The 144,179-nt window shown below is 36.1% G+C and overlaps 8 protein-coding genes and 2 pseudogenes across 17 annotated transcripts; 2 read left to right on the forward strand and 8 right to left on the reverse strand.

Annotated features, from left to right (window-relative positions):
* Positions 1 to 9,329: 9,329 nt before the first annotated feature.
* On the reverse strand, positions 9,330 to 11,135 carry LOC147482361 (uncharacterized). The gene is made up of 3 exons (XM_086580212.1): positions 10,879 to 11,135; positions 10,646 to 10,775; positions 9,330 to 10,291 (listed from the first exon to the last, which is right to left on the reverse strand). The coding sequence occupies exons 1-3, from the start codon at positions 11,012 to 11,014 to the stop codon at positions 9,592 to 9,594; spliced, it is 966 nt and encodes a 321-aa protein (XP_086436338.1). The 5' UTR covers positions 11,015 to 11,135; the 3' UTR covers positions 9,330 to 9,591.
* A 5,542-nt stretch (positions 11,136 to 16,677) lies between these two features.
* SDH6 (succinate dehydrogenase subunit) lies at positions 16,678 to 22,513 on the reverse strand. The gene is made up of 3 exons (XM_086577339.1): positions 22,225 to 22,513; positions 19,910 to 20,012; positions 16,678 to 17,094 (listed from the first exon to the last, which is right to left on the reverse strand). The coding sequence occupies exons 1-3, from the start codon at positions 22,423 to 22,425 to the stop codon at positions 16,910 to 16,912; spliced, it is 489 nt and encodes a 162-aa protein (XP_086433465.1). The 5' UTR covers positions 22,426 to 22,513; the 3' UTR covers positions 16,678 to 16,909.
* Positions 22,514 to 40,069: 17,556 nt separating this feature from the next.
* Positions 40,070 to 50,784, forward strand: LOC147482363 (5'-AMP-activated protein kinase-like protein). 9 transcript variants are annotated; one of them, XM_086575326.1, is made up of 13 exons: positions 40,070 to 40,481; positions 40,577 to 40,714; positions 41,071 to 41,216; positions 41,335 to 41,520; positions 42,998 to 43,181; positions 43,799 to 43,862; positions 43,956 to 44,006; positions 44,102 to 44,155; positions 45,380 to 45,499; positions 45,921 to 46,045; positions 49,114 to 49,165; positions 49,979 to 50,105; positions 50,357 to 50,784. In XM_086575326.1, the coding sequence occupies exons 1-12, from the start codon at positions 40,312 to 40,314 to the stop codon at positions 50,075 to 50,077; spliced, it is 1,389 nt and encodes a 462-aa protein (XP_086431452.1). In that variant the 5' UTR covers positions 40,070 to 40,311; the 3' UTR covers positions 50,078 to 50,105; positions 50,357 to 50,784. The 9 variants fall into 9 exon arrangements, with proteins under 9 accessions (XP_086431452.1, XP_086431455.1, XP_086431457.1 ...); XM_086575329.1 differs by having other exon boundaries at positions 40,121 to 40,481; positions 41,071 to 41,195; positions 44,102 to 44,167; XM_086575331.1 differs by having other exon boundaries at positions 40,165 to 40,481; positions 44,102 to 44,167.
* Positions 50,785 to 51,067: 283 nt separating this feature from the next.
* On the forward strand, positions 51,068 to 53,708 carry FUC1 (alpha-L-fucosidase 1). The gene is made up of 3 exons (XM_086575332.1): positions 51,068 to 51,820; positions 52,058 to 52,294; positions 52,860 to 53,708. Exons 1-3 carry the CDS (start codon positions 51,264 to 51,266, stop codon positions 53,623 to 53,625), a joined length of 1,560 nt encoding a protein of 519 aa, XP_086431458.1. The 5' UTR covers positions 51,068 to 51,263; the 3' UTR covers positions 53,626 to 53,708.
* Positions 53,709 to 59,802: 6,094 nt separating this feature from the next.
* LOC147482365 (splicing factor SF3a60 homolog pseudogene) lies at positions 59,803 to 61,125 on the reverse strand (annotated as a pseudogene).
* A 6,986-nt stretch (positions 61,126 to 68,111) lies between these two features.
* On the reverse strand, positions 68,112 to 68,882 carry LOC147482366 (uncharacterized). Its single transcript, XM_086579295.1, has one exon. The coding sequence runs from the start codon at positions 68,880 to 68,882 to the stop codon at positions 68,112 to 68,114; it is 771 nt and encodes a 256-aa protein (XP_086435421.1).
* Positions 68,883 to 77,645: 8,763 nt separating this feature from the next.
* On the reverse strand, positions 77,646 to 84,481 carry LOC147482367 (uncharacterized; annotated as a pseudogene).
* A 2,436-nt stretch (positions 84,482 to 86,917) lies between these two features.
* Positions 86,918 to 103,300, reverse strand: LOC147482368 (S-adenosyl-L-methionine-dependent methyltransferases superfamily protein). The gene is made up of 9 exons (XM_086576651.1): positions 103,109 to 103,300; positions 102,809 to 102,875; positions 102,095 to 102,160; positions 101,663 to 101,756; positions 101,401 to 101,517; positions 89,332 to 89,432; positions 87,967 to 88,041; positions 87,744 to 87,836; positions 86,918 to 87,661 (listed from the first exon to the last, which is right to left on the reverse strand). The coding sequence occupies exons 1-9, from the start codon at positions 103,120 to 103,122 to the stop codon at positions 87,332 to 87,334; spliced, it is 957 nt and encodes a 318-aa protein (XP_086432777.1). The 5' UTR covers positions 103,123 to 103,300; the 3' UTR covers positions 86,918 to 87,331.
* Positions 103,301 to 104,741: 1,441 nt separating this feature from the next.
* Positions 104,742 to 115,837, reverse strand: LOC147482369 (phosphoadenosine phosphosulfate (PAPS) reductase family protein). Of its 2 annotated transcripts, none has more exons than XM_086576949.1 (16): positions 115,629 to 115,837; positions 115,135 to 115,180; positions 114,864 to 115,033; positions 114,666 to 114,783; positions 114,420 to 114,502; positions 113,774 to 113,833; positions 113,456 to 113,593; positions 112,880 to 112,976; positions 111,989 to 112,039; positions 111,828 to 111,908; positions 108,538 to 108,600; positions 107,404 to 107,466; positions 106,392 to 106,544; positions 105,456 to 105,513; positions 105,303 to 105,355; positions 104,742 to 105,213 (listed from the first exon to the last, which is right to left on the reverse strand). In XM_086576949.1, exons 1-16 carry the CDS (start codon positions 115,727 to 115,729, stop codon positions 105,130 to 105,132), a joined length of 1,419 nt encoding a protein of 472 aa, XP_086433075.1. In that variant the 5' UTR covers positions 115,730 to 115,837; the 3' UTR covers positions 104,742 to 105,129. The 2 variants fall into 2 exon arrangements, with proteins under 2 accessions (XP_086433075.1, XP_086433074.1); XM_086576948.1 differs by having other exon boundaries at positions 113,339 to 113,593; positions 115,629 to 115,836.
* Positions 115,838 to 122,016: 6,179 nt separating this feature from the next.
* LOC147482370 (uncharacterized) lies at positions 122,017 to 123,068 on the reverse strand. Its single transcript, XM_086579296.1, has 3 exons — positions 122,555 to 123,068; positions 122,248 to 122,339; positions 122,017 to 122,136 (listed from the first exon to the last, which is right to left on the reverse strand). The coding sequence occupies exons 1-3, from the start codon at positions 123,066 to 123,068 to the stop codon at positions 122,017 to 122,019; spliced, it is 726 nt and encodes a 241-aa protein (XP_086435422.1).
* Positions 123,069 to 144,179: the final 21,111 nt, after the last annotated feature.

Raw genomic sequence — 144,179 nt, forward strand, 5'->3', positions numbered from 1 at the left:
GTTTCTTGGTTTAGCTAGTACGGTATAATCTACTTACTTGTAGTGACAGGTCAACCAGTTTACACAGCATAGATAAACAACACGCTTACTGGGTCCACCATTCTCAGCCAGCAGCCCGCTGTCGCACATGAGAACGCTCTCCGCGAAAGCATCACACTCTCTCGGAGCTTACGGTGCTCTGACCTTTCCAAGTCTTGTTACGCCGAGGACCTATATTTCTAGGATCGACCACACGAGAACGCTCTCATGAAAGCATACAACTCTCCTCGAGCTTACGTGCTCTACAGACCTTTCCAAGTCTTGTTACGTCGAGGACCTATATTTCTAGGATCGACCACACGAGAACGCTCTCCGCGAGCATACAGCTCTCTGGAGCTTACAGGCTCTACAGCCTTTCCAAGTCTTGTTACGTCGAGGACCTATATTTCTAGGATCGACCACCGCGAGAACTTCTCCATGAAAGCATACAACTCTCTCGGAGCTTACAGTGCTCTACAAATTTTACGTGTCTTGTTATGTCGATAACTTATATGTCTACGATTGACTACACCAGAACGCTCCCCATGAGCAGATCGCTCCCTGGAGCCCGCATGATCCATTGACCCCTCCAATCCCTGTCACGTCGACGATCTATATTTCTAGGGTGACCACAAGACAGGACGCATATTTCTAGAATCCTAAGCAGAGCGCTAATTACACACCAGTCCACGGCAATATACATACGGAACATCTCCAATCAGATTATACAACCATGCATCATAACAGCTACACCCACCGATCTGCTGGGATTACCCAGGAAATCCATATCGATGATCATTACAAAAATTAACCAAGTGTGGAACTGCCACTTTCGTGGAAACCAGTTCCTTGAATAAAAATGGCGAACTGCTCAGGCAAGCCTGAAAACACAGCTCTATTGTTGACTATCGTATAAGAGAGAAAAAGGTGAACGAAACTTACAACTCAAGACTAACAGAGTCAAATGAAGATCACCTTATCGATTCTCAGTGATGACATGCTTATCTTCCGGGGCTGCGCTAGTCGAAGCAGTATGCCGAGTTGACCTCAGCATCACACGCATCTCATTCCCTCCTTCATCGCCAGCAACCGTTTTCCTCAGCGTGTCATACTTTTCGTCCGGTAGCGGCATAGCATAGCGTCTACAGCGATTCAAGATATCGCGCCTTCTTCGCTTTTCACCACCTTCCGACATTTCTTCGCGATAAGCGATCCACCACGGCTAGTTCCCTTTCTAACTCATCACGGTCCACTAACGCGGCATTCTCCGCGTGCATGCGTTCGATACTTGGTCGCCATCAAATCCAAATTTCTCTTATGCGCCCCACGCAGCTTCGCGATACATCCTAGCTCGACGTGAGGGTTACCATTCATCTCCGCGTTTTGTACAACATCTTTCAGCTTGTCATATCCTGCAAAAAACTGCATGAAGCAAGTTAACGAATCAGTTCGCCTTAGTAAATGACATAACAACTCAGTATGTCTGGAGTTTACCAAACAAGCGGCCATATCCATCGTCCCCAGTAGCGTGTCCATGTCCTCATCCTTCACCTCTGCCTTGTCACCATCCAGTACGATCCCCTTCAGGACACTGGTCGCTATGGGTGCCGAGTGGAAGCTTCTGAGCGTTTCACCATACGCTTCTTCCCAGTCCTCCCCACGTAGTAGAACTCGCTCCCCACATCACCACAGTGCGGGGACGAGCTCTCACCAGCGACTGGGCGGCCTTGCCCCAGGTCGCTACACTCCGCAGCGTGACGACCAGTGTCGCCTACCCGTTGCGGCGACCTAAAGACAATGCCGCCAGTGGGACGCCCAGCCCTCCTAGAACGCTTATGACTCTTCGTCTCTACAGCATCAGCTTTCCTCTTCCCGCGATCACCATGCACGTGCGGTTGAAACTCCATCTCTTCCATTATCAGCGGAGAAGTTTCCCTCATGCTGTTCCTTCCCCTCGCATACGGACGACATCTCGCCATGATAACAACCTAGAGCACAAACGTACTGTCACACGAGCTATAGTTTTTTACCCCAACCTTTTATCAACAAGAGAATCCTCACAGAAGAGAATAAACGTACCTGGATAAGCGGCAATGGAGGAGAGGCACAGCAAATGAGCAGAGCAAGTAGGCAGACTGAAGCTTTGAGAAGAAGGCAAACAAATACTTGTCTTGGTCTGTGATAAGCCGTTTTTATTCAAAAGGAAATGTCTTTTCCTAAGCGCCTCTTAATTACCTTGAGACGCCAAACGCCATCTGCCTGCCATCATTACGTTCCTTGAACCGCTCGTATCCCTCCACGTGTCAGGCACGCGCGGGAACACTGCTGTTAGCGGCACTGAACACGAAGCGTTTCGACTTGCATCACAGAGCTGAAGCCAGCGATCTGATCCCCACATTACGAACACCACCTCAGAGCTGCAGATAATTTAACAACACGACGCTCATGCAAACATCTCAGCCAGACGTCGAGAAGTTGTCATTACAACATACCTACTATTCTTCGCCACATGCACCGTCACCACACACAATTATAGTTGAGCAAGCAGTAATAAAGAAATAAGCAACAGTCATGGCATACACAAGCACCGATCTATATTAGCAAGATAGCAAAATAATATTTAAACGGGTTCTTTGAGATTACTCAGAAATCCAACCCGCTAAATAACCTTCCGTTACCACCGAAAGTACCCGGCCGACGAACGGAGCACCAGGTCGTTCTTTGTACTTAAGCATACAGGTAACAAGACGAACTGCCCAGGTTACCCCAGGAAACCAGCTCTATTGTATCACAGCTTATAAGCTGACAGCACTAAAAAAGCAAAATTACAAATCGCCACCTCTGGGCTCCATAATTAGTTCTCCTGGCTGAAGCGATTCATCAATCTCAGCATCCGTACCAGTCACTATCACAGATACTCCATCCAGCTCTAAACTCATCAATGCATCAGACACAGTAGCATCAGTTCGCGATATCACAGTCGCGGGCAAAACCTCTGAAGTAACAGGAGCACTATTAATTCCTCCTGGCACCCGTTCTACCCCGAGGTAAGACGTGCAGCGTGCATGATCTGTCTTCAAAGCGTTGTAGTCGGCCTCCAGTTCCACGAAATCTGCATCCAGAACATCATAGGCTTTGGTAGCGTCCTGAGCAACCTTCTTGCGTGTAAGGCATAATCGTTCAACCTACCAATCTCCACAGTCGCTGCCAGGACGTTCTCTTCAGCTCCCTGTAGTTTTTGCCTCAGCTCTTCAGCTTCCGTGTCTTTCAACATCTTGGCCAGACTCAGCTCTTGATGAGTTTTCTTCAGACCTTCCAGTTCCTCGCGTTCCATCTTCGAGGCCTCCTGGACGTTCTTCAGCTCATCAGACAGCTTCACCACCGTCTCTCTATCTGCCTCCGTGAACTACGCAATCTCCTTCAATTTTTGAAACCCACTTACCAGCTGCAAATACATATGTATGGTTAATAGCCACAACACAATAGCGTCTATACGGAGACGGTTACATCAAACAAAGATAGACACGATACCAAACATTGGGCAATTTCCATTCGCCTCAGATTATCGGCCCGACCCTTTATCATCCAAATTCCTCGCGATTGCCATCCGAGCTATCCGTTCTAGTAGGCAACCCGATATCTTACTCGATCTGGCTTACAAATCCGCCGGCTTCCGCGATTCGTTGCACCCCATTCTCATCCAGAACACGAATCGCCTCTAAGTCGCCACTCACCATAACAACTTTTCCACTTGCCTTTACGTGGAGCTTTTCGCTTTTTGGTGGGGGATCGATTCACGCCGCGTCGGGCGCTAGACCCGCCCCGAAAGTGGCCAAGTCCATGACCTGCTTCGTCGTGCTCCACTCCGGCGAAAACCATAGCCCCATTGGGCCACCATCGAACATTTACGGGCGCTAGAGCTCTCTCCAAGAGCGTGCGGCCGCCTTTTAAAGTAGTTCGGGCGGCGTCCTTGCCTATTCTCCGACCTCCGACCTCCTCCTCGCTCGAGGATTGAAAGCCACCGTTTCCAACTCCACAGGGGTATCGATCGAACCTCCTTCAGGGCGGAAGCTCGATCCTCCCGCTCCGTAGGTACCACCTCTAGCAGGTCGCCTCGCACCGCCATGCGCCCGTTGCCTCTCTTCTCGCGTTACTTAAGTCACTCGTTCAAGCCTCCATCGCCTCTTCCCTTATTTGACCTCGAGCTCGGTCTTTTTGCGCCTTCCTTTTTTCCCGGATCGCAGGCCCCCTTTTCCACAAAAAAGTGTGCAACTTCAGGCAGCTTCGCTTGCTTTTCTTCACGAGTCAACCGCGCGAACCTCTCTATTTCCCCACGATCAGTTCGCTTCTTCACAGAAAACTCTGCAGTCAAAGTAAAACAAGGACCTGTTAGAGTAACTATCAAACGTTCTGACAAGAAACAACAGATAAATGTCCTACCCACCGGATATGTTACAAATCCTAGTTTGCAGTATACACCCGTTCACACAGTAGTTGCCAACTAGCAACAACGGCCTCTTAGTCCAGGCCTCATTGCTTACTCCATCGATCACAGCAGAACGCGTCGTCATGGTCTGCAAGCTAAAGTTCATGTTCCCCGATCGCCGTACCACATAGTGTTCCACTATGTCAGATACCCTTATGTCATATTCCCCACTCGCATTCAGCAGGTCGAACACCTTAAATAATCGCCAGGTGTTACCTACGAACTGACAGGGAGACTTCCAACAAAGCGCCAAGAAGTCGCGATACCGGTTTAGAACGGTATGTGCATATACGCGCCTCACCGCCCTCACAGATTATTATTCCACCATTCGGGCGGTTGTACCCCTCACTACTTAACATTTTCACTCAATCGTGGTTCAGATATTTCCGTCGGGGACATTAATCCCATATGCCGCCCTCGGTTCGGGAACGAGTTAGCAAAGACGACGGTTTACACTTCTAAGGGGCACATCGCTGATGACGATATATCCCTCGACTGACGTCGCCGCCACGCCACCTCGACCTAGATCGGGCATTACCTCACCTATCCTATCCTCTTCTTCCAAATCAACCTCCACGCCAACACTCACACGCTTCTTCATCCTCGTCCTTCTCCATAACTCAAGGATATCTCTCGGACCTCCTCCGATCGAGTGTCATCAGAGTCAGACATTATGGCAAGTTTTCTTTTTTCTACCAATTACTCAAGCTGAAACCCTATACTCTTATGGTGACCTACCTATTTAGCAAAACGCACTGACAGGGAGGAAAGCAAATTGAAAATGGAAAGATAACAGCAGCAAAAGCACTCACCTGAGGAACCCTAGCTTGCGTTTTTGTGGAAGAAGAAAACACGCAATGCCTTTTCAATGTCCCAAATTCGATTTTGTATAAACCGCCTGTTCAGTTACCAAAAAGTTATGATTACAGCCTAGGCTATAGCCCGCACACGTGTTCCAAGGTACTGTCTTTTCAACAGTTCCGAATAATGCGGCGACACGTTTCTCTCCCAACCACTACGATTCTGTCACGTGCATGCTACGACATAACTTCCCTTTCCCGCCAAAGCATCAGCATGCGTGAATTCGAAAGTCATGTCGTCCTAGTCGAGTCGTCCACCACAGCTCGCTCACGTTCCACACGTTCTTTCTCTCAGCATAATGTTTCCTATGACATAAACACTCTACTGAGAGGGGGCTGTGTAGGGGAGCGATATCTTATTATGCTCGCGTGCAACGTAAGCGAACTCAGGACGCCGACCCTCGAGACCGAACTGTGAGCAGCTCCTTCAAGAACACCCCGGTACAGCGACCTCAAAGAGCGACCTACGAGAAAGGAGGACGAAGATATTTCAGTACGAGCACATGGCAGAACGCCTCGGGTAATGATAACCATCAGGGGTAATCATTACCCATCCCCGGAAAATAAGGATAACCTCATCAACACCCAATGAGTGCATGACTTATAATATAACCAGCTCGACACTCATTCACGATCTCGACCTTACACGTGTAGCATAAACACACGTGTCTTCTAGATTGACCCTTCCCTAAGCCTATAAATACCACCTGATTGAACTACGTCGGGCCTGATTCCTCTCTCCCAAGAAAGAAAGAAAGAAAAAGGAGAAAAACTAAGAAGATGATACGTAGGCAGTTCGCTCATAAGCGAACTCGGTCCCAACAAGAAATCCAAAACACCCCTTTACAGGAACAAACCAAATGAAGCGGCTATCACCATCTACAACCAAAACATCTAAAATTCAGTTACCAAAGAGCATTTTTTTGGCAGCCAGATGATGGCTATGAATTATCAAAGTGATAATAATTCACCCTTATGAATTACCAAAGTGATAATTTTTTTGGCGCCCATCTTGACTTGTAGTTACTTTGGTAGCTATCGTTCACCAAAAAACAGCCGTCAATGTTCTACACACATAATTGAAGTTTTTGGGTTGAAATTGATAGCCTATCTTTATCGATAATGTTTGAAATTGATAGTCTAAAACATTGAAAAAACATTTATGTTAGTAGAGGTTGACATACGAGAAGCTTATAAGCTTTGAGATGATTTTGCGTTTAATATTTTTATGTTTACCTACTATCCCAGATTGTGACATAAACAGAAGTGAAGTTTGGCCAGAAGTTTTATTGAGATTCTTGGCAATTTATCTAAATAAACAAGGGATCCCAATAAACAATGGTTTGGGTCTTTGGGACATATATGGCCAAAACCATATAGCCATTAATTTCGTTCAATGTTGAACTGTCAATGAAAAGTGAGAGAAGAAGGCAAACATTCCAATGAAACTAATGCCTACTGAATTAATGGTAACAAATGGTACATGTCAGAGAGAGAGATGGTCAGTCTTGGCTTCCATAATGTCCACACTCCACACTAGTACACTACATCCACGACTATGTCCCTCTTTCCATGCTGACGGTGATATGTCATGTGTACAATATATATGTCAAAAGAACTCGAGTACTAGACTGATCGATCTGAAGAATTTACATTGTGTAACACTAACGAAACTACAATCAAAGAGAACTTCACCAAGAGAAAGAAATGAATATGTATTGTCAAATAATGCTTTTGCAATAGGATGTCGTAAATTGAGCCTCTGTATGACTATATAACTGAACTAAAACCATTACAGATGTATTTTACTTTTTAAGTTATTGGCTTGCTCAATGCAACTCAACTATCTTCAATGGAATTGAGAGCAATTATGGAAGGTTTGAGGGCAGCCATTGATAAAGGGTACAAGAGACTAAAAGTGAGTTCAGACTTCAGACTCACTCATCAGAGCTGTCAACATCTTCAATGGCATTGAGAAGGCACCATGGTATTGTGACAATATGGTTGCTTCAATTCGTTTGTAGGTCTTATAAACTGTTTTGAAATATTAGATGTAAGACATGTATTGAGAGAAGGTAACCAGGTGGCTGACTACCTCTCTAAACTTTGTAAGTCACAGGATGACCGTATTTCCTTCCTACTGCCACCATTAGATAGTAAAGCATATGCTCTTGTAGAGATGGATAGGCTAGGAACCTTGTACTTGAGAAGGCAATCTATACAGGTTGAGGTCTGCCTAAACCTCTAACTTCTTCAAAAAAAAACCATCTTCTTTCCCTTGCTGGTAACACTTTCATAACATCCTTATTCTTTGCTATAAATACAATTACCTCCTCGCAAAAAAAAATACTAAAACCATTGTATAATGTCGGATTTCTGTGAGCGAAAACTGTACAAACCTCCTAATATAATTAACTAAGTGAGAAAGTGTTCTCAGTTTTATTTTATGTAGGGTGTACGTGTAGTATAGGGTGTCTGTAAAAAGACTTACATTTCAGTTCCAAGTTATCATTTTTCGTTGTAAATGAAACATACTTTAACCGTATAGGAAGATTGAGACCTCTGCAAATCCCAATCAGTATCAAAAGGTCGTCCCTGGGTCCTTTTCTCAACAGAGAGATTTGGTTAAGTCTACATCTAAGATCTAACACGGATAAATTTTGATCATACGTCTAATTAGTACATGGCCGAATCAAAATATTGCCGCATACGTCTCGGTCTACCACAATGATGTTACCTTTTCCCAGAAGTATCAATGATAGCAGCTCAAACACACCCTGTGTAAAGGTTCATTAAAGGAAAAAAGAAACATTGATGCCCTTTCTCTATGCAAAAATCCAAAGCTTCAGCTGTTGAACCTCTTTGTACTTTGGCAATATCCAGACAGAAGTTGTTCATAATTTTGCTTAATATTTAGTGTTAGTAGTACAGTACCCTCACCTTTTGACCTTTTACAACCTACTTAGAGAAGACATTCTTAGAAATACCTTTACAGAAAAAGAAAATACCGATTACAAAACTTTAAACGTCACACTTCCAATTTGATTTTCATTTATATTTATATATAATTAAAACCCATAGCTGGCAAGATTATTAATCTGACATAGCTAAAGATGCAAACAAAAGGGAGAAGAGGTCAATGATACCCACATTGTTTATTTTATATATATGGTTTCTGTTGTATGATAAAACAAATAGTGGGCACAACAAAATCCATGACCTTATGAATCTCAGTATTAGACGTATAGTATATTAGTATGGCATCAAACACTGTAATCATACATTTTTGGAGCTTTGGACTACTTCCCAACAAGGATTCTCTGTCAAATTATTCATTAAAGATAACTTCATAGTTCAGTAACCCTTTTTAAAACATATATGTTCTCTAGTGCGAAAGTTTTAATAATTGTCAACTGATTCATTTTGTTTTTCTACTCTGCTAGTCCCAAACTCCCAATTGAGGATCAAAATGCAATGAAGCCAATGAGAAAACATTGGTCTATTACGAATTATATTTTAATGCCATCATCACCATCGTCATCGTTGTCATTACCTGTGCCACATCCAATACACCGAAGTCAGAAAACGAGTCTTATTTAAAAACATTAATCGTCTTATTCCTGTCCTTGCTATTTATTTATTTTAGTTCTTGTAGTTATAGAGACCGAGTATGTTCTATGAGACTATGATGCGCCCAAAAAGTCTGATTGGCCATCAAATTTCATACGAGAAGTAAAGTATTAATTATAGGACAGTGGTACCTATATTCAAATGGTTCTGCAAATAAGGTAGTAATAAAATAAGATTGTGATTGTGACGAGCTATAATTGATAGTTAAACCTGTATTACCGGCAAATTTCACTTCTCACTTCTCACTAGCACTAGCGAGTCCCACATGGTGTGAGTTGCTTGTCCAAAATTTTAAATTAACATCATGAAGCAATAACACGTACTAAACTATCAACTATAGAACAGTGCATGTTTGATTGATGGCTTTTCTAGTTTCAATGACATATAGTGCCTTAAATAAGCCGTACAGTACAAATACATACAACATTTCCCAAAAAGAAATGCACATTCAGTGAAAAGTGAGGGAACTTTACCGATGTACTGTCACAAGTGTTTCAACAACACACACTCTTTTTAGTTTTTACACAAAATATCCAATTCTTCCCTCACATTGCCCTTCAAATCTCCTGATTTAACATACAGTCAGAATGATCAGAATCAGTAGTACATGGCCTTCTCTTGTGTCTTGCTTTCATCAAAGAAGAAATGGCTACTAGAATTAGTAGTAACAAGCTGTTTAATCTCCTCAACACCAAAATCTAATGAGGCTTCTCCCCATAATCCTTGTTGCCTTTCCGTCCATCCATTACTGCTACCACCAAGCATGAACTTTTGGCTTTCTTCTACTCCATTATTATAGAAATAACTATCCAAAGGCACTGCTTGTTCAGCACTAGCACCAGCACCAGCACTAGCACCAGCACCAGCGTAGTCATACTCCATCTCTTTGCCATAAGTGATTTGATTAGAACTCCCATCAGAAGAACTGCAACTTGGCTCATGACCACCAAACATGATCAAAAGATTGTCTTTTACTGGATGATAAGTGTGCATGGAACTCAATAAGCTTTCTTGGGGTTGAAATATAGTTGTTGAATTATTGTTGTGCAAAAGACCTGATGGCAATGATAAGGATTCAAGACCTGGAAAAGTTCTGTTTGGTGTGTAATAAGTAGTATTACTACAAGATCTATATGATGATGCAGATGGAGTTAGAAATGAAGATGGGAAATGGGACTGTTGTGGTTTTCTTTGAGATGGAGAAAATCCCATAAGTTTCTTTTTGAGCTTTGTGTTCCAGTAGTTTTTGATATCATTGTCAGTCCTACCTGGTAACTGTGCAGCTATTATAGACCACCTGCAATTGATCGATGGAATAAGTTCCGTTAACAGAAATACTTTGAACTCTTAAAACTTGTCAATTGGTATCAGTATAAAATCTAAGTTTGGCATGCATGCAAAAGAATCACCTAAATTTGGCATAAATGCTTGAGAATGCAATTTTGCCCAAAATATATATGCTCTCTAATAACTTTTTTGTTGTTTTTTTTCTCAATTCTTCTCCATATATGTCTTCTTTAGTTGAGTTTCATTAATCTTCAAAGAGGCAAAAGACATAAATTAAGTAAATATGCTAAACCATAATTACAATATCATTATCATTAATGGGTTTAAGCTAAAAAAATTTGGATTGAAGCATAGAATTTTGTACCTGCTTCCAATGCTAGCAAAGAGGCTGCAAATTATCCTATCTTCATCATCAGAAAATTCTCCATGCTTTATATTGGGTCTTAGATAGTTGAGCCATCTCAATCTACAACTCTTCCCACATCTCTTCAGACCTAACAGCAAGAAACCAACACAAATCTTTTAGAAAATAAGCAAACCACCCCAACAAACCATTTACCTAAAAAAGTTGAATTCTTGTGTTACAATTCAGCTTACCAGCTTTTTGTGGAAGAGCAATCCAATTCCCACCTGTCCCATACTTCTCTATGTAGTCCTTTAGCTTTGAATCTTCTTGAGGAGACCATGGACCTTTCTTCACATTTGCTTTATCACAACAAGGTGCTCTCCCCATCTCCTTTTTGCTCTAAGAAGTTATATGATCAGAAGAGCAACTGATGTTCCTATATGAAATGGAGTGTTGCTGTGATGTGTAGTTGTAATGTATGTGTTGCCTTGTGAAGACTTTGGTTTCTGAAAGTAAGGATATATTTATTGAGAAGGAAAAACAGAAGTCAAAGGTTGGCTTTGTCTAATTTCAAATCACTCTAACCTCCAATTTCTTGATTGGCTAATTAGAACTTTCCATGATAAGTAAATCTGTACTATACATTGGGGACCCTGCGTATAACCTACCTTGGTTCTTCCTTTTTCTTCCTTTCTTGTGTAATAAAAGAAATCTTCCTAGCTCATAAAGAATCCAAAGTCTTTATATAGGACGCCTAGCTATATGCCTACATGGTTACATATGTACACACATAATTTGTGCATATAGATCTATTTTGTGGTCCATGCATGGTTTATTCACATGGTGCAATGGTCAAAGTGATCCTGTGGTAAATCCATATTAAACTGTATAAATGATATGATATCCAATCATCCATGTAGATGATCTGATAAGTAAGCCTTTTGCACTGCCAAAAGTTGCAAAATCACATATGCCCAAAAGTGTCGAATCATTCATCACTACATCTATAGTGACAAAGCAGTAGTCATTTGGGCATGAATGATGATGAATGTGGACAATTTGAAATAAACATCTCCTCAAACATGAGGTAGATAAGATGGAGGGGTCAATTGGAAATCTTGACTACTGAAATCCAAGCTGGAGATTAATCTCAGCTCATAATGCGGCCTAGCTTAGATTGTCAATTGGTCATAAAGAAGCTGATAGCATGATTCTTGACGATCCAGAGCTTGTCTACGTACGAAATTTGGTCTGTTTTGAATATGGTATCAGAGAGAGTTATCTATAAGGTTATTAGTTCAAGTCTCTCTAGGTGCAGTTACAAAGTTTGTCCAGGTAGATCTCGTTTGGTTGTCGTGTTTTTGAGAATTATTCTCATCTCTTCCAAACATTTCAAGGAAAGTGAACACCGGTATTGATAATATCAAGTACGTGCTGGAACTTTCCTTGAATTGAATATGATCAACTTCTCTTTACAATCAACTCAATAAATTGTTTACATATATTCGGTATGTGTTCACAGTAAATTACCTTGATTATCTAGAATTCTCAATTTTTTGGTCCATAATAAAAGCTTAAACATCGCAAAGAAGACGCAATAATCCAACACTCATTCAGCAAACAGCATCGCAACACTTAATGGGTCTTATTATCCATCTTTCGGGTTCCACTATTTCTGAAGAATGATGATGAAGTACAGAATAAGGATAAGTTTTGCAAGCTTTAGAAGGCAAATTTTGCGAAGGCAATATCCCCGATTTAAGGGTGTGTCTGTCATGGAATAGAGTAGCATAAATACAAGCACGCAAGATAAATATCTAACAAAGATACAGCCTTTGAAACCCAAAGTTCTCATTCTCAAAAAGATGTCTGTTACCTACTAACACATGCATTCTCATCCACATGTCTCTTTAATCAGTGGTTAATAATCCTTGTTAATTTGTTCAACTCTTTCATTTATTGTTATTGTTATATAGATTTCTAATCAACCCTTTCCATTGACATATCACATATACCGACTCTTTCAGGCAAGACAATCATTGTTAGCTACCAAGCTAGCTTTATCCATAAATTGACAGTTCGATCATTAGCACCACACTTTCGCCATATGCCCATATGGGCATCAATTTCGCACGGCATGTTTAAAAATTTGATGACAATTTCAGATATATACAAGTTCAGCACGAAATATACATGCAAAACTGACACATGCTTACTAAATCTGCATGACAATAAAAGTTCCACGAAATTTGGTTTTTTGATATTTCGAAATTTCAGAAAGACCAAAATTAACTATTGACTTCTTGAGTCACTCGACCAGCTAGTATAGTTGTTGAGAATTGAGATGTCAATGCGGAGCCATGACGACGTACCCCATACTTGATCATCAAGAAAAACTCCACGTCAAAATAAGAAATGCCTTCAATAATTATATCCAAACTTGGATTTCCAAAAAATATTTGAACTCTTGTTGTATAATCGTACTATAAATTTTCGTAATTAAATCTTGTGGAATATAGAGGTGCATGTAATGGGTACCCATTTAACCAAAATCGGAACTGGAACTTGGAACCGCATAAAATCATGGTTACGGTTTCAAAAATTACAAACCATTTAAAAATGGATACTAAAAAACTGAACTATATAGAATCGGAACCAAATAAAAGAACCAGACTATAATTATAACCGGAATCAAATGTTACCGAACTTTTAACATAAAAAATATCTAAATAAAGTATATAAAAACTCAAAATATTTATTTATATATTACTATATTATATTTATTAGTGTAATATGTAGTTTTCATAATATTTAATGTTATAAATAATATAAAAATATAACTTACAACTTTAAAATATATGGTTTTACTTAATTTTATTATTGAATGACATAATTACTTATATCAATATTTAAAAACTGATTTGTTCCTACGATATTTTTGTATTTTTAGTACACATTTTTTTAATAAAACTAATAAAAAATGTGTATAAATAGTGAATTTTTTAAAAACCAAAATAAAAAACCGGAACCGGAAATACCCGCTAAAAACCAGTGATTATGGATAAGGTTCTACAATTTTAAGAACCACCAAAAATCATAACCAAAACTATAAAATTAAATGGTTCGTGATTCTTACAACACTAAGAACCGGACCATTGACACCCCTAGGCGCATGCATGTATTAGACACCTAAGCCACAGACGAAGATCATCAGATTAGCCAAATACAACTCTAAACAGTTGGGATTGTTGCTTCTTTTCAAGGATATTGTAAAATATGAAATAGAATACAGAACGAACTCAACCTAAAATATGAGTTATATTTAACAAAGACTCATTTAGTCTTTGTTTTAGTATATTCGAATCCTCAAATTTATTAATCTTGAATAGATTCTTCATTTAGTTGTGTATATAGAACAAAGATCTAAACAAATCTTATGAAGTTTTAGTTTTTGGTAAAAAATCTGACGAGGTTCATTAGAAGACAAGTGTTTTCTCTTGCATTGACTCTTCGTGATGAGGGGAGAACTTTGTTTTCTATTTTTCTAAGGTTGGCAACCTGTCTAGAAAACGAAATGGCAGGCTGTATTCGGAATAATATAGTACCAATGTTCCATGGCTTAAGCAACACCAATTAGTAACCTATTATTATCTATATTTAATATCTACATGCATTTTAGGGATGTAGTATTTTATATTGATTAATCACTAACAGTACTGTATTGTATCATTCGAATTTTAACTAACAATCATTGTGAATCTATCCTGTTTATCGAAAAAAAATGACCCTTTACCCTTATAAGTATAAAACTTTTGGGTGATGATGCTAGAGGTATATAGTTCCAACACTGCCAACATTATTGATTTACTGATCTCAGTAAAACAGACTTGCCAAAACAAAAACGATAATCAGTAAAATATATTTATGGTTAAAAATATATATAAAATAAGTAAATAAACGAGCTGAGTTGTGGAGCTACATCAGTTATTTAGGAGTGTTTTTTGTTGGTGAACGAATTTTCATTTCCATAGCAGTTTTCATTTGTAAACTGTAAATATACATAAAACCTATATATTTAAACTCTAATTTTCTAATTTGCACAACAAGAAATTGAAACGTGCACTTCTAATTGTAATCTTAGTTACGCAAATTGTAGTTTGGATATTTTATTTGTATGCATTAATTAAAAGGTGTATTTGTGATGGTTAGTTGGATGCATTGCTATGCAATTATAGTTGTAATCCAATCTGTAATTAGCATAGTTTGAGTATATGCAAAATTAGTGAACTCCTGAACACTACTAATCCCAAAATGAGAAGGACCATAACGCATATGGGAAGTTCTGTAATATGATAATTCTAGCATAAAAAATTGCTAGGGACTGGGATTCCAGCGACAAGAAAGGATTTTGTTATCTCAGATGATGTCATGAATGGCGTGATTGGACTGTGGAGCATAAGATCATTTAAAACCAGTGAGACACGAGTGATGATATGCTACACGATTGAGACAACCGTTATTTCAAATCGTGGCAGCTGGATTGTCGCAACGTGGCGATCTGAATGAATCATTGGTCAACTCCTACATAGATTTTTGTGTTTTATTATATGGGACCCATAAGAAGCTGTTGGATGTTTGTTACCATTTCTTTGTTTATCAACTTCAGTGCTTAACAGCAAATTAATGATCAATCAGTCGTACGGTCTCTAATAAGTAATTCCCTCATTTCTCGGATCACATGGCACATTGCACACAAGGATGGTACCCAAAACACCAATCAACCAATAACATCAGCTCTAATTATGTAACTTGCTATCTTCTACAAAGAGTTTCTTCAACCTGGAAGTCCCCAGATCATTTGTTTTTTGGCTAAAGGGTAATTTTCATTAAAAAGGGGAAAATGTACAAAAAGGTAAACAAGAAAAGGAAAGGAGAGAAATGAGATACATAATAGTAGGTACCCTTCAATCTTTGTCAGAAATTATGGCCTGCAGCGAAGTTAGACTCTCTCCATGTAGATGTAATTGTTTGTTTGAAAAGCATGGACTGCCGCCCGAGAATCAGACTCCAATCCACCCTAGCTAGTTGCACTGCTTTTTCAACTCCTTGCTTGACATTCAGCTATATAACAAGTTGTTGTTATTCCCATTCCTCCAATGCCAACACCACAAACAACAGTTTGATGTCTATGCAAGTCATGGGTTTCCTCTTGAGGATCCATCCGTATTAATTTTTAGCACACCAAACAGGAAGTAGCCAATAACATTCAAGAACTTTTGGAGCTGGCCTGTGCTTTGGAAGCAGGTTATGTTGTTGGAGCATCGGTGCATCAGCTGAACTGGAGTAATTCTTAGTCTTTTTTGTAGGCTCTAATTCCCTTGCAGACAAGACTGAAATTTGCTCCCTTTTGGTCATAAAGCATCTTATTTCTATTCTTCCATATACCCACCAGACATGAGATAGAGGCTGCCGCCCAGAGATCCTTATGGTTCTTACAAGCATCAACAACTTCAAGGTGATTAGTTGGCGGCTAGTGTAATTGAAAAGTGTTTGAAACATAACTCCAACATTTCTTTGCGAACTCACTCATAGAGTAAGTGTGTTCGAGTTTCACAGTGTTTGATGCAAGTAATTAATGCACCTTGAGGCTAGTCTGAAATTCCCCCTCAAGATTTTACATCCAATTGTTGTTCTAGGGTGAAGTTTAGAATTCCAAAGGAAATTTGCCCAAAATGGCTTTTCTCCTTTTATCTCTTACCGCTTCATGTGCTGATGTCACCACTTGATCTTCATTTGGTTGCTGCAACTGCTCTATTGAGAATAGTGATAAGAGGGGGAGGGAAGTTCCATTGACCGTGAGTAATGCAAACACTTAAGTGGCATTGCATCCATGCCAGAAGCTTTGGTCAATAGGAAGCAGATCCTTAATAGCCTTAGTCCCAAGCCAATTGTCTGCCTAACCTCATCAACGTTTCAAATAAAAAAAAGATCATTGAATGCATGTAGTTTTATGTTTAAACTGGGAAAAGTAGCTTGTCTCTTTTAGAAACTAAGACAAAATTGGTTCGCAAGTTTATAGGACTGTAATACTGAAGTCTACAACCACAGAAAAGTCATATGAATGTGTGACAGGACTAAATACAGACTACTGAGAGCATAAAGAGGAGCTTAACAACAAAAGAGTGAGTATCTAAAATTTCAACACGAGTTCCAAATCAACACATGTTATTCTTATTTGAACGGAGAAAAGGGTACAGGTTTCGCCATCTCCAGCACACAAAATTAGGATTGATCCTCATTTTTATCAAAAAAAGAGGATTGACCCTCCTGTTTGTTCACACACCAATCCAAGAACTTCATATTAGAAGCCCTAGCATCATGCCTATAGAGTTGCAGCCAATGGGCAGCAGCTTCCGCTCCAAAAGTCCAACCAAAAATAGCTCCAGCGCCAAAGGATAAGACAGCACCTGCCACACGATAAAGAGCAGAAATATAAACTATGTCAGATCCTGATACAGCCATGATGTCAGATTTCAAGTTCATTATCCTAACCCGCTCCTCTTGAGCCAGCACAAATGATGTCGACATTGGAAAATCACAATAAAAATAAAATAAATAACATTGTGTTCTGTGCTGCAATGTGCAAAACTACAAAAGAACATGGAGAAAATGAGGGGAGAAGAAGCTAAGAGTGAATTTTCTCCCATCTATTTAGTTATTATACCTTAATTGTTGAAATAAGTCTAGTAAATTCAAATTGAAAACAATATTGAAGGGCATCTATTGGAAAACAAAGAACATTTCTGCAAGGATTCACACTATAATAACTCCGTGACCGGTTAAAGGAAATTGTAGCAATACAAGCATTTATTTTTCGTCTATAAATTAAAATGGGTGCCATGGGGAGGGGGATGGTAAAGGAGCTGATGGTCATATGTATGTCTGCTAAAGCAAGTCTACTGAAAAAAAATTGATAAGAGGCACAGCGAAGCTTCAAATAAGTAACAATTCAAGGGTATTTTGGCAACAATTAAGGAGACATTTTGGCCAAATAAGATTTCCAAAAAACCAATCATAGTTTGGGAGGACTGAAACTGTATTGGGGGGAGAGAAACGTCAGGTGACATTTGAAATAAGCAGTAAAGGTGGCAAAAATATATTCTACAATTCACAAAACTCAACTGTGTCCTGCTATCAACAATGTTTTAGGCATATATTAAAAGGGAGCATGCAAATTAACTGAATAATTTCTCCATTTATGATGAATTGAAAGTGGGCGAACATGTGATGTGATGACATATTAAATGAGATGGACAAAATTATTGAGGAAGTTGAAGACAACTTTTGAAAATGGAAGACATGATTTAGTGTGACAAAAAAATTAGAATTCACCTCAACCCAACAGCAAGGTATCTGGTACGAAGCACTCTTATCTGTTTCTTATTTTTATCTTTTGGGGCAGGTGAAAGTAAAGTTCATAAAAGAGGTATCAAAGTTACAACTCAATCCAGATGGATCAAGTAACATGGACACTTCATATTCTTACAAAAATCCGAGTCGGACACATAGACACTGACATGTTGCACATACCATTTAAAACGAGGGTTTCTTTATATCCTAGAAGATTAAGAAAATAATTTATTAACATAGTTACAACTCTCTGATATGCCACTTTCATATTTACTTATTTGCAAGGAGCCGCTTTATATGGTCTTGAGCACAAGAATTAGTTGTGTAACTAAAGCATAATACTAATTTTATTTTTTAATTAGTTGTGTCTCCGTGTCCTACTTCATATAGGTCCAGCGTCAGACACCCCGTATCCATGTCGGACACCTACACGCGTATCTGTGTCAATGTGACTTAGCATGGATAGGGTGACTAGGCATATGCTTGGTAACGAAGGATTCCAAAAGTCAAGACTCAAGAACCAGCCACACTCTTAATCTAGATTTGTTGAAAGCATACTCTTGGCTCATATAGGCAAAAGTCCTACTTGTATAATCGGAATGGAGATCTTCAAATGGCTTTTAGTGGAAGCTCAAAAAAGCTGTCAGTCATACACCAAGAACTGCTAGGAGTTTGGAAAGGCATCCAAGGTGTAGCTGAGATGAATATTTTGGAAGTGGGAGTTCAAGTTGACTCACTCAGAGTAGCACAGATTTTGAACAAACAAGAGGATCCACCATGGTACTGCAGGAACTTGGTAGCACATATAAACATGGAGAGGCTCAAGTTTGTAAAGCTCAATGTTAGACATGTGTTCAGGGAAGAAACAAGGTGGCTGACTATTTGTCTAAAGTTAGCACCACTTGGGGTAGTCTGAGTGATGATTGTAACAACAAAACTGTGTATTTTATCCCTCCCATGGATCAGAAACTGTCAGATTTGATAAAAAAAAGGGATAAAGAAGGAAAGATGTACTTGAGATTTTGCAATTAATAAAGGTTGGGGAACCATAAACCCTAGTTATTTCAAAAAAAAAAAAAAAAAAAAAAAAACTTTGAGCTCACGGAATATTATTTTAGAAACGGAAAAAATTTAATTATCATGAATAACGGAGGATTAAGGCAATATGGCAACTTTCTTGTGTTTCATTGGCAGTTTGGCAAGATATCCAAATTGTGAATCTGAGAATACAAACAATTTGAGGATTGATCAGACAATCAGACTCATGCCAATCTTTCCAATATAAACATGGTAAATGGGTTTTGCAAATTGAAGAAATGGATTGAAATTAGACATTTTAAAGACGTAACAGAGTGAAGGAATGAGGGGAAAAAAAATTCTGATATTCAGACTTACCCATGGCCATATGATTAAGTGCTAGTCTAGTTTGCTACTTCCTATAGGTGTTTTCTTCTTTTCTATTTTATCTGTACAGGGCAGCTTTTTCTTCGCCGGGACAAGGGGGGATATAACCTATAACAAAAATATCATGAGGAACCGCTGTGGACACTTTTTTTCTACTTCTGCTTACACCAGATTCCATTAATTGCCACCATGTAAAATACTAAAATGGGAAATCTTTAAAGCCCAGCAAAGGACATTAAAAGATCAAAGAGTAGAAATAATTTTCAAAAACAAGCCTAGAAACTAATATTTGATCTTACCAAGCATCAGGTAGTTATATAAGAAAAACAAAAAGCATTCTGAACTTCTGTTTCTTGAAAAGTTTCCCTTACTTACCTTATATAGAACTCAGCTATGACCAATCGTATCAATGTATCAATATAAAAGTAGTGTTTTTGGTAATGAAAAACAAAAGGGTTGAGTATCTACCATGTGGACTCTTAGAGTATTTCCAAGCCATTCCTGCAGTTGAAACTGCTCCAATAACACTCCCCATAGTAGCCATCTTAACAGCTTCCCGAGCAGCCTTGATCTGCAAAGGAAAAAGAAATAAATCCAACATACTACTGTTAATTTCAAGCCAAGGAACAATAAAAAAAAAATAGAACACATTACATTCCCAACAAGTAAACAGGAATCTGACTAAGGGCATGTGCTTCTAAGACAAACTATCCAATGCTGCAGGTGTATACTTTAAAAAATAATAAAATAAATACAAACCAACAACAACAGAACTTCACTGGTCTATTAATGTGATGGAATTGGTCACATTTCAAACCACAACACCTTAAAAGTAGCCAAAAAAATCTAGTGAAGAAATAAAAAGTTTATATCAGGCCCAACCAGTCTAAATGAAATAAAATAATCCACTTTTATACTTTGTTGGGTTCTGCTTCCTTTTTAGGGTCTTTTGTCGTGGGGGTACATGGGTGTACTTGGGTCTGATTTTGGTCCTTGAACAATAGGATGAATTGTTTTTGGTGTTGATGAAATTGTTAAATTATATCAATATATTATCTTTTACTGATCAAAAAAGAAATATGAAATTTTATACACCTCGGAACACAGACTCTACAAAGTGTATATAAGAAGCTTTAGGGAAAGTCACCAACATCTTAAGATTTATACGATTGTTCAAGTAGATTCACACATTCTAATTAAAAGCACAAAAGAAAGCAAAAGCAAGAACAAATAATAATTTAAGAAATTAAGTGTGTAATGTGTGATTTGGAACTTTGGTCTTATTGCACCAGGTATGTTGGTCATATTAGCAGGCCTATTCCATCTTAGTGTCCAACGTCTATAAAAAGGTGCTGAGATTTCTCCATTATTCAAAACTTATAGTGGCCCTAATCAACAGGTGCTTCCACTTTCTTTATATTGATATTATTATCATCTTTCTTTTGGCTCAATACAAACTCTTTCGGAGTACAGTGCAGAGTGTACGCTGCAAGTACAAATATACAAGCATATAACAAGTGCTACCATATAATCTAAGGGATATACAAGTATACAACAACAAAACTACTGAGTGATACACTGAGATTATTCCATTGTTCATTCAGTCCTTCCTATCCTACCATATGTAATCAACGTCAAATAAGTGGATATGAACCTGGAGCAAGTGATCGATTAAGAAATCAGGAAGAAAAACAAGGCAGAATGCACAGCCAATTCAAGAGGCCCAATCACGAGACTTTTGACTTCCATTGAGATTCTCTCATACTTTGAGGAATATATTGATTCAATGTGGTATTCAATAGTTTTCCTTTCTAGTTCTTTCGGTCATGGACTTATGGTGTGGTCGTCCGATTTGGTCGGTCTACTCAGCCTAATTTGTACTATGATCTCTCTGTAGGTATGTACATATGATCTTCATTCAAAGGGCTACATGTGTGTGCCTACACCAGGCAATCACATGTACTCATAAGGAGCTTCAACTAGAAATGCTTAATAAGTTCACCAGTAGTGGTGATTATATTTTGTTGAAGGCCTAACAGAAGCTTGAATGTCTGGTCATCTGTAAACTCGGATAAAATTTGCTTATAACTCTATTTGTTGATTACGGGTAAGCACGCTAATGTACAAGGATGCCCTATGACATGTTTGTATCAAAAGCCTCCATGAAGAACACATTTATCTCAGTGCAAACATACTCAGTACAAATACAGAAAAAAGAAAAAAGCTATACAGACCAATATCCAAGTAAATGCGTACACTCATGAATAAGCACATCAATGAGACAATGAAAAAGATTTAGCTCCCTTAAAAATAATATTTCTAAATAAAAAAGTAATTATTGGAAAAGAAACATCAACATCAGATGGCCCTTCATTACAAAACTATTGAGAGTGGAAAAAACCCAGACAGAAAATAACAAAAATATTTTTCAATACTAAGGAGTAAATATAAACATCATGAATATAGTACTTATGACTTGCAGACAATACCAAAATATCAATGTTTTAAGAGATGGGGATAAAGAGAGATACCAGAAGTCGTCAAGAATTATACACAAGCAGTGCCGAACATACGAACAGAAAACAATATTAACACCTAATACACACAAAAGCATACGAAGGCCCCAGATACTTAGAATGCAAATATGAAGTAAGAGACGGTTCAATAAGACAAGGTGATATAAAAGACCAAATAAAGTCAGTAAGATTTCAGACATAAGAAGTAGATATCTGGAATTAGCAAATATTTAGGCGAAAGTGTATTGTGAGTCATGGAAACATTACAGCGGGTCCATGAACGGGATCAATAGCGATGAAAGCTTCGATATTTGAATCAGACCAAAAAGGATACTTTGCTCCAACTTCAATTAGCCTTTTGTTGTCATCTCGAAATGAAAATCTCTCACACCAAAACTCTTTCCATCCTTGATAATGCTTTTTGATAAATGAGATTGGTGATAATGATGATGAATCTTCGCCCGCCATTAAAAAAAATATCTCTTTTTTCTTCTCAGCTAGCTTTAGCTTTTTATTATCGGGACTGTGTTTTCGGTTATATTATTACTACTATTTTATTAATAAAGACAACTAGCTTTTTAATCTACTACGGGTGATTTTATTTTAAATTATTGTAAAAAATATTAACAACTATATATATTTATGATATATGAAAATTATATTAATCAGTCATTCAAATTTCTTGAACCATTCTTTATAAAAAGGAAGCATCAAACCATGATAAAACTCATCGACTTCTTTTTGTTGTTATGTTTAATAATTGAAGTTTGATTGAAGTTTTGTGAGAATGCCTAATATACGTGACGAAAATAATATTGAAACTACTTGAATAACATTACATTCTTAATCATAATAAAAAAATTTATAATAAACACTACTTAAAATGCAAAACTACATTTGTCGAGACATTTATTCTCCCTACATATAATACAAACATGTTTTAGAGTTATTAGTTCAATGCATTTGCATCAAGTTTCTGATTTTCCATTAATTATTCTTTGAGGTTAGTTCAATGTAGTACATTGCATTTAGTTTCTAATTTATCATTAATTATTATTTGAGGTTAGTTCAATGTAGTTGCATCAAATTTCTGATTTCCAATTAATTATTATTTGAGGTTAGTTCAGTGCAATTGCATCCACTTTATAGTTTCCTGTTAGTTATTCATTAAGGTTAATTCAGTACAGTTGCATCCAATTTTCAATATTTCGTTAATTAGTCTTTGAGATTAGTTCAATGTATTTGCATTCAGGTTTCAATATTCCGTTAATTACTCTTTGAGATTAGTTCAATACATCTGCATCCAGTTTCTGATTTTCCGTTATTTATATTTTGAGGTTAGTTGAATGCAGTTGTATCTAATTTTCGATTCTCGTTATTTATTTTTTGAGACTAGTTTAATGCAGTTGCATCCAGTTTTCGATTTCTCATTAATTATTATTTGCGGTTAGTTTAATACATTTGCATCCAATTTTCAAATTCATGTTAATTGTTCTTTGAGATCAGTTCAATGCATTTGCATCCAGTTTATGATTTTCGGTTAATTATTATGTTAGATTAGTTTAATGCATTTGCATCCAGTTTATAATTTCTCTTTTATTATTTGATAAGATTGCATTTTCATCTAGTTCCCGATTTCCAGTTAATTATTGTTTGAGGTTAGTTAAATGAATTTGCATCCAGTTTCCGATTTTCCGTTAATTATTTTTTGAGGTTAGTTCAATGCATTTGCATCCAATTTATTATTTATGCTTTGAGGTTAGTTCTATGCAATTACATCCGGCTTCTGATTTCCCGTTAACTATTCTTTGAGGTTAGTTCAATGCATATTTGCATTTAGTTTTTGATTTTCCACCAATTATTCTATGAGGTTAGTTCAATACAGTTGCATTCGGTTTTTATTTTATGTTAATTATTTTTTGAGTTTAGTTCAATACATTTACATCGAGTTTTAGGTTTCCCATTAATTATTATTTGAAATTTGTTTGATGTATTTGCATACCGTTTATGATTTCCCATTAAATATTTTTCAAGGATTTGCGTCCAATTTCTAATTTTCCGTTAGTTATTCTCTGACGTTAGTTTAATGCAATTGCATCCAGTTTTCGATTTATAGTTAATTACTTTTTGAGTTTAGTTTATTGCATTTGCATAAAGTTTTCGATTTTCCATTAATTACTCTTTGAGCTTAGTTATGTATTTGAATTTAATTTTTGATAAGAGCCCAAAACTGTAGTTTTAACCCCTTAACCATCATATTTTTAGACCAATTATATGAGTAATAATTAAGAGTTAATACTGATTACGTGTTTTTATGCATTTCAGGCTTCAAAGTCCATTATGTGCAGAAATGTGCCACTTTAGCGAGATAAAGGAGCAAAGGTCGGTTGCTAAGGAGTTCCGTGATTAAAGGCCAAGATTCAAGAAGACAAAACCTTTGTAAAGCCCTGGCCAAAAGTCGAAAAGTCGACGCGTAAAAAAACACACAAAGCCAAGCCAGAACTTCCGAAGGCCGTATCTTTGGACTCAGACCTTGGAATTGGGCCTACCTTATGTCAAAACGACCGTCTCGGAAAGAGCTTTAAAATGGTCTAAGCCTTGACCCAATCAGAGGAGCAGAAGTGGACAAAAAGTCTGTTGAAGCCAACTGCAGTTGAAGATGCCTTTTTGGACTGAAGGAATTGGGTTTTGGGCCTGATTCTCTGGCCCAAAACATGGCTCCAAGCCCATGCACGATTTTTGGATATGAAAGTATAAAAACAAGAGCTTGACTCTTTGTTAATGGTAGATAGTTAGACCTAGATTAGTTAGCCTCCATTAATTAGTTTTTAGAACTTAGTTTTAGATTTTCAATTAGTTAATTAATTAGTTTTTTATATCTTGTTTTAGATCTAGTTTCATGTTTAATTAATTACTTTAGAACAAGTAGATTATTAATTTAATATTTGAATCATTATTTTATTATTCATTAGATTAATAAAATAGTGTTCTTGGTAATCTAGTTTCATTTTCCATTTACTTATTTAGTTCAATTTTTAGATTCAATTATTTGTCATTATTAGTTTAATTCAATTATTGCATGAGTAGTTTTGAATTGAGTTTAAACAAGTAAAGTTCAAATATTTATATCATGTCTTGTTCGAATTCCATTGGGAATGATAGCGTGATGATTCTCGGCTAAACCTCCATTAGAGGGGGTTGAGAAGTCTTGATGAAAGCTTGATTCCGATTATCGTAGAGTCGCCGTTAATTTTTCCTTTCCACTCTAGAAATGATTAGTTCACCATGAGAATGGGTGTAATCGTTCACATGCTAGTTATGAATTGGTAGAAATGTCATGTGTAATTAAGGATTAGGAGTAACCAGATTGTTCTGCGAAGCAGTTCAATTCGGATTACAACGATTCGTCGTTAGTGGATTAAGTTAAGCTAAGGTGGAATCAATCCCCCTCTAACTCCTTATCATAGAATCGACGTAGTATTCCCATAGTTGTTTAAATAGTCGACTAGTTGCATCTTGTGGATAGTTGCATCGTAGTCTAGTTATCATTTCGTAAATCTCTTATTAGACTTTAGAGTAGATTATTTATATTTAGAAAACACAGCATGCGAAAGGACTAGGAGTCGAACGAACTTCCTACTCCACTATATCTGTTCAAAAGATAGAGAGTAGAACAATCTTTGATAAAAATAGACATCGTTGTATTAAGTTTTAGTTTACTTACGTTTTGAGTTTCATCGTTCATTTCATAGGTAAATTATCATTTTTACGTTTATCAAATGGCGCCGCTGCAATCTTATTAGTTTCACTTTCTCATTGTTTTCGTAGTATAAATACTTTTCTTAAAATCTCATTTCACCCACCCACCCTTGTTCGATTCTAACTGTGGTTGTCTTTTTCAGCATTAAACTTCCTCGGAAATAAATTGCACGGCGTATTTCATGCCCCAAAGGAGCGACTTGGCTCAAGTTATTGGGAAGGCCGAGCCGACCAGCCAAAACACTATAACTTGAACTTACACGAGCACCAGCGCTTAAAACCGAAGTCGCGACCAGCTCAAACACTGTAACTTGAACTTACACCGAAGCGACACATTACCCAAAATGAGCGCACCACCACGAAATAAATTTTGCGGATTTCTACGGGTTTGATTCAACGTCGATTTTTCAAGTTTTTCAGTGTTCTAACTTGTTATATACACTGAACACGCGTAAACAAGACGCTATTCATAAGCGAAGCAAGAACGCAATTAGGTATTCCTTTCTTCCACACCTGGTATCTCCTGTTAGAGGTTTATACTAGTATATCAGGATTGTTTGGAGTGTTGACGTAATTAGCTAAGTTTGGTCTTAGCCTTGTATGAGATTAAGGTCTGGTCAAACAAAAACACCGAGCATAATTACACAGCAACATCAACAAGCACGCCTATCTAGTATACCACTCATTGCACATCTAGCTACTATTCCACATACTCTCTACGACCTGATGCCCGACGGAGAGACTCCTCTCTCGGACTTTTATAAAGCCTTGAAATTTATAGCCCCAAATCTTGCATTGTTCTAGCGGACCCTAATAGGGATTTCGAATCCCCCAAATATTTTTAATTTGTTACCGGTTTTCATGGTTTAGACCATGAAAAACCTTATCATCATTACGTGGGATTGAACAAGTCATAACAACATTCCACCATCCTACGGTTGGTGCGAAACAAATTAAACCGGGGTATTCCCTTTCACCTTAGCCGATAAAGGCGTCTTGGTTAACTGCCCAAGCGACTAATTCTGTGGACTCGTGGGCTAAACTTGTTCAAATTTGTTTATGGAACATTTTACCCACCCCCTAAAGACGGATGAGATGCTTTCCAAGATTCATTTCTTTTCGACAAAATCCTCATGAATCATTTTTCGGAGGCTTGGAATCATTTCACCGATCTCCTTATAGAGTGTCTACATCATAACCTAGCAAAGACACGTTAGTTCGTGCCTTTTTTCAAAGGACTTCTACACCACCATAAAGAAGTCCTTGACATAATGAATGGGGTAGTTTCTTAAGTAAAGGAGCCTCGGAGGCTTATAAATTTTAGAGGATCAAACTAAGCGAAATAACAACCGGGGGTAGTGACGATATCCACCGCTCCGCTAGTTCTTCTAATACGCTTAAGGCCGGTATGTTTGAAATTAAACACGATCCCGAGCTTAAAACTCTAATCGAATCACTTACTAAAAAGATAGAGGCCATTTCTGCTCAACAAAAGTATATATATCCCGTCATGAATGTAAATTCAAATCCATGTAGTTTTACATTGAGTCCCGAGCATCCCGACTCCCAATCAGTCTATAGCCTATGAACAGGACTTGTTCCATTAATAGTGAACCTAACGCCCTTGGAGACAAAATCCCAACTTCGGTTGGAGAAATAACCAACACGCCACACCTCCGTGGTACAATAATCAATATGTTAGGCCAACGCGCGCGGTTTTATCCAAGCTCATACGACACAGGGCGAGTCGGGGTAATTATAATAATTATAACAACCAAGTGCAACCTCGACAAGGTCAAGCACAAGGTCAAGCTAGTTATAATAATTATAATGCTAATAGATGTATCGTTCCGGTAAATAATAACTATCAAAATCCGCCCATAAATAATTTACGCTAGATAGTTCCAGTCACACCACCCGTGACTACTACACCCACACAACTGGATCGTCTTGACACCTTTATACAAGTGAGCCAAAAACTTTTCCAAACCATGGCTCAATCTAACCAACAGTTTCTACAATCCGTTAATAATTTAAGCCAACAGTTGGCCCAAGATAAAACCCAACCCAAAGGTGTGTTTCCAGGTCACGCAATACCTAATCCTAAAATAACAAACACAGCCTTTGAGGTAACCGATAATACTAGTAATGAATATGAAAATGTAGGTGAGCTAAATGCCATCACCACTATCCGTTCTGGCAGAGTGGTTTATAACAAAGTAACTATGCCTATAGTTACCCCACCAGTAGCCCCTACACCTGCAATTTTACTAGATACCGAAATAGAAACTGAAGAGCCTACCACTGTAGAGGTACCAGTTACAACACAACCTAAGAAACAGAAAGTCAAGGTTAAACATCCAGGTGATACAATTGCTAAATATAGAGAGAAACTACCGTTTCCACAAAAATTAGCCATGTTAACTAGGGATACAAATTATGAGGAGATTAGGGACGTTTTCAAGAATCTAACTATAAACCTTCCCTTCCTCGAAGCTATTAAAAAGCTACCACACCATGCTAAGTTTCTTAAGGAGTTGTGTACTACTAGGCGTCAGACCAATATACCAAAAGACGCTTTTTATGAACAATTCCCAACTCTATCCCAACATAATGGAATTGTTAAGTACAAGGACCACCGGTCGATCCTACTATACAATGCACCTTATGAGATTCTTATACGACGACCGCGTTATTAGACCTGGGGGCTAGTGTTAACTTACTCCCGTTTTATTTGTATAGACAAATAGGTCTAGACGAGATGCAACCCACTGAAATGACGTTGAAATTAGCTGATCGGTCTATTAAGTATCCTAAGGGTGTGGTAAAAAATGTCATGGTAAAAGTTCAGGATTTCTATTATCCGGCTGATTTTGTTATCCTCGATACAGAAGTCGCTAACGACTCTGTCCCGATCATTTTAGGGAGTCCTTTCCTGGCAACTGCCAATGCGCTCATTAATTGCCGCGATGGTTCGATGTTCATGTCTTTTGGCCATCTTGCTGTTAAAGTAAATGTTTTTAAAACAAAGACACATTTACCCGATTCGTATATGGATGGAGAGGTTAGCATGATCGAGAGCTTAAACGAGATTATTTCAACAACACGCGTTCCCGATAATCATATGCCCAAATTTCTTTCCTTTGGAAGTTCAGACTCCAACATTTTCATCCCTACACTAGTCGATACACATATTATGGATGAGAACGAGATAGATGACTTTCTCAAAGATATAGAGGACTACCATAGTAATGTGGATATGACCAATCTAGATGAGGAATTCGATGAGTTTCTTAGAGCAGGTGATGATTCACCCTATCAAGAACTACTTTGCACAACATCCACCTCGACTCCCCTCCTTCCACCCTTTCAAAGGAATATCGAGTTTGCACTCGATCCTTTTGTTTCTCCTGTGCTTCATAATTTTTTAAATCCACCTAGTAAACAAATACTTCAGAAGGACAACCCAATTGACACCTTTATTTTCATACTCGAGACAGTCCCTACCTACACCATGAATGAGTTTTGTGCTAAACCCACATCCTCATTGTTTACATGCTTTCCTTCTACAACTTATCCATATCCACCATATCTTCCACAACCATTCACTTTTCCACACTTATTCACTAGGACACCCTCTCGTTCAAAGATGAAAAAGAAGGTGCATACTAGGTTACGTTATAGGTTTATCCGACTTCGCTTTCAGTTCACTAGGTTGCGTCATAGGAAATCTTGGTGCTTGATTGTGTTTGGATATGTTTTATGTGATATTTATTTATGAAATGATCCACAACTATTTCGGTTGTTGATATATGATAATTAAACTGCATGTTCATATATATGTTTAGATAAAGTCTCGAGTATCTGACTATAAACGACTCAATTTTTGTGTTTGGTGCATTTCCTTTCATTTCCATATATTGGTGAGTGCACCATTAAGGTAACCGGTCCCTCCCTATGGAGTGTGTGGCTGTAAGTACCGGATTCTAAGTCCACGTTTAACATAATTCACGTTTTCCACTCTTGCATGTTTTCTCGGATTTTTGAGTCATGTTTCTCTATGGGGTGAATTATGTCCTTATTTCTTATTGTTTTCCTTATATATATATATATATATATATATATATATATATATATATATTAAATAATAAACATAGTAATCTAGGAAGTCTCGAAATCGACTTTAAAAGACCTCCATTTAAAAACAAATTTTCTAAACTCATTGTAAAAATTTGTTTGGGGGGTGTTAGTGTTTTTTCGTCCTAGAATGTTTTATGTTCTATTAGAGTTGCTTAGGCCGTTTAATTGTATTTCGATTCGGGTTGACATAATCTATGAATTTAGAGTTCATTTGTTCGCATAACGTACATCATGCCCGCACTTTGAGGTGTTTTCCACTATCTTATATGTCATCTACGGTCGGAATAGAGTGTTTTATGGATCATTGGATTGGAAATTCTCTCCTGATCATTTCCATATCTCATTCGCAAAAATCGGACCAGTAACGAAGCGACAATATTAGTTTGAAGTCGTGCTAAAAATCGACAAAATTCGAAAAATTCGAATTGGGCTTGGGCCCAACCAGCGCTCACCTGCGCCCCTTACTTTCGCACCAACAGTCGCGTTCTTCACTTCTAAAAACCGCCATTAACAACCAAAAAGCTTCAAACCCTAACTAAAAAAAAATAAAATTAAAAAGAAAAACAATACACCCACTCCAAATCTTCTCAAAATCGTACCACCACCACCTCCACCAATTTAAATCATCAAAAACCACCGAAAAAAAAAAAAAAAAAAAAAAAAATCAAGCCACCACACCACCACCACTATCGTTTTTCAATGAGGTTGTTCCTCATTGCTTCCTACACCTTCTACAAACCCCAAATCAGTTTAAACTCCAATGGCTCAACAACGCGTCGATTTTTCGGAACAAAGCATTTCTTGGCAACCACTTCGCGCCGTTTTATGGTGACGAAATGATTAGTAGAGATTGGAATAGCTTGTGGTACTCGACCGAAGCCTTTTACCACGAAGACTTAGTCCGACGGTTTTACAACACGAGGGAGTTGGAGGGGAGTATAATTTTTGTTATGGTGGCGAAGAGGAGAAAGGAAGTAACTGCTGGTTTGTTGGCTGAGATTCTAGGCATTCCGCCTAGAATCCATCTGGATGCCACGTTACAGGAGTCCCAATATAATAGGGTAGAGCCGTTGATGAATGTGAGAGTTATCGAAGGGAACTACAATGCGAGCTCGCATTGTGTTCGCCAGACATCCCTCAGAACCAACCAGCTGGCTGCAGCTCAGTGGATTGGTCGGAACGTCCTAGGGAAGGAGAATGTCAGCGACATCGGTCTGAACTGCCTCCACATTTTATGGATACTCTAGGAGCGAGAGTCACGAGTTAGTATCTTGGAGTTTTGCTTAACATGATTAGGGGAGTAGGGAAGTCTATTGCACCTCTCCCCGTTTTGATAACCACCAAGATCATCTTTGAAGTTGAAAGCGACTCAGGCGTCGATAGAATTTACCTCACCCTACACGAAATCCTCGGTTTATAAGGATTGTGTCCAACGAGTTTGGAGGTTGCCCGAGGATAGGGTAGAAGGGCGAGGAGGATGGTGGAAATGAGAATGACTTCGGAGGATGAGGAGGACTTGACTTGTTTTGATGCTGATGCCTTGGAGAGGTGTTGGTCAGATGCAGAACGCATGGCTATGATTCATCGTGGCATGCGTTCACTCAACACTATCTGCGAAGACCTCCGAACTCGACAGGCTACTATCCACCATAACTTCGAGCTTTGTACCCAGCGAGAGGATGAGCGGTGGGAACAGATGAGGGCTGAGCTAGAAGCTCAGCGCCAGTTCCGGGCCGATATGCTTGCACACTTTCCACCTCACGGGGATTCTCCTTATGAGGATACATCATCGAGTCACGAGCGTCGTCGCCGAAAGACGAATGGTACTGGCCCATCGGGAGCTCAGGAGCCATCTCCTGAGAGTGTGCCCTCCGCTACCAGTACCGACGTGTTTAGGGATAGTATAGCTTGATGATTTTTATTTGTAGTTTTATTATTGTTAGTTATTTTAATGTAAGTTTTATTTCCGTAATTTGAATTTTGTAGTGAAATGTACTTCGAATGAAAATTTTAATATAATGCGGTTATTTTCATTGTGCGTGGTTGTTTAATATTGATCCCACCTTCCCAAATTGTTGGGGGTGGTGTTATCTATTCCAGCATGATTTTTATATGACCCTCGGTTTTAGAAGTTATTTCGGAGTCAGGGTGAGAATATGGCCGATTAGGCATATCTATGAATAAATATTGGTTATGATGAAATCTCGATAAAATAGGTAGGTTCTATCCTAAATTCAACCTAAAAGATACTAGGGTTGTTTTAAAATCAAGAATATGAGTTGTTTTTAGTTTTGGGTTTGGAAATTTTAGTATTTCGAACCTGCCGTAAAAACTTTTGGCAACTTTCCGATCCGTTTAGCAACTTAAAACCTATATAAACTTCATTTATTCTACACTCACAACCCACACTACACCTAACTTCCAGCACTCACCTTTCACTCCCACGTTTCCCACGTTTCGTCTCATTTTTCAATCATCGGACACCTCGGGCGCTGCTTCCGAGGAGCGCCGCCTACTCTCGGTTATCGAAATTTTGCCCAGAGCGCACCAGCTTCAAGGTGGCCGACTTCAACATGAACACTGGAACTCAAAATCGTCGAGGCGCTGCTTCAAGTAGCGCGCTGCGACCTCCGTAAACACAAAAATTTCCAGTTTTTTGTGGGTTGTTCCTAGATCATTTGTAGCTATTCCAAAGCATCGTTTTGAGATGACATCTCCTACAATAATACCGGAACAGTCTTTCGAAAATTTGTTCCAAAGCACTACTTATGGTGCTTGGTTTTGAGGCGCGATCACATCGTAAATTTTGGGAACCGCTTATGGTAAGACATGCTGAACTTTATTCTCCAACACTAGCATCTTATTTTTACGATAACTGCATTTTCTTTGAGAGACCAGATGGAGAACACTTGTTCTCCATCAACATTGATGATGAACCAATGGAAATTACCAGGTTCTTGCTAGCATTTGTTCTTGGACTTGCTATGCCCGCTGAAATACAAGACCCATGATGCTATTGGGTAGATAATATGTATGTCTACACTTATGAGTTTTTGCATGAGTCGTATGGGGCAGACATTTTCCGTATCGAGGACCAAGGGGACTATAACGTCGCTTTTGGTAGCCTGTCCATGAACATAGGAACTGTTATGTTTTGGATCATGCTAAACATTTTAAGGGAATGACGTTTTTCTTCTGTGAATGATGTCACTTGCAGTGTCTTCCTTGCTTTAGCCACGGGACGTATGTGCCATGACCTTCCCCGAACCTTGATGTCTAGTTTAGCTCGAGCCCATAGCATGAGGCATAAATACCTTCTTATGTCTGTTCTAATTTCCCGTATTATGCTATGTTTCTTTCCTATTTTTTGTATACATTTCACGGATTGGATTACGGTCGACACTGTGCGACCCACCAATAGTATTATTCGATCTTTCCGTGCAATGACTTGGCAAGGGTGGAGGATACAACCTCATAAGGTTGCACCTTACACCCCGTCAGACCAAGTGGCGCTTAATAGGTTAGCAATAATAGATGATAAATGGTGGGAAGCCTGACAAATTATCATGGCATGGCAGGACGCGAAGGAACCTCACTTCTTTATAGAAGAAGAGGATGAGGAGGATGATGAATGAAGCGGGAGATAAGGTAAGTTTTAATTATAGTTAGTGTCTGCTTATGTCCCAAGCAATTTGATTCTTGTTAACCCCATAATGGGTGGAAGTCTTATAGAGTTGCGTCAGTTTTTATTTCCTATATTAGTATGTTTTAACCTTATTTTGCAGATGTTCCAGAATTTCACGCGTTTCCATGGTATTTTTCTACCCTCTTTATTTAAATGCTTTGAGGACAAAGCATGCTTCTTGTTTGGGGGGGGGGGGGCATAGAAACACGTGTAATTAAGGCATCTGTTAGGATATAGATAGGTATAATATGCTTTTGTTTTCTAGTTAAAATTTTAAAATTTCAAAAATATAAATAAATAAGTTCATGCTATACACTTAGGAATATTGGTATTGTTTTCCTTCTCTATGCTCTTAATAATCTAGAAGTCTCACGTAGCTTTTACATTTGAATAATTTTTAGAAACTTAGGTTAATATGTAGGTAATAATCTTTGCATCTATCTATAAATATATTACATGAGTATCTATGATTGTTAGCAGTACGTTTATGAAATCTAGGCTAGAGTACTTATTCTACAAATCCTGTGATAATATAGCCTAAAGTCTTATCTGAGCGAAACATTTGAGAAATGACACAAGGGAGAAGTAAAATCCGGGTAGAGAAATCACACGTCCACTTGCTTGATCACTATGCCATATCCTAAGCGAGAATTTAGGCCCTCTTTGGATCGATATAGTCAGAAATTCAAACCGATGAATTATTTTCCGCTAGTCGCCCCTCTGAGCCTTTCAAAGCCTTTCATAAACCACAAATCCTTTACCCTGTTACAAAGCAAAACAAAATAAAAAATTCAACCTACCCAAGTTAGATAAGTCCGAGAATAGAATGAGGAAGAAAGAAGAAGAGAAAAACTTGTGCAAACAAAAGTTAGTTAATTACTTCAGAAAATAAAGAAAAGAAGTTTCCATCCAAAGAAAAGAAAATTAAAAATATAAATAAAATAAAAACTCCAAAAAAATAAAATAAAAGGAGTCAAAAGCCAAAGAAAAATAAAAAAAAAATGGCTAAGGATGGAAACAAAGTGTAGAAGCAAAAGTAAATAACAAGGTTTTCTCTAGTTACTTAATATGAAGACTCTATTATCTCAGACTTGTCCTTTTTTAATATACATTTCCTTCCTTCTTAAACCATCTCCTAATCCCCGCAACACCTAATAAAGACCTCTAACTTCAATTAGGAATAGGTTAATGTGATAGTAAGTGGCAGATGTGTTTGATTGACTCAGAACTTTCTTGTTGTCATTGAGATTGTAAGGTAAAGTGTGCCCACCGCATTAATGGAGTAAATAAACTTGAGTAGAAAAATCAGTGTTGTATGTTGACTATTATTGTGAGAACCTACTTAAGGACGCTATTCGAAGTTTCAAAAACAACCCTGCTAGACATTTCATAGTATTACTCATTGTATATATGTTTATTGTAGATGATTGATTATTATGCATATATTAGCTTAGGTTTTAGCCTTGATTACTCTATATGCATTGCTAGTGAGAGGTATAGTTAATTTAGAGCATGAATAAGGAAACAATAGTTTTATTTCTTAGTCGTTGTAGTATAAATGAAGTTTGTGAGTACCTTCACTGGAAAAACTCTCCGAGGCTATAACTTCGTCCACTAGGGAATTCCTAGTGGTTTAAGGCCTTGTCGCATATGGTCAATGCAATCGCTTCTCAAATAAACGAGTAGTAGATAGAACTTCATTTTTGGTCACTTATTCTAATTTCTCATCTTTGCTTGAGGACAAGCAAAATGCTGTTTGAGGGTGGTTTGATAAGAGCCCAAAACTGTAGTTTTAACCCCTTAACCATCATACTTTTAGACCAATTATGTGAGTAATAATTAAGAGTTAATCTTGATTCGTGTTTTATGCATTTCGGGGCTTCAAAGTCCATTATGTGCAGAAATGTGCCACTTTAGCGAGATAAAGGAGCAAAGGTCGGTTGCTAAGGAGTTCCGTGATTAAAGGTCAAGATTCAAGAAGACAAAGCCTTTGTAAAGCCCGGTCAAAAGCTGAAAAGTCGACGCGGGCAGAAATAGTATACAAAGCCAGCAGAACTTCCGAAGGCCGTATCTTTGGACTCAGACCTCGGAATTGGGCCTACCTTATGTCAAAACGACCGTCTCGGAAAGAGATTTCCAATGGTATAAGCCTTGACCCAATCAGAGGAGCAGAAGTAGACGAAAAGTCTGTTGAAGCCAACTGCGGCTGAAGAGGCCTTTTTGGACTGAAGGAATTGGGTTTTGGGCCTGATTCTCTGGCCCAAAACATGGCTCCAAGCCCATGCACGATTTTTGGATTTGAAAGTATAAAAACAAGAGCTTGAATCTTTGTTAATGGTAGATAGTTAGACCTATATTAGTTAGCCTCCATTAATTAGTTTTTAGAACTTAGTTTTAGATTTTCAATTAGTTAATTAATTAGTTTTTCATATCTTGTTTTAGATCTAGTTTCATGTTTAATTAATTACTTTAGAACAAGTAGATTATTAATTTAGTATTTAAATCATTGTTTTATTATTCATTAGATTAATAAAATAGTGTTCTTGGTAATCTAGTTTCATTTTCCATTTACTTATTTAGTTCAATTCTTAGATTCAATTATTTGTCATTATTAGTTTAATTCAATTATTGCATGAGTAGTTTTGAATTGAGTTTAAACAAGTAAAGTTCAAATCTTTATTTCATGTCTTGTTCGAATTCCATTGGGAATGATAGCGTGATGATTCTCGGCTAAACATCCATTAGAGGGGGTTGAGAAGTCTTGATGAAAGCTTGATTCCGATTATCGTAGAGTCGTCGTAATTTCCTTTCCACTCTAGAAATGATTAGTTCACCATGAGAATGGGTGTAATCGTTCACATGCTAGTTATGAATTGGTAGAAATGTCATGTGTAATTAAGGATTAGGAGTAACCCAGTTGTTCACAGAAGCGATTCAATTCGGATTCTGACGATTAAATGGATTAGTGGATTAAGTTGAGCTAAGGTGGAATCAATCCCCCTTTAACCCCTTATCATAAAATCGACGTAGTATTCTCATAGTTGTTTAAATAGTCGACTAGTTGCATCTTGTGGGTAGTTGCATCGTAGTCTAGTTATCATTTCGTAAATCTCTCATTAGACTTTAGAGTAGATTATTTATATTTAGAAAACACAGCATGCGGAAGGACTAGGAGTGGAACGAACTTCCTACTCCACTATATCTGTTCAAAAGATAGAGAGTAGAACAATCTTTGATAAAAATAGACATCGTTGTATTAAGTTTTAGTTTACTTACGTTTTGAGTTTCATCGTTCATTTCGTAGGTAAATTATCATTTTTACGTTTTATCAGTTTTCGATTTCGTTTTAATTATTCAATGTGGTGTGTAATACCAACTTCTACTGATCCATCTATAGTGTCCTTGCAAACATGACATAAAAAATAAATTATGTTTGATTTACTATGTTGGATCATCAAAGATTATCCAGTTTCCGATTTATCGTTAATTATTATTTAAATTATGCTTGACTCACTATGTAGAATCTGCAAAGATTATCTATGAACGGGTGTTGTTATATTAATTATTCTAAAAAATATTTACAAATATGCATAACTATTATATATTGATATTATATTGATAATTCATCCAAATTTCTTATAACGTGAAAACCTCACTCTCCATTTAAAAAAACTCACATTTGATATAACCATTCAACTTCATTTTGTTGTTTCATAATAGAAGTTTGATTAAAGTTTTGTGAGATTGCCTAATAAGGCGAAGTTCATATATATTGAAGCTACTTGAATAGGAAGGAGTTACCAATTATGTATACGGAAAGAGATAAGATAAACACAATTTTAAATGCAAAACTATACTTATCGAGACATTTTCATAACATATAATCCAACTATGTTTTGAGGTTAGTTCAATACATTTGCATTCAGTTTATAATTTTTTCTTATTTATATTTTGAGGTTAGTTCAATGCAGTTGAATCCAATTTCCGATTCCCGTAATTTTTTTTCTAGGATAGTTCAATGCGGTTGCATTTAATTTTCGATTTCTCGTTAATTATTCTTTGCAGTCAGTTCAATACATTTGCATCAAATTTTCAATTCCCTGTTAATTATTTTTTGAGGTCAGCTCAATGCATTTGCATCAAGTTTCTGATTTCCCGTTAATTATTTTGTGAGATTAGTTTAATGTATTTGCACACATTTTCTGATTTTTCGTTTATTATTTGATAAGGTTGCATTTGCATCTAGTTTATGATTTCCTATTAATTATTGTTTGAGCTTAATTCAATGAATTTGCATCCAGTCTCCAATTTTCCGTTAATTATTTATTGAGGTTAGTTCAATGCATTTGCATCCAGTTTATTTTTTAAGATCAGTTTAGTGCAATTGCATCCAGTTTCCAATTTCCAATTTCCCATTAATTATTTTTTAAGATTAGTTCAATGCATTTACATCATGTTTCCAATTTATAATTAATTTTTCTTTGAGGTTAGTTTAGTGCAGTTGCATCTAGTTTTCGATTTCCCGTTTATTTAATATTTGAGGGTTAGTTCAATGCATTTGCATCCAATTTTCGATTTTTCGACAATTATTTTTTGATATTAGTTTAATGTATTTGCATCCAAGTTTTGATTTATCGTTAATTATTCTTTGAGGTTAGTTTAATGCAGTTGTATCCATATTATAATTTTATATTAATTACTTTTTAAGATTAGTTTAATACTTGCATTTGCATCCAGTTTCCGATTTCTCATTAAATATTATTTGAGGTTAGTTCGATACATTTGCATCCAGTTTTCGGTTTTCCATTAATTGTTCTTTGATGTTAGTTTTATTCAGTATTATATATGTTTTAAAATATTTGTCATTATTGCTTTGCCGTTTTTTTTTTATTTTTTTTTTTTAATTTTTTATTATATATTCTGTGATGTTATTTTTTGTATAATTTAATTTTCCACATGTAATTTGGTTTGGTTTGGTATATAATTTATTTAAGCCCAACGTCCACTTTAACTTAATCTCGTTATTCCGCTGAATTATATAGTGTTGAAAATTTATAAATTTAATTGGAATATGTCGTAATTATTGTGGCTAGAAACATGTTATTAGAATCCTTAACTATGAATAAATATTTAAATCTCATTGTGGATGACGCATCAAATCGAAAAGGGTTTTAGGAAAATTGTTTTCGGTGGAAACTATAGTTTTTAGCAATTTAGTTTTGTCTCATATTTTTTTTTTGTAATTAGCTATATTGTTTATGAAAAGTTGGAGACTCTCTCAAACTCTAGATGAGATTATTTTTTTGTAATTAGTTATAGTGTTTTGGAAAAGTTAGAGACTCTCTGAAACTTTAAATAGGATTATTTTCTTATTTATATTATATATTTTTTTATAAGTAGTAATAGAATTTAGAAAAAATTGGAGTCCCTGCGAGTGTTCAAAAAAATATATTGGTGAGGGTATAATTGTAATATATATATAAGGAATTGGAATATATCGTAATTATTTTGTCCGTAATTGTAATTTTTTGAATCCTTAACTGAATAAATGTCTAAATCACACAGTGGATGACGCATCAAATCAAAATTGTTTTAGAAAAATCATTTTCGGTGGAAATTATTGTTTTTAGCAATTTAGTTTTTTATCTCTTATTTTTTTTTTCGTAATTAGCTATATTGTTTAGGAAAAGTTAGAGATTATGTGAAACTCTAGATGAGATTGTTTTTTTCGTAATTAGTTATAGTGTTTAGGTTTAGTTGGAGAGTTTGTGAATCTCTATAAGGGATTGTTTTCTTATTTATATCATACTTTTTTATATTTAGTAATTGAATTTAAGAAAAACTGAAGTTTCTATGAGGGTATATATATAATATATATCTAAGGATAAAGATAAATATTTGTTTTCTATTTTATCTCATACTTCAGAGTTTATTTCCTAAAAGATAGGTAATGTAAAATAGGTAACTTAGAAAGAATAAAATATAGTCCTGAGTTTAGAAAAACTAGAGTGTCTATGAGGGTATAGCTATAATATATATTTAAGGATAAACATAAATATCTATTTCCTATTTTATCTCTTATTTTAGAGTTTATTTCCTAAAATATGGGTAATGTAAGATAGATAACTTAGAAAGAATAAAATTTAGTCCAGATTTTGCGAAACAACCCTAGGTACTTAAGATTTGCTTATGTGAAGAGCAACCCTAGGTAACTTTTAAAGATTTGTTCTTATGTGAAGAGCCTTCTCCTATTCATCCCTCTCCCTCTCAATCTCTCCTCTCAATCTCCTCTCAATCTCCTCAGCTTTGAAAAGGCACTGATATATATATATATATATATATATATATATATATATATATATATATATATATATATATATAAAGATAAAGATGACTCCGTTTGTTTTTCAATTATACCCCTAAATTATTATTAATAACATATGTTATGGAGGGGTAAAACCGTCAATTTCTACAGTGAAATTCTACTGTGTGGTTATTCTACTATGTGGTTGTGACCGTTGATTTGGTATGTTTTTTAGTTGTGTATGTTCCTTTTTTCTACTTTTGAGTTTTGAGACGAGCCATTGCCGTTGTGGAAAAACGAAAATGATAATACAATATTTCACTTAAACCAAAAAATAAAAAATAAAAAATACGACTTCATTTCTCCATTCTCCATTCTCCATTCTCGATTCTTCTTCCTCATTTCATTCATAGCTGCACACACACACACTCTCTCTCTCTCTGGCTTTCACTTTATAAAATCTTTAATGGATGTTCTTTCTCACTTACCACCAACTTTCTTCTTCTCACAACAACAACAACAACAACAACATCAACATCAACATCAACCACCACTACTACAAACCCAACACTCACAGTGGACATTTCCACCTCGGAAACTCATCATTACTGCTTCTTCTACAAAGCCTTCTTCCAGGTTCTTCTTTTCTTTCTCTGGGGAATTTGTTCATGTATTTGGTGTGTGTCTTAATAATATATATATATATATATATTGTGTTTCTTGAAATGTAGGGGCAGTGTGGAGGTTAAGAAAGGGAAGACAGTGAAGAGCAATGCTGAACTTTGTAATGAGATTAGGGAGTTTGTTTCTATGGTTGGTTTACCACAAGGTTATGTACCTACTTTTAATGACCTTGTTAACCACGGAAGGTGCCTTTCTTTCTTTATTTCTTTCTATATGTTGTTGTTTGAGTGTATCTATTTTGGTTAAATGGCTATACAGATGGCCAGTCTTGGTAATAAGTTGACTGAGACATCAGAGTGTGGTTACATTGTATTTGAAATCAACGACAAAGGCCATGCCATGGATTCCAAATCCAATTATATTATTTGAAGTTTCAAATCGAAACTGACTTTTAGTTGAATTTTTATCACCCTTGAATAAAGATTTTGGTACCTCTAAACGCCTTATTTTGCTTCTGTTTTGCTTTTCCTAAACGAGCGGGTATATCAGAGCCAGTCACAGTATAATCATTCGACTTTTTTTTTCTTCTCAATTTACATAGGAAGGACCTTGCGCACATTGTGAGAAGAAGAGGGTATAAGCTAATTACAGAGCGTCTTACAAACTCTGCTGAAGGTGACACCACTGCAGAGATGAGTTCAGCTGATAAACAGAAGGCTAGAAACAGTTACGAAAATGACTCTGTAGGTTGGAGTTTCGTCTTCTGGCAAATCATAAACTGTTTTTTGTTTCGTTGTTACTTTTATGTTTCATCTTTGATATGTTATATGTTATTGACAGTTTGTTACGCTTTTCTTTGTAAAAGGTCAGGAACAAGAAGTAAGCGAGGTGGCTGAAACAGAAACAGGCGGTTCGTTTTCTAGTGAAAATGGTGTGCTACCTCTCATCTCAGGTGCAATACCTTCCGGAGCTATCGAATCAGGGACCAGTTCATCCTTGTTGGAAAAGGCATCAAAATTCGTTAAGGATGGAGACTTGGATATAGTTAAAGGTAAGTTTGGCTAATTAAGAGCTTTCATCAGTGTTTGCTTGTATATGTTTCTTTTTCATTACGTGTGGACATTAAAAATTGTTTGCGCATCTCTTCACTTGAGCGGTGTTTTTTCTTCTGATTGCATTGGGTGTGTGATGTCACAAGTTGTGTGGCACCAACTTGGCAGGAGAATGATAACCAACACTAATAACAAATGCCATACTTGCTAGGGAGAGTGTAGTTGGTCCGTATATATTCAAGCAATCAAGTTTCCTAAGAGGTACTTTGAGAAACCTAGAACCAAAGTTGACCACCTTTAAGTTTATTTTGTCTATTTTTTTTTTTTTTTTTTTTTCTTTTTCCCCCCGAATATATATGTGAGGTTATGGTTGACCCCTACCTGCATTAAGTCCTTAAATATATAGTTTCATTTCATAAATTTATATTTCTACGTAAATAGTTGAGTTCAACTGTCAGCTAAGTGCAGGGTATATTGAAAGCTTTGGTTGACATGTGCTTGTACTTCTTCTGAGTTATTTATGGGTTTCGTTACCTATGTGCTTATAGGATTTGGTCCCTTAGAGTGAGAGTGTGAGACCACCCTACGTTGATACTATTTGTAATGCCATTTCAATATGGATGAGCTAGCATTTTCACTTCTCAAGTTCTCTGTAGTTTCATTTTAATTTTCATAGTACCTCTTTAAGGCTTTAAGCTATCTTTGGTGATAGTTTGTGTAAGGTTCCCATACTAAAGACAGTTTGCATTTTAGATCATCCTTGGCTTATTGAGCTTAGTAAAATCTAGTTGAGAAGATCATATTGTTAATATGCTTTATTACTGAAATCTTGATACTTCTGTTGGATATTGCTGAACATAGTTTGTTGTTGAATCATCTAAATTTAACATTTTGTGGGCTTCTATTTTATATACAACTGTGTTACTGTGTTGAAAAGGGATCTGTAGAATGGTTCTGTATTGCGCTTATGTTTATAAGTTAGTCTTATACTCTTTGATCTAAGACATTGCTTTACCATCCGAGGCGTCAACAAGGCGGTAAAAGTGTTTTCAAAACTCTCCACTGCCTTGCTACACCTTGTTCCTTTGTATCATGGGATTAAGCTTATATAAGACTTGGAATTTGTGCATTTATGACAATTTGACATGTATCCCACCAGTTACACACTTACACATGCCATCTTAAGAAGAATACAACAAATAATCAAAACTAATAATTATTATAATTATTAGTGTTTTTTAATTAGTTAACTAAAGTTAAATGAAAGTCCAAGGTGAGAAAGGTGATATCCAGGGTTATTACTGCTATTGTGTTTTTTTATATATGTGAGCTTCTATCAAAACTTTTCTCTTAAGTAAACTGGCAATTGATCCGGTAGAAAACGGTGATAAGTTTGCATCTTAAAAGTTTATCACATCTTGCTGGATGTTTTTGGACTAATGGCGGTTTATCTTTTCCCTTTGATGCTTTCTAAAGATGCAGATCATGAATCAGATATTGGTCATGGTACATCAAGTACCAATGTTATAGGTGAAGAGAAAGATTCTGCTCCCTCTGGAGGAAACAGTTCAAATTATGTGGCCGCTGGAAATATTGATACTTCAAAAATGAACGCAAGTGCTTCGACATCCAACGTAGTTCCGCCTTTTGAGACTCGGAGGTTAGTTTTTTCATTCAAAATTACATAAAGACGTAGAAGTCTGAAGATGGAACTTTGTGTCCAGTTGAACCTAGCCGCTTTCTTCTTTCTGTTTCAGAATCCTTAGTAACTTTGATTGGATTAGTGTCATTCTTCAGATTCGTTTTCAGATTTCTGATTATATTCTTTTCAAAACTCGACTTGGGAATCAAGAGCAGCTACTTTTAGATAATATTCTATTCCTGTTAGGTGTCAATTTTTAAAATCCTATTCTAGCTCTAAGCTGTTGTTGTGGTTTGATGTCTTTTGAAATGAAGAGGTCCCTCTAAGGAAGTAAACATTTTAGCTTGAAGTTTGTTGATAGCACATAGGGGCGCAGTACTTCTCTGTTAGCTGTTCTTTTTTTTGAAAACTAAACAGCTGGTCACAGGATCCGATTTTCAATTTGGTCCTGTTAGGATGAAACATTACCAACCAAGGAGTCCTTTAAATACACCAAGAGACCTCGGTTGCTAGAAAACATAGTCTGCAGAAGGACCAGCTGATTGCAATTCGTTCTTTCCTCAGTTTATTTTACTCCATCATAATGATTTTAAATTGACTTTATAGTGGGCATCCTGATTTTGAACTATGTGCAGTGATGGTTTTCTGTCACCTGAAGGGTTTAAGAATGCCCAATCACAGAAGGATTTGGATGACCAGGTAGTTATTTATTAGAAAAATCCCATTTACGATGTGCACTGTTGTTATGAATCTGAAACTTGTCTCTTACATTAACTTTTGTTCTATGTTTAGAATTCTGCGAGGGACAACGAACCTGAAATCATTCGTCTCAAAGCTATGCTGGTATAAACATCATATATTTTCTCATTTTTTTTGGATTTATGCTTATGTGAGATCTATCATTGATGTGAAGCTTACCATATTGTTTATTGTTTTAGCATCAGAAGGAACTGGAATTGTGTCATCTAAAGAAACAGATTGAAAAAGAAAAGGTATCTGAGCTGGTATTGTTCTGCCCTCTTTTTTTGAAAAAGATAATATTCTAGAATTGTAAAGCTTTTCATTCCTTGAATAGTTAAATCCCTCATTGCATCATCACATCACGTTCTTTGCTTGGCACTCCAATCTGTTGTGGTTACTTGTGGGCTATTGGTATCTAGAAACGGAAAAAAAACAGAAGAAAAGCCTGTTGGGCAGACTGTTAGAGTTCTAAGGGACATTGATGTGAATTAAAGGCGGAAGCAACTTTAATCAACACACCATTGATAAATTAAGGCTAATTCTAACCCTAATTTGATGGAAAAAGGGGATTTTAGTAAACCCTAAAATCTACACACTTTTAATCCGAAAAATACTCCTAAATTCTCATTAAATCAGCCAAATAAGTTGTGAAAGCAAAGGTCTTATACTCTTATTTATACAATCTCCAAAGAATCCTAATTAGAAACCAACTACTAAAATAGATAAATCCTACTAGAATTCTAATTACTAAATAAACTAAGTTACTAAATACTTAGTAATTCTAATTCCATACATTTTCCAGGGCATCCCCACATTGCTTGCTTGTGGACGGTCCATTGGGGATTCGGGGGCGGAACCCCCAACACGATTTTTTTAAGGATGTTTTATTATGTAAACCCTACTATTTTCTCATATGTAGATGTGCGAGAGAAGGCCGAACTAATCAAGGCCATGTAATCTTTTCTCTCTTCTTCTCCAGACTTTCTTCTTCATCTCTTATTCAACAGCTAAATATCATTTTACTCACGTGACATTCTTTTTCTATTTAGGACATATTTTTTTGAATCCCAACTGTCATTCAAGTTCCTACTTCTGGTCTATAGAGTCAGAGATGTAATTTGATCCTAATGAACACAGAACAAAGACACATTCACACACAAACACAAGACAAAAGACAAGACAAAAGAAAAAAGAAAAAATTCTAGCGACTATACAACCTATTCAATGTATGAGTTATATATAGTTTATGGATTTTACATTTCCATTTTTGTTGAGAGTTATTTGAATATAAAAAATATAAGAACTGCTTAACTCTTCAATTGTGCCTCATGCTTATTGGGTGTTAGGCACACAGTCGATTTATGACTCATTTTATTTGCCGCTTGTATGGTTAGTAATTCGGTACAAGTTTATTTCTGTTCGGGCTCATAGTTATTTGCAATAATTCCCATCCCCCTCCTCGTTTGTGCCTTCAGTTTGCTTTGACCACTCTGCAAGCGAAAACAGAAGATGAAATTGGCAAAGCTCAAAAGATTATGTCAGCAAAGGATGAAGAATTACATGATGTCGAGGACAGCCTTTCTGGACTAAAAGAGGTACATCTTTTCCTCTCTTGCTCAGACAGGTGAAATGTCTGGAATTTATGTCTTCACTCGCTTTCCTAATAACTGAGTACCTACGGTTTTAACTAAAGTCTACTTGCATACTTGGGCTGTGTTTGAAATGGACTTTCCGGTTCTTTTGAATTTCTGTTCAAGTTGATAAGCTTGAGCCCTACTCAAATCTGTCTCTAATTTCAGAAGTTACGACTTTACATGTTTCTAGTGATAAGTTGGAACTTCTAATAACTAGGGTTGAGTATAGAGAACTGTGTTGAAACTCTGAAATAAAGCCAATAGAACTCTTAGGTTTTAGTATAATATCCAGGAAAATAAAGACAACTTCTAGAAGTTGCAAATTTTGGTTTCAAACACTCCCGTACTGAGTGTAATTAATAATAATATTATGTTGTGCCAGGTTCAGATAGAATACTGTGGTCATGGTGAAACTGTGGAAGTAGCAGGTAGCTTCAATGGATGGCATCATCGGATTGAAATGGAGTGTCAACCTTTGCCTATGTCTGTAAGCCCAATTGAGTTGAGGTATCTAATTATGATTCTGTATTTTCTTTTGTCGGTTTCCATATCTTTCTGTAGTGTTATCTACCCGTTGATACATCTCTCCGTATTCTATATTGTTTTGTGTATTGTGTAATCACTATTGCAATTGGGTATTTGTATGTGTTATTATGTTGTACGCTATTTGCACATGAGCAAATGGCTAGTTGTGCATGTGGAGGCTTATGGTTTGGAACTCACAAGACCTAGGGATGATTAACCCATGTATTTCTTGTGGCTCTACTTGGCTGGTGAAGATAGCCCTAAGATGCTTTGATCCCCATTTTGCAGAAGAAGAATAAAGAAAAGAAAAAATAAATAGCATTTTGATCCCCATTTTTGTTAGCGATCCATTTTTTGTTTTAGCATGGCATTCTTGCAACTTGCAAAAAGCAAAGATGCCATTGAAGTTGGATGATAAGTAGAGAAAGAAAATAGGTAAAATCGATCTTGTAATTACTCCATGGTCTATGGACTATGCGCCATAAAAAGAAATAGCACAAAGGGGCTACTGGGCTAGTGTGTACATTTGAACTCATCATCTTTTTGACAATTTAAAGCCTGGAATATTTGTGTAATTTTTTTTTGATTGTAGAATCGATTGCATGTGAGATATTTAAATCAGCCGAGATTCAGAATTTTACTTTTATAAAATTTCACTGGTACTCCCCATATCCACGTTGCACTCCAACTCAAGTACTAGTACCCAATACCCATGCATCTGAGTGTCTCTGCAGTCTGTGTGATAAGGGTATGTGTTTTGCATCACTTCACCTTTTCTTGTTCTAGGATTGTTGTATTAATTGGTATAGAAGTAGCTTTTTGTCCAGTTCTCTCATAGGAGAGCCAATGTTACTTCATACGTTTATTGAAGCTTTAAGCTTCTATTTGGGAACTGTGTCTTTGTAGCAACACAATGAAAATGTGCACTTGTCCATGAGATTAGATAAGAGATGGCAAGTTTAAATTTGGTCATATTAGACGAATATCATCAATAAAATGAAAGGTGAGCACACGAATTATTACTTGGTATCTCGTACTTTTCTTTTATGTATAGATGAGCTACTTCTCTATGACTTTCCTCATTGAACTACAAACACAATCAACTGTTTAAAGTTCGGTACCATGAAAAATTGCTGATGGCTGAAGCTTTATATATATAATTTGGAATCCAATAATGTTCAGTGTAGCTTCAGCCATCTATATATATTTTGCTCGGTAAAGTTGAAATCTCATTAAAAGTGAAAAGAAAGTAGACCGAGAAAGCCTATTATTACAATGAAACAAAATAAAAATAAAAACATAGGCACATGAGGCTGACCCGAGAACCACAAATTATTCTACATCGAAATACAAAAGCCTATCCTACTTTATCACAAAATACTCGAAATGAAAACTCCTAAACACTTTAAAAATCTTAGACCACTGAAACAATAAAACCTTAATAGATATGATAAGCTCCTGTTTAGATGTGGAAACACCTTCAAAGTGACGACGATTTCTCTCAATCCAAATTTCCTACAGAATAGCAAATGGTAACAAGCTCCAAGAGGATTATCTGGAGAGGTGAAAGGACCATGACCCCAACCCTTCAACAAATCCACCACTCGCCTAGGACTCACCCAAGAAGCATAAGACTTTAAATGGAATGTAGACCAAATGTTCCAAGAAAAAAGACACCCCAACAAAACATGATTTACATATTCACCATCTTTCCCACACAATTGACAATAATTAACAATAATTTTTTTATGCTTTCGAAGATTATCAATGGTAGGATTGTAATAATACGCTCCAAGGAGGCAGTCCAAGAGAGAAAGAACTCTTGGTGGGGATTTAGTTCCCCATATGATTGGACTAGGAAAAGAAGGAATATGAGCACAACGATTATGAAAATTTGACCAAATAGGAATGCTGAAATAAAAAGATTTAATAGAGAAAATACCTTTCTTGCTCGGGTACCACACTCTCTTATCACAGATCTGTGTGCATCAAGCCTAGCCATAAGGGAAGCTAGAGCATCGATCTCCTGGTCATTTAGATTTCTGCAAAGACCTAGGTTCCACGATATACAGTTCTAACCATGCAATCTGTAATCGGTTTACCTTTGCAGCTAGACAAACCAAACAACAAGGGATAAAAAAGAGACATAAAATAGACAGGGAGACTAGCCAAGGTACTTTTAATGAGGATTAACCGCCCCCTTTTGATAAATATCTACACTTCCATCTTGCCAATTTCTTCTGAACTCTTTCAATAACCGGGTCCCAAATGAATTTAGACCGTGAATTTGCCCTACGAGGCAACCCCAAGTAAGTACAAGGGAATGAATCAACTTGACACCCCAAAACCGTAGCTAAATCACCGAGACTAGAAACATTGCCTACACCATAAATTTTACTCTTAGACAAGTTCACCTTCAGCCCCGAAACAGCCTCAAAACAACAAAGGATGCTTCTCAACCATCTAACTTGATCCACTTGAGGTCCCCAAGAAAACTAAAGTATCATTAGCAAACTGGAGGTGAGAGATGCGAACCCTGTCATGCCCAACACGAAAGCCTTCAAGAACCACCAAGGAATTCGCTCCAGAAATCATCCTACCTAAGACTTCCACAACCAAGATAAAAAGAAGAGGGGACATCGGATCTCCTTGTCTGATCCCTTTAGAACTCTTATAAAAACCAGCTGGGGAACCATTAACAATATAGGAACATTAGATTGAGCATATATGAACTTGCAACTCATGAGATGGTTATCAATCGAAATGAGGTATTTGCATATATTGAGCTGAATCTTCAAATCACTCTTCCTAGACCGAATTTCAGCAGGACCTAAGATTTGCTAATGAATTTCTTATTTCTTAATTTGTGTCGGTGACCATGGTCTTTCGTTATGCTTCTTATTTCTTAACAAAACCCTTCTTTTATGCTTCATACTCTGATTTATGATATCTCTAGTCTATTCCAGTGAACACTAATTTGAATATATATTTCTTATACTGATAATGCTTGTCGATATGTTGGAACTCATTCTTATTAAATACTCTTGCAGAAAGTCCAGACTATGGTCAACAGTATTGTGGCTTTACCCTGGAGTTTACGAGGTACATACATCAACCTGATTGATTTTTTTACTCCAGAATCATCTCATGACAAAATAATTCCTTTTAGCTACTTATTGCTTGCGTTTGGATTGTCTTTGCAAATTGTCATTTGAAAAAAAGATCTCCATCAACTATGAAGAAGATAGTTTCAGTTTTTAGATGTTTGCTCCTTCACATGTGATCATCCTTTTGCTAACAAGCACTCTGCATGCACACACACACACACAAAAAGGAAAGTGGGAAATGTATAATCATGAATCATCAAACCCTACAAAAGTATATATAACTTCTATTGGCACACATGCACAAGGCAAAAAGAAGAGGACATGTGTAGGTGTTGAAGAGGTATCACTTTAAATTGAGTATGAATAATCTCATAACTAAAAACACAATTGAGAAAATAGAAGTTGATTTGCATTTTACTTCTGACATGTTATTTATAAAACAGTAGGAGCACGAGCCACATTTTGTTCTTGTAACTTGTATAGGAAGACTAAAACAAAGAATATTTTGAAGTTTTCATTATGAACACATTTAACAACTGAGTTTATTGGACTGTCATTTTGACGATACTTGTTGGATGAGAGGGCTTGGAAACCGGACGACAAGTGTTGATTTGAGGATGCCTATCTATAGTTCTTCACATGTCACTAAAGCCTATTTATGAGGAATCAAATGCAAATTTGCCCCATCTGTTATTGTTCCGTTAACCTTCATGTTAGAAAATATTTTTATCCTTTTATGTGACAGGAAAGCAACAAAAGATGGTTCTGCAGATTTCTGCTTATTTTATTTAATTTTGGTTGCATGCAGATAAAGTTCGTTGTGGATGGCCATTGGATGATTGACCCCATAAGGGAATCGGTCAGTAGAGGTGCAATACAGAACAATATTCTCAGAGTTGCCAGATAAAATTGCTTTGGAATCATTCTGTACCAAGGTAACTGTTGCAACTAAATTTTTGAGCGTGGTGTGGTTTATTTCATTGGCGCATACATATGTGTTCCTTTGTTTTTTTCTTTTCAGTAGACAGTGAAACCTTTAATAATAATATAATAATGTTGCTGTAAACACGTATTCACGAGTCACGACTTAGCATTGTCCAATTCTCCAATCAAGTTCAATGTTTTTGTGCTAGTATTAAATTCTCACTAATTTTCTTCCTTTGTTGTCTGTGTTTGTGCTTGAAAGATAGATCGTGCTCAAAGATTAATGCTGTTTAAAAGAGACTGAAGCTGACTGGAATGACACTCAGTGTACAGTCTGATACCAACATGTCAGGAGGAATGTTTGTTGTAGAGTGAGAGCTGGACTAGTTGCACTGATTCATCCACATGGACATGTTTTGCCTTCATGTTGTTGTTTAACTTTTCATTCTCTAGCAAAATACTCTATGGGGGCTCTTGTTATGACCTCTTTTCTCGGGCTTATTTTGGACTCCGTTGATCCTTTCACACAAGCTTGTATAGGTTTTTGTTGTTATTGTAAGATGCTGACTGTCAAGTAGTAATTGTAACATGGTTCTTACGGCTGAAAAGAAATGTTGTAAACATTAATCATGGCGATATTATGTACCCAAAAGCATTTTGAAATGAAACCACGTGAGATTGTTGTAGGAAGTTAGTGGTTTTTGGGTAGTCTTGTCACTTGTGTGAAGATAAACACCAAAAATAAGCTCAAATCCCTTCCACAACAGCTAAAAACGCTTGTGGATTGGCCTTTTACATCTCTGTTCTGCCTCCAGCTTTATTAAGTACTGTGTATTTCCCGAATTTTTTTATATTGTGTTCAAATGCAACACTCTGACGAGGCAACTCAGTGACTTTTTACAGTAGAACAACTTGAGCAGTTCCGGTCATCACTCGATGGGGATATTCTCATTATTAATCATGTAAGAAGACTATTCTTCAAAGCAAAGAAAAGATAAAACTGGAATATAGTAAGAAAATGCGAGGCAACACCCCATTGTCAACTATGAACTACACAGTACACACACCAGCTATTCAATGGAGCTATCTTCCTTACCTTAGTCCCTCCCTACCTATATAAATATATATAGATGTCATTGTAAATACTTCTCCAAACCACACTCACAAAGATGAACACTTGTTGTCAACTCATCTTCCAGGATTGTCTCACTTTTCTTCTCTTCTTGCTGACCACCTTCACACTCGCAACATCAACCACACTCCCTAAACCTCCTCCTCTTCCCATTCTACCACTCCCTACAGCTTCTCAGCTCTCATGGCAACTTGGTAACATGGCTCTCTTCCTTCACTTTGGTACCAATACTTTCACCAACTCTGAATGGGGAACTGGTCATGTTGATCCTTCTGTCTTCAATCCCACTAAACTAGATGCCCATCAATGGGTTCAGGTTGCGAAACAAGCCGGCTTCTCGCGCGTAATTCTTACTGCGAAGCATCATGATGGATTCTGCCTTTGGCCTTCTCTTTATACTGATTATTCTGTTAAGTCTAGTCCATGGAAAAATGGTACTGGTGATATTGTTGCTGAATTGGCTTCAGCGGCGAGGAAGGCTGGTATTGGTTTGGGGCTTTACCTTTCGCCGTGGGATCGGCATGAAACTTGCTATGGGAAGACATTGGAGTACAATGAGTTCTATATGGGACAGATGACTGAATTGCTCACTAGGTAACAATGAGTTTGATCTGTTTTTACACCTTTTTCATTTGGTTTAATTAATTTAAGCTATATTGTCAGTTTACCTTGATTTCATAGTTACAGTAGGTGATTGAATGTGGTAGACATTTCGTGTAGAAAATTGGGATGTGAGCTATGTGATGATTTTCTTAGAAGTCTTGAGTTACAGACTTAGAGGTGAGATTGTTTGTGTTTTGAAGGATATTAATGCTTTTGAGATTGGATCAGATATGGGGATATCAAGGAGGTATGGTTAGATGGTGCTAAAGGAGAAGGAGAGAAAGACATGGAATATTTCTTTGATAGTTGGTTTAGTCTCATTCATCAGCTTCAGCCGGGGGCTGTTATATTTTCCGATGGTGGTCCTGACACGAGGTGGGCCGGGGACGAGACTGGATTTGCTGGCTCAACTTGCTGGTCCCTTTTCAATTCAAGTTCTTCCTTGATTGGACACACTGATTCCAAGTGAGTTCTGTTCTCTCTGCTTTATATTCACCTGATAACTTGATGCCATTTATAATTTGGGAGAACCTAGCTTCTTGGAGGAGTCATCCTTCGTAAGTGTTCATGAATTGATTGCCTGATCTGTCTGTTGCATATCACCCAGAATGTGGATCTTTACGCTGTGTCACTGTTTATGATTTAAAGATCCAGTTTTCCTAAGCTCACTATAAACTTATATAGGTCTGGATCAAGACTACATTGGACCCTTCCCTGATTCACATTTTACCAAAATTTTCTCTAGTAGATTAGATTAATGCAGTAACAGTTGTTTCCATCTTATAGTCAAGGTGCCTTAGTTTATTCGGAAACCATTCTCAGCTAGTTCAGGAAACTCACCTCTTTGATATCTCAACGTCACTACCTTTATATGTTGCTGTAACCATAGCTTTGTCATCTCTATTTTTGCAGAACTATCATCTGGCTTTGTAATTTTGAGTTCACCAAATTAATATTTGTGACTAATTTGTTTGATTCATTTTGAGAATGATAGCGCCGCATCTTTATTTACAATTCACCTGATTGATAGGTACTCAGGTGAAGGAGATCCTCATGGGCATGATTGGGTTCCTGCTGAGTGTGATGTATCCATCAGGCCAGGCTGGTTTTGGCATGCCTCTGAGCTCCCAAAGTCTGCTATAATCCTGCTTGATATATACTACAAATCAGCGGGGAGAAACTGTCTCTTGCTATTAAATGTTCCCCCTAATTCGTCGGGTCTTATATCTGATGAAGATGTTCAAGTTCTTCAGGAATTCACGAAGCTCCGAGAAACCATATTCTCCACAAACTTAGCCAGGAATGCTGTTGTTACCGCAAGTAGCACTCGTGGAGGCATTACTAATTCTTGGTTTGCTCCATCCAATGTACTTGAAAAAGGTATTTACACATATTGGGCTCCTGAGGAGGACCAGATGAACTGGGTGATATATCTGGACATGGGAGAAGCAACATTGTTTAATGTGCTGCAAGTTCAAGAACCAATTCATAAGGGGCAGCGCATAATCAAGTTCCACCTAGACATTCTGACTAAAAAAGGGCACTGGCAGACAGTAACAAGTGGAACAACTGTGGGCTACCAAAGGCTTCTACGGTTCTTCACAGTAGAATCGAAGATGTTGAGGTTTGTCATTGATAAGTCGCGTGCAGATCCGCTGATTGCTTATTTGGGAGTTTACCATGACACTTTTTCACTTATGCTTGGTGAATCTAGTAAAACTTCTCAATCATACTTAAGAGGTACTCAAGTTATTCAGGAAATAGTGTATAAACTTTCTCATGCTGATTCAATATAGAATCTAATATGTATGTATCAGAGGCAATTGGTTTCTCATTGTTTAATTAGTTGATGTTTCATTAGTTAAGCCATTTCATGGAATATCTCATTGCCACTGTACAATTTTTCAAGTAATTTGCTATTGTGCTGGCTATCCATGTCCCTCCACCCTAAGAAGCTATTAGAAGAGCGAGCAGGTGAAACATGGGAGTAGACGCTTGTTTAATTTGATTTTCATTGTACCTTAATGTATCCCAGGCCATACAAGACAATGTATACTATTAAACTTTTAATAAAAATTTCTCCAGCAAGGATCTTTGCATTCTCAGAAGGAAAATAATGACACAAGGTCTACTGGCAAGTGCTAACTGTTGGAATCTCGTGTATTTCTAAATACTAGTGTGTGTGTGCAAAGTGGAGGAGATGAACAAATAATGTGTGTGTGTGCAAAGTGGAGGAGATGAACAAATAATGTTTTCTCCACTTCAGTGCATAATAGATAGTCCCACATTGGTTATCCACCACATCGGGTCGGGTTCAGGTTTGGGCTTGGGCTTACTATTGTGGGTAGTGGTTTGACCAATTGCCTAAACTTGTTTTGTTTTTTTCTTGAGCAGCAAGTTTTGGTATTCTATTAGGAGTTGGTCTCTCTTCCTTATCTGTTTAGGAGACCGACCTAACCTCTATAAATAGGACTATGAGTCCATAGAGGGGAGAGACTTTAATAGATCAGAAACCCATCTCAGAGAAACAAAAACGATAACCTATCCTATTCTTCTTCTCTTCTTCTGTAAATTTGCTTAGAGAGAGTTATATTGTCACGTTCTAGAGGGTAGTCGTTTCTCTGCAAAAGTCGACTGCTGTTAACCATTGAATCCCTGTGGAGGAAGACGTCAACTTCTTTGCCTTTCTCGCACCATTGGAAGGCTTAAATCTTTCCTTAAGGAACTGACTAAATCCGCTTTGGTTATTACGCTTAATTCGTCATTGTCTCATTGTTCCTTCGTTCTACTCTAGTTCTTTGTGTTGATACAACTATTCTAACAATCTTAAGGAAAGAATTCGTAGTAGAACAAAGGAGAGTGCTTTAAATACGACAATCAAAAGATAAGTCTTTTACTTTGAGTTATTGTTTGTGTTATTCGGTTAAGACTTTAGAAATTTTATAATAATTTCGTTTTTGTTAGGGAAACCAATTAAAGATTGAATATTTATTGATCTTTTATGGTTTATCAAACCCTATATGGTTGTAGACCTTTCTCCTACGTTTGTGGGAGTCAAATATGAGATTTCTATCAATAAAAACGTCAAAGTTCGTTTTTTTGACAGTTGCGTCACTTGTTACGAAAACTGCGATAACTTTCAGCTCAGAGCTCGGTTTTGCAATCCGCTTCTTGTGTTGGATAGCTGATTCAAAGATATTTCCAGTGGTATAAGGTTTGATACCCAATTCGTCCTGAGCTGGTTCAGAATTACAGTTCTTTTGAACTGTTTTTCTAGAAGGAGGAAAATATGGTAATCCGGTTTTTCAATCGGTTAGGTATCGTATTCTTTCACTCTTTGCAATTCTTTTGGTTAGATTATATGGTGATATTCTTGCCTTGAGTTGCATGCTATTTTTTCTTAGGAGGGAAATCCTTAAGTTTAAACTTCTTTAATAACTTAGTCAACAAATTATACATGTTTATCACTAAGATATTAATTGGTTTGACTAGAAGTAGTTTGATATTATTTTCTTTGTACATATGTAAATATATGAAGATGGTCTAAGAGAGACCTTAAGATATTTAATATCAATCACACTCAAAGTATGGATAGTAATTATAATGTATTCAATGCATAATTGCTTACCTCTATTGAGTGTATGTGTTGTTAAACGATGATTATAATTGTACTATTGTGAAAATACATGTTAGATGAAGTAACTTGTAGCTTATATCCAATATAGCATATGTTAAATTTGAATATAGCATGCTAGTTTTGGATATTAATCATCGGGAATTTACTTTGAACTTGATGATAATTTATTGGTAAATTTTTCTAGTTAAAGACATTAATGGGTTAAGCCATTAGATGTTGTGGTAGTATACTTGAGGTCTTGTTGATAGGGTATCCTATCTTGCTTGAGCTCATGTAAAAAGAGGAGGTGAAGTCCTCAGTTGTTTTGCATATTCAGTGGCTAGATTTGCTTAAATATCGTATACTTTTTGTTGTGAGAGGTACAGTTAAAGTTTATTTTTCCTGAACCTATGATATGATATTAACCATGTTTGGCATGAATGCATTATTTAACATAGGCATGAAGTTTAACCATGTCATATATTATTAAGTAATGAGCATTGTTGTTTACGAGAGGAAACAATATGGGAAACAATCATATTCTCCTAAACCTAATTTAGTCAAGGAGATGTAAGATTATGGATTGTCTTCTTAGACAATATCCTCCAGTGACTATTTTAGACAAGGAGATGTAACACTTGTGGATTGTCTTATTAGGTATCATCATCCTATGACTATGAATAAATAGCCAAGGTGATGTACAAATGCGTGGATTGTCTCTCTATGTAAGTTGGAATGTTGAATGATGAAAAGAAGAATGATAATGATTTTATCTTGGGTAAAACATTTTTCATCTAATTCTTCTATTCTTTAAAATTCATTTGAATCACTTGTGGATTTCCTTTCATATAGATAGGATGAACATAATATGACTATGTTTAATATGATCCATAATCATAGACTTGAGTAAAGTATATTCTTGTCATAAGAGTGCATATTATTGTTGGTGTTTCTTTTAATGTTTGTAGCGGTATAATGTGTTCTGCATGTAAGTTTGATTAGGTTGAGTAACTATTGAACTGTAGGGGTTGGTGACCCATTTGTATGACACTGTTTTACCATAGTTCATTTCACAAGATAATTGGAAAGACACTGAACTACAAAGTATGGAAAGGTTTTGGGCCTATCCAAAAATGTTTCAAAATGTGGGGGGTGTCTTGCCAAGGCTATTGTGAATGAATCTAAAAGAATTTTTTTGAGACCTAGAACTATCTAGTAGATGTTCATTGGTGAAACTCATAATAGTGATGTTTGTTTTAATTGTCATGCGTGATAATAATCTTGTAGATACTACACTATTATTGAATGTCTTATATGCTAATTTTATTTTGAGGATGTGCTTTCTGTAAAATTGACATATAGTGGTTGGATGTTCATAATGAACTACGTAAGAGGATCCTATAATTTTTGAACAAGAAATATGGAAGACTATCAGTGAGTATATCCACCATTTACGGTGATGATGTTTATATATTTCTTGAGGAAGATTCATTAACCTATAAGGAAGTTGTCTGTCTATGAGAAGTGCCATTTTTTGAAGGATACAACTCCTCTAAACTGGACTCTTGTTTTATTGGGGGATCTATAGGTTGAATTAGATATTCAAGAGAAAACTAAAACGTGATAGTTGTATTACAAAATACAAGGCTAATAATAGCCAAGGGATTTCAATCAGAGACAAGATTTATACTACTTTGAAACCTTGCTCATGTAACTAGAATTTCTTCTACAGAATTCTAAAGACTCTAGTTGAGTAGTTGTGCGGAACTACAATACCAAGTAGTATCAGGTGATGAGCTGAAGGTATACACTTTAGTTAAATCTTTGTATGAGTTGATTCAAGTGCCTATAACTGGCATGAGCAATTCAACAACATATTAGTGTCATATGGATGTCAAAGTACCGTTGTTGATAAAGATGTGTCTTTTCTTTAGAATAAAGCAAGACATATGTGTTAATCTCTCTTTGTTTAGATGATTTAATATTATGAGTGCTAGCATTGAGAATGTGTATGAGACAGAGAAATTCCTATTTGAAACACATAATAGACCGTTATTGAAAATGATAGTTCATTATGTTGTTAAACTCATTTCTGTAACTGCTATATTCAATTATCAAAATGTTGACGTTTGAATATGGTTGAAGCCCACATTGTACCTTAAACCAGACCGGCCGGATGGTCTAAGGGAATTTCGGGTACTACAGAATTGAATGACTGGTGAATATAGGAATTATAACTCATGTTGGTCTTATTATATTGTTTTAGTAGGTAGTAGAAATATTTTTCATTGAAAAGTATGGGTATTCTAATAGTAAGCATGCGTTAACACCTTTTGTGACAAATATCTATCTTATGAAAAATAATCTACTTGTGTTTTCTCATACTAAATATGTCAATATCATTGGTAGCCTATTGTACTTGATGGATAATGTATGTGAGACATGACATTGCCTACATTTATGACATACTGAGCTGATAACCCATTGTGTCCTTATAAGGAACTTTGATGTATATTGTCAGATTATCCAAGTACTATAGTAGAGCCATTGATTATGGACTGATATTTAGTAGATTTTCATCATTGTTGGAAGGGTAATATGTTATAAACTGGATCCAGTAATGTTTATGTGATTACCTTTGGTGGAAATTGAGTGTCTTGGATATCATCCAAGCTAATCACCTTAGAAAAGGCATGTGATGATGTTGAGTGGGTTAGGAACCTCTTGACAAATCTTCTCATTGGCTCTAAACAGCCTCCTGATGTGTCTATGCTTTGCAACTGTCTCATTGCATAACTAAGACAGAAAGAAATATGTGCAATGGGAAATGTATATACATAAGTTTGAGATATAACTTAATTAAGCAGCTGCTAGAGATTATGTTAGGTCGGACTTAGTTTGGCCACATGTCTGACCGTACCACTTATTTGGAGGCAAGTGGTTATACGTCGAGGGGGATGGGACTTATGCCCAGATATAGGGTGACACTGACGGCAACCCTACCTATGTGATTGGAGATCCCATGAAGTAGGTTCAAAGGGAAAAACAAGTCACTTCGTCGTCCTACAGTACTATTGTCTTATTTATTTATGAGACGTCCCATCCTATGGCGAGATGATACTATAGTATACTTTGTATAACTAGAATTGCAATGAGTAAGGATGAGTTATTTTACTCTTATTGGAATATCCATAGTCCATTTTATAATGAGATAGTGTATTTTAACTGCAATGTTCATTTGATGGATATCCACCTATGTGAATGTAGAACTGGGTCAGTTCTTATGAGTATACGGGCAAGTACTCTAGAACATTCATGGAACACAGGCAGCGCAAGGGCCAAAAAGCGTAACACCGCAGAATAGGCATATAATGAAAGAACAATGTGGGTGCATGTGATCTATTTTACTACAAGGGAATGTTGGTTCAAAGATTTTTTAATCTACCACTTTCACGTATTATAAGACATGTTATCCTATGACTGGTTCAAGCCCGTAAAGCACCAGTATCTTATGCATTGTTTTTTCGATTCTCTCTGGCATTTAGTTAACCCATTTCTTTTGTAATATTCCATTCCAAAATAGTGGGGGACTATTAGTATTTTGAAATAGTAGGGGATTTGTTGGAATCTCTTGTGTATTTCTAAATACTAGTGTGTGTGTGCAAAGTAGAGGAGATGAACAAATAATGTTCTCTCCACTTTAGTGCATAATAGATAGTCCCACATTGGTTATCCACCACATTGGGTCGGGTTCAGGCTTGGGCTTGGGCTTACTATTGTGGGTAGTGGTTTGACTAATTGCCTAAACTTGTTTTGCTTTTTTCTTGAGCAGCAAGTTTTGGTGTTCTATTAGGAGTTGGTCTCTCTTCCTTATCTGTTTAGGAGACCGACCTAACCTCTATAAATAGGACTGTGAGTCCATAGAGGGAGAGACTTTAATAGATCAGAAACTCATCTCAGAGAAACAGAAACGATAACCTATCCTATTCTTCTTCTCTTCTTCCTGTAGCCGCCAGAGAGAGTTATATTGTTGTTCTAGAGGGTAGTCTGTTCTAGTGCAAAAGTCGACCTATGTTAACCATTGAATCCTGTGAAGAAGACGCCACTGCTGCCTTTCTGCACCATTGGAAGGGGCGAAATCTTTCCTTAAGGACAACCTAATCCGCGCCTTGGTTATTACCTGTTAATTCTGTTCTTGTCTACTGTTCCTTCTCTTCTCTTCTAGTTGCTGTGTTGATACAACTATTCTAACACTAACCAAGAAAACAACTTCTGCTATCTAAGAAAATTTCAGACATAAACTAGGTATACAATAATTAAATTTTCATAAATGGGTTAAGATTCTAGAAACTCATCGTCATTCTTCATATTCCGGCCTCCACTCGTTCAGTATTTGCCGCTCTTTGATCTTTTGCCACAAAACTTTTGCTCCCTCAATTTCTGTAATTTCATTGAAGTCATTTGTATTGGGAATATTAAGGCACCGCATTCCATGCTGATGGCGCGACTCCTTGAAGTGTAGTTCAAAAGCTCTGCGTCCGTGATAAGTATATAGTTCCCACATATCTCACACTCGAATACTTGGCGAAGACCATGAAGCTTATACAACCAGAAGGGAATGGGCTTTCCATCCAGGCCGATTGGCAATTTTAGAGGATTGTAGACCTGTTGTTCTTCCTTTTCGTCGTAGCTTTGAGTACTCTGAGCTGTTAGTATCTGTTCCTCTTCTTCCTGTTCTGCCACCATCTCACATGTAAGAGCCTGTTTCCTCACAATTTTTTCTTTTGTTCGCACAATGGCCTCACTTAGCAATTCACACATTTTCTTCAGCTTTATCTCCATCCGTTTCAAACTGTCGCTAGACTGATGTGATTGTGAGCCTTTAGGAAAACATTTTCTGTCCAGCTTCTCGAGGGCTGTGTACTTTGTAAGAAAGAGCCCCATTGCTCGCTCATCAAGTGTACCAACCAGTTTTCAGATCCGACTCCCTTTAACTCCTCAGCAGTATTGTAATCTTTGAGATCAATAGTCGAGAGCTGTTGTTCAAATTCATCAGGGCCGAAATCGATTGTAGAAATAACTTTGTCGAGGTCTTGCAACGGTTCTATCCTTCGAAAGAAACCCATAAGGTATTCCAAAAGATGCTCCAAGTATTTCTTGCACTCCCTTGTCACCCTATTTCGAGGACCTACTTCATGGAAGCTATCCAGGTATGTAGAGTAATCAATGGGCTCTCCCAATTTACAATTGTTGTACTCGTTGTGCAACTCATGCATGTCCAAGTACTGTCCATAACCTTCCTCGCCACTGAACGCAACTTTTGGGAGTACATCCTCAATCTCTGCGTCGTGGTCGACAAAAGAAACTACATCAGAATAATGCTGTCTATATATAGTACTGATGAATCTCATGCAGTCTCTCGTAAAAGACAATAAACACATTATTTGTTTCTCCTCCAAGCGCAGCAATCTCATCTGTCCTCAAATTATCTGTCATCGTATGTTTCGACCAGTTTCCGAGTGGTGTGAGTTATGGTTGCAACCATGTTCCGAACTCGGTGGTCACGGAACAGGTGATCAAGATTCCCTGAAGTGGATTTTTGGAGATCTTTCGCAATCAGCCCCTCAAGCCGTTCTACTGTCTCATGACAAGCTCTTGTTTCTTCTAATAGAGTCGACATCTTTCAATCCAGATTTGTTGTTTCTTTCTTCTAACAATGATTCTAACAATGAAACTTCAGCAATACAAAACTCAAAATCGAAGATTAATAGGAGACGAGGAAAGCATCAGCATAGAGCAGTCTCTTTTTATAATGGAACAGTACATGTACACTACTTATTCGTGTGCATGGCTTCTAAATTTGAACGTATTGCTGGACTTCTTAATGTAAAATATGTTGGCAATTAGAATTCAAAACTGATTTGGAAGTGAAGTATATTAGCTACTTTTTTTTTCGATAATAGTATATTAGCAACTTTACTAATTAACATGTGACTTTGTACAAACAAATATATTATCGCAAATTCCGAATGCCAAGTAAAACTCTGAAAAGTGCATAATTTAATTTGTGATGCCAATTGTGATTGCCCAGAACACCTTTTTTTGAATGCTCTTGGATCACACAATGTCGATATATGAATGATAGATTGAATGGAATTGAATTAAAGATTTTTATTGATTCAGGAAAAGAAAGTTTACAATAGCTCTGGTTCTCTCTTTCTCTTTCTTGTTTTTCTAGTTTTTTGCACAATGAATCGAATGAATCTATTTCTTCTCCATCTCGTCTTTTTATAGTCATCTCGGATTAGCCTTGGCCCAATCCGCTTTTGACACTTGTCCTTTGTCTTCTTTCCTCCTTTCCCGCTTCTTTCCTGCAAACATTTTAAACACCACCCCGAAATACATCGAGATATTGACTTTTATGTCGATATCTCAAGTTTTGAAATATCAGATAACATATTTGAGGGTGCAATATTTGCCTACTACATCTCCCCACTCGTAAACTTGAAATCTCGCTCCGACTTTCAATTTTTCGAGAAGCGGTTTTATTTGGGCCCATATAACCACCTGACCCATTTCTTTGAATAAAAAAAAAAACCGTTTCGTTTCCCTAGCTTCTTAGAGACGCTTCTTCACAACTCCAAATCTTTTCGCATTTCACTCTCCCCGCATTCCAGCTTGTTCTCCAAAGAAGAAACTCTTTCTTGCACTCATCCAGGTACGCTTATTTTTCCCTGCACTTGGTTAACTTATCTAGAAACAACATTGATATATACTTATTTTGCAAGAAAACAAACCGACAATTGGTTTCTGGAATTTAAATTTTCCAAATCTGTCTATATTTTTATGTTCGTGCTTATATGATGGTATACCGCACTATCTTAAACTCTTAACTATGTAAAAGTCTGCACCTTCCTTTATATCAGATGTTTTAATTACTGTTATGACTATCGGATATATCAACATGGGAATTGTTATTTCGATATTTCCGATATGCCAACCATATATCTCGCATTTTCCGATAATCTAATACTATATTAATGCTCTGCTATATATATATATATATATATATATATATATATATTAAATTTCGATACTAAAAAAAATACCTTTGTCATCCCCTCTTTGCTTATAGCCCCTTCAATGTCAAGTGAGGACACCATTTCTAATGCTAGCGTCGATAGTGGCGATACCCTTTCTGGCGATAGACTTGATAGCCATGCTTTTGCCTCCACTTCTGCTAACACCGAACGACCTCACATTTCTTGGGAGTTATCTTATGTCATAGGAGTCCCTTGTCATCCTTTCGCCACTACTGATTCTGAATCTGAGCGTGATACTATTGAAGATAGAAGCCAATGGAGACATGGACTTATCGCTTTTTTCATCAAAATACCCAACTTAGCTTTAGTTTAGGCTGCCTATCAAATTCCCCCCACCTTTTACCTCCAACATTATGATGGTACTCGAACCTTTACCCAATGTCAAAGTGGGACCAAGCAAGGGATTATTATTACTGTCGGCCAAATCATCGCTGGTTTGAGACTTCCTCTGACTAACCTCGATCGTGAAGTGTTAAACTATCTGAACATTTTCCCTGGTATTGGGTAACTTTTGGAGATTAATGTTTGTCTGTAATTATTACAATAGCCATCTCTCCACCGAAAACTATGAAGCTGATAGAATTAGATTGTCTGATATCCTTATGCACTATAGATTTTGTGAAAAGCATATTGGATATTTTTATCCCAAAAAACATACCCAGAAAAACATTAGGGGTATCCTTCGTCAGAATCGTAAAAGCGACAAAGAATGTACACATTATCCTATCATTGTTCTTGGTCCATGGGAAAGTGCCGACACTCTAGCGAATCCTCCCTTAAAATTTCAAGTCTTCAATACTTCAGGTATACCCTTCTTTTGATTTATTTTCAATATTTATATATCAGAATTCCCTTCTAACCCCAACCTCTCTGCCTCTTTTCAGTTTTCCTTCCTCATTTTGACAAAGCGCGTGAGAACTCAGATAGAGTACTCAAACTTTTGCAAGGGACCGAAGAAGAAATCAATGCGCGTACTGGAGCTGATGCAGAAGCAAAGTCAACTGTTTCCCTTCTTGATATCAAAAACTATCGCGAGCCTCTTTTTGTTCTTAAGAGTTGGACTCTTCAGAAAATGGGTCAGTCTCCAACTTCAACTCAATCCCCCTTGAAAAATCCCATAAATGACCCTTCTTTCCTTATGTCTTCCTTTGCTTTGCATGAACTGCCTCCTCATCATCTTCCCCATATACCGGACTTATTTAGATAACAATCTTGCCATGACTCCAACTCTTTTTCCCCAAATTAAAAAGGAAGTTCCTGACTTTTATGAATATCCCATTTTACAAAATATATTTGATCAACATCTTTTGTTGTATACAGATATGGCTCGAAAGTCTGTGAATCCCAATGTTGGTCGCCTTTTACTTGATAAGAACAAACAGAAAGCTTTTGAACCTATATCGGCTCCAACTCCTAAAGATAAGCAATCTGTCCCTCCCTCTGAGATTCCGACTACTCCTGCTAAGGTCAACGCACTTGCTGTTCCCCAAGATAAATCTGCGGCTTCCTCCCAAAACAATCCTAGTTCCAAGAAGCGCAAAACTAATTGGGGAGAGAGTGGTCTTTCTCCTGATCAAAATCTTGACTATGTTCCTTCTACTGATCCTAGTACCATCTTTAGTTCCGTCTTTCATTTAATTAATGGACAGGACGTCCCTTTAACTGCATCACTACTTGGTGAAAACCCTCCTGAGGATTTGGGTGTTACACTCTGTACTAACTGCGTTCTCCCTATGGATAAACTCGCGGTGCACAAAGTGTCTTCTGTTGATCGCTTGACAAATTTCTGCGACTTCATTGAAAAGGTACTCATACTTAGTTTTCCTTATATTGCTTAACCAAACTTTTCCTGTCTGCTTATATGTTCCCATGTTTTTCGTAGGCTAAGATAAATGCCCTGGCTCAATTTGATCTCCACTATTCACAAGATTTGGATATCAGTTGTTTCCAAAAAACCATTGATGCTCAGAAAAAAGAACTTGATAAGCTAACTCGAGAAGTAACTAGCTTGAGAAGAGAAAATACTCAGTTAAAAACCGAGAATAATCAACTGAAGACCGATTTGAAAGTTAATGCTGAAACTGCCAAGAAGGTTTTACAACAAATTTTTTTTGAACATGCAGAAACTCTTAAGCAAGTTACTGACAACTTTGTTATAGAAGAGGTGAAGTACAAGGACGCTTCTGATGCTGAATTTAATGAAGTCGTTGATACTTTGAACATTCTAGGTGAACAATTGACAGCCTTCAGACCCTATATCCCTCATGATGTTCTTATAGCCCATGGAGTCACTCCCTTTGATGCTGTTACCCAGGACCCCGAATTTGTGCCTCCTATTAATCCTGATGTACCAACAACTGATGCTTCTCGTGCTTGTGCTGATATCGCTCAAAATGATGAATTTGCTGAGATAGATGGTCTTCTTAGTACCCCTCCCTCTTAACTGCACCAATTTTGCTACAATCTTTTTCTGGTTTTGTAATATTGCTACAATCTTTTTCTTTCTTTATTAGTAACTTTTGTCCCTTTTGTTTCTGATTGTTTATGAATGGTTCAATTATGCTTCTTTCCATTTCTCAATCCCAAAGAATATATCAACGACTACACTTGCATGAACTTTTGGATATCCTCCACCTAACTTATATATCGTTGATACTTACACTTATATGAAATGACGAATGAAATTTTCGATACCCTCAACGAAAAAGAGAGAGTAACGACGATATTTAGATTTGTATGGATAGAACATAAAAATAAACTTTTTGATACCCTCAACCAAAAAGAAAGTATCAGCGATTCTTAGACTTGTATCAACATAAAATGAAATTTTCGATACCCTCAAACAAAAAGAGAGTATCGACGATACTTAGGCTTGTATCAACAAAAAATGAAATTTTCGATACCCTCATCCAAAAAGAGAGTATCGGCGATACTTAGACTTGTATCAACAGAAAATAAAATTTTCGATACCCTCAACCAAAAAGAGAATATCGGCGATACTTAGACTTGTATCAATAGAAAATGAAATCAACAGAAAATGAAATTTTTGATATTCTCAACCAAAAAGAGAGTATCGGCGATACTTAGACTTGTATCAATCAGAAAATGAAATTTTCGATATTCTCAACCAAAAAGAGAGTATCGGCGATACTTAGACTTATATCAATCAGAAAATAAAATTTTTGATACCCTCAACCAAAAAGAGAGTATCGGCGATACTTTGACTTGTATAAACAGAAAATGAAATTTTCGATACCCTCAACCAAAAAGAGAGTATCGGCGATACTTTGACTTGTATCAACAGAAAATGAAAATTTCAATACCCTCAACCAAAAAGAGAGTATCGGCGATACTTAGACTTGTATCAACAGAAAATGAAATCAACAGAAAATAAAATTTTCAATACCCTCAACCAAAAAGAGAGTATCGGCGATACTTAGACATGTATCAATAGAAAATTGCATTTTCGATATGTTATGAACCAAATAATCATTATTACAATAGAAACCAAATCATAACGACATACCTTTATTGTTTTGAATGATCTTTCATGCACCATTGCTTGTAGATCGTATCATAACTTTTTTGTTCTCTTGCTTTATCTTGAATTTTAACAATACACCTGATACCGACCCTTCTGTCAATCTCAAGACTTTTGATGCGTGATATCTACCACGGTTTTTTATATAAGGATTTTTGACGATATGCTTGATATCAATATTTCTGTCGATATTAGGACTTTTTATGCCTGATATCTGCCACTGTTTTTGATATCAAGACTTTTGACAATATGCCTAATATCAACATTTCTGTCGATATCAGGACTTTTTATGCCTGATATCTGCCACTTTTTTTTATATCAAGACTTTTGACAATATGCCTGATACCAACATTTTCGTTGATAACAAGACTTCTTATACCTGATATCTACCTCGGTTTTTGATATTAGGACTTTTGACGATATGCTCGATACCAACACATCTGTTAATAGCAGGACTTCTTATGCCTGATATCAACATTTCTGTCAACACCAGGACTTTTTATGCCTAATATCTGCCTCAGTTTATGATATCAGGACTTTTGACGATATGCCCGATATCAACATTTCTGTCGATAACATGACTTCTTATGCCTGATATCAACATTTCTATCAACACCAGGACTTTTTATGCCTGATATCTGTCTCGGTTTCTAATATCAGGACTTTTGACGATATGCCCGATATCAACATTTCTGTCGATAGCACGACTTCTTATGCCTGATATCAACATTTCTGTCAATCACCAGGACTTCTTATCATAAGATAACAACATTCATAAGATAACCACATTTATTTTGAATTTGAACTTTTTTTATTGAATTGAACCATCTTTGTACATACCTCACTTCCTTGTAAACCTTGCAAACTACATTATTGATAGAATACCTTCAGATTATTGATATTTTGAGGCTTTGCTAGTAATTCACCATCAACTTTCTTAAGATATTATGCTCCATTTATTCCCACCTTATGGACAATGTAAGGACCTTCCTAATTCGCTGACAGCTTTCCAGCTCCCTTTTCTTTTGTTACTTGCGTGACTTCTTTCAATACCAAATCACCTTCTTGGAAACTTCTTTTTTTAACACTCTTGTTGAATGCTTTCCTGAGCTGTCTATGATAAGAATCAAGCCTCATTCTTGCTTGTTTTCCTCTTTTTTCTTCCAAGTTTAAGACTTTTGCATGCATTCTTTGGTTATTCAAACCCTTTTCTACCATCATTGTTCTTGATGTCGATACTACCATATCTGCTGGAGTAACCGCTTCCATACCATAAGCTAGAGTAAATGGCGATTCCCCTATGGCTACTCTCGGAGTTGTCCTGTATTCTCATAACACACTATTTAGCTCATTTACCCACAAACTCTTCTTGTCCTCCAGCTTCTTTTTAATATTATCCATGATGGTCTTATTTGTCGCTTCAGCTTGCCCATTGCCCTGAGCGTAATAAGGTGCCGATGTAAAATGCTTGATCCTATATGACTCTAAGAACTCTTTTACTTTTCCTCCGATAAATTGAGGGCCATTATCCGATATAATAACATATGGTAATCCATATCTACAAACCACCCATTCAAACAGGAAACCGATGATATCTTGTTCTTTGACATGTTGCAAGGCTATAGCTTCTACCCATTTAGTGAAGTAGTCTGTTACCACTAACATGAACCTTTTCTTCCCCTTTCCAGGTATTAGTGGACCCACAATGTCCATTTCCCATAAAGCAAACGGCCATGGGTTCGATACACAATGTAACTCTTCTACTAGAACATGAATGGCATGTCCATGCTTTTGACACTGGATACATTTTTTTGCATAACGAAGGCAGTCTCTTTTCATTTGTGGTCAAAAATATCCCTGTCTCACTATCTTATTTGCTAACGATCTTCCTGCTGAGTGATTCCCATATTCCCCTTCATGCATTTTTGCTATAATTTGTATAGCCTCGGCTGGAGATATATATTTTAAATGTGAGCCTCCTGGATTTTTCCGATACAACTAATCGTCAATTAGTAGATATCTTTATGCTCCTGCTTTTACCCTTCTAGCCTCATTTTTATCTTCTGGCAATTTGCCCTCAAACATAAATGACATATAACTGCTCAACCATGACGCCCCCAGCGTATCTATTTCCATAACCTCCGACTGCTTTATACCAATACTTGGGGTTTGTTGAACACCTATATACAACTCCGACTGCTCATTCTCAAGCATAGCCGCTACGTATGCCAAAGCATCAGAATGCCGGTTTTCACCCCTATCAAGGTGTTGAAACTTAATCTTCCTGAAATCCTTGAGTTTCAATATAACCAAGTTCAAATAATCGATCATGTTATCGCATTTTGCTGCATAACCTCCATTGATCTGACTTATCATTAACTGAGAATTACTGAAAACCGATAAGTCTTTGATATTTAGCGATTTAGCCATCTCCAAACCTGTTATTAGAGCCTCATATTCGGCTTCATTGTTGGAGGCGTAAAAACCCAAAGTAACTGCTGACTCCAATCTTTGGTTTTCTGGGGTTATCAGCACAGTGCCGATACCACACCTTTTTTGCCCTGATAATCCATCTACAATTAGCCTCCATCCATTTGAACCCATCCATGGATCATCCTCATCCATCGTATTATCAGGCTCCTGTAAGAATGTAATACTATCTTCTTCAGCCTTCCAATCTTCATCTTCAGTAGGAAAATCTGCTAAAAAGTCCGCCAAAACTTGGCTTTTTTCCGACACTCTATTTTTATATTCAATTCCATACTCATCAATAAGAACTGACCATTTTGCCATTCTGCCTGATTTAGCTGTCTTAGCTTAAGTCATATTCAGAGGAAGATTTGTCATCACTACTACTGAGTGTGATTGGAAATAAGGCTTCAATCTTTGAGTATAATAAAGAAGAGCATATTTTTCCAACATTGAATATCGAGTTTCAGCCTCGAGCATTATTTTAGACTGAAAATAAATTGGTCGCTCAGCTCCTTCTTCTATCTTGACGGGCACCGAACTAATGGCGAAATCCGATACAGCAAGATATAAGAATAAATTGTCTTCTTCTTCTGGCTTAATTAAAGTCGGTACTTCTTGAAGATACTTTTTTAATTCGAGAAAGCCATTTCACACTCTTCATCCCATATGAACTTTGTATTCTTCTTCAACAATTTGAACAAAGGCTTACATCTATCGGAAGTCCGAGATATAAACCTATTCAAGGCTGCAATTCTGCCTATAAGCTTTTGGATTTGCTTCCTAGTACTTGGCAAAGGCATCTGTTGTATCACCCGAATCTGATCTGGATTAACATCGATACCTCGCTTTGTGATGATATATCCGAGGAATTTCCCGGAACTTACCCCAAAAGTACATTTTTCGGGATTAAGCTTCATGTTGAAATGTTGAAATATTCGAAACACCGTATCTAAGTCTTTAACATGATCACTCACCTTTTTTGCCTTGATAACCATATCATCAATATATACTTCAACAATATGCTTAATCAAATGTTTGAACATTTTCTCCACCAATCGCTGATACGTTGCTCCTACATTTTTTAAACCGAATGACATTTTGATGAAACAATAAAAACCTCCTTCAACAACAAAAGTTGTCTTTAGTTGATCTAATACTGACATAATAACCTGAAAATACCCTGAATGACCATCACAGAAACTCAACAATTCAAAACCAGATGTTCTATCTACCAACTCATCAATTCTTGGCATTGGATAGTAATCCTTCAGACACTCTTTATTAACATCTGTGAAATCCACACAAATTCTGACTTTGCCATTCTTCTTTGGGACCACAACAATATTTGCGACCCATTATGAATTATCAATCTCTTTGATGATTCCACATTCCAGCATTTTCTGTATCTCATTTTGTACCGCATTTGCATATATCGGCCTGACTCTCCTATGCCTTTGATGCACTGGAACTGCTCCTTCTCGTATATTCAATTTATGAGAACTTATAAGAGGATCAATGCCTGGCAGATCGGCCATCGACTAAGCGAATACATTTTTATTCCTTCGCAAGAAATCCACCAAATCTTTTCTGACAGATGCACTCATTTCTGTACCGATAAAAGTGAAACAACCTTTACTATTCTGGCCGATATCAACCCTCTGCACTTCCTCCATTGTTTTGCTTGGAACTATCTCCATCTTTATTTTCATTTCTGATGTAAATCTGAAATCTGGCTGATGTTCTTTAGTATCGAATTTCAGAGATATATCTTCTATTAATTGCTATTTGGGGTCTTCCCAGACGCCCCCAGTATCTACTTTCTTCTCCTTCATCATACCTTTCACAGTAACAAAGTTACACTTCTCAGATTCTGACTGATCGCCTCTTATCTCATGTGGACCATAAGCTCTTGGAAATCTGATAACTTGATAAAAAGTACTTGGAACTACTCTCATAGCATGTATCCATTTCCTTCCCAAAATAGCATTATAATCTGAGTGATGCTTTATGAGTTATGACTATAAACTTCGTCATAATTGTCTATGGACCTGCCCTTACTGGTAACTTTATTTCCCCCGCGGGTCTTGTCGAGGTTCCATTGAACCCAAACAAATTAAACTGTGGTTCTTTTAAATGAGATTCATCAAATCCGATACCCGTAAATGCCTTCCAAAACAAAATATTGACAGAACTTCCACAATCCACCAATATATTTTGCACATCATACCCCGATATCCTTAAAGTAATCAACAAGGCATTATCATGAGGTAACATTACCTTTGATAGATCGTCAGGTACAAACATAATAGCTCCGGGTATGCTTGCCGATACAAGAGCAGGATCTACTAGTATTGACTCTACATTCACTTCAAGCACCTCCTTGACGACAATATCTTTAGTATTTTATCCCTTATAATAATCTTCTTCTGCGGAATCACTCCTTTATATATCATGTTAATCACTCTTAAAGGCTTATCATTCATCACTGCCGCTACTTCCGGTCTAGCATCAACCCTGAATTCCCTGAGCTTTCCATCTTGCATTAATCGATCAACCTCTCTGAGCAACTGCAGACATTTAATTTATTTGTTTCGTGATTTTTTATCTTGTGAAAATTACAGAAAGGTTTATCAGATATTTCCCGAAGCTTGTGAGTCGGATGTTGGAAATAAGGCTCTTTTCCAACTCTCCTCAAGATATCTTTCAAGGTGGTATTAATATCAATGTAATTAGATGGGTCCAACTCCTCTCTTAATGACCTCTCGAATTTCTTCTTCTGTGAAGGTTGGTTTTCTGACTTTAGATAAGAATCATTAGCTTTTCTCTTATCAGATTTATGATGATTCTCTTCCTTGGTTGAATTATTCGCCTCCGACACTTGTAACACTGGTTGCACCAAGGCTGATAAAACCACTTCTTCCACTTGCACATCTTTCTCGGCTTTATCATACAATTCCCTCAAAGTTTTGATATCCTTTCGAAGCAGATACTTGTGCATATTGGACGTAGGAATAAGTCCAGTTTGAAAAGCCATTACCGCTATCATTTCTGACTCGTCTAAATGTTCCACTAGCTGTGCTTCTACCTTAAACCGCGACAAGAAACCTTTAAGAGATTCTTTCTTTCTTTGCTTGAGTTGGAACAAAGCCGACACTTGCTTTGGTTTCACTCGCTGATGCCCATAATTGGTTAAAAACTTCTCTTCAATCTCCCTATAACATGATATTGACCCCTCTTGTAAAGAACATAACCACTTCAATGCTTTCCCTTTCAGACTTGAAGAGAAAGACTTACATAATTATGAATCCAAATACGATGTTCCTTTGTATATCAAAAACTGATGCGTATATGCAAAGAGATGGTCCATCGGATACGATGTTCCATCATACTGAGTGTATTTCGAAAGTTTAAATTTTGGTGGAATAAGCATCATCTCGACACTCTGACGTATCAGATTTCTGTTGACATCATCTGCTAGTTTCCTTATCGAAGCTGAGGTTTTTTCTAGACTCTAATTTCCCAACTGCTTCTGGAGCATCTCTTGTACCATCTCTTTGGTGATAGGTTGGGGTATCGGAATTTCTAAAACTGGCGATACTTCTGCAACTTTCTCATTTCTTACTGATGCCTTTCCAGTATAATGACTACCTGATTTTGAACTACACTTCTCCCCTTCTTCTTCATCAAGATCCTCCACCGCATTAATTGGACCTCCTTTCTTCATCTCTTGATTTTCCTTCCGTAAAATGGTATTTTGCCTTTCTACTTCTTCCAGTTTCTTCACTACTTCTTGAAGTGACATCTCAACATCGATATTTGTTTCCTGATGCCTCTTACTTCCTGAAGCTCTTGTGTTCATTGTGTATGATTGATTATCGTTATCCATTATTTTGCTATTTTCTCTCTTCTTGGGAGCCATTATAACCCAATTCTCACTTCTCTATCGCCCTTCTTTCACTCAAACTTGTCGAAAAACTCTGGATTCTGGATAGTAGAAGAAGAAAACCTGAAATTCTCTTGTTCTCGATACACAGACGGTGCCAATGTGATTGCCCATAACACCTTTCTTTGAATGCTCTTGGATCACACAATGTCGATATATGAATGATAGATTGAATGGAATTGAATTAAAGATTTTTATTGATTCAGGAAAAGAAAGTTTACAATCGCTCTGGTTCTCTCTTTCTCTCTCCTATTTTTCTAGTTTTTTACACAATGAATCGAATGAATCTATTTCTTCTTCATCTGGTCTTTTTATAGTCATCCCCGGTTAGCCTTGGCCCAATCTGCTTTTGACACCTGTCCTTTGTCTTCTTTCCTCCTTTCCCGCTTCTTTCCTGCAAATATTTTAAACACCACCCCGAAATTCATTGAGATATTGACTTTTATGTCGATATCTCAAGTTTTGAAATATCAGATAACATATTTGAGGGAGCGATATTTGCGCACTACACCAATTAAATCATATTTTACTGGAAAATCAAATTCCAATCCATTATGGAAAATGAATTCAATACGTTACGTAAGTAAGTTTTACACTCGCTCGATCTTCAGCTATAGGAGCCGGCTATTGCCAAGGGCTAATAATTGGAGAAGAAGCAGTGTTGCATTTTCAATAATTGTATTTCCCTGCCTAGCCTGGTTCACTTAATGCAGCACCCTGAATTGCCTGAAATGAGAGTACGGACAAAAAAGGGAATTGTGAACATTTTGACTTTCAATCTCTTAAAAAAGAAGATTAGGCATTGATAATAATTGGAGAAAAGCACTAGAGCAGAAATTGATTTTTGGGACAAATAGGGTCAAAAGAAAAGAAACAACAACATTTGCCTATTCTTGTTGTAGAAACCAAAGCTAATCTCCTTGAAAGCCCACCTGTTCTTGTTAACAAGCACCATCATACGTATGAAGCTCTTGTGGATACAAGCAGTGAAAATGAATACCCATATGCCATTGATGAGGAGGATAGTAATGAGAAAGAGATTGAGAGTGTCTTCAATGACCACATTATTCCAAATACAACTAACAGAGTTGAAGGCATTAATTTCTCAATCTGTTAAGGTTGGCTATGAAAATATGACAACAACACCCTCAATTCATGGCGATGAATGGAGGACTACTGTGAAACCAAAGAAAGCTAGGAAGCAGAGACAACGTTCTCCTAGTGGTATTGATGATCCTACCATCGTTATGATGAAAAAAGCTTCATCTATGACAAGAAAGAAGGTTAAACATCTTGATGGCTACATTAAGGAGGTTTGGGATTGACATTTGCTTGCATCCATTGTTGTAACTTCTTCCGAGACTTTGAGAAAACCCATAGGCACATTTTGAAAGATCACCCGGCCTTGGTTAAACAATTTGCAAAATGAAGTAGTTGTGATGTACTTCTATTGTAATGTTATGCTTTGAAGATTCAATTGTGTCCGGCTTGAAGCCTTTGAAAGTGATGTATGTCGCACCTTCCTTTAATGACTATACTCTTAGAGAAGGCATGTACATTTTTTTGTTTTAATGATACAGGGAGGGGTTTGCCTTAACCCCAAAATCGATTAAAAAAAAAACAATATTTGCCTATGGTCATAGATGGAATTAGGGGTGTGGGTGCGGTTGCACCTCCAAAGATTTGGAAAACTTACATAATGTGATAGTAATTTGCAAGAAAAATGGCTAGACTATAAGGATTCACACCCCCACGATTTTTACAAAAGCTCCACTATCGTACCCCTTAGTTCAATTAGCACACTCCACATGTTAAGCATTTGCTCATGAACAACAATATTTCAGATCTCATACGCCAACTGAAGAAAATTCAAGCATTAAAAATGCAAAAATAGGACTCAGGATTGGTGAAATAGAACCAGAATATCTTGCAAAAAAAACACATTGAAAGTTTACATTATGTGCGTAATGAAACGAAAAACTAGATTACCAAAATCCTAGTTTTAGGTCCTGATATGCCAAATATTGTTTGCAAGAATGGATCCAAGAGATGCTCCACATAAACTTGAAATTCAAGAAAGTTGAAGCTTTGCTCACAACAATAAATTCTAATTTTATTGACGGTAAATCTTTAGCTACTGCAATACTGCCAAACATGGACACAGAGTTTAAAATACGAAACACCAATAAGCCTAACACATGAAAAAATGAACGAAAAACGATTAAAAATTGTATTGAACTTTACAAGTTTTGACAATATGGGGACTAAAATTTTTTTTCGGTCAATTTGGGGACCAAACTTTTTAATTTTTGCAATGTGGGGACGTGTGTAACATGACATCTAAATTTCTCACACGGTGTTTCACAATTCGAATTAATTTCTATGGTCATGAGGTTGTAGCATGGTCATGAGGTTGTAGAATGTTATCACGGTGTATAACAATGTATATAACTTGTGAATTATGAAACACCGTGTGAGAAATTTAGACTATATGTGTAACTAGTCCCCACATTGCAAAAATTAAAAAGTTTGGTCCCCAAATTGACTGGAAAAAAAAGGTTTAGTCCCCATATTGTCAAAACTTGTAAAGTTCAATACCCTTTTTAGTTGTTTTTCGAAAAATGAAATGCTAAACCCAAGTTATATATTTTTTTATTTAACATCTCTCTGTTCTTATTTCTGATTCTGACAACAAAGCCACTACTACGTTCAACTCTTTACATGAATTGGAACATTTTCTACAACTTCATCTAATGTACGAAGATATGACATATGTTCGTATCCGACACGACGAAATAAAAAAATTAAAGTATATATCACATATAATATGTGTAGACAATATACATGTGGATACATATCCGCAGGGCCGGCTCTGAACTTTGATGGGCTCTAGGTGAGTTTCTTTAATGGGGGGCCAATATTATTATTTTCACTGTTCTAAAAATCGGTCCAGGTGGTGCCTAACCGACTCGCCTAGGCCCAAGTCGTTTAAAAAATCGGTAGACCGACTAGGCGGGTCTAGGTGGACCGATTAGGCGGGCTGGCAGTCCAGTCAATTTTTTTTTTTTTTTTTTTTTTTTTTTGAATGATTAAATGTCGAAAATTAAAGGCCCGTGTAGGCTTAAGATTTGAATGAGTTTAAAAGACTAAAGTCTAATGTAAATTCTATGTCACTATAACAAAGAGTATGTTTTTATATGAAGTCAATATTTTTCAACTATTACGCATTTTTGTAATAAGTATCTTTGTTTGTGTTTATTTTTTGAATTATGGTAAATGATTTTCTTCATTTCTTATAGTATAGGTGTGTATTGCTATATATACTAGCAAGATGCACGTGCTATGCACGCGATGTCAAACAAAACTTAAGGAAAAGTGTAAACATAATTTGGGTGAGCACACTTACAATTGACATTATGCCTGAGCAGACACACTGGCAGCCATTTAAATTTGAATTGAATGGAACTCTATGCCTATTTGATTTTCAGACATACGTAAGCAATAAACTTCTAAGTATAGTTCCAAATCACATATACTTTGAGCCACTCATCCTAGCAAGTGCACATTGCAAACGAAAAAGATAAAAAGTTAGTGCATCAAAAGCATCTATGTAACATTATAGATTGAAACCAATATCCAAACCTTAGGTAAATATGTAATATGCAACCGTAGGTATTGAATTGGAAGAATGGGACATACCCTCCAAAAGCTAAGTCATTTGGTTTGTTAATCAATCATCCAAACTGGAGTTACAATGGCATAGTATTTAATATGGAGTTACTCACATAGTCTCTTTTTCGCTTGACTGCATGATGGACAATAAATTGAAAGCCTTTTGGGCACGCTCGTTGAGCGTGAACTGGTGAGGTGGTTTTGAGTAATTGCTTCTATTTGATTGAGGACGTTGCCTCTGGTATTTCACAACATTTGTTGACATGTGCTGGAGAACGTAGACATAACAAAAAATTTGAATATTTAAAGAAAATCTTCCTTGTGTATCTCAAATACATGGCAACAAATTAAAGAAAATGGCGTATACATGGTAAGAGAAAAAATGACAAAGATATGCTGGCCAGAAGAGAAGGGAAGAAGTCGCATGAACTGCATACCGCTTCAAGCTGGCAAATGCTCCTAGGAAGTAATATGGCACTTGGAGTTGTGTTCTGCAGAAGCCCAAATTTATATATTTGATCACCACAATCTAATATGTTAACTATTTTACGGTAAGAGCCTTACAACTGATATACAAATTGTAGTTTTTATTCCAAGTTTACAATCATTTGGCCATTCAACAAGCATGCCTGCAAGAATTACGATCACTGAGGGTACGATGCACCACTCAAAATTTCTAGACTACATGTGAATAAGGATAGAGGAGCATCATATCCAAAAAATAGATCCTTTAGTGGTAACAGAGATGCTATAGTTGGGGGTTGAAGGATATGTTGTATAGTCCAAACACGTTTTGCGCTTTGTTCAAACCTTCTGAAAGAGCGGACCAATGTTTTACACTATACCTTTTGTACATGTTAAAAAGATAGCGAGTGCCTATTGGTGTGAAATAACGAAATGAAAGAAATACAGAAAAATAGGGTCCATAAAAAGCCCTTATTCCAACTTAAGGTATCTCCACAAAACACGGATACTACACAGGCATTGGTACACCTTAAAATGAGCCGTTAGAGTAAACTGGTAGCTTTAGACTGCACCTGCATTGAAGATAACAAAGGTATATAAAGAGAGCAAAACCATAATTAAAGATCAAGGTCGAAGTAATAACAAAAAGTTGATTGATTATATATACCAAAAAAACAGTTATGCTTACTTGTTGCTGTTTATCACATAGAAATTGATCATCGTGAACTAAAGTCGAAGTGGTCCTTGTACTTGTACCATCCATATGAACATTTGTATGGGAATAGATGTGAACTTGTGTTGTACTACTACCTATTCTTTGCCTTATTTGTTTTGCTTGAGATTCGAAAAGTGAGGACTCATAGTATCCACATGCCTTTTTGTCGCAACTTTCATTTTAAACTCAATCTTTTTTATCACGATGCTAGTTGTTCTTTGCTTAAGACCATTGCTTCTGGAACATACAACACACGACAAAAGAAGAACAATACGAAAAGTACCTATTCCATTAGTTAGGCGATGCTAGATCTGTTGCGTAATCACATTAATAAATGAAAGAGCCAACAATGAACGATAAGGAATGAAAGAATAGGTGGTTTTGGAACGAAAATAACAATGATACCGCTGTATACTATCAGTATGCATACCCATATAGCAGAGCTCGGAGTTTGCTCTTCAGACGATCATATATGAAATATATGGCTGTCAAAAGAGATATTAACACCTGTAGAGTCGATCCATCCTTTGTCGGAAAGAGTACACTAAGCACAACAAGTACTGCAAAGATGACAACTGTCTTTATGACGAAGTTGGTGGAAGGAGTTTGAAATCTACTTGTGACAACTAGCACAACCCATGGCTGAGTTACATCCCCCACTTTTTTCTTGATGTTAAGTTTTGGTCTCTTCCTTTCATAAAACTTTTGCATAATTATCTTGTCATGCTCCGATTCTATAGCATCGACACTGGGCTTGTGTCCTGCATATTTGCTAATCAGAGAGTTCCTTGTTGCTTGTATTTCATCCTCAGAAGCTTCACCGCTGATTCTAAGCCTTTTGTATGGGTATCTTATATGATTATGGGGAAAATGTGTACAAAGAAGAACATTCAGGTGAAGTTCAAATTTTGAAGTTGATGATGTCCAGCCTCTGTCTTAATTATCAGGTGGGCCAAGAAAGTATGAATAAAGTCCAAAATATATTGTGACAATACACATGGACTTCAATCTTTGGTATGACATGAAATTACAAACAATTAAAATGTGCCCTGAATCCAACACCTCGTAAATATGGTTTAATCACCCACAGCCACACCACTCACTATCAATGTAAATATGGTTTAATCATCCTATAGTCTATCACACGGCTCTAGTGGTGGTCTAGTGGTTACTACAGTAACCTAATGAAACTTTTGCATATCTTGCTCTACAGAGGACAATTACTCTATTCAAACCTATGTATAACTCATATGAATCACTACCTGGCATAGTGCCTTGTTTAGCATGTACAACATTCACATCCCTCAGTAGTCAGTATCCTAGAGAGAAGTGACACGAACAATCCACTATTTCCTATAGTAAATGTGTTACATTATTTTAATAAGGTGAATCATTGTTACAATCAAGGGGGGAAACATGTAGGTACAGTTGATAGGTGTCTTTGTTGCATACAAATTTTAAGATGATCCTTTGGAAAATAACAGAAGTCATAAAAGTATTGAAAGAAAAGGGTACCAACATATACATGCGAGTATGTCATCCTAACTGAGTCCTAGAATTCATAGTTCACGTCCTGCATCAGCTCTCTAGAGAAAGCTCTTCCTTGTCTAAAAAAGAATAGAAAACCAAATATAAAAATGATACACCAATGACCAGCAAGATCACAAATTCTTCACCATAAAAGAAAATAAAAAGCAAGAGCACATATTAACATAAGAATATATATATATTCTCTATAACTTTAGAACATGAAATATACAACACTTATATGTCGGCAACAATCAAAGCAACACAGAAACAATGTATTTTCTTTAATTTCTATCATTTACAATATATGAAATCAAACCCCAGTCAACCCCCACACGCCGAGAAGAAGATACAAAAAGTACTTATATATATATATATATTCTCTATAACTTTAGAACATGAAATATACAACACTTATATGTTGGCAACAATCAAAGCAACACAGAAACAATGTATTTTCTTTAATTTCTATCAATTTTAGAAATTCAAAAAATAACATATAATTAAAAGTTGCTTACCTGCAATTGGCTATTGGACAGAGGATAGGAAACTGGCGAAAGTAATTTTGGAGCTTGATTGACGCCGGAGTTACAGTTTCGTTTTAAATGGGCATCCCTTCTTTTGCTTTAACTGCCTAGTGAAGTCAATTACTTCATCGCCTTCCCTACATGACTTGGCTTGTAAATTAATCCACAGTAAAACACCAATCAAATTGAATGATAATGCTTCTCTTCAATATACACCCCTAAAGCGAAGTAGAAAACAAATCGGAGAATTTACATCAAATGAACATCAAATGAAACAACAAATCAGATGAACTTAGAGTTTGAGACTTGAGGGTACCATTTCTGAAATGACCATTTTGTACTGGGAGAAATGTAATTGTATATTAAACGCATCATCTAATCCCCTTTATATTAGGCTTTATTTTTTTTGAGGAGAAGAAGTTGAAGGATTGAGAACGAGGAGATTAATAACGTAACTCATTAATGTGAAAATTTATGAGTCCCGAAATTTATTTTAAATAGAAGTGAGGATAACCCCCATGAAAGTTAATGCGTGAAACGTTGCTATATTAGAGATCCAAGCCTGGAACCCGAAAACACACACACACACACACACACACACACACACACACACACACACACACACACACACACACACACACACATATATATATATATATATATTCATCTTGGCGCTTCATTGATTAGGGAAGCAACCAACTTGGAATCCAAAAACACATCTACTTACCACTTGTACAATGGATTAGGGCCAATGTAATTGTTGTGAGCTCTGATTCACTATCTTTGTCATGTTTCTCTCCTACCTTTCTAGGAACTCTGAATATGGCGATGTAATTTTTCTCTAAGTTATTAGGGGTGAAGCAAAGTGCAGAGGTTTCTAAACTAACCCATTCGATAGTGAGACAGCTTTTGATGACAACCTGCAACTATTTTCACAAAACATTGCCGCCTTGGCAGCCAGGGCGCCTTACTTGCCTTGGACAATCTTAAAAAACATAGGCTATCCTAGCGAAAGGTTTCCCCAAAATCCCTCCAATCTCCATGTGGATTTCCTATGGGAAAAAAAAGCAGAGATAACCAAAAACTTTCCGTCCTGGTTTACCTTCACTTTGTCGATATTTTATCTTATCCTAAAACTAATTTTCTTCTAAACCAACCCCTATATTTGGTCCCCAGCTGAACCAATGTATTTCAAACTTGGATTATCAAAGTAGCTTCATCTACTTTGAATTCCACTGAAAAATTCTACAGTCTTCCTTTCTTGACTATTCCAAAGGATGTAGTATTCAGAGTTGTCTAAAACTAATCTAAAGAAAAATTATAAAACGATTTCATACTAGCATCCATTTCTCCTGGAGAACTTAACTATTGTTAACAGAATTGCATGATCCTGAACTCACATATAGATTTGTAAGAACGAAGAAGAGTTATCCTAGTAGCATATACCACATATATGAAGTTTCTGGTCAACCTGCAATCCACGGGCCAAGTAAGCTCTTGAGAAGAGTAGGGGCAACTCTTCTTTTTTTTTTTTCATCCACCCCTTTTTTTTTTTTTTCCCCTCCCTCACTTTTCTCTCACTTATATCTAGTATTAGACATATGTACATAGTTTTACTACACACACGACACACCAACTTCTTGGGGGAACCATATACTTCCCCAGTATCACCCTATTGAGCTGTTGTGGAATCTACAATCTATAGGTAGATACTTAGATATACATACCTTTGCTACACTCAAGTACTTACATGAGAAAAAAGTGGAACACATACAAAGAATCAAAAAAGGAGAAAACAATAACTTACTAACATCCATGCACCAAGGTAATTACAACAAAATTGCAACTTCTAAGGAAACCAACCCATCAATCCTTAAATTGCATTAGAAAAAAGGACATTCCACATACCAGTTTTTCGCCCACAATGGTTTAAAATGAACTGTGAGGCAAATCTTTCCTCCTCTATACACCTGGGTTTTAAAAAAAAACATTTAATTAACAAAACCCCAACAATTAATTAGAAACAATAACAAAAATAACCAATCAAACCTTGTGAGTTTTTCCATCAAAAGTTCAGGAGCAGTAGTAAGATAAGTAACAGGAATATCAAACTCATACTTCAACAGATTGTGAACATACCAACATTTCCCAGTCCACTTTGTTCCTTCTGGATTTGCAGCTGATATTCTAAACCAATCATTATCATTTGACTTGTTCATACCGGCCTGTATATGCAATCAGTGATTTGTATTCTTCTTTCAGTCTTTGTGTCCATACTATCCCGTCTCTTGGTCAAGTAAAATTCTTGCTGAAAACCATATTAAATACAACTGAACTTTGCCTTTGAAGATAAACTACTTGTGTGAGGGAAAAAAAGAAAATTATACATTAAAGAAAATTAAAAGTTTAAATAAAAAAAATCATAACTTTGAAGAAGAATAACAGGTTAGTTAGTCATAATCATTATCCTGATGAAAAGAAAGGCATAATCAAACCAAATACATGGGTGTGAATATATATACCAGGTGTTGATCAATGCAATTACTGTTAGTTGGTCCAAAATAGTTCCACTAGCTCATTGTTTAAAATGTTGAATGACTACTTGAAGCTAACAAATGATATATGAGATTAAGAACGAATTAAAAAATAAAAATTAAAACACTTACCTTTCAAACTGCTGAAATTCTCCACATGGTTCTCCAAAGAAACTCACCCGAAAAAGGTTAACAAAAAGATTAATATCAAGTTTCTTTTGATTAATAGCAAGGCTAGTACTGAAGTTTGTGTTGCCCCCATAACTTGGACTCAGACCTGGCTCGAAATTCACTTATTCCATAAGCAGGAGGACCAAAAGGAGGAAATCCACTTTCGACTACCATAACCTGGACTAAATCTCCCATCCATCCTTACTCCATAGTTTCCTATCGAGTTCGGATTGTACCCCTGAGTGTATCCATTTAGAAAGCTATTAACCCTACTCAGACTGTAATTATATCCCCTTAGCAGGCTCCTGCTAGGCCTTGGGGATAACTCTTTAGGGGCATCTCTTTTGACTTCAACCATGTTACCATTCAGTGCATGAAAAGTTTTGAATATAACTTTTTCTATTGCATCCTCTGAATCGTAAGTAATGAATCCAAAGCCTCTTGGCCTTTGAGTATTATGGTCATACATTACCACTACATCTGTAATTGTCCCAAACTGATTAAAGTATTTCTTAAAGTCACTCTCAGTTACGGTGGATGCTAAACCTCCTACAAATATCTTTTTTGTCGGCGGCGGGGACACCGTGATCCATGAATGCTACTACTGTTTCTATTGAGAATGTGTTGATCATCCCTAGGAACGACTTTCTTCGCTTCAACCTGAAAATTCAAAGTCCAATTTGATTACAATAGCAATGATGAGACTATAACCGAAAAAACAGTGACATACAAACTAATTTTGATTACACTCATATTGCAAACTAAAAATAAAACAATTCTGAATCAAAAGTCAAAAGTATCCCAAAAATGGAGGAAAAAAGGGAAAAATATGGAATCGAGCAGATACTTCGAGGGCTCGACGATGGGTATAAAACCCCAGTGAGAAATATGGTCATTGGCACTGCGTTGTGAGACACTTTTTAAAATATAGTGGTCACGATTGCATCCACAATCCAGCCAAAGTCTTTCGTTTCGGTTCACAAAATTAGCAACAAAACTGACCAGAAGAACATAACATACCTTTTTTTATCGTACTATCATCCATAGCTTTATACTCCATATTTTTCAATGCAAGTTCTACGCCGTAAGCACCCAAGTTCACAGAGTCAGGTTGTACCAACAAAGACCACGCGAGGGACTTGTAGCTTTTTCACAGCCCATAAGGTAAAGGCGGGGCGACAACATATCTTACTCTTCCTTATAAGCATTAAAAACTTGAGTCAGTCGGCATGGGAATTTATCCAAGTCACAGACAATAACACCAATAAGAGAAAAGTTGGCATTTAATTTTAACTAATAGATTGGTCATTTAATGAGCAAGAGGAGGGAAATCAAGATGCAGGGATGCAAATACATCTTTTTTACACCTAACTACTTTCACCTGAACCAAAGCTTTGACCTATAACTGTAATAAAATCGCTTCAGAGTGATCCATCAAGCTCTAAAACAAACATGACTTGCTTGACCCATGTTTAACAAATTTTCTTGTGTTCTTTATTTGTTGTTAAGAACAATATTTGACTCTTCATCAAGTTCTCGTATACTTTCCTAACAAACCAAAACAAACATATAGTCCATATCTACACCTTTCCTACTGCAGAATCACACTCAATCCAACAACAATACGCACTCCATATCCTAAAGACAATGGTCACAAAAAATCAAAAGGGTTTGAAACTCATATCTCTGGGAAATTTATTCATCACGAGTGCGTTAATCCAACTGTCTGGCTATGTTTTGGCTGCATTCTTTTGTATGAGTGCAGTACTTGGTTTCGTTAGCTCAAGTATCGGACAACATGCTCGCAAAATACACATGATCATATCCTCAATCGATCTAGCACACTGTTTCGACTCACCTGGGCTCGGTTTTCTCTCACACTCTTGAACTATATCTTCGATAAATCGCTCCATACTCGAGTGAGAACTTGCGTGAAAAATCTGTTTCAACTCAACAACTCGTTTCATGGAGAAAGGTAATTTCGAGAAAATAGTCCTGGGCAAAAACGACCTTTTTGGCATTTTGTCACTAATGTCTGGCATTGGCATAACAGTTGCTTGTTTCAACATAGATTCATGAAAAAATTTACCTGGCTCAACCTATCTATTCACAGCTTCACCACTCTGAGTTAAAGAATCAGGACTTGAATTGGTATATTTAGAAAAAGTGATACCCGTTGGACTATAATCTTTGAAAGTGGTGTTAACTCCATAAATCTTGAATCCAATTTCATGATTTGCATTTCCTTTTCCATACCCTTTAAATGTATCAGTACCTTGATTGAAAGATTTATCGTAATTAGCAAAATTTACCTCCTGTCCTTCTGCGTGTTTCCCTTCTATCCAACCAATTAACTGAGCTAGCATCAACTAACTCCCTTATACACATGAAGACCATACGAAAAGCAAGAGCACACTACACCCACAATTGAGGAATAACTCTGCGTAATATACTCTAAAACACATTGAATCAATTTTTTTTATAGATTAGTTGAAATGTAAAAGCGAGAAAGAATTAATCCGCCCAAAACTTGTTCGACTTCTTAGTGAAACAAAGCTCTACCGTGAATCACAAAAAAGTCCACAACTAAATCCATCCATAGCTCGAATTAAACAAACACTACTGAGTCATTCCAAAAAAATAGAAAACGGTTTTCTTAAGCAGATATGAAGATAGAAATCAAGTGCGATATAAATAGAACCAACAATCATTGAACGGGGTCAAGTGTGATATAATCAAGTTTTCTTAAGCACAACTTCAAAAAAAAAATCAATGGAACCAACAGTCATTGAAAATGAAATAGATTGATTCAGAAACAAATAACTAAGAAATCGGAGGTTACCTGTATATCTCCACCTCCGTTATCTCCAAGTTAGGATTATTAGATTTTTCAATTGGTGTTTATGCATGGACCAATATGAGAGTAGTAGTTTCATTGTGAGAAAAAAAAATTATGAGAAACAGAAGAGAAAAGAATCGGTTCGTATTCTGATTAGATTTTCCCTTTTCTTAATCTCTTATTAAATAACCCAATTATTGATAATTAAATGACATTTATAGTATGGCGTACATCTGAGAATGACGTGGATTTGGTTTTCTAATATAGTGCCACATGAAAAGACTGATTGCTCCTATTTAAAGGTGTTAAACAATATTTTTATTTAAGGACAATATCGGTACTGAAAATTTATAAAGGCATACAAAGACAAAGTAGTCCTCATTAATAAATATATCTAGGCATCTGATTTTATTATTCATCAAGGGTATTATGCGTCATAAAAATACCCGGATGAATTTAAGAGGCCACGATAATTATAGGCTATACTACTAATAGAGATTAGAAAAAAAAAAAAACCGCCTAGCATTTTTTAGAACACTGATTATTCTTCTATAAAGTCTTTTACACAAATGGTCATTGGGCCCAATGTTTGAGTGGTCTGTTGCAATTATTGGACTGGACTGGACTGGACTAAATCTACTTGTAGTCTAGTGGGTATTAGGTTAGATGGGGTCCTAATTTTGGCCTGTCCCCAGACTGCCCTGCATATCCGACACAGATGTTGTTTTTCTTAAATATGGCGTGTCCAAGTAACATAGCATGTAGCACATTGAAATACAGGATCAACGTCCCTTGGGAATATTGGCTACTGAATATATGCAGTGTTTTCAAACTAGACTTTGCTGAGCATAACTAGGTGGAGGTTAAAAATCTAGGCGATCGTGCATTGTTTTTGGGCCCTAGTAACTCTTTGTCCGTGACATCGGATTATCCGCCGAAGGAATTGTATCTACTTCTGTGATCGACATGTGTCTAAGGTGTTTTTTATCTTGATTCTGGTAACATTGAGAAAATTTGTACGATTAATTCCACTGCTGTTCGTCCTCGTCCCTTGTGGTTTTCAGCGAATTCATAGCTCGACTACTCAAAGCCTTGTTTACCTGGAGAACTTTCAAGACGGTGTATGACTGTATGAGGATTTTATCCAACACAGCAAGAGAATGGTATCGTCTTACAATCAATTTCAGGGTTTTCAAACTAGACTTTGCCGAGCATAAGTGCGTGAACGTTAAAATCTTTATTCTTGGGCCCCAATAACTCTTTATCCGTAATTGCATTCGATTATCCTGGATGCCCAGGGAATTGTATTTGGGAATTTTCTGCGACACGTTTTCACTTATGCTTGTTGAATCTAATAAAACTTCTCAATCATACTTAAGAGGTACTCAAGTTATTCAGGAAATAGTGTATAACCATTCTCATACTGGTTCAATATGGAAGTTAATACATGTATCAGAGGCAACTGTCTTCTCATCTCATTGTTTAATTGTTTGAGAAATGCTTCGTTGTTAGTTGATGTTTCATTTGGTTAGCCATTTCACGGAAGATCTCAGTGCAATTTCAAGTAATGGGCTCTTGTGCTGGCTATCCATGTCCCTCCACCCTAAGAAAGCCATTAGAAGAACGAGCAGGTGAAAGTGTGAAACATGAGCAGACACTTGTTTAATTTGATTTTCCATGTACCTTAATATCCCAGGGCAATGTATAATATTTAGTTTTTAGTGAAAATTTATCCAGCAAAGAAATATAATTACATAATGTCTACTGCTAAATGCTAACCGAGAATACAACTTCTGCTATTTCAGAAATTCTCTTTCAGGTATGCATTTAGATTTTGCTAGCACTTTAGAAAGGACTGTGAGCTTATTGCATGTTTTTGATCCGGCATCTGACCTCGTTTAAATGGTCAAATCACACTTCTCTAGCAAAATTAAACTGCATATGATTTTTGGCACAAACAGGGTCAAAGGAAACAATAACAATAACATTTGCCTGTTGTACGAGCACACTGTTCCAGAAAATTTACTGTTGTAAACTACTATGAATCTTCTAAAAGAATACAGGTTTTGACATTGTTAATTAGCAATCTGTTTTTAGGGGGGAATTGTGGGGATCAAAGGCATGAATCCTATAGGTCTGTCACCTCAACTTTTGCTTGTAGTTGGTGCCAAAGATCGTTCGGCCGTTCCTGTGGATCGGAGAATTAGGAAGTTAGTAGAGTGCCATAACACTGACATCAGTTCAGAACCGAAATTCTTAAAGGTCATGATGTAGTCAGTTTGTCATTCATAATGACCGACGGAGCAAATTCTATACTCAACTTCTCCAAAATTTCCATGCCTGGCAACAACTATAAGACGCATACAGATCAGAAACTTCAGGTTATCTTGATATCTTGTAGAAGCCTTGCTGCCATTGACCCATATCTCCTTGCTTCCCAGTCACTAAGCTCCCCAGGGCCGACTCCAACTGATTTCTCAACTTCATAAACTTCCTTCTTAACATTATCTTCCAATTCCTCTGCTCCACCATCTTCCAATTCCTCTGCTCCATCACAGTTCTCAACGTCATCGTTGCTTTCATGTTTCTCCATTTTTTCAACTTCATTGTTTTCTTGATCATGCCTCTCACTTCTTGAGCAGTCCCCTCGAGCTTTTGACTCCATTATGTAAAGATAGATACTGTCATGCTGATAGTTACTGTCCATCTGCATGGATCATTATTCAACATCAGAAAATGAGCAATTCAACTTCTGAAATAACTAAAGACTGAAAAGGGTGGTAGAAGACCTTTGATTTAGGAATTGTTTTGACCTCAAAGTTGTCCCTCCACATACTAAGCATTTGTTCATGAACAACGGTATTTCGGATCTCATACCCCAACTGAAGAAAATTCCAGCATTAAGAATGCAAAAATAGGACTCAGGACCGGTGAAATAGAACAAAAATATCTTGCAAAGAAACATATTGAAAGTTTACATTACGTGCATAATGAAACCAAAAACTAGATTACCAAAATCGTAGTTTTAGGTCCTGATAAGCCAAATATTGTCTGCAAGAGTGGGTCCAAGAGATGCTCCACATAAACCTGAATTTCAAGAAAGTTGAAGCCATACTCAGTACAATAAATTCTAAATTTATTGACAATAAATCTTTTGCTACTGCCAGACACGGACAGCAGAGTTGAAGATACAAAACACCAATTAGACTGACACATGGAAATATGAAATGCTAAACCCAAGTTACATTTTTTTTATTTAACAACAAAGCTAAACCCTCTGTTCTTATTTCTGATTCTGACAACAAAACCACTACTACGTTCAACTCTTTACATGAACTGGAACATTTTTTACCGCTTCATCCAATGTACAAAGATATGACATGTGTCTGTATCTGACATGGATAGGTGAAATATAAAAAATTAAAGTATATATCACATATGATATGTGTGGACAGGCATGTGGATATGTATCCGACACAGATTTTGTTTTTTATTAAATATGGCGTGTCCAAGTAACATAGCAGGTAGCGAGCGCATTGAAATACAGGATTGACGTCCCTTGGGGATATTGGCTACTGAATATATGCAGAAATAGACAAGCTATAGTTTCGTAAGGATGTTTTAAGATCATTTGAATGTAGAAGTATAATAGAAATCAAGCACTCTATTATTAATAATTCAACTCATTTGTATTGTCACATATGCCAGTAAAATAAATGCTAAGCACCACAACTAAAAACGTCTCCACAAATAACTTTAATATTAAAAGCATGCATCTAATTTCCACTATTGAAAGCCTCTGGCAAGCTATATTGATGTCAGAAAGTAAGATTATTCAGAAATAAAAGTACGGTAACCAACCACTCTTTAATGGTTCATTCACACCACAAGTGTCGTCCATATGCTAGTAAAATGACTGCTCAATGTAATTAGTAAATAACTCACGCCTGGAAATTGAAATTCTATTACGAATCAGTTTCCAAACCCTTGTATAAATTCTATAGAATCAATTTCCAGTTAGGAAAAACAACAACCTTCCAAAATGGAAAAATCCTTATAATTTTGATATTAACATCCCTCATTTCATTATTACTGTTTTGTGTCCCTAAAGTCTCATACGCTACACTAACCAATTCCATTAGAATGCCTACAAAAAAAGATCAATATGACAAGGAATAGCAGTTATTAGTTTCCTTGAAGTAGAACCTAACCAGGGGAAGACATTACATCTATACCAAATCAGGCCTTGTATAGATGTAATATAAAGCACTGCGCACAATCAGGTCCATCATTTGAAACAGTTTTGGAATCACTGTGCCACAGGCCATACAGTAAGGCATTGTGTTTTCATGCATCAGTTGGAACTAATGAACTTACTATATCAGTCCCAATAATGTAATCAAATGGAGGACCAACAGCTTTTATGTGCTCCTGATTCCCCCAATCTAATTCTGCAACTTCGATGGAGCCAAATGAACCTACCTCACCAAGTAAGGTTCTTGTTAGAGAATTAATTATCACCATCACATCCAGTATTTCAAATGCAAGCAATATGGAGAGCCAACACTTAAAAAAAAACATACTTCATGAGTGAGAGTTTGCTGAAGTTGGAGCTTGCGCATAATGGCTGTACTCCATGACGATCGGTCATTTCTTTTCTTTATTTAGCCTTCTAGATTTTTACGCACGTATGTAGGTAAGTACATATGTGCGCTATGGTATGTATGTTCGAGAAACATACCTAAAATCTTAGCCATATACCACCAGTCAGGGTTACTTAATTTCAATTGACTGGGAGAATTTGAGATTGACTGGGAGGACCATAATGCTGTCGGTTTTATACATTGTGTCCAATGTCACATCTTGGACATTCACAGTCTCGTAATTGTTAGGTCAAAAACTGAAGAGAATAGATCTTACCCAAACACACTTGAAAATCACTCGTTTAAGTATCGTACAACGAAAGAAAAATGTACATAATGAGAATAGTAACGGATTGGTTTGATTTGAAGTTAAGACTGCACCACCTTTCAGTTCAGTGCCTGTGTACATACCCTTGGGGATCAAGTCTCCGATCTCTACTGAATATAGAACATCCAATGTAGTCTTGGCTGAGAAAACTCTTCCGTATTTAAGAAGCAGAAACCTTTGAGAATCTCTGATTGATTTGTCTATCCTTACTAGAATATATCCCTAGTTTGTTGGTACATCGAATGGAGCCATAATTCTGTGGAATTATGATGGGCCTAGTATTTCTTTTTCCAACTGATTTTGGGCTTACAGCGGGGCTCCCACATGCCATTTATGTGATCCGATCCAAATCCACAATATTTATGTGATTCTATATCGTAATGCAATCGAAATTTCGGAACAATAACTGAAAACCTTTTCAGTTACAGTTTTTTAAAAACTGATCAAATAATTGAAAAAACGAACCTGTAAATCCTATTTGAACAGATGCATCCTTTCCATTCAAAAGTAAGCAAACACATGCATTACACAATAGCTAGAAACTTTTTTCTCACACAATGGCACTACCTCCTGAAGAAGAAGACGCCAACCAGAGCCTCTACATCCCCCCTGAATTATGCCAAAAGATACTTGCACATGGTCCACTCCAATTGCTTCAGAAATCCAAATTTGTATCCAATGATTGGGAGTTGCTCGGTTATGAGAGTTCATTCATAACCGATTTTGTTCTGAAGAACAAAGCATTTCTGGGATATGTGATTCAGACCTAGCACTTTTCTGAACTCTATACGTCCTTTCAAACATTTCTCACATTCCACCAATTCCTACTCCAAATTTGGATTTCTGCCCAAACGGTGTTCGGATCATGGTATCTTCTAGTCAAGGTATTATTTGTTTGTGTGAAGAGCATTTTAGAGACACCAAATTTTATGTATGCAAACCCACAACTCATCAATTGCGTAGGCCTAAGATTAAATTATGGACAGAGTGTATGGGCATGTTGGTACATTCAATTGAACCTTTACAATTCACCATAGTCCGACTGTCTAAACCAAACCACCATACTATAGTTCGAAGCTGAGACAATAAAAACAAGAGTGTCATTGTCCAATTCGTTGAAATTTTCAACTCCAACATTTTGAAGTGGAGAGCCAAAGAGACCAATGTAGATGTCCCTTTGCCAAAACTCCAGGCTGCATCTGAATGTGTTCAGTGTTGAAGGACAAATATAGGTTTTCCAACCTTCTCCACTTCAAAATGTTGGAGTTGAAAATTTCAACGAATTGGACGATGACACTCTTGTTTTTATTGTCTTAGCTTTGAACTATAGTATGGTGGTTTGGTTTAGACAGTCGGACTATGGTGAATTGTAAATGTTCAATTGAATGCACCAACATGCCCATACACTCTGTCCATAATTTAATCTTAGGCCTACGCAACATACGCAATTGATGAGTTGTGGGTTTGCATACATAAAATTTGGTGTCTCTAAAATGCTCTTCACACAGACAAATAATACCTTAACTAGAAGATGCCATGATCCAAACACCGTTTGGGCAGAAATCCAAATTTGGAATAGGAATTGGTGGAATGTGAGAAATGTTTGAAAGGACGTATAGAGTTCAGAAAAGTGCTAGGTCTGAATCACATAGCCTAGAAATGCTTTGTTCTTCAGAACAAAATCGGTTATGAATGAACTCTCATAACCGAGCAACTCCCAATCATTGGATACAAATTTGATTTCAAGCAATGATGACCATGTGCAAGTATCTTTGGCATAATTCGGGGATGTACAGTGCTCGTTTGGCGTCTTCTTCTTCGAGGTAGTGCCATTGGTGAGAAAAAAGTTTCTAGCTATCAAGCTATTGTGTAATGCATGTGTTTGTTTACTTTTGAATGGAAAGGACGCATCTGTTCAAATAGGATTTATAGGTTCGTTTTTCAGTTATTTGATCAGTTTTTAAAAAAGCTATAACTGAAAAGGTTTTCAGTTATTGTTTTGAAATTTCGATTGCATTACGATATAATCACATAAATATTGTGGATGCCTGATCCTTGAGAAATTCAGCGAAGATACTTTGACACTCAACAGTATCCTGTTGTGAACGGTAACATAGATATATCTATGAAGAAATATTATCTACGGCTTCTTCTTCTACTGTGGAAATTTCCCACACCTTTCAGAAGCCTGATGTTGAATATAGTCCTATTGTTTATAGCAAGGTTATATTCAAAAGATTTATCTCTTGCAATGAATGGGGTCTCGATCCCAACAAATGTAGAAAGTCAAATTTGACTAATGTTCAGCACAATTATTGGGATTATATCTCGGCTTGTACTAATACATTTTTATATCAAAATGTTCATCGGAAACATTCATGATTTATTAAACTATGTCCTCAGTCAATTAAGACTGATTACCCTTACTAAATTTTTCAATGGTGGGAATGTTTTGGTCTAGAACTAGAAATTCTCCCTGAAAAACTTTTAGACATTTTTCTAAAATGGACATAATACTATCCTCAATTAAAGGAAAAAAAAAAGATTCCTATGAGATTACCATCCTTAATCTTTTATACCTTGGATTTTTAAATGGGATTTTAAATGTGAATATACTCACCTTAAAATTCCAGTTCTCAAAAGATAGTTTTATTCCATATGGTGGATCACTTTTCCGACAGAAGAAATTATTTGCGTTAAAAGTGATTTAAAATCATTCATTGAAATATTGAACAAACTCCAAGAAGCAGCATTTCAGAAGGAATCGATACAAGAAATCCTTTTGAAATGATGAAGAATATTATTAGATTTCAAAATCCTAATATTTCCAAGGAACAAATAAATGAATTATGTATGGAGAAACTCAAGAGTCATTTTATGACTTTATTCCAACCACCTTCAAGTGTTAAGCCCTCTTCCAGCACTAAAGATGAATCACCCACTGAAAATGTAGCAAAATGATGTCTCTATGACATCTGGAAAAGCAAATCAATTTGCTTACCTTGCAGGAGAAGACCACCTATAAGAAGATTTGGATGACAATTTTAACCTTACTGAAACTCTTATCCAGATTTATCCAGTCTCTTCTAATCTGAAAGAAGAACATACTACAGATACCATATTGGATATTTTTCACAAGGCTTATAAGGCCCAACAGGAAATTAAGACTACTTCCTCTGAAGCATAAGGAAGGTCAAGAACAATAATTTCCAGCACAGCAAGATAAGGACGCATGCTTGGCAAAAATAATTAGTGTATATGGCCCATGAAGAAGACATAAATTATTAAGAAGTATTATTTTGCTCAAAACAAGGATTCTTATCCTTAAAAGCAGGAATATAGACAAGAATGTTTTGTCAAGGTGGACTTTGAAGATGACATCTTGCCTTTTGCTATCCTCAAAAGTAGGAATTTGCATTATAAGGATTCTTATCCTTTCAGCCGAGTGGCCCAACCTTGTAATAATGCAAAAACTCCTATTTACCTTTTGATTTCTGAGGCAAGCAAAAGTTAGGAAGTCATCTTTAGGGGTCCACCTTAACAAAACATTCTTGTTTGTATTCCTACTTTAAGGATAAGAATTCTTATCTTGAACAAAATAATGCTTCTTCACTATTCACTTTGGCTTTAGTGAATAATTCAACTCTGCATAGGCCATAGGCACCAATCATGTTTGCCAATAAAAAATATCAGTCTTGTCGTACTAGATATTAACAACCAAGTTATTCCTTATTCTTTAGAGGAAGTAGTCTTGAGCTTTTGTTGAGCCTTATATGAAATATATCCCATATGGTATCTTCAGTAGGTTCCTCTGGAGGATTAGAAGAAACTGGATAAATTTGAGTGAGGGCTTCAGTAAGGTTAAAATTGTCACCCAAATCTTCCTCTGGCCGACTTTCTCCTGCTAGGCAAACAAATTGATTTGCCTCTTCCTGACTATTATTAGATGTCATAGAGACATCATCTTGCTGAGAGGACAGTACTGCAGCTTCTAGAGGTGACTTATCCTTCGTGTTGGAGGATATGGCTTCACACTTGAAGGTGTCTTAAAAGAAGTCATAAAATGACTCTTAAGCTTCTCCATATATAAATCATTAATTTGGCTCTTTGTAAAATTAGGATTCTAGAATCGAATAAAATTCTTCATCATTTCAAAAGGATTCCCTGTATCCACTTCTTTTGAAGGATTATTTCTTGGAGTCTATTCAATGAATGATTTTAAATCATTCTTAATGCTAATAATAGCATCTTCGGTTGGAAAAATGATCTACCATCTGGAATAGAACTTTCTTTTCAAAACGGGAACTTTAAGGTGATTATATTTACATTTAAAATCCAACTTGAAAATCCAAGGTATACAATATAAGGTATAAAAGATTAAGGATAGTAATCCTATAAAAATATTTTCTTTCCCCTTTAATTGAGGATAATATTCTATCCATTTTAGAAAGAGATCTAAAAGGTTTTCAGAGAGAATTTCTAGTTCAGGACCAAAACATTCCTACCATTGAAAAATCCAGTAAGGGTAATCAGTCTTAATTGACTGCGAACATAGTTTAATAAACTATGAGTGTTTCCAGTGAACATTTTGATATAAAAATGTATTAGTGCAAGCCGAGATATAATCCCAATAATTATAATATATATTTGTCAAATTTGACTTTCTGCATTTGTTGGGATCTAGACCCGATTCATTGTAAGAGATAAATCTCTTGAATATAGCCTTACTATAAGCAATAGGACTATATTCAACATCTAGCTTCTGATAAGTATAGGAAATTTTCACAGTAGAAGTAGCCCGAGATAATATTTCCTCATAGGTATATCTATGTTTACTGTCGACAACAGGATATTATTGTGTATCAAAATATCTTCTTTGAATTTCCCAAGGGTCAGGCATCCACTGCTCATCACCTGGTTGAAGATAAATGACTGTTTGATCTGCCCTTTTACTAAGGAGTAAGAACAACCTCTTTCATAGACTTTCCTTTCTACCGAGATATCATATTTTGTGAAAGAAGGAAATTCTTCTTCATTATTAAGGAAAGTATATTTTCCTTTGTTTTTTCCCCGGCCTTAAGTGGTATAACCACGACCTTTGCCTCTCTGGGAAGTACTCATGATCCTTGTAAAAATTCTCGTGTTAGAAAATCTGGTAAAAAATTAAAATCACCTTTGATATATTCAATCTCAAAATCAAAGGCAGGAAGATCAGCTTGCCATCTTCGCAGTACAACTTCATGTTCGATAAGCAGTCCTCTGCCATTTTCCTCCATTCCGACTCCCCATATATGTTGTACCACTGGTTTGTAAGAGCCACAACACACATCACTTGACCTCGACATGACCTTCTTCTCAGGTTTGCTGTACAGAACACCCTAACTAGCTTCTAGAAGCATGTTTTTTATCAACGGCTTCGCTTCCTGGACTCTCATCCTAGTGAATTCCCCAACCAGCATGGTTCCCTCAGTGAACCTTTTCAAGTACGTTAACCTCTTGGCCTCTGCAAGCAAATCCTTATCATTCTGGCTCTTAATTTTCAGATTCGAGCATACCGTCTCAGTAGATTTGTCCCCGAATTACGGGATATTGATGGTGGGAAAACCTCAAACGGCAAGATCCACTCATCCTTCACACCATACTTAGCTCTGAGAGCTGGTTTTTTCTTCAAATCATGTAAAGGATGAATGGTTTGTTTGATTTCTTGTTCGTATAATTTTCGAATTGCAAAAGATGATCTATTGTTTTGGTCGTTGATTTATTTGTCAATTAGATTTGTGACACGTAGCAAGTCAATTTGAGTGGGATTCCAATGGCAACTTTACTTATTCACGTGAGTGTTGCACGAAAGGGGTATTATTGCCATTTCAAAAATACAAACAGATTGACCACAATCAACAACCAAAACTAGGACTAAACCCTAATATTCAAGCTTTTCTGGACCAAACCCTAATAAACCAACTATTGTTAGGACCAAAATCTAAATACCCCTTTTACTTAGAGCATCATTAACGCATTTCTATTTTGTGTTGTGACACCTCATCAGTTTTGGCAGTTCAAAATTTCTAAAACAAAGGGAAAAACCAGCGCGGTTTGTGTAAATTTGGGTAAAAAAATTTGGACAGGGCTAGTTGTCCCGTGCGAATCTAAAGTTTTTTAAAACGGGAATAGTTGTCCCGTCCCCTATTCCACACATTTTATTTAAAACGCGCGCACAAGCTTCCAGTAACATTCCCCGCGAGAGCTTCAGCAAGATAACTCAAAACCCAAATCTTCAATCACCAAATAAAAATTCGTTTTTCAACCAAATTTGTTTATGTTTTTTGCAATGGATCAACGTCATCGAGCTGGACGTAAAAAGACTATTATGCGTGGCTCGGGGAGTTCAAATCCTCGGGAAAATGAGAGTGAACTCGTACTGGGGATTTCAATTTTCCATGGAGATTGAGTATTGTTGATCATCCGAAGTTGGCTCCCGATCCAGACAAGCATGTTTCGTGTTTATATAACACTAACGGAGTAAGTATGAGTTTATGAACGTTGTTCAATTGATTTTGATTTAGAATTGTGTTTAGTATTTAACGTATACTAACTATTTGATTAAATGCCTCAACGTGTAAAAAATGAGTTCGACGAAATAGAGATGTACAATGCCGAGTATTAAAGACTTCTAGAGTCATTTAGTGGAAAGAGGGGAGGAAATGGAGCACGTAAGAGCTCTAATTTTGAGAACACCTTTTGGTCCATTGATATCGTGTACGAGCATTCGGACTGATCGTCCACTGATATTTGTATTGGCGGAACGATAGTGGCACACCACGCACACTTTTCACCTTCCATGTGGTGAGATTGGTATCACACCACTTGACTTTACAATACTAACGAATTTAAGTATGGGCAAGAAGAAGCCAGTTTTGTTTGATTCAAGTATCGAAGATTATTTTGAAAGGTTGAAGACTCTACTGTCTTCGTTGTTTGATTTTGAAGGTAGACTTGTTCCAGGGAATATGGATGGCAGATACATTTAGTACCTGCACGTCGGAGAAAAATTCATGCATCGATTAGATGTAGATTATTGTTTAGAACATGAAGTTGACGCCCTATATTTAGACCCAAACTCTGCGGAGGAGGTTGAGTTTATCAGGATTTTTTTGTTATATTTTTTGGGCCAAGTGGGTGGGTTTTACAACGAAAAATGGGGTTCAGTTGGTTGGTTAAGCGTCTTTGGTAGACCTTGATAGCTTGGAAGATTTTTGGTAGGGGAGGTGCTTTCATGGCACATTTATATCTGAGGGCTTGATTTGTTTGTACAAACAAATCAAATAGAGAAGCAATGCAACGGAATTACTTGGATACTACAGGTAATTCAATAGGATTTAACTTTTAAGATATAAACTTTTATTTTGTTAGTTAAATATTATATAATTTAAATTAATTAGATAGACTTTCATTTGATTATTTCAGTACTGGTGGTATGAGTATTTGGCTTGCTTAAACCCTATACTGCGAGAGGATTGAGATAAGGACTTATGGCCTCGCCCATAGGGATGGGCTACAGACGGTCATGCTAGATTAAGGGATGAGGTCCATAATGATCTTCAAACTGCTAGGATCCAAATAGAGACGAAAAGTATGAGATCTATTGTTTGGAGTCCGTAACAAGGTTCTCAATTTGAGAATATGTATATATGTCAGCATAGTACTCTAATGTCGTTAAAAAGATTCATATTGCAAGCCCCTGATATACGTGCTTGGTTCTTTGGAGATAGGGTGACTAGGCAAACCATTGTATATACATATATTCCTGCTCCCCCACCCACAGATATGCGTGCCATAAATGTTTAAGAGAATTTGATTGAACGGTATCGCGTTGAGTACTTGAGTGTGTGGCCGTGTTTTACAGATTATGTTGATATGAACTCCAGTCTTGATTATGAGACTTATTGGCGGAAAATTTCTAGGAAAAGCATATCTGCGGGTCCACTGTATAGAGGTGCAAACATGGATGTTGCAACTAGTCAGAGTTTTAGGCGAGACGTCTAATTCCCAGAACCTGCAAGTTCCACAAGAACATCTGGAGTATATCATGGTTATACACCCCCACCTAGTGATCCATATGACCCATGGTCATACCGCGTTGTTAGTTCTCAGGGAATGGAGACCACATTTTACTTGGAGCGTTCAGTGCTTGTACCTGAGTTACAACAGTTTAATGAGGTATATTTATATTTCATTATGTTAATTTAAACACACTATGTATATTTAACTTAGATACAATATTGACATAATGCAGGAAACAGTGCATGCTCGATTATCAGATGAAATGCAAATCAACCAAGGGATTCGAGCTAGTTTAATTAAGCACACTCAACAGTATTATGGCTATTTAGACGAAGAACGAATGCAAAGAGCAAACGCTGAGCGTAGGATGGCTGAGATGACAAACGAATTGGAAGCCTTGGTAATTTTATTATATGTTTTACATTTTCAATTTTTTTTTATATATCCAATTTTAGATTTTAATTGCATTGTGTTGATGTTTTAGAGAATTGCTACTGATATCCACATTTTAGGTTTTTGAGAATCTTAACAGGTTTAGGTATATGAATTATGTTGATTAAACAAAGGAGACTATGTCCAAAATTTTTATGCATTAAATTAATTATTACATCACGTTAATTTAAATTCAAGATATTTGGGGGCTAGTGAATCTATTCTTTGCGTTAATTATTACATTGTTTTAATTATTATAGCAAGTTTAGAATCTATACATGCTTTTTGTTATGTAGACAAAAAAATTCTCATGTGAACAATCAAGCACATGTGAACGTGACTAATAAGCCTATGAGATTCCAAGCCAAAACTGCATTGCATAATAAAAGAAAAATACACTAAAACAAAGGGATCAATTTATACGTTATACGTTAGCATTATTCCCAAAAGGGGATCAATTTATTATTCCTCCGATCAATTTATATTTGTTAGCATTATTCCCAAAGGGGGATCAATTTATATCCGTTTGCATTATTCCTAAGGGGGATCAATTTATATCCGTTGGCATTTATTCCCAACGGATATATTTCTATCTGTTGGAATTTATTCATAACGGATGTATTTCTATCCGTTGGGCCTTTGCATATATATTCAAAGTCATTTTCATTCCTCACTTCAGCTTCTCATTTTCATTCTCTCATCTTTCTCAACTTCAATTTCTATCTCAACTTCAACTACCAATATGAGTGGATCAAATATTGTCCACATTTCTACACCTGAGATTTGTCAGTGGTGTAAGAAAGTTGGTCATTACGCTACTTCATGTCCATACATTAACATCAAATGCCCAAAACCTGAATGCAACGGCATGATGATAGTGGTCATAGCTAGCAATGATGATGGAACATTGGAAGACAAACTTCTAAAGTGTGATGTTGATGATTGTCCCTCAAATATCAACATCTATCATTCAAAAAAGGTTGACATACCTGTATGTCATTTTTGCAAGGAAGCAGTAGATTTCTGCCCTAGGGTGTGGCTTATGCAATCAATGCAATCCTTTAATGTGTGGTGGAGAAACAAGTCGTACCTCTTAGAATTTAAGTGTAGGATATGTAATATTTGTATTTTGTTTAATTCCGTAGAATTTTATAAGATGTTTTGTGTTTTTATTTCAAATTAAGTTGTAATGTTTTTCATTTCTAGTTGAGTTGATTTGTTTTTAATTTCAACTTATAAACAAACACATTTTTTCAAGAAAATATACTTTCATTAAAACAAAATACAATTTTATTTAAAGAAAAACATACACGTAAACAATAAAAACAGATTACAACATAAAATTTAAATAAATTAGTACGCTAAAACATAATCTAATACCACTCAAGTACACGTTCAGGCCCAACGGTACAAAAGCCCAATGTTACTAAAGCCCAACGTTACAAAATCGAGAAAGTTTAATTTTCTATTAAAAAAAAAGAAAAAATTGTTGGATAGCAAAAGTAGTCCCGACCCACTCTTGGACGGGTCAAGTTGTCCCGTGCACACCATTTCTATATTTTTCACCATTTTGGTTCCAGTTTTGACAATTCTTAAAATCAAAACGATGATTTGACAACGCGTTGGTGACGAAAATTTCTAAATAAATTGTCAACTGTCACATTGAAAATGAAAAATAACAATGCGTTGATGATGCTCTTACGTACTTATTTTAAGTTAACTTAAGTAACTATTTTTCAGAGAAGGATTGTATATATATAGTAGAGGTGATCTTCATGGTTAGTTGAATACATCCACAAAAAATTAGGCTATAATTCATGTTGTACGTAAAATTGCGAGGCACGGTATAAACTATGGTGTAAAAAGTATGGTAAACTATGGTATATACGCACTTCACTAAAACGAACTCCAAATGAACTTCACCACTAAAATCAATGAATTAGAAGTTGATTTTTAGTGAAGATGTTCTCCACACAATAGAGATCATTCTCACAAAATAGGTCAGCTCATTTGAAGATATACAACCTCGCCAAAAATCGTTTAGAATGTTATGAAATTAACCAATGACTCAGATTTGTTTAATTTCGATAACACTTTTGACATGGTTAAACATATTCAATTGAGTTGATATTTTTGTGAGGGGTGTTCTCCATCATGAGATGTATGCCTCCACAACAAATTATCCCTTAATTCATCTTGTAAGTCCACGTTTAGGAGTGGAGTAAGTTTGGAGTCACTATAAGGTGGAGTTCATATAACCATCCCTACATTCTAGGATCAATCTTCCCTACCCCATTACAACCATCCCCACATTACACACTAAATATAATACAAAAATAGTAAGGAAGTGTTTAAAAAAAAAGGTGAACAGAAAAGACAGAAGCTCAAAAACCACCACCAAGATATTCAGCTTAAACTATCATTAAGTACTGAGACGAGCTTTCCCGTCAGATAGACAAGAGTATATGTTCAAGATTGAGGACCGGCACTTCAAAAGGAAATAATGGGTAAGAAACATGTTGTTTGGTTTGAAAAGAAAGAGATGAGAAGTGTCTAGTCTGTATGCCATGTCCATGATTTGAAAAGTGAGGAAGAGGAGAGAGTCTAACCACATTGATGAGTTGTTTGGAAAAGCTACAACATGAGTCGAACAAGCTGTATTATCCTTAGGACTATTAATAACCGGCGACAACCAAGTATAAGTTACGCCTTACATCTTATGACCATTTGATACCATGAGCTAGGTTGCGATCAAGGTAATCCCCTGAGCAAATTTAAAAAGTTTAAGGATCCCAACCGTATACGTTATGTAAAATTTTAGACAATAAAATCAATTGGTCAAAAAGAAAGATGACTACAACCACTTTAAGCACCTATTACAGCCATCACAAAGTTGGCAATTAGTTGGTACGATGGAATAAACAAAGCTAAAACCTGCATGCAACGACTGACTTTAGAAGTGATGCCAAGTTTAAGACACACCTGAATCAGGATTCATCTGCATGATTCTTGAAGTGTTTCGCTCTACATTCCTCATTAGCAACGGCAAGATTTCGACTTGATCTGTTGAAACTACATCACATCCTAGTAATGCCATTCCTGAAAGTAGCACACCACATCACAGCCAAAGGGTGGCATGAAGATAAAACATTACAAATAGTACATACTTAAAGCTGAAACAATTCAATGTTCATGTTCTTTAGACTATCATTAGTCATTTTGTGAAGAAAGAAAAAATCCTCACCAAATCCAGCTACTCCACAACCAGCTCCAAGTTCAATGACACGTTTTCTTTTCAGTTTAGATGGGCAAAATCTACCCTTTCTACAATTCCTTTCCTAAACAATGGAACCACATTATAATAATGTCAGCAGAAAAGAAGACATAAATTGGACATAGGTTTAAAATGATTTGATATGAGCATATAACGAAAACTAGAAAAGTTGATAGATCAATAAATAACACATTGTCATTGACAGACTAGATTACTGCATTATGAGTCTCTTAAGAGTTCAGAATTACGTTTTCCTTTTTGGTATTATCAAGAGAAGAAATTAACTATAGCATGCATAAAGGGCATAAACCACTTTATTCACAATGACAAGCCTTTTTGTATTCTTATGTTTTTGGGAACGCTTGTACAAAGAAGTTAAACTGCTTGAGAATTTGACGTTACCAGAAACTTGACAAACACCATTGAGGCATCCCAAACTGTAGTTCCCAGGTGCTTAGAGTTGGGGTCCTGTGACATGGATATCAAAAATGACAAAAGACAACCTTCGTGTATCAGGAAAAAGAACAAATGTACTTCTCAGAAGTTACTATTGCAAAACAACAACCTCAACCTCTCATTAGTACAGAGAACCCATTACAAAGTGCTAAATAAGAGTTAAAGCATCAAGTTAAGGTGCTAAACTCCAAGACCACAAAATATTTTAGGTGGGTGGGATTTTTGCAAGGAAATTATGAGTTCAATCACTTTCACTAACATAACGAGTATCAGGAATATCACATTATGTAGTCTTAAGGAAAAAGTGTAAGTGTGTAACTAATAATGAAAAGACCAAACTGTGACGTCATTCTTTTATTGGATGGCCATCAGCTGCTAGAGGCCTAGAGTGCACTACGATTCTGCCAAACATGATGATAAAAAACGCCTCCGACTTCAAAATAGTACCAGTGAGGGCAAGACTGTGCCATTGGGCATAATATATTCCTAAATCCTAAGACAAGCCCCAACCTTTTCATGTTGAGATTTCAATCAGTTGATCCAATAAGAAGACTGGATTCACAAATGTAAGAGTGTATGAAAATTTAAAAACTTGAGAGGCCTGAAATGCTGAATGCAACTAAACTACCACCATCAACCAAAAGAAAAGTATTTCCATACCTGAGAAAACTGCAGTTGATGGCCAAAAACTTCAAGTTTGATTGCTGATGTGTGTGGAGAATTCAGCCTGAAAATGCACGTTTTCCAATTAAAACATGTTCTTGTTGGAGAATTTCCACTAGGTGTATGAAGGTTGTGTTTTTGGCCCAACTCATTCAAACAATAAACACAATGCATTCTAGTCTCACTAATTCCTAAAAGTGAACAGCCCATCACTCTAAATTGTTGAGTTTTACAAAATAAATCCTTCTTAACAACTAAATAGCTAATCAAAGTTTTTCTACAGTATATTATTATTACCTTTCAGCCTCCATTGCAAAACTGTGTTGAGAGTTTCTGGCTTTTGTTGTTTTAACGTTTCGAGGAACAGTATAAAAAATTAAGATTTCTGTGCGCGAGATGTATGGGCTTTGGCTCAGATTTACTCTCACTTTCTCTCTCTTGCGCACTTTAAATTTACTCTTATAATAATCGTTTCAGAAACATTTTATATGTTTTGTACGCAAATATGGGACTATTTTTTTTTTCTTGGAGTTTATATTCTTGGGCCCATGATAGTTGGACCCAAAATATCTTGATTCTTGAAATTTTAATCCATTATAAAGATGGCCTTTAAGATATCGTCAGTGTTACCTTAGGAAATATACAAGTAATATGTTGCTTTCCTTTGTGCTAGTTTTTGAAAAAGAATATTTTAAGAAATTAAGGATATTTTGCCTAGTGTAGTGGGTGTTCGAAACTTCGAACTACGAGTGCTTGGAAAGAAGTCAGAGAATGCTGGGATACCCAAAAATAACTTGCTTATACCAACTTAGTGCGTCTCTAGATATGTAGCCGGGATTTTTCCAACTTTGTCTAGAAGTGGTCTAGAAGCTTTCGGTCCTGTTTTAATAATAGAATTGCTAGAGGAGAAGGAAATTGTTCGTACCATCGCCATTTAATCACAAGTATATTAAAGTAACTTAAAAGCTTTTGGGACATCCTTGGGGGTTGGAAAAGGTCAAGGTGTTTTGAATTGCGACAAGGGCCAGAAGACCACTGCAACACATCTATCTATTCTACTCTGTAATGCGGCGTGGGCAAGCGAGCCATTTGCCTTGGCAAATTCCGTTCGCACCAATTCAGACGATTTTACCCTCTATTTCTATTTTAAAAATACAAGAAAGTAGCTAAATATAAATGTAATAGTTGTTTTATTTAGGGGCTAAGAGGTAAAAAATGAAACTTGCTTTATTGATGGCGTGGCCAACTTTTTGATTGAGTTGTCTCTATCAATACAAACTATTGGACGATTCTGTCCCTATTTTACATCTTCAATTACAAAATAATTGTTTTTATATTATTTTAATATTTGTTATGTTTTAGGGGTAAAAATGTATTTTTTTGAAAAAGTTGGTCAGTGCAAACTTAAAAGCTTTTGGGACATCCTTGGGGGTTGGAAAAGGTCAAGGTGTTTTGAATTGCGACAAGGGCCAGAAGACCACTGCAACACATCTATTCTACGTTGTAATGAGGCGTAGGAGAGTGAGCTGGAGAGCTGTGGAAAATCCGTGCGCACAAAAGACAATTTCATTTATATTTTTTCGGACATTTTGTCCCCAGCATCCATCTAAAATTACAATAGAGTCAGCGAAATATTATTGTAATATTGAAGAGCTTGTAAAGGCTAAAAAAAGGTCATTGAGTTGTCTCAATCAAGATAATCTCTTTAGACTATTCTGTCCTTATTTGGCATCTTAAATTACAAAATAAATATTTAGATATCATACTAATAATTGGTATACTTTAGGGGCAAAAACGTCTTAAGATTTTTGTTAAAAAATTTGGCAAAACAAACGAATTGTGTATAGACGCGTGGCGTAGCCACGTGCTCAAAACTAGTGAATATAATAGCTAATGCTTGATTACTGATTTTACCACAACACAATATTGCTAGACGAAGCCAAATGGGCAATAATTAAACCTTTTTTTAATTGATACAGCCAGAGCGCACATTTCCTTTATCTGAGTGCACTTTTATTAGTCTTTATCGGAGAATACAATGACAGTTCTTGAAACATTTTCGGCAGTTAGTATGAACCATATGGGTGTTATACATTACCCCATCATATATGTAAGTTCTAGAGGAAAGGCAATTAATCTCTTCTTTTTAACCCACCTTTCTTTTTCCAGGTTACAAACAGAAGAAATCTCTATGATTTGAATTCAAATGCCCATGAAACTTCTTTCACCAGGAAAAATTTGAATGTGAGAGAACCACAGCGGTGAATTGATTCCTCGAAGACACATGTCATTGCAAATACTTCAAGCTCACTGCAAAATTAGCCACAATTGACTTCAGAAAATGTCCCAGGGTTGAATACTTTGCACAGTTCCTGAACAGCCAATTCTAATCTAAGTTGATCCTGCAGCCAGAAATATAGAATTAATATAACTGAAATTATCATCCAGTCACTGACTATGAACAGTTTCATAGTATATTAAGGTTATATACCTTCCCCACAAAACTAACGATTAGCGGCCCTGCTCTGGTTTTGCGATAACACCCTATATTAAGTGAAAAAGTATAAGGTGAAAATCAGAAATTCTCATTTCTACATCAGAAAATATTTCCCAACATAAAATCCAATTTCCCAAGTGCTCTTACCAAGATATATATCTGGGAACTTCAGACGTAGTTTTGATAGAGGTTGGGCAGTTTCCACCTGCATAATAAATAAGAATAAGAGGATGCATCCAACAAAATCTACGTAATTATCACTTCAATGGTAACTAACACATTATCCCTTCCAAAATGGTTGACTGTACTAGAGAAGACAAACTGTGTTCCCCAGATATGGTGAACCAGTAATTAACTATTTATATTAAAATATAACATTAGAAATTTATCTTAGAGATTTAAGCCAACTAAAGTTTTATTAAGGAGGCAATTTGGGGTGTTGGTAGTTAATAGGCTGGGCAAATAATTGATCATCAATGTACAGTCCTACACTTACCAGGATAAAATAGGTATGGTACTATGGTACTAACATGGCTGATGGCGCATATACATTAAATCTAATTTAACAATAGATGTCACAACCAATTTGAATATCTGGGTACCAGCCGTGACGGGCTAAACGCCAACCCCTAATGACTAATCTGCTTGTCTACCAAAATCTATAGCATTTCAAAATCCTTTGGTAGATAACATATACAGCACTAAGTATATATGGCATATTAGAGTACTTGCATCCACAAATGAACATGCGGGTTTTACTTCACAAATTACATGTAATGTGCAGCAATGCACGACCAAAAAACTATGAACCAGATTGATGGTCACTTGTACTACAAACATTTCATTTTTACCACTCAAAAATCTAGTACCTGAAACCTAGGTGGTTTAATTTGGAATGAGATCCCACACAATTAAATGCAAAATGAGGAAATACTAATGATTAAACAAAAAAAATTGCAAAAAATTTAATCTGGAAAAGTCAGGAGAAAAACTTGTTTCAACAACATTGTCAATAGAGTTTGAAATGGCATGCATGCATATCTAAAGAAGTGTGACACAATTTGAGAAGTATGTTGTACATACATCAGCAAGTGGTGTACTCAAATGCTTTGAAAGAAAAGGTGCCAACAATGACACCGGGGTTCTAGAACTGGTTAATTCAAGTAGACAGTGCCACTCCTTATCTAGCTCAGCCACATTTGTTGCAGAAAGGATGATCACATTTTGGCATTTGATCTGCAAGACACAACCTTTGCATGGTTAGATTTAGTCTCATAGTAAACTTCTTGAAAGGAACCATAGATGCGAGATCAAAAGATTGGGCATCAAGATTCTCAAGAACGTCTGAGAAACACTAATTATAACCCATCAAGATTACAGTTACAGACAACTGCCTTTTATAAAAAAAAAAGTCCCAACTTGAAGTCTTTACATCCAAAAGGATTAAGAATCAGAATCCTAAAAAATATATGCCTCAGACCAACCTCATGAAACTTGACAGCCTATAGAATATGTAAGTATACGAAAAGGCCTCGATTATTTTTAATCCCTAGAATTATTACAAATGCATTGTAAATCCACGGCAAAGAACATATTGTATATCCAAATTTTACTGTCATGAACTAGTGAAATTATATTATCGCTAACGGAGAAGAAAGTTGGGAGTGAAAAGAGAAAAAAAAAAAAAAAAAAAAAAAGGCTACGGACTCAGTTGGTTTCGGCCTTGTATCACTCTTCTCTATGTATAAGAAAATATCAGGGTTTTACATAATAGAAACTTCCTAAACAATTCGGAGATGTCACTTAGAACCCAAACAAAACTCTTGTTATATTGAATAGCAAAATTCTCAATATGAAAATTTTAAGTTCTCCAGCCCAAAATCTTGGTCAAGAATGATCATCCGATTGCTCAGAAAAAGGTAACCATTTAACATCTTTTATATATTAATTGTCCAATAAAACTACACTGATACAGTCATACAACTTATTGTTCTGAAAATTACGTAACAAATGATCTATTGCCAATATATTTCCAACTTCCAGAAAAAAAGCAGAAATCAGAAAAAAGAAGAAGAAGCTAGCACGAAGTGCATACCAAAGGCAGTTGAAGGGATTCATGGTGTAGCAATTCAGTGATACCCTCAGGCAACTGAGCCATCTGAAACAAGAGAAGAAAAGGACAAGGTTTAAACCAATTTAGGCACAATAACAGATAAAAAGAAAAACTGGACATCAATTTGTACACTGCCTTATTTTAAGTTGTTAATCATGTTGTTTAATGGTGCAAACTTTATGGTATTTCTCAGTTAGCAACCTTAGTAAGACAACTTACGGAGTTACGGGCTTGAGTCTATAGTAGTTTCTTCCTGCAATTATGGGAAGTAGCTAGTAAAATTTATCAAGTCACTGTCGAACAACTTTTGCATGGGTAACTAAGTTAGACCAATGCATTATTATGCCCATGTTTATTTCAAGTGGTTTTTTTAATTTTTTTATCGCAGACTTTTTCAGGGAGAAGTATCCATTATGCCTTTGGTCAAGATAGAACATGACACTTACGAAAACTCAGTGTCCAACGGTGATCACCAAAGGATGAGATTTTAAAATTGTCTTAAACACTATTTTAAACTCTCCTCTACTTCTAAAGCCCAATAGGACATCAGATGGCACTAAATTGACCGATAAAGGCATAACCTCTCTTTTGTTTCAACATAAACAATATCAAGGTGCATGCGTATGGTTAGTTTTGAGGTTCAAGACTTTGTTTAGAGTCTCCAATGATTGCAATACGAATTCCGACCAAACTAGATACTGTTTAAAACTGTTCGGACTTCGGACTCATTCCTTTTCTTCAATTTTGTGAACAGAAACAGATAGGCAGCGAAGCACGTAAAGTTCGCACTAATTTTAGAGCTTTCAAAGAACATAAAAGATGTAACAGTTGTAGCACACAAGGATGCAGACTCAGGTACTCAAATATGTTGCTCAAATTTATAATACCATTGCCCGACCACCACAAGGCACTTCTTTGTTGCCCTCTTGAAGCATTATTTTTCATAAAGAGAGAATAAAAACTTAAAAATGGCATATAGGCAAACAATTTAGGCAGAAACACTCATTCCGTGTTTTTGGCAAGGTGAGTAAGAATAATCCCATAAACTAATATAAATATACAATTGCTATTTATAGAACATTTCATGTAAGTGAATTTAAACATCAATTTCATTACCTCATTCTGATCCCCGATGCAATGGTCACCTATGGCATGTCTAAGATACTCTTCATCAGGAGCCTAACGTTCAATACAGTTCAAAGTATTGGATAAGTTAGTGTGCCCTTTTATAAAAGACAGTAAAACAAATACAAACACAGTAACGAACATTACATAGATGTGTCCGACACAGGACCTATATGAAGTAGGACACGGGGACAACTAATTAAAAAATAAAATTACTATTATTCTTTAGTTACACAACTATTTCTTGGGCTCAAGACCTTATAAAGCAGCTCCTTGCAAATAAATAAATATGAAAATGGCATATCATGAAGTTGTAACTATGTTAATGGATTATTTTCTTAGTCTTTTAGGATATAACCCTAGTTTGAAATGATATGCACGTGTCTATGTGTCCGAGTCCGACACCGTTTTTTAAGAATATAAAGTGTTCATGTACTTGAGATAAAAACTTATGGAGTTTCGCATTACTTAACAGAGAATAATTACTAATAACATATTGTTAGAAAAATGGTTGTAATTGAAAGTTCAAAGTGTAGTGAACACATGGAATTACACAAATCCATTGAGAAATGAATGGTAATTTGTCTCTCAAGTTACCCCACTTGAGATGAAATGAATGTGAGAAAGTGTGAAAAACAGTTAGTCCCACATGGGAAGAAGACCAAAGAGTTGTTGAATTTATAAGGCATAATTGTGGCTACTTGGGTTGGGCCCCAAGGGGTACCACTAATTTTCCGTGGAGACGGAATGTAGCCAAGCTCAACAAGAAACACACACACGCGTGCTGCCGCCGCCGGCCATCCGACTGATCGATGCCGCCCAACGTGACTCGACTCGGCTTTGATATCGGGTCGGGTCCGGGCCTGGATGTTGTGTATATTCTTTTTGGACTACGGACTTCTTATTTCTTAAACCAGGCCCAATCCAAATTGGATCCAACAGGCTAGTTAGTTTCTCTTGATATTAAAGTGAGATACACCTTTTCGAAAGGGTGCACTGGTTTGAAACAGTGCTTTATGCCGAAATGGTGCGTCATTTCGATACATTTGACTTTTCAAAGAGTTGCCTAACTTTCCCAAGAGTCACTGTGTTGTTTCGAAAAGGCACAACTCACCTATAAATAGTGGACGAATTTGGAAAGAAAGATACACCAGATCACACATTTATGATCTTTCTCTTCTCCTTCTATTCTTAGTCAAATACTATATTGTGTTCACTGATTCTGTAGAATTGAAGTGCTAGCTTTCTATAGAAAGAAATCCGTTATATCTTGGGAGACAGTTTCCCATCAACCTATAAGCACCGTGTGGGGGAAAATATGTCTTAAGGGGATAGTGGTTCTATACTAGGCTCGGATTTAACAAAGAAGTACAAGACACTTTCAAGACAAAATGTTTGTACTGTTTGGTGATTGGTAAAGAGTAAGTACATTTAAGTTGTATATTCCTAACAACTTAAGTGTCTTATACTTTTTCGTTAAATCTGAGCCTAGTGTAGAAACACTATGTCTTTAAGACAGATTTTCCCCGTCACGATGCTTGAAGGTTGATGGAAAACTGTCTCCAAGATAGAATGGATTTCTTCTATAGAAAGCTAGCACTTCAATTCTACAGAATCAGCGAACACAACATAGTATTTGACTAAGAACAGAAGGAGAAGAGAAAGATCAGAAATATGTGATTTGGTGTATCTTTCTCTCCAAATTCGTCCACTATTTATAGGTGAGTTGTGTTTTTTCGAAACAACACAGTGACTCTTGGTATAAATTAGGCAACTCTTTGAAAAGTTAAATGTTTCGAAAGAACGCACCATTTCGGCATAAAACACTGTTTCAAACCAGTGCCTATTTCGAAAGGTCGCACCTTTTTGGCATAATCCATTGTTTCAAACCAGTGCACCCTTTCGAAAAGTGTATCTCACTTTATTGTTTCAAAAGAAACTAACCAACCTGTTGGACCCAATTCGGATTGGGCTTGGTTTAAGAAATAAGAAGTCCGTAGTCCAAAAAGAATATACACAGCAGCCAAGCCGAACCCGGACCCGAAACCAAGTCGAGTCGGTCGCGGCGATCGGTCGGACACGGCGGCGGGCGGGCAAGACGCCAGCGTGTGTGTTTCTTGTTGAGCTTGACTACGTTCTGTCTCCACGGAAAATTAGTGGTACCCCTTGGGGCCCAACCCAAGTAGCCACATGCCTTATAAACTCAACAACTCTTTGGTCTTTTTCCCATGTGGGACTAAGTGTTTTTCACACTTTCTCACATTCATTTCTCAATCATTTCATCTCAAGTGGGGTAACTTGGGAGACAAATTACTAATTCACTTCTCAATGGATTTGTGTAATTCCAAGTTCCATGTGTTCACTACACTTTGAACTTTCAATTACAAGCATTTTTCTAACACATACTCCAGCGCATCCAAATATATCAGATAGCCTGAGCAAAAAATATCTATACTTTTGTCCCAGTCATAGTTGACAACTTTTGTGTTTCTCAAATGTCTACTAGTAAATAATGTTTGTTACGCCCACATTTACGAGTCCCAAAATGAATTAAGGGATGATTTTTGGTGGATATGATGTCCCAATCATGGTGATCACCTTCATAAAAAATCATCTTATTTGACTCTATCTATCCTTGCAAAAGTTGTGTCCAATCTTACAACTTGTATCTAACAGTTCACAATTTTATGATATCACAACAACTATTGATAAGGTTAGACTTCTTCAAACGAGCTCGACATCTTCAAATGAGCTGATCATTTGTGAATTGTGAGCATGTTCTCCTTTGAGAGGAGATCATATCCACAAAAATCTGCTCCTCAATCATTTTTAAGTCCCAAATTTTCTGGGAACATGTACAAAATGTTCTGTTTTGGACTTCTTTTTTTTGGTTGTTTTTATCCCATGACCAACTTGTTGATAGTCAACCACGCTACCAACATATCAATAGGGGCATGTACAGAATGTGGGCATAAGAAAATGAGGCTCCATATATATAGTACCAATGTTTACACTCATTAGCACTTACCGAAAGTGATGGAGAAACAATAAATATTAATCCTGATATTCTTCTATAGATAGAGCATACAGACAATATATCCTGATATTCTTCTATAGATAGAGCATACAGACAATATATCCTGATATTCTTCTATAGATAGAGCATACAGACAATACAATAGGCAACATTCACAGGAAGAAGAAAAAAAGATTACATTCACACAACCAAAATATTAACATGTTAGCATAGAATTGCTTGCATCTATAAAACTAAAACGCACCATACGAACTCCAAAGGCTTTTGCAACGCCTGCCACAGTAATATCCGAATGCAAGGGGCCAACACCTCCAAATATAAATAACTGCAAGACTGAGATCAGATGTTTTCCACACAAAAGAGCCAATACCCTTACATAAAAATACCAAATAGAGAGAGGCCTACCATATCAGTAGCAGACTTCTCTTTTTCAACTAGTTCAGCTACAGAATCGACCTGCATTTTGACATATACAAAAGAAAAATAAGGAGCTTTAAGAAGCGAACATAAATACCTCTAGAATATAAAAACTGATATGCAATCTGCATATCAGGATAGCAAGTAGATTTCCAAATACAAATGACTAGTTGCAGATGTTAAGTCTTATGGTGACTCTACATGCATCCATCAAGAAACTCAAAGCATATACCTTGTTTTTTCTGATAAAAGTATTAATAACCATTTAGAGTAGAGAAGAGGACTGGTGCTGCTTGAAGTAGAGAAAGAGTTGTGGTTAGAATTGAATGAACTTTCTATATAGCTGGAGAATTTTGTAATACCACCACCATCAGCTACGGTTTACTTCAAGTCAAAGAACAAAATCTTGTGAAGTATCACAATCTTAAAAGGCCTCTAGACTAATGTATCACAAAACACAGTCTATATGAAATCCTTCCACAGTATATTGAAAGAAAATTCAGACTGAAATATCAAGCAACTATTATTTACAGTTTGAGAGTAAATGAAACAAGATTTCACAGATGATACCAAAAATCAATTCTCTGCCCAAAACAGGTCTTGAAAAAGGTTCTCTGCAACCTTTTGTTTTTTGGTAAAAATGCTTAAAGACTTGAGTTGGGGGATCTCGAGTTAACAAGTCGTGATTGAGGATTTCTACCATGCAATATTTAGGATTGCATAGGATTGTTTAAAGACAGTGGTGGTCTCGTATACAGTGGATACAGATATGTTGTCACTCTAGGCATATTGAAGTATCCAGGCACCATAAATCTTAGCAATATTTTAATATCACCAATTAAAATTGTAATAATTCTTTTCTACAAAATAGTTACTTACTTCATTCCGAACAACAGCAGTTTGTGATACAGCCCAGCCAATAGAGTGAAGCTTTCTACACAATGGTGGTCCCAGTTGGTCCTCACCAAAGCCAAACCTGAGCTATGGAAGAGACAGAGAAGCATATATTAGATACACAACTTCAAACTTAAGCATGAATCATAATTGCAACCTTTGTGACCAATAACGGTGTACCAGATAAATAAATTGCATTAAGGATATGTTCCTCAACCTAATGTCTTTTGGTAATGTCAGGAAATACAGTATAATAATATGTTTATGATGGATGAAGCATAAGCTAGTTTCATTTTTAGTTTAGGATCTAAGATTTAGATGTATTAAATACTTCTGTAGTGACACAAAACACACACATATGTAACACATAAAAGAAAAAAGATCCAACTGATCGAAATGAAACTTTGTCAAAATACAAAAGTAATGCCACAGATCAGGACTTACAAAATCTCATCACCCACAGTAATAATTGATGCTGTGAGAGTACTATTCTGATGCGGGTCTATACTATTCAGTCCATTGCTTACAACTGGAACACTTCCAGAAGCCGGAGGTGTATACCTTTTTGCTCTCCCAGCTCTTTCCAATCTTCCATCAGTAAGTAGATAAGCAGGTCTAAAGTGATCTCTCTTGCTAGATTCACTGATGCACAGTAACGAATTTGGTACCGTATCATATATACTTCCGATAGAAGTGTAACTGTAAAACAGAGAAACCATTTATGATTACCTATGTAAATAAATTCGAGAAACCAGAAGAACCACTATATACATTTAAAACAGTGAGAGTCGGTTAAAGTTAAATCATGGTGCTCACACCAGGAGAACTTCCGAGGCACTGACTTCGAAAATACTATAAGCTCAGTTAAAAGAGACTTACCCCTGATCATAAAGACTGCAGTATTGAACTTTACATGTCAAAAGAAATGCCCATACATCCCTGTAAGAAAGATAGAATGATGTTAAAACCTTCATAATTTGTCTGAACCCAAGTCACATTGACACAGATACACATGTTGTTGTCCCACACAGATACAGAGTGTCTGACGCGGCGATTTATATGAAGTCAGACACAAGGAAAAAAAAAAACTTTTTACCATGCTTTAGTTACACAACTAATTCTTGGCTAAAGACCTTACAAAGCGCGTCCTTACAAACAATTACTTATGAAAGTAACATATCATGGAGCTGTAACTATGTTAATAGATTATTTTCCTAGTCATTTAGGGTATAGAAGAACCCCTGGTTAAAAAACCGTATGCACAACATGTCCATGTGTCCGACATGAACTTTTTTTTTCTTCCTTTTCTTTCTATTTAATAGATTATTCTTTTTTCTTTTTTCTTTTCTTTGAATATGAATATGAATCTATGTTCTTAGGTTTGCACAGACAAACTAGGAAGAAATGTATATGTATCCCTCCGCTCAAGTAATATGAAGTTGTGAACAATGACAAGCTACAGATTTCCCTTTTCCAACTTTTGAGAGTCTATGTTCACATGTAAGCTAGTTTAGTTAGAAATAACCTGTATGACCAATCTAAGATTGGATTCACTCTCATGAAAGGTGGCCATCCAGGCGAACTAGGGGAAAACTGTTCTTGGCCAACCTGCACACAGAAAATAAATGCAAAGGATGCCAATTTATCATGTTGATCCCATTAAAGGTGGTTATTCAATGTGAAAATCTAAGCGAAATGGCTATGCATCTGGGATAAAAATGAAACATTTCTTCTGAGAGAAAAATAAAAGAGTGAAAATAAATGCATTTACCGCATTGGGGTCGCCTATTCTTGTACCAAGAAATATAGCTTTGGTTGGTTTTTCCTTCAGTAGAGCCTCCAAACCCAATTTGAAATCTAAGCGAATAGTTTCTATTTTCAATCCATAACTGGTCGAACAAGTAAAGAGCCATTTATTTTATATACTCTGACATAAAGACAAATCAAAAGCAACAAAAAGCTTTCTTACTTTGTAGCTGTTTCGTGAGTGAATGAATTGATCTCAGGGAAAGTATATGGGGTCTCAAAATAAATAGTTCGTATGGGACACTTTAGTGTGCAATTTTGTACATTCCCGTCTGAATCATCAGGTTTTCCCACTTGCAAAAAGTAACCAGCCCTAAGAAGATGTAGCAAAACCTGAAAAACCAAGCAATTGCAAAAAATGATGTGTAAAGAGCCTACCTAGTTTACTGCATAAATAGAACTCCTATTCAGACAAGAAATGGGAGAGAAATTACAGTTGAATCTTTCCCTCCATTAAAGCTAAAGGCAACCTCTTCAAACCTGTTAACAAAGATATTTTCAGTGCATAGCAAAATTGAACAACAGAAAAATGAAGGGAACCCTTCACGTAATAACAATTAGTTTATAAAATACAAGGCACGTGGCTCAAGATCAACTCGGACACAATAAGTACAATTTCTATAGTTGTTCCTTGAGAAGTACATTAAATTTGATAATTCCACTGTCACTTCTAATATAACGATTTAAGTTTCCTGTTATGCTTTAAAAGATGCTCCTTTAATCCCTCTCAAGTCTCAACACACCTGATGTAGCAAGTATTGCCTAGAAACACAATATCTATTTATATAGAAACCAACACACACTCTAAGCTTCTTCAAATTGAACTTAAAAGTTAGTAAACAACATAAACTCCATATAAAACGATGTAATAGTAGCCACCTCAGCATTTCGAGATTGAACATAGTAATTACAAAGCTAAAAAGCTTACTTGTAGAGAGCAAGAGCTCTTTGAATGACATAAATAGCGTTATTATACTTGCTTTTCAATCTTCTATCCTCGCTTTCACTTATCGCTTTATCAATCTCCATAATAGTTCAATAATATCAAAACTAGTCTAAATCAATTTTTTCAGACCTTGTCTTTATAAATAGAGATAGTTTATGTGGAATGAATGAATGAATGGGTTATCGTCTATTAAATACCTAAAATGACCTTGTCATAATAATAATAATAATAACAAAATATTCATGTGTATTGAATTTACGGACCCACGGGAAATACCACACGTCCACACAAGTCAAATCCGATTGGTTGAGAAAAATTACGCACTAAAATCCAACTCAGAAAAATAAGAGAAAAACAAAACGATCAAATAAACAGTATTCTTCCTTGTATTTGTTTCTATTTTTTCACCGGTGTAGGCCTGTATAGACTCTAGAGAACCAAACTACCGAAAATAAACAGTCTGCCATGTATTTGTTTCTCTTTTTCTGGTTCAATTTCCAGAAAACCAGCAAACACCCAACATTGTAAAAGGTTTGAAATAGGTGGAAATAATGAAAATAAAAGTCATTCCGTTGAGATTTAATTTCGGGTTTGTGTGGAAATAGCCCATCTGTTGTTGATAGGCAGTCGATCTACTTTGACAAGAAAGCCTATCTAAGGCTAAATCCAATGGTTTGTGTAAGCACAATAATGCCGTTAATAGCGAAAATCAAATCCAACCCATCTGTTGTATTTAATATAAAATTGATTTTGTTAGGCAGTCGATCCAGGCTTTTTTGTGCTTTTTAAAAAAACCAAATTTTTTTGTGCCCCCTCCCACGTGTAGCTAAAAAAAAAACATCTCCCCATTCTACCCCTTTCAAGAAAAAAAACACCCATCTAAACAAAAAAAAATCGCCTCATCTCTTCACTCTCATCTCTCAACACCACCGCCACAAGAAAAAATAGAAGTCCCAGAAATTGGTTTGGATTTTTCTTTCCCACTGAAAGAAAGAGAGAGGCAAAAAAACTTCAACAGGTAATTCTACAAACTTGTTTATAGTACTCTTGTACTTTACAATGTTGTAAATGTGAATCAAGAAATCCATTTGTTTTGATTTATAGTTGTTTTCGTGATTGGATGCCAATTGTTTGTTCAATTTCCTCACAAAGATTGTTTCCTTCAAACCGTTAGTTTGCTTTATTTGACAATGGCACCAAAATTGCTGTCCAAAAATTATGGTAGACCTACAAGTAGAATATGAATTGAACAATATTCAATGAGATACGAATTATCCAAGTTTGCTTGCTAGACTATCGATATATGTAGAATGAATAATATCTACAGTATCCCTATTTGATGGACGACTCGAATAGAAAAATCGTCGAGACCCTTTAGTCCATAGGGTAATAAGGTGCAGGCTATTCTTCACTTACATGCATTAATACGGCCGGGTGCCATAAGGTAGGGCTCCCCACTCCGCCCGAATAGTCAATTTTTCCTCCACTAGGGGTGCTCTCCTACTTGGATTGAAACCCACTTTCGCTTCCTACTTCAAGTGACAACTTGTTCATACATATCCATCCGCCTGCCGGCGAAAACATTGAGAGCTATCGACCAAGAGCAACGGAACCGGGTAGCGAGGGAAGAGAGCGAAGCATTACCGAGGCCGGGGAATGAATATTTATTACCATTACCATCAATTATTCCTTATTGTACTTTTAGTGAAGATTCTCACTTAGCGTCTTCTCAATGCAGAGTTTGAGGCTTCACCGGAGAGGCCAACGATTTGATACTTCATTTGTATTCCATTATCTTACCTTCCCCGAAAGCGTAACTATTTCTCCCCGCTATGCCTAGTGGTGCTTGCTTGGCCTTTTGCCTTAAGTTTGAGCCACCCCTCCATTTCCCTCCCCTTAAAAGTCTGAAATGATCGTTGGTGAAATAGCGTAGTATAGGTCTGGGTGGGATAATACGAAATAGTGCAGTTGCCAATTGGCATTAGTGTTTTCTCATGGCAGGAGTACACTGGCTTAGACCCATAGCTGAATTTCAGAGACAACCAGTTATTATTGTGACTGTTTCTGGCATTATTAGGATTAGCTCATTGTAAGTTGACCTAAGGGCTAAGGTTGAACTGTATGGTGTTTCAAAGTTATTATTGTGTTTCAAAGTGTTATTATTGACACACACTTTAGATATGTGCTAGTGTGCTTTAGATATGTGCTAGTGTGCCTACACACCATAGAGATCATCCTTACAAGAATTAACGATTTGGATGTTTGTACCCATGCCTACAAGATTTTTTGCAAAAACTAACCCTTTAAAGTTCTGTGGCTTTCTTTCATTTCCATTTTCTTAGTGTTTTCTTAATCTTGAGCATTACTCTAGATTTTCATCAGTTGGAGCTATACAAATCCGAAGGATTGGAAAGTAATCTTTGTTGATGATCAATTTATTTTTTACAAAATTGATTTCCACATCTTTTTATTGCTTGTTTATAATCCTCACTCAAATTCACAACTCATGTGTGGAAAATGCTTTCAATCATGTGTGGAAAATGCTTTCAATCAATGCATTAAGAAGATAGTGTGGTCTAGTTTTGTGTCATACCATCAGTAGAAAGAAAATGCGACACTTAATTTTATTTGTCGTAATGCAAGACCAATTTATTTAGTTTCATATTATAAATTATGTTTGATTTTGGTGTTAATTTATTTCTCACCAGTTACAATGTCCGGCATTTTACACAAATTCAGAGGTAGGGATACAAAGTCGAAAAAGTCTGGGACACCAAATGCCCCAAATTAACGCGACAATCTCAACGGGCGATGGAGGCCATTGAGGCAGCAACTGACCGTGGGAAAAAATTCTATGAAAGTGAAGCGTTTAATCCTTCAAGGATTAAACTTGCAGAAAAAAGTGAGACATTGGCATGGGAAAAGGAGATCATGAGCAAAATACATCGACTATGACACCTCAAGGAAAAAAGAATGGTAAAAAACCAAAAACAAATTTTGAAAGATCAAACTCTTCAACATTCACGGACTCCTTCAAAAAATTTGCACTTTGAAGAATCAAGAAAGCGATTGATTAATTTGATTAAAATTTTAAATGTTTAGATGTATTTGATGTATTTTTAATGTATTTCTTTTTAATTTGTTGTTTTTTTTTTTTTAATAAATGTTTTATTTAAATAATTAATTAAGTTGTTGGAATAAATTTAATCTTAAAATTGAAATTATAACAAAGAGATACAAATAAATCAAAAAAATTTAAAAGGGTAGGATAGAATGGTAATTGCACAAATTAAGTTATTAAAAAAAAAAAAAAAATCAATTTTTGTGAGTGGCGTGTAACTTATTATTTGAATTAATAATTGAATTCTGTACGCCATTGTGAGTGGCGTGTAACCTATTATTTAAATTAATTACAATTCCTACCGCCAGCATGGCAACACTAATAATGATTTTTTTGATTGCCCGCCATTGGCAATGGCGTACAGAGCATACGCTATAACGTTAAAATTGACGGCAAAAATAGAGAAATTTATGAAGATAGCGTTGGCGGTATAACGTTTTAACGTACCATTGGATCACATTTTACGTTAAATTTGACGATTTGCAGCACCATTGGACTTAGCCTAAGAAATATATTTGTTGTTCATGAGCTAACCAATTTCTTAATTGCAGAATTTCTTTATCAAAATCGTTAATAAGTTCACCAGTAAATAAAAAAAATGTCAACGGTCTACAACGGTGAGAATTAGAGTTAACAGTATGAGGCTCATGCACAAGTGACCAGGGCCGGCTTAGGGCCCTGCAGCCAAGGGGCCCCAATATATTGCAGCATGCTATTGTTTTTTTTTTTTTTTTTTTTCATTTTTTTTAGTAGTGGAAACTACGTTTCCTTGTATTCTCCAAAAAAACTCCTCGCCTATTCATAACTAATAAAAGTTCTTCATTTATCACCTCTTAACAAATATAAAGTATTAAAAGCTACATTATAATTTTACTTCCATCATCTCTCCTTGCATTCTTTATTTTTTATCCATAATCCCTCATTATTTCTATATTTTTGGTGTATAATTCTTTTTCTTATCTTTCTCTAGACTCTATTAGCAATAATCTATTGAAGTTTGTTAGTTTGAAGATACTATTAAAATAAAAAGGAAAAGGTTGGAATCAGTTTTTTACACTAATTGTTATCTTCTAATTCGATATTTCGAACTTTAGTATTAATAGTAGAAAGTCCTCTATTCAAACTCTGCTTAGGGCCCCTAATTGTCTTGAGTCACCCTTGCAAGTGACCAGACTTAACATTTGACTGTGGACAAAAATATCAATACTTTCAAAATATGTATTTACGTTTTATATGCTTAGAGCATCATTAAATTGTAATCGATTTCTAATGTGACAATTGACAAAAAAATTGGCAATTTTTGTCCCCAACATACTGTCAAAACACCGTTTTTATTTTAACAATTATCAAATCTGAAACAAAATTAGTCAGAAATATAGAAATGACTCGCACGGGACAAGTTTTGTTGTCCAGTATTTTTTTTTTAATAAAAAATTCAAACGGCTCGAATTTGTACCGTTGGAATTAACGACTATATTTAGTTCCGTTGGACTGGGCCTATATATATTGCATATTTGGTTAACTAATTTTTCACCAATTCATTCATTTTCTTCTTTCTTTTTTATTCTTCACCAAAATTACAAAATGTCTTTACAAAGGTCTAGAAGTAGAGGAAATAGAGGTGGTAGAAATAGTGAAAAACCAAAGCCAAGAAAACAGCCAGCATACTATGTTTAAGGTCGTTCAAAAATTTCACAACTATAGAAGATGAAATTTTATGTCATAGTTGGATTTTTATTTCAGAAGATGCAGTTGTTGGAACGGGCCAAAACAGACATGTTTTTTTTTTAGAAAATTGCTGATGAAATGAACAAGCGTATGAGCCAGCTTGGTCATGTAGGGCAACCACGAACTAGTGGATCGGTTCAAGTGCGTTTTCACATCATCCAACATGCGGTAAGTTTATTTCAAAGGTTATTATGATCAACAATTGAGAGTGAATGCTAGTTGTACTAATGACGGATGATACAATGTCACGAGCTTGTACTAGTTTTTCAACTGTTCAAAGTAAACAATTTAAATTTGAGAATTGTTATTGGATTTTAATTTTAAGTCCAAAATGAAATCACTTCTATCAAGCTAGAAGTGATAGTAGTTCAAAAAGCAGAGAACCACTTCTAGTAGTGATGTTACTGGTGGCATCAGTGGTGGATCAACCGCTAACAATATTGGAATAGCCAATATTTCATTAGATGAAGAAAGTCAACTATCGAGGGAAATGTCCGGATCAGAAAAACGGCCAAGAGGAAGAAAGTTTAAGAAAAGAGATGCTGATGAAGTTGCGCACCAAATGACACAAACTCTGGAGGAGGTCAGAGACAATAAACTTACAACTGCAAAATATCTGCAAGAACAAATAAAGCTAAAATGACAAATGTTCTTCTTAATGAAAAAGGAAAAAGAAGACGAAATATTGAGGCTTAAAGCACAGAAAGAACAAGATATCATGATGCTTGATTTAAACAAGTTTAGCGGTATTCAACTGACATTTTGGGAAGCTAAGCAAGCAGCTATCTATCGTATGTAAGTGGATTGAACAAGAGCAAGGTATTCCTACATACTGCTCCTTCTATTCCTAATTATCCAACCTCTCCTAGTCCATACATTCCAACCCTTCCTAGCCCATACATTCCAACCCCTCCTAGTTCATACACTCAAATCCATCCTTCTCAACAGTTTGGGTATTTTTCTTCTCCTGGATCAACAAACAGTGTTAGTCAGTCTCGTGGTAGGCGAGCACGCTCTCCCAATCTATTTATGAGGGATGAAAATGAAGAATATGAAGACGATGATTTTTAGTTATAACGTTTTTAATTTCAAGTATATTGTAACATTTTTAATTTTAAGTATGTTGTAACGTTTTTAATTTTAAGTATGTTGTACCATTTTTAATTTCAAGTATGTGCAAATCTTATTTAACAAATCACAATCTTATTTAAACAAAACAAGCTTGATGAAAGTACACTTAACAGAAAATACAGAAAACACACTTAAAAAACACAGTTAACAGAAAATTCAACTAAGACAAATCAAACTTAAACAAACTTATTAGTTGTTCCTTTGGTTGTGGCATGCACCATAACATGCTCAATGATGTTCAACTAGATCATTCTTCAATTATTGATTAGTAGCTCTACAATGAATACTTAATGTCCTGCTTACCATGTTTTGCACAAATAGATGGTCATTACTCTGCATCTCAACTTCATGCTGCAACCGTTCATCTAAAGGTGGTTTCCACTTTGGAAGTTATACACTACGTTCATTCTCAACAATCATCTTGTGAAGTATAATACATGTCTTCATTATACGAGATAGAGCTCCTCTGTCCCACTGACGAGCAGGCCTACTAACAATTGCAAACCTAGCCTGTAAAACACCAAAACCACGTTCCATATCTTTACAACCTGCTTCTTGCGCTTTTACAAAGTTAATATCCATGGGTGTAGCAGGAGATGAGATTGTTTAAATTAGTGTTGCCCATGGTCGATATATTCCATCAGCAAGGTAGTAGCCCATGTTGTAAGGATTGTTATTAACTTGATAAACACAAGCTGGAGATGTTCTTCTGACTAAATTATCAAATAAATGAGAATTATCTAACACATTAAGATCATTACACGATCCAGCCATTCCAAAGTATGCGTGCCAAAACCATAGCTCCTGGTCTACAACTACTTCCAAAATCACAGTCGCTTTTCTAGCATGGCCCAAATAAGTTCCATGCCACACAGTTGGACAATTTTTCCATACCTAATGCATACAGTTTAAACTACCCAATATATACTTGGCCAACCGCGTTCTTCACCTACTCCAAGCAAACGTGTTACATCTTCTTTTGTTGGGTTTCTTAGGTAATTTTCTTCAAAACAGTTGACAACTGCATTGCAGAAATGATGAAGTGATTCTCGGGCCGTACTCTCAACAAGTTTTATCCAGTGATCCATTGAATCAGCTGGACAGCCATAAGCAAGTATCTGTATTGCAACTGTCATCTTCACCAAACCCGAAACCCCAAGCAAACCAAGAGCATCACAAGAAGGCTTAAAATATGGATCAAAATTAGTGACAACTTCCAATATACGGTTAAAAAGTGGTCTTCTCATACGAAACCTACGACGAAACTTACCTGCTTTATAATTTGGTATAGCAGCAAAATAATCAGCCACCAACCGTTCATGCGCACCAACACGATCGTGGTTAGTGTATTCTCTACCATCAACAGATCCACCCCATATTGGTACAGATAAAGTGTTGAAAGCCGGAATCATTGGCGCTACTACAATTGCATCACTTTGCATTTGTGAACGATTGCGGCAGTTTCATCATTGTCGTTGAAAATCAGTTCACTTACTCTTTCACACCAATTGCTATTATGACTATTAGAACTCATGACAAAATAATTGAAAGTTTATGACTGATGAGAGGAAAAGAAGAAATGAAAAATATATTGATGCTTCACCTGTGATTGATCTGATATATAGCGTAGAAAATGGAGGGAAACGATGGGCGCGAAAATAGTTTAGCGCCATAGAAATGGAGGGAACGAAATGATGGACGGGACAACTTTTGACGTTTATAAAAAACTTTTTGTCTGGATGGGACAACTTTTGCCGTGCGAAATCGAAACCAAAAATTTAAAAATTTTGCGTTGGTGCTTGACTTGTAACAATTTTGATTCACAAAAAATGCTAAGGTGTCACAACAAAATTTAGAAATGCGTTGATGATGCTCTTAGAGCATCTTCCATCTTTCATCAAATTATGATTGACCATGTAGGAGACTCGGAGGTTTGGTGGAAGTGAAACACTAAAGTTTGACGACAACTTTCATCTTCAATCATTAGTTAACCGAACAACTTAGTTGTCGATCTTTCAATGTTTACCTACCAAGTGTAGTCCCTACAAAAACAAAAGATTGATTCCCTTGTTCCTCAATAAGTTCCTTAAGCGGTTAGGTAAATCATAAACCTACTACAGTTTAAGCAACCTGTAACACCCTTACTTTTAATAATGTTCAAAATATATAATTTATTTTGCAAAATTTAATAGATTATTGATTGTCTTAAATTAATTATTATTTTGGAGCGAAATTTTGTATGTATGACTTTTTATTCAAAAACAGAAGAGAGGGGAAAGTTGGATTATTTTGAAAATGATGTAAAAGGAATGATTTTATGTGCTTAATAGATTGGTGTAGAGATTTAATTAAAATGAAAAGTTTCTGAGTTGGGAGAATGATTATATTGTAGGGGATATTTAAATTGTTTCTAAGAAACATGGGAGATTTTACTAAATTAAATTAGAAACTTCTTTATTGTGGAAAATAAATTTTAAAACATAATGAATATTTCAATTTTATAAAGGGAAGGTAATGGTAGAGAATTTGTAAAGATGGAAAGTTGCACCATTCAAGGGAAAGTGAATAGAAGTTTGCTTGATTAAAGAATTTCTTTCTATAGTTAGTTCTTTGATTTTATTTTTTAGATTTTAGAATGGGAATGAAGAAAAAAAAAATGGAGAATGAGGAAACAACTAACAAAATGTAATAGTGAAAATTATTAAAGAAAAAAATGAAGAAGGTTGTCGGAAGGAAGAAAAAAAAAATAAAAACATGGTTTTCAATGTTTGGTGTTAATTTTTCGGAGGTTTTCACTTGGGGTTTTTCTTGGATTCTATATGGAGCTATGTTCTTTTCTATTATTTTCTTTCGCATAAACAAAAGGTGAGTAGACCTCACTAATATGTTATTTTCAATTATTTGGTTGTTGATTCTAATAATTACGTTAAATCAATTTGAAAAAATATATATACGTGTCTTTTATTTTGTTGCTTGTAATGCTAAATATTGTTACTAGTGTATGTATAATAGTGATGAAATGGTTGATTTCAATATGATTTCACATTTATTCCCGTGAATCTATATATTTAGTACTTATTAACGTTGAATAATGTAAAAGAGAGAAAATAAAAATGATTGAAATTGTATTAGTGAGTACTTAGTTATTTTGTTTATGTTAACCAAGTGTTAGATTTATTTTAACTATGATGCTTTCATACTCGTCATAAATGTCTAGAAAGAGGAATCGATAATATGGTACGTGAGAAGTTTTTCTTAATTTTGTTTATGGGGTTGGTTCAAAAAAGTCCTATAAATGCTTGAGAATTAGGTTTCGGGGTTTGGATAAACTTTTAGATCAGCGAGTCTGCTTTCCAATACATTTGGATTCACCTCGTTTCGATATCTGCACAGTAAGTTAAGTCTATTTAAGTATAGAGAAGTCTGTCGGAATTTTTCTAACCAAGTTCTATGTTTGGTGGCATTCTGTGAATTTTCTGTTAAGAATATGCTTTCATGGTTTGAACGTTAGTTGTAGGGGTAGTTTGGCAACCATTATAGCTAAAATTGTTTATGTTTGTAAAATAGATTATGAGAAAACTCATTCTTGTATAAGCCATTATGCAAGAATAGATGCCAAACGCTAAAAACTGATTCTCATTATTCAAAAAACAATTATGAAATAAATAATACCAAACAATCAAAATCAAAATCCATTCTTTAAATATCAAATATGATTTATTCTCCAATAAATTAAATAATCATCCTTCATGATTTGGGTTGTTGAATCGGTGTAATGCATCCACAATTCCATTTCTATGCTATGTGCATTCATCTCGTTTTGACGTTGTTGTTGTGAATGTAAGGATGCATTACTTCCTGCTTGATCATGAGTTTGGTGTTGATTAGCTTCCACCACATAGTTTTCTTTCTCATAAATGGCAAACAAGTTGTCACCTTGCTCTTCCATTCGAATGAAATTATGGATCGCACACGCTGCTACTACAATATATCTATGCATTGGAAAAGGATAAGGAGCAGGCTCTTCCAATATTGGAAATCGTGCCTTCACTACACTAAAAACATGCTCAATGACATTTCTAAGGGAAGAGTGGGCATAGTTAAACAACTCCTTAGACTCCAATTGAGTGTTGTCTCCATTTCTATAATTTTGTAAGTGATATCGCACTCTTCGGTATGGTGCTAGAAAGCCCGACATATTAGGATAGCCAACATCAACAACATAATATTTTCCTGAGACAAAAGGTAAAATCAATGGACTAATTATATGGACTAAAAAACAAACAAACGACATCATACATTCTGGGGTGTGAGGAAACTTTAGCCTTTTATTACGCAAAGCTTCCCAAAGAATTCGAGAGTCATTTGCAAATCCTTCCCAACTGCATATATGAGTGTAAATCACATGTCAAAAGAGCATGCAACCATCACATTTTGAGAAACATATACCCCTTCCTATTGAAAAAAGGAAGTTGCTGGTGGGAAGGTATTATCGCTTTGATATGGGTACCATCAGTAGTACTAATGCAATCTTTCAAAAAACATTAAATATATTATATATAAGTAAGAATCAATGAACAAAAAAAAAAAAAGACTTAAATAAGAATATATAATGAATACTACTTACTTTAAACCATGGATAATATTTTGGATTGTGTAGGATTTTTGGAAGAGTTTCTTCTAACGATGGGGGCTTGATGAGTTCGTGAGAAAATTTTATAACAGCCATCAAGACTGCATTGAAATATTTACTTACAACGTCTCCAGAATGTTGAAAACGCTCTTGCATTATGCGATTTCTTTCATTGTGCCCCAAAGTAAATATATAGAAATATTGTCATTTGTTCTTCAACACAAACCCATCGACATATCATGCGACAAACCTTTTTCTCTAAGAATCATACAAAACTTCAAAAACACGTCTGTCATCATTTGAAATTGGTCAAAACATCTATTAGGATGGCCATTCAAAACCACGTGTACAAATTCGTTACCGGATAGTTTAGAAGTTCTTATAGGTTCTTTGCTCAAGTACTTGTTGTAATAGTCAACCACTGCTGCAACTGCGAAATTTAGAACATCTTGCTCATGTTCTTCATCTGAGTCCATGTCAGCTGTTAAAACAAAATATGAAAATGAATTGAAATGACTAAGCAACACAAATTTATTAATGACAAATGAAATATTGTTCTTAACATTATTCAAGACTAAAAAATACTAAACTCAACAATCGTCATACTAGAATAACTAAGCCTAGTAAGAATAATAAGCATCTGGGATGCTATCATCTAAAGTGTTTCCCCGAATCTCGTAAGGGTTCGTTTTTCTTTATGCTATTTGTTTCTCATTCTATAAGTGGTTTTTTTTTGTTATGTTTTAACGAGTTTTTCCATTATGAGAATCTAATCATATATTCTCGATGTTTATTGCCAAACGAGTTTTTTTCAGCCCAAAATGGATTCTATGGGCCATAACCAATTATGGGCCTCATAATCAGTTATTTTAATTGTTGCCAAATGACCCCATAGAAAATTTAATGATGTTTCTAACCCAATTTACCTTGTACTAATCCAAGTTATACAAAGGAAGTTACAACAATTTTAGTGCAGGAAGGTCAATTAAGATTTTTCCTGACAACCCTCGGGTTACAATCTGGAGTCTGATTTTTGGGTGTGAACAAACGTTGTAGAGCTTGAAGTGCATTTTCTGACCCATTTGGATTTGTGTCAAACCAACTTATATAGAGAAAGTTAGGATTGTTTTAGTATAGGGTGGTTAATTGTGATTTATTCTTTGATTACATATATGTTTAACCGATTGATGAGTATTGCTCTTTGGATTATTATTTTAAATTGTGGCTTAAATTCATATTCGTGGAATAATGAGATTTGTTTAGAATGCATGCTCTTAAGTTTGATTATTATATGTTGAGATTTGTTTGAAATATCGTATTATTGCTAGTGACTTGAAATTTTGTTAAGTGGATAAGGTCAAAATGAATACAAATGAAAAGTGTTTATTTAGTATTAGATTAGAACTACCACAACTCATTGATGTTTATTATTCCCCTCCGGAAGAAAGCTAAATGCCTTAATATTATTGAATTGGAAGCTAAGACACCTCAGTGGAGGAACTGCCTGCCTGAATTATTGTACGCGTGGATGTTATATTATTGGTTGGAGGTTAAGACGCCTTGGTAGAGGAACTAACTGCCTTAATGATTATGTATATGTATGTATAAGCCTGGGTTGATTTTAGAGATACTCACACCAGCATTATTTGATCCGATTTGCATGTTTGCTTATCGGGTACGTTCTTATATGAACGTAGTTGATAAGTCTTGGTAGGATTGATATTGAAGAAGGTTGATTGTTGCACGTGGTTTGTATTAGCGTTTCCATTAAAAAATATAGAGGCTTTCTTCAATGCGCATATCATCCAGTGAGATTAATGCACACAGATCTCTACCACTCGTTTTTCAGTTTTTCAATCTTAAAGAAAAAAAATATATCTGAATTGTTTACCGAAGGAACTGGTATCAACAATACCCACAAACATTTGTACCAGATTTGTCCTCAGTATTATATACCATTTTTTTCTCCAACTGACTCGCGAACTTCTTCTTCGCTCTACTCTCAATGGAATAGAAAGGCGAGTTCATATTTTCTCTTCTTCGCTCCTTTCTTAAATTTGCATGTTGTTTCTCCTGGTATCTCTCACGCACTCCACTCATTCTCTATCTCTTTTTCAAGTGCATGGGTATTGATAATCACCTTTTTGCACGTGTAAAAATCTATGACTCTCACACGCACTCGAGTACACTTGATCAAATACCTAACTCACCTGTACGTTGTAAAACACTTCGAGTAAGAGAATCGTTCCACCTAAAGTCTAGAGCATTTGTTTGTAGATACTTCACTAGAATTTCTACCTAGGGAATTCTTGAGAAGGATTTGTGGTTGATTAATTAAACTACTCTACGGTGTTTGCCATTCAAATTACTAAAACTTACGAAAGTTTTAACCAATTTTCTTATGATCCTTAGATTCTACAAATTACAATAACTTAATTTGATTGTAAAGAAAAGACAATAACAAAGAAAATTAATACTTATTACTTAGAAAGGATTTTAAATTAACTACATAGATTTGAAAACATTATAAGAAACTTGACTTAACAAAACCAAAAATTACAAAATATGGAAACTTTCTACTCCGGACTAAACTTAACTAATGTAGCAAAAATTATTTCTTGCTCATGAAGACATCTTTTTATAGAAAATGAGAGTGCTCATTTTCTTTACATCCACGTGAATTCTAACATCCAACTGCATCCATAATTGATAAATCTTGATTTTTTTTCTAATCAAGATATTAAGCCACCTAATTAAGCCACCAATCAGGACTTTTGTGCTAAAATCAAATAAATTTGTTTGCCACCTAATCATGCCACCAATTAAGACACTTTTTTTCAATTAATTAAGCCACCTAATCATGCCACCAATTAGGACTTTTGTGCCAAAGTTATGCACAAAAGTCTTTCATGGTTTTATTGCAGGTTGATTTGTGCGGAAGCTTTACGTGTGAGCTTAGTTGCCAGATTCTATGGGTCCGCATAGTGGGTCCCTCATGCCTCCATCAGTGGCGGGTTCAAATAGTTGACTTTTTACAAAGTCCCGCCTATGTCTTGAGAGCTCGCCCTTAGCGATCTTTCCGATGGTTCATTTTAAATTCGGCTATTGGAGTCGAGGTTAAAAGAAATATGGGTTTCGAAAGTTTGATGCTTTTCCGGCGCTTTGATCCTGTTCTGACTTGGAACTGTCCTATTTGATTCCCTGGGCTTTAGTTTGGTTTCATTGAGCTTCACGTGGGCTAAAACGAAATACTTCATGTAGACACACTATTTCGTGTTTAAATATTGGCTTTTATCATCATTTTCACGTTAATTGCTCAATCCTGTAAAAGCACGAAAATATCATTAATTTATTATTATTAAACACCTAATTAACCAAAATGCTATGTCTCTACGGGGTTTTATATTACAGTTTTGGGTGCTTATCACACCACCCCCAAACAACACTTTGATTGTCCTTTAAGCAAAGAAGAGACATTAAAACAGATAAGTGGCTAAAAATGTGTAGTCCTAACTAATTCTCATTTCGCAGAGTGCGATTGCATTGACCGTATGCAACAAGGCCTTAAACCATTAGAAATTCTCTAGTGGACAAGTTATAGCCTCGTGAGAGTTTTCCAGAGAAGATACTCACAAGCTTCATTTATACTACAACGACTTAGCAACAAAGGTTTGTTCCCTTAATTAATCTTAGATATCTATACATCTCATTTGCAGGGAACGAGGATTAATTCCTTTAAAACTCAAGTTAATATGCACATAATAACTAAAACATCTACATATGAACATGCATACAGTGAATTTTACATTGAAATGTACAAGTAGGCCGTTTCTGGATTCTTTAGAGAGCGTCCCTAAATAGATTCTCACAGGTATGTGTCGAAACACAAATTCGCTCATAATTTTTCCACTCGGGTTTCGCTAACTCCAGTGTGTAGTGGCACACTTTTCCTCACATCTCAATGACAGTCAGAGGAGCCGAGGTCAATCAATCACGTCTACTACTTATTATCACACCATCCTACTCCTAATTGAGCTAGATGTCTTTATTAGGTATTATGGGGCTTAGGTGGTGGTGTAGAAGAAAATGGGAATAGGAAATTAAAAAAAAATGATAAGTATGAGAGAATATGGTCTTTTAGATATTTACACGTACTAGAGAAATTCTTGTTTTCTTTTCCTGCTTCTAACATAAGTTCCCATACTTTGCAATTTTAAGCTTTGGACTCCTTGATTTGATTTTGGGGAGTTCTAACTTTGATTTTTTTTCTTCTGAATTTTGGGAAACATAATTCTATTTTTCTTTCTGAAGCAAGTAACTGATTTTGATTTGGGACAAGTCTTTCTCTTTATTTTTCACATTTCATCATATTTCTCATACTCATCATTTAGGTGAGTTCATTTTAGTTGGTTTAATAGATGGGTAAGGAATTTTTGGTGAAAATAAGAAGTTTGATGAAAGGTTCAGTGGGGCGACTAGCGGTAAAATTTGTAATAGGTATGAATTTTTGGCTATGTCGATCCAAAAAGGCCTAAATTCCCACCTATGATTCAGATGGTGATCAAGTAAGTAGACGCGTGATTTTCTCTACTCAGAAAAACTACTCCTCTGTGTCATTACTCATAATTCACACATATCGAGGCTTTTTGGTTAAATTCTCACAGGATTGGTAATTTAAGTAAACTAACCGTGGGTTCCAGAAATTTACTGCTATGTACTGTCAATGATACTCAGTGCATGAATGCTAATGAAAATATGTAAAAATTATTGCGTATGTATTATCTTAAGTTTCTTAAGAACAAATCCTAATTTGAGTGCTAATGTGAGATTTCTAGACAATTTTTATCATAGAAAAGAAAACAAGACTTTGTCACAAAGTACATTTATTTAAAATAAAACTATATACAACCTACAAGTTGCCTAATTTTTGCTAGAGGTTCTAACCATCCCCATACAGAATGATGCTTAGTCTTCGAAGTATCAAGAGAAATAAATTACCTGAGAACCATGAGCAAAATTAGGACTAGACATTTGCAACATAAATGTTTTATAACCAAATATATTATACGAAAAGGAAAAATGATAGCACACCAAACACAACTATATATATATAGACACACACACACACACACATTGTTCTACTCAAATTTTACCAACCAATAGATACTGACTTTCTCTCATCATCTCGAGTGAAATGCATTTCCTTAGCATCACACCAATATATAATGATTTGCCAAATGGTGCTCCATTGTGGTACCCCTGAGTCGTTCAAATGTGCTAACATATCTTCATCGTCAGGAAAACAGCGGACGTACCTCAAGTACTGTGATGGTCGCCGCCATGCCCAAAATCTTAATGAACGAATTATTCTATTCCCAGGGCACACAAAATCTACTTTAACCCAGTCGTTGAAAGTGGTTGAAAACTGTGGGAAATGTGTCCTCATAATTTGGCGTGCGATTACAGGTAAAAGTAAATATTCGTGCCGAAAATTATGAGCTCTTTTCAAATTAGAGATAACATAACTTGTGATATCAAAGAGTGCATGACCTTGAGCAAGAGCATTGAAGACTACACATGTATTGTCATTGGCAGTAGAAAAATGTCAATCTCCCATGATGTTTAGAAGTACAAACAACATCGCATTTCCCACATTCATGGTCATGCTTGCTAAGGGAATGGTGGTTTTTGGTCATCTGTCAGGTGTAGCTCCTTTGTCTATCCGTGCTAGACCATCACCATATGTCCAATGAAAATGAGGCCATGAAAATGAACTGTATGGATTATGGCTAATGTATGACCATGTTGTTGCTGGCTGGTGATAAGGCAGATCCAAAGTTAGTGCAATCGTTGTCTTAGAGAAAATATATTGTGTGTCCCTAACTATGATTATGAACCCATATAGGAAGAAACCGTATTCATGGTTGAATGCTTGGGTGTCTTCCATATTGGCATAAAAGTATGCAGCCAAAATTGGAGAATAAGTTTGGTCCGGTGGAAGAAGTAGGGAAAACCACCCAATGTTGGTGATGTAGTCACGGAAGTGAAGGCCATAAGCTGGGGAGTCCATCATAGCTTGGAATGATTACTCAGGAATGATTTTCGGAGTTGCCATGCTTGATGAAGATGATCTTTGATGGAGTAGAGAGAGATGTGATTTATAGCAGGGAATCCTGACAGACTATCAGTCAGGGTGGTGAGAAGCCCAAAAGTAAATAGCCACCTTGTGTGAAACAATGATAAGGGCCCACTGTAAGGTAATCCAATAAGTTCTTCATGCCTACTGATAAAGTCGAATAAAGTCTGTTGCAATAGATGGAAGAGTATAGAAGAAGATAATGCCCTCCTGCAAACAAATTTAAAACAATAGTTGAAAATTTGTCTTGAAATGATAGTTTATTGATAACAACAAGAATTATTACAACCTAATGGTACACTCTCCTTAACCACTGCTAAACAAGAGAAAACACAAAAAGGTAAAAGAGGTGGACTAAAATATAAACATAACTAAAAACCTAATTTATGAAGGTGGAACAAAATCCAGGCTTTGTTGATGACGAGGATGGTTAAGTGGAAGCAGATCATATACAAGACTGTTGAATTGATTAATCTGCTGGATGAGCTGCTGCTGTAGTTCACTCTGGTGTGTGGAAAAATCATTGTGGTTCTTCATTATGAGAGTGTGATTTTCCAAAAACTGTGAGTGGGTTTGTAAGAATTCTTCCTGTGCCACTTCGTGTATTGCCTGAACTTTCTGTAATTCCAACAGACTTGTAAAGATGACTTCTTGACGGGAGTGCATGGCTCACAGGCCTTGGTGAAGAAAATGAATGCTCTCCGTAGGATTAAAGATGTTATGCATGACATTTTCATCAAAGAAATGTTCAGAGTATGGGTTTTGGTCTTCTTGTTCCTTTGTCAGGTTCATTGGAGAATCTGGAGTCCAAAAACCAGCGGCGCACTTTGTGTGAATTACAGTAAGGCCAGCTATTTGAAGAGGTATTTATGGATAAACAGTTTGATAACCCTAATGCAACATAATTTTCGTGACTAGAGTAGGCAAAGGTGCTAACCATTTTTTGGGCTGGGTGATCGAGTTCCAGATATATTGGATTATGCAAAAGTCATCCCTTTAATTCTACATAATCTAGAGTAGGTAGAGTAGAGGTTTTGTCACTTCAGATGTTTGTGATGGGACCACCACATTGTGTCCTGACCAGTGGAGCATGGTTCGTTGATTTTATTTCAAAGAGTGCTGAAGAACACCGTGGTTTCTGTTTTTGAGTTTGCCACGAGATATAGTGGCCTTCAGTAGTTGTTTGACGGCATCAAATGGTGACTCCTGAAAATGCAACTCCGGGTTCATCATTGGAATTTGAAGGATTTCGGAGATGATTTCCTTAGTCAATTCAAAATGTTGGCCATGGGCATGGAAATAGAATTTACCATGGTCATGTTTGCTAAATTGGTAGAACATCAAAACTAATTCTCTAGAACGAATGATATAGAAAATGCATCCATCCTCGACGTACAAATTCTGTGTCAAAATATGGAGAAAACAGGAATTCATGAAAATTTTTCAAATAATTTTTCTCGGGCACTATTTTTCTTGGTTGATCCATTTGAAAGTATAAGTAAGGGAAGAATGAGTGAAATGAAGATGGCTGAAAGGAAGAGATTTAGAGCCAAGATATGAACATTTACAGATCAGGATGACAATTGCAGTTAGATCCAGAATTAATATGTGGGAAACACACAGATAAAACAGGTGCTCTTGTCGCATCACATTTATGTGGTAGCACGTTCAAATGAGAAATTCCTTGGTAGGTCTTTTAACGTCAGATTCCCGAGACGATTAAGAGGTGTTCATAAGTATTAGAGAATACGAAGGAAGGTTTCACAGGGCAGTTAGACCAACACATATTTTCTATCTTGAGTTGTTAAATAGGGCATGTAAAGTCATGTCCCTAAGACTGTTATCGAGGTATGCAAAGAGATAGAACATATGGAGGAAGAGGCCACAAGGTAGTGATTAGCTCCCAAATGTGTATTTTATTACCCATATATTGCTGCATTACAACCCTTCTTACGCTTAACGAAAAGACAACTTATAGCTTTTATTGTCTTTTTCAGGTTATGGAGTATTTCAGACCACTTATCAAAAAAGCTGCGTCTTAACACCAAAAGGAGCCTTAATCTCACTTATTATGAAGACCAGAAGCTCATATGGAAAAGTGCTGAAAAAGTTAAAGTCAACGATCAAAGTCAACGATCAAAGTTAAAGGTAAAGATTAGAGATGGAGGCCCTTATCTCAAAATATGACATTCTCCTAAAACCTACCTTGGTCAAGAAGAAGTAAAAAAGCAAAAGCAAAAGTGAAGTGTGAGGTGTCTAATTTGTAATGGAGAAGGGAAAATCTATAAAAGGCAAAAGTAGGGGTATATAACCCAAAAGTAAGGAATAGAGAAACCATCCATTGTCTTAGGATCAAAACCATTTGGTTTGTTTAGTTTTTCAATTCAAGTTTTTACTTTATTGTTTGTTTTATTTTCTTTCAATCAAACCTTGTTATTTTACTTGTTCTTATTTCAATCTTTAAACAATCTTTCTTTCAATGTTTTCAAGTCATTTCAATATCAACAACTAAAACTTCCATGTTTTCATTAGCTTAAAACCAATCTAATCTATAAAAGAGTCTACCTTTTTTCTTCACACCTCCCACACTCAAACTCTAAACAATTTAGGATGAACCTCACTTCTAAAACAAACTCTTTTGAAGTTACCACCACTATCTAAAGCTTTAAATGGCGTCGCCATCATGGATTGAAAGAGTGAGAGTGATTGGTTATGAATCTAAGAAGGGAACATCATTCTCATCTTTCCATTTCTATTTTTTTCAATTTTTCATCATTTTATTTTTTTGTTTTTCAATACTGATCTACTTTCTTACAAATTAGGTTACGGGACAACAAAGCTGGAGAGGAGCTGAAGACACAAACAAAGGACAACCAAACTTCACCGGTGGTTGGCTAGGGGGCGACTGCCCAGTCACCTCCAAAGATGTGGGTCCAGTTTTTTGGCAACTCAGTTGGCTTTTGATAAATAGTTGTACTCCAAGCCCAAATTTTGTAATAGAGTAGGAGAAATCAATGGAGCTTGTTTGTAATAGTTAGAGGTAAAAAGAAAAATGAAAAAAATTAGGAAAAATTGGTTTTTGATTGATTCCTTTTGATGAACATGAGTTAAACTTGGTTTAAGTTATATACTTACCAAGGGATTAAAGCTTTAATTGCCTTGGGAAGTTCAAGTGTGTGAGGCAAGTTGTGGATCATAGTTCACACACTATGAATCAACTTGGTAATCAACACTCTAAGTCCATTTGACTCTAGTTAATCTAAGTTATTAATTTAAAACTAGTTAATCTATTAGATAGGTATAATATTAGTTTAGTTTTAAGTTTGGACCCTTGAAGGCAAAGTTGTATAAATTATCAAAAACCCAACTTGCAGGCTTTTTAAGTGGGCCTTTATTGTTACTTAAAACAGGGTAAAACTGGAAAAGGTTGGGCTTGATTCTCAGATCACGCACCAACTAATGTTGCCTTCTCCTTAAGCAGCGTGTAAGCACGGCTTGAGAGGTAAATTCTAAACCTCATCGAAGTCCAAGTAAGAGGATACCTTGTGTATTCAAGAATGCTTATGTGATTGTTTGAAATTTACTTTCTGCACTGTAATTTACATTCGCGCATAAGACTGAATGATCAGCTCTTAAATGTGCTTTTTATTATTCGTATATTGCTGCATTACAACCTTTCTTATGCTTAACGAAAATATAACTCATAGCTTTTATTACCTTTTTCAGGTTAAGGAGTATTTCAGACTACTTATCATAAAAGTTGTGTCTTTGCACCAAAAAGAGCCTTAATCACTCCTTATTATGAAGACCAGAAGCTGCTATGAAAAAGTACTGAAAAAGTAAAAGTCAACTGTCAAAGTTAAAGCCCTCAATTCAGAAGACTAGAGATGGAGGCCCTTATCTCAAAATATGACATTTTCCCAAAACCTACCTTGGTCAAGAAGAAACCAAAAAGTAAAAGCAAAAGTGAAGTGTGAGGTGTCAAATTTATAATGGAGAAGAGCAAATCTGTAAAAGGCAAAAGTAGGGATATATAACCCAAATGTAAGGGAGAGAGAAACCATCTATTGTCTTAGGATCCAAACCATTTGGTTTGTTTAATTTCTTGTCTAGATTTTTAATTCATGTTTTTACTTTATTGTTGTTTTATTTCCTTTTAATCAAAACTTGTTATTTACTTGTTCTTATTTTAATCAAAACTTGTTATTTACTTGTTTTTGTTTCAATCTTCAATCTCATCTTGTTGTTCTTATTTCAAGTTTTAATCAATCTTTCCTTCCATATTTTCAAGTCATTTCAATACAAACAACTAAAGCTTTCAATGTTTTCATTAGCTTAGAACAATCTAATCCATACAAGAGTCTACCTTTCTTCTTCACATCTCTCACACTCAAACTCTAAACAATTTAGGATGAACTTCACTTCTAAAACAAACTCTTTTGAAGTTACCACCACTATCTAAAGCATTCAAATGGCGTTGTCGTCATGGATTGAAGGAGTGAGAGTGATTGGTTGAGAATCTAAGAAGGGAGCATCATTCTCATCCCTACATTTCTATTTTTTTCAATTTTTTGTCATTTTATTTTATTGTTTCTCAGTACTGATCTACTTTCTTACAAATCAAGTTGCGGGATAACAAAGCTGGAAAGGAGCTGAAGATACACCCAAAAGACGACCGAAGTTCATTGGCGCCGGCGGGCGACCGCCTAGTCACCTTCAGAGACGTGGGCCTAGTTTTTTGGCAGCTCAGATGGTTTTTGATGAATAGTTATACTCCAAGCCTTGATTTTATAATAGAGTAGGAGAAGTTAGTGGAACTTATTTGTAATAGTTAAAGATAAAAAGAAAATTGAAAAAAATTAGGAAAAATTGGTATTTTATTGATTAGCTGTGATGAACATGAGTTAAATTATATACTTACCAAGGGATAGATTAGTGTTTTAATTACCTTGGGAAGTTCAATTGTGTGAGACAAGTTGTGGATCATAGTTCACACACTATAAATCAACTTGGTAATCAACACTCTAAGTCCATTTGACTCTAGTTAATTAGATTAATATAATATTAGTTTAGTTTTAAGTTTGGGCCCTTGAAGGCAAAGTTGTATAAATTGTCAAAAACCCAACTTGTGGGCTTTTTAAGTGGGCATTTATTGTAACTTAAAACAGGGTAAAGCTCGAAAGGTTGGGCCTGATTCTCATATCATCTGCCAACCGATGTCGCCTTCTCCTCAAGCAACGTGTAAGCACGGCTTGAGAGGTAAATTCTAAACCTCCTCGAAGCCCAATTAAGAGGATACCTTGTGTGTTCAAGTACGCTTACGTGATTGTTTGAAATTTATTTTCCGCACCACAATTTACATTTGCGCATAAGGCTGAACCCGAGCCACATAACAACTATTGGGAAGTCATTACCCAATGTAGGTAAATTGGACGTTGCTTGGTTCTTGAAAGCCCTAGACCAAAAAAATTAATTAAAATCAATCAACTAGATCCCAAAGTAGTCACGCTCCTCCAGAAAATGACAAAAATATAGCCACGAGGATTTAGAGTAATTAGTTACTAGATTCTGGTGGACCAACTACCTTCCTCACTCCTCTCCCCTAGATTTATCGTGAGTGATATTATTGGTAGCACACCACTTGGTGAAGTGACTGCCTACTCTTCTGAGACATGTAGTAGAGCCATCCTAGTCTCATGCCCAATTGTTCCCCTGAATAGGACATAGTAAAATATAGACCAAAGCAAAGTTTTAAAAAATCTAAAAAAATGAATTTCTACTGTTTGTGCATCATTATTTATTGAGCATTCATGTCTTATCAATATGCATTACAACCGTCATGGAATTACAATGCAAACCCAAAACCTTGTTCTTTTTGCGGTAGTCCTTATCACTGGTTATCCCATTGTCCATCATATACCGAATTCAAGTATACTACGGGAAATCCTTACGATTACGAACTTTAATTTTCAAACTTCCCTAGTACCCCATACACTCAAGAGTTTTCTAATCATGTCAACAATTCATGGAGTTCTACCACAAATAGTCAACCACCATTCATATATCCACCTGGTCAGTCAGAGTACGGTTTCACCCAAAACCCATTACCATTCACATCACCATCCATATCAAATTCATATTCCACTACACCATCCATCACAGACCAACTCTACCAGGAAATAGCTAAGCAAACAATACTAACTCAGCAAATAGCAACTACCTTATGTTTTCTTCAATCTGATTCAAATAATGTCACATCTGAGACTAATATTCTTCCCACTAGTCCAGAACCCATCAAACAAGATAACAAGGTGTTGCTATAACAAAGCCAATTGCTAAAGACTAGTTAAAACCCATCATCCTCCACCTGACTATCATGTGAATTCTAGATCTTATGATGATGATTATATACATAAAGCCACAGTTTCTATCACATGCTTTAACGTATCATCATCCATAAATAAGAAAACTCCGACAGAAGAAACTCAAGAGCATGTATTAGACTCGACATACTTGGAAATGACATTGAGAAAATTTATGAAGATTTAGGCAGAGAGGACAAAGAAAATGAAGTGCTTGGAAAAGAGGGAGTAAAATCTATGGTGGAAAGTGGATTTCAATTTAGTTTGGCCATTAAAGACTTATCGATGGAACAAATTTGTAACATCCTTACTATTGCAGATATGAACCACAATCTTGTGGAAATGCCAAAACTAGATGAAAAATTCTTTGAGTCCTCGAGATTATGTGAAGACCCACCACCCAACCATTACCATTCCAATTTAACACCTTTTGAAATCCAACCGGCCTCCATTCATAAAAAATCTACCAATTTCTGAGGACGACACCACGAAACCATTTCAAAGAAACCTCAAATTCGCACTTAAGCCAATTGCCTTTGAGATCATTCATAATTTTCTAAACCTTCCCAGTAAAGAGACTTTACCCAATATACAAACACAAGAGTCCATCATTTCAATAGTTCAGAAACCTGGTATGTCTTATTCCCCATCATCTGAGCCTCATGAAGGACATCTACTACCAACCTCTCACTCTTTTGGACAATTTAACTATGACGGGTTATTGCATAAGTTCCATGATGGGTTGCACAAACATTATCTTAATCGTTGTGCATCTTAGTCTCCACATGCATCATCTCATTCTGTTTGGGGGTGTATGTTTTTATATGTTTTTCTGTAAAGATCCCTAATTGTTTAGACTATTAGTATATAGTTAACAACATGTCATCCATCTTATACATAATCTTGGAGAATCTGACTTAAAACAACCCCGCACATATAGTCTTAAATATTTGACTATAAAAGATTCATGTTATGCTTTCTCGATGCATTCTATGGGAGTGCATCCTTAAGGCAACCAGACCACTCCACTTGGAGTGTGTGGTTGTAAGTGTCGGAACCTTAGTCCACGTATATCTCGTATATTCTTTGTAAAACACTTTTTACTCATCGTTTGAGTAAGTGTAATCCTATGGAGCGAGTATACAATTTTCCTTTTCTTTATCTTACATTTCTTTGTCAAAATAGTTGTTTTTCTTCGTTCTCATTATGCAAGGTTCTCGATACTTCAATAGTTACGTGATTTTCCAAAAACAAATAGGCAATGGATTCCACATCGACCAACCCTTAGAAGTACTCAATCTCCATTCTTCTAAGGGCGGTTTGAGGATCAGTTATGTGTTACTAAGGGTTTCCCATATCACCATGCACTTTCTGTTTCAGCTTAAACCACATAGATACCAATTGTCCCTTGCTCACCAACATATCATCACGTCAATCATCAAATACATTCAGACAAAGAAAAGGTACCTACAACAATCAGAATAGAGCATTGGTTCCCATCCCATTTTAACCAGAACTATCAAAATCCACCAAAGAGACCTAGTTCCACCACCCACTAGTGTCCAATCAGCTACACATTTCCATTATGTCTTGCACAGTAAAACCGCCAACACACATAACTGAAGCCACAGTTTGACTGGATTGGTTTCAAAAGAGCCGACACGAAAGTTGTCTAAGTTACTTGTTATGGTTTGTTTTCAAAAACTTAGCGTTTAGAATCACAGCTTTTTGATTACAAGTATCTCAAAAAATCTCTCCATAGTTTTCAAAACTAGAGGATATAAAAATGAAAATTATATGCCCTGGAGTAACCAAAATGATACCGGATTCACGTATAATTTTATCTTATTGTCAAAACCTCTAAATTGTTAGAGATATCTTTTGCATGAGAAAATCAATTTAAAAAAAAAAAAAAAACTACACACACATTTCATATGTGTTTGTATAGATAGTTGTTTATATATTTTACATTTCTAACTTGTTAGTGTAATAATAATTATGCATGCATGTTATATTTTATGCATTTCATATATTTTAAAAAATACAAAAATCCAAAAATATATTTCATAGTAGAATAAATATTCATAGTATAATAAATCATGTATTTCTCGTTCTATATCAAATAACCCACACCCCAAACTTATTTGGGGGTGGCGTATTTTCATAATGAAGAACAGAATACAGGTGTAAAGTCGTTTTTGCTCATGTTTCTATGGTAATCTCTTTCGTTATCTCTTTATACTTTGAGGACAAAGTATAGTTCAATTTGGGGGTGGTATAGTAATATTTTGCAAAAACTAGCTTAGGCATTTTCTATATATAATAGTATATTTCTTCCTTTCTAAATATTTTTTGAAAAAGACCAAAAATATTTTTCTGTTTAATATTAAAAAGTCTTGTTTCCTTTTTTTATGATGAATAAAAAGTTTATAAGTCTCATTATAGCAATAGAGTAAGGATTCGTTCTTCAGACTTAGACTAATATATGTACAATAGTTTATACATCTTTTCATGAATGACATGCATCAACATTTGTTTGTATATAGCAGTGAATTTCTGAAGCCAAGGTTAGAACAATTAAGTTTCATATCCTGTGAGAATCTAGCTAAAAGCCTCATCTGAATGTTTATTGAGTGATGACACAAAGGATGTCCGGATAGAAAGACCACATGTCCACTTGCTTGATCACCATGCCATATCCTAAGAGAGAATTTAGGCCCTTTTTGGATCGATATAGCCAAATAAACGTTAAAAACCCAAAAATATAGTTTTTCCTCTAGTTACCCCTCTTGAGCATTCACCCTTTTTTAAAAGCCTTTTTATTCTTCACCAATAATTCCTAACATGTTATAACACACAATAAAAAGCTTACCCAGCTGGCAAATTGAGAACTGGATGGATATCAGAAAAAGAGAAGAGAAGACCTTGTACAAAAACAGAACAGTTATTTGCTTCAAAAAGAAAATAAAAGAAAGAGAAGAAAAGAAATACCAATCAAAAACCAAAACTCTAAAAAAATCAAAAGAGTAAAAAAAATCGAATCTCCCAAAAGTTCAAAATCAAAAGGAGATGATATCATAAACAAAAAGAAACAAAAGTGAAGTTAGAACTCCCAAAATTGAATATCATATGGAGTCACAAAGTCAAAGGGCTAAAAGAATGTATCACAATTCGGAAGCAAAAGAACAAAATGAGGTTATTCTCTGGTTGCAAGTATCTTGAAGATCCAGCTTCTCGACTTATCAAATTTTGTTTTTCCCTACCTTTTTTTTTCTAACCCATCACCCTAGCCCCGTAACTCCTAATAAAATACCTCTAGCTCGATTAGGAATAGGATGGTGTGATAGTAAGTGGCAAGCGTGATCAAATGACCCCGGTTTCTTTGGACGTCATTTAAGTATGCGAGGAATATAAGTGCCTGCTACACTTGAGAGAACGAACCTTGAGTGAATCTATCAGAGAGTTGTGATTGCAACACACCCCCATGAGAACCCACCTTAAGGAAGCTCTCCAAAAGCCTCGGAAACGACTCTGCTTTTGCATTTCATTGCTCATGTTTTGCGCATTTATCTTTAGATGATCAAATTATTGTATATATGTTATTCTAAGTTCAAAGGAGCTTGTCCATATTCACCACTAATGAGAAGTATGAACTTCTACAAATAAATAAGGAAACAAGACCCCTGGAAAACTCTCACGAGGCTTAAAGCTCGTCCACTAGGGAATTCTTAGTGGTTTAGGGCCTTGTTGCATATGGTCAATGTAATCGCACTCTGTGAAACGAGATTAGTATAACTTATAATAAATCACTCATTTGTGATCTTAGTTTTTTCTCTCATCCTTGCTTGAGGACAATCAAGATGCTATTTGGGGGTGGTGATCAACTCCCAAATGTACGTTTTATTACCCGTATATTGCTGTATTACAACCTTTCTAATGCTTAATGAAAAGACAACTCATAGCTTTTATTGGCTTTTTCAGGTTAAGGTGTATTTCAGACCAATTATCATAAAAGCTGCATCTTAGCACCAAAAGGAGCCTTAATCACGCTTATTATGAAGACCAGAAGCTGCTATGAAAAAGTGATGAAAAAGTCAAAGTCAACGGTCAAAGTCAAAGGTCAAAGCCCTCAATTCATAAGAACAGATCTGGAGGCCATTATCTCAAAATATGACATTCTCCTAAAACCTACCTTGGTCAAGAAGAAATCAAAAAGCAAAAGTGAAGTGTGAGGTGTCTAATTTGTAATGGAGAAGGGCAAATCTGTAAAAGGCAAAAGTAGGGGTACATAACCCAAAAGTAAGGGAGAGAGAAACCATCCATTGTCTTAGGATCCAAACCATTTAGTTTGTTTAATTTCTTGTCTAGTTTTTCAATTCAAGTTTTTTACTTTATTGTTTGTTTTATTTCCTTTCAATCAAATCGTGTTATTTTACTTGTTCTTATTTCAATCTTCAATCTTATTTTACTTGTTTTTATTTCAATCTTTAAGCAATCTTTCTTTCAATGTTTTCAAGTCATTTCAATATCAACTACTAAAGCTTTCATGTTTTCATTAGCTTAAAACCAATCTAATCTATACAAGAGTCTACCTTTCTTTTTCGCAACTCTCACACTCAAACTCTAAATAATTTAGGATGAACCTCACTTCTAAAACAAACTCTTTTGAAGTTACCACCACTATCTAAAGCTTCACTGAACCCGAGCCACATAACAACCATCGGGAAGTCATTACCTAATATAGGTAAATTGGATGTTACTTGATTCTTGGAAGCCCTATACCAAAAAAATGAATTAAAATCAATCAACTAGGACCCAAAGTAGTCACGCTCCTCCAGAAAAGGACAAAAATATTGCCACGAGGATTTAGAGTCAACAGTTATCAGATTCCGGTGGACCAACTACCTTCCTCACTCCCCTCCCCGAGTAAGATTCACTGTGAGTAAGATTCTTGGTAGCACACCACTTGGTGAAGTGACTGCCTACTCTTATGAGACATGTAGTAGAGCCATCCTAGTCTCATGCAAAGTTATTCCTCTGAACATGGCATAGTAAAATATAGACCAAAAGCAAAGTTTTCAAAACTTCATACTTGCAAAAATGAATTTCGAATTCTTTAGCGTACATTGCATCGTTTGCGCTTGTTAGGATAGTTTTGGGGTCTTGCTAAAAGTGTATGATACTGCATTTAGGATCTTCTAGTATTATCAAGAATAAAACTTACTCACGTAGGAGAGCTCGTCGCCCTAGACAATCTTCTGTTTCTAGTCTTCCATCTCATAAGATGACTGACGAAGTAGTGCAAGCTGACGAGCATCTCTCCAACTTCTACACACCATTGCAAGATGGGCCTCCATCTTGTATACAACTCACACCGTTCACGAGCAATTTTTGCATTCCACCGAACGTGTTCAATCTTCTA

The sequence above is a fragment of the Coptis chinensis genome, chromosome 8 (genome assembly GCF_015680905.1).
Source record: "Coptis chinensis isolate HL-2020 chromosome 8, ASM1568090v1, whole genome shotgun sequence".
NCBI classification, from domain to species: domain Eukaryota; kingdom Viridiplantae; phylum Streptophyta; class Magnoliopsida; order Ranunculales; family Ranunculaceae; genus Coptis; species Coptis chinensis.

Coding starts and splice junctions, on each gene's coding strand:
- LOC147482361 (XM_086580212.1), bottom strand. CDS start 11,014: ATGGGGAGAGCACCTTGTTGTGATAAAGCAAATGTGAAGAAAGGTCCA. Junction 10,776..10,878: donor TGCTCTTCCACAAAAAGCTG/GTAAGCTGAATT, acceptor TCTTGCTGTTAG/GTCTGAAGAGATGTGGGAAG. Junction 10,292..10,645: donor TTTGCTAGCATTGGAAGCAG/GTACAAAATTCT, acceptor GATCAATTGCAG/GTGGTCTATAATAGCTGCAC.
- SDH6 (XM_086577339.1), bottom strand. CDS start 22,425: ATGGCGGGCGAAGATTCATCATCATTATCACCAATCTCATTTATCAAA. Junction 20,013..22,224: donor ATCCCGTTCATGGACCCGCT/GTAATGTTTCCA, acceptor TTTCCTTTGCAG/ATCAAGGCTGCTCGGGAAGC. Junction 17,095..19,909: donor ATACTCTAAGAGTCCACATG/GTAGATACTCAA, acceptor ATCGTGTGGCAG/GTGCTGTCTTATCCTTTGGC.
- LOC147482363 (XM_086575331.1), top strand. CDS start 40,312: ATGGATGTTCTTTCTCACTTACCACCAACTTTCTTCTTCTCACAACAA. Junction 40,482..40,576: donor TCTACAAAGCCTTCTTCCAG/GTTCTTCTTTTC, acceptor CTTGAAATGTAG/GGGCAGTGTGGAGGTTAAGA. Junction 49,166..49,978: donor TTTACCCTGGAGTTTACGAG/GTACATACATCA, acceptor GGTTGCATGCAG/ATAAAGTTCGTTGTGGATGG.
- FUC1 (XM_086575332.1), top strand. CDS start 51,264: ATGAACACTTGTTGTCAACTCATCTTCCAGGATTGTCTCACTTTTCTT. Junction 51,821..52,057: donor ATGACTGAATTGCTCACTAG/GTAACAATGAGT, acceptor AGATTGGATCAG/ATATGGGGATATCAAGGAGG. Junction 52,295..52,859: donor ATTGGACACACTGATTCCAA/GTGAGTTCTGTT, acceptor CCTGATTGATAG/GTACTCAGGTGAAGGAGATC.
- LOC147482366 (XM_086579295.1), bottom strand. CDS start 68,882: ATGGCAAAATGGTCAGTTCTTATTGATGAGTATGGAATTGAATATAAA.
- LOC147482368 (XM_086576651.1), bottom strand. Junction 101,518..101,662: donor TTGTGGAGTAGCTGGATTTG/GTGAGGATTTTT, acceptor TGCTACTTTCAG/GAATGGCATTACTAGGATGT. Junction 88,042..89,331: donor ACATTATTGGGACTGATATA/GTAAGTTCATTA, acceptor CTTGAAATTCAG/GTTTATGTGGAGCATCTCTT.
- LOC147482369 (XM_086576948.1), bottom strand. CDS start 115,729: ATGGAGATTGATAAAGCGATAAGTGAAAGCGAGGATAGAAGATTGAAA. Junction 113,834..114,419: donor ATCTTAGATTGGTCATACAG/GTTATTTCTAAC, acceptor TCTTTCTTACAG/GGATGTATGGGCATTTCTTT. Junction 112,977..113,338: donor ACTGTGGGTGATGAGATTTT/GTAAGTCCTGAT, acceptor TCCATAGCTCAG/GTTTGGCTTTGGTGAGGACC.
- LOC147482370 (XM_086579296.1), bottom strand. CDS start 123,068: ATGCAAAGTGATGCAATTGTAGTAGCGCCAATGATTCCGGCTTTCAAC. Junction 122,340..122,554: donor TGAAGAACGCGGTTGGCCAA/GTATATATTGGG, acceptor TTGATAATTTAG/TCAGAAGAACATCTCCAGCT. Junction 122,137..122,247: donor ATGGAATATATCGACCATGG/GCAACACTAATT, acceptor GGTGTTTTACAG/GCTAGGTTTGCAATTGTTAG.